Raw genomic sequence first — 103,612 nt, 5'->3', positions numbered from 1 at the left:
TACCGTGGTGATGAAGACGATCCTTTCAGACCCGATCCAGATACAGGCGTTGCAACAGTAGTACCATTTCCAGGCATTCTCTTATGCACATCGATGCATCGTTGTTGCGACGAAACCTGTACTTTCTGCCGCACAGCAGGACCTTTGCATGCCTTCATGTGCGTTTTCATATTATCTTTTCTGGCAAACTGCTTATGACATTTCTCACAAACAAACATTTTACGATATAGGTTCTTGACACATTCGCTCCTCTCGTGTCGCCGAGCATTGCTGTTGTTTGAGAAAATCTTGTCGCAGTAACAGCACCGATGTTCGCTAGTTGTCAAATCAGCATCCATTGAAGTCTCCATCGAGGTCATATCGTCGATCGTCGTGGTTTCCTGCACATCCAGCTCAGTAGTCATTAAGCTATCATCTGCTGGTGGTATCACATCTGTTGAAATCTCCTCCAATGTTGACATCGTCGTCGTTGCCAACGAGATCTGCTCCACCATTGTCGTCGCTGACGTCAAGGTTCCCGTAGACGATGGTACAACGTCCATCGAGTTCGGCGTTAAAGTTGGTAAAGATGCCATCGAGTTCTCAAGAACAGGTAATTACGCGACTTATGCACCAGATGAAATTATCTAGGTGATCCTTACATTGTCGTTGACAGTAACAAACAGAGCGACCTGCTGTCTAGGACTCGCTTATATACATGCACCGGATGGAATAATAAGCTAGTCAAATCAAGAATCATTTACAATAATACTAGAGTCAAAACAAACATTAAAAATAGAAGGACCATCAACGAAAAGGCAGCACATTTGGAAGCACCGACAACGAAAAGGCAGCACGTTTGGAAGCACCGACAACGAAAAGGCAGCACATTTGGAAGCACCGACAACGAAAAGGCCGCACATTTGGAAGCACCAACAACGAAAAGGCAGCACATTTGGAAGCACCGACAAAGAAAAGGCAGCACCGCCAACGAAAAGGAAGCACATTTGGAAGCACCGACAAAGAAAAGGCAGCACCGCCAACGAAAAGGAAGCACATTTGGAAGCACCGACAACGAAAAGGCAGCACCGCCAAAGAAAAGACAGCACATTTGGAAGCACCGACAACGAAAAGGAAGCACCATCAACGAAAAGGAAGCACATTTGGAAGCACCGACAACGAAAAGGCAGCACCATCGACGAAAAGGAAGCACATTTATTTGTCATTGACTCCAATATTTATTGGCTCCAATATTCATTGACTCCAATATAAATGAGCTCCAATATCAATTGGCTCGAATTGCTCCAAAAGGTTCCATCAGCCTTTTGGCTCCAACAGTCTTTTCGCTTCGATAGTCATTGGCTCCAATAGTCATTGGCTACAATATTCATTGGCTTTAATAATCATTGACTGCAATATTCATTGGTTCCAATATTCATTGGCTCCAATATTCATTGGCTCCAATATTCAATGGCTCCAATATTTATTGACTCCAATATTCATTGGCTCCATCAGTCATTGACAACTTTAGTCTTTTGGTCCCAAAAGTCTTTTGGCTCCATATATATTAGGCTAAAATTCTTCAAGTCTAAGAGACTATGAGACCACATGGCTACGAGTCTAAAATGATCTAGCTGGTTACGAGTTATACATGGCTTGCGAGGCTACAGAGCTACGAAGTTTCTAGTTCACAGGTTTACATGACTGCGAGGATACAGGACTACAATTCTGCAAGAGAGCTTGACTACGAAGGTACTCGTCTACATGACTCCAGTTACCGCATCTGTCTTCGACGGAATTTTCTCTTTTGCTCCAACTGCTCCATCAGCATTATGTTATAAGATTACAAGGCTTCTTGCTTACGTAGCTTCAAGTATACGAGCCTCCATTGCATCATGACTACGAGACTACGAGCCATGAGGTTACGAGGCTATGCGATTGAGAGTCTTTTAGGTTACGTGATCGCGAGGCTATAGGACTACGAAGCTTCCAGAACGCATGGTTACGAGACTGCGAGGCTACAATTCTACGAGGTCCCAAGACATCCTGGCTACGCGACTACGAGCCATGATGTTACGAGACTACATGACTACGATTCTTCAAGTTTACGAGACTGCGAGGCTACAGAGCTACGAAGCCTCTAGTACACAGGTTTACGTGACTACGAGGATACAGGACTACCAGTCTGCATGAGTACTTGACTACGAAGCTACTCGTCTACAAGGCTACAATTACAGCATTTTTTTTCGTCAGAATTTTCTCTTTTGCTCCAACTGCACCACCAGCATTATGTTATAAGATTACAAGGTCGCTTGCTCACGTAGCTTCAAGTCTACGAGGATACTTGGATACGTAGCTTCAATTCTACGAGATCCTAAGACTTCATGACTATGCGACTTCGAGCCATGAGGTTACGAGATTACGTGACTACGAATCTTCATGTTTACGAGACTGCGAGGCTACAGAGCTACGAAGCCTCTAGAAAACTAGTTTACGTGACTGCGTTAATACAGGAATACAAGTCTGCATGAGTTCTTGACTACGAAGCTACTCGTCTACAAGGCTCCAATTGACACATCTGTCTTCGATGGAATTTTCTCTTTTGCTACATCTACACCATCAGCATTATGTTATAAGATTACAAAGCTACTTGCTTACATAGCTTCAAGTCTACGAGGCTCCAATACATCATGACTACGAGACTACGAGGCATGAGGTTACGAGACTATGCGATTGCAAGTCTTCAAGGTTACGTCGTCGCGAGGCTATAGGACTACGAAGCTTCCAGAACGCATGGTTACGAGAATGCATGACTAATTGGCCGCATGGCTACGAAACTTTATGTCTCTAACTGACTACAATAGCTCTATTCAGTGGTGAGAGTTAATTTATTTCATGCAAAGGTACTTGCTGCAAGCAGTTCCGCTTTTCAACATCAGATGACGTCACGTTTTGCTTGCAGGTAAAATAATATTTATTTCTTTTATGCGGGATGCGGGTTGTTCACTTTCGATCGCATAAGAAGAATGTCATCGATAGTCTTCAAGGAGAAGGAAGTTTGTCCTTCCTGCTAGTGCTTCTCAGATTTCTCACGGTCCGCCATCTTGGATTGCGATGTCACGGCTGTCATCTATGATGGGTGTGACTTTGACCTTTGACCGAAACCGCAGGAATGATCGCAAGCACATGGATTAACCATCAAAATATTGATAAGAATAATCAGGAGCACACGGAGAAAACCATCATAATATTTGCAAGAATAATCAGGAGCACACGGAGAAAAACGACACATGTTTTTTTTTAATTCATAAAATTACAGAAAAAATTATTTAACAATAAATATAAATTAATAAAATAATTTAAAATAAAAACAAAAAATACATAAACAGATTCTGCTAGCTTGTAAACTTATCATTGTTGAGCAAAGATAGAGTTCTAGTACAAGCCAGAATTTTATGTATTTTTTGTTTTTATTTTTTATTTTTTATTAATTTATTTTTATTTTTAAATTTTTTTTTCTGTAATTTTATGATATCAAAGAAAACATGTGTCGTTTTTCTCCGTGTGCTCCTGATTATTCTTATCAATATTTTGATGGTTAATCCGTGTGCTTGCGATCATTCCTGCGGTTTCGGTCAAAGGTCAAGGTCACACCCATCCAAGATGGCCACCGTGACGTCGCAATCCAAGATGGCGGACCGTGAGAAATCTGAGAAGCACTAGCAGGAAGGACAAACTTCCTTCTCCTTGGAGACTATCGAAGCCATCCTTCTTATGCGATCGATAGTGAGCATCCCACATCGCGCTTAAAAGAAATAAATATTATTTTACCTGCAAGCAAAACGTGACGTCATCTGATGTTGAAAAGAGGAACTTGCTTGCAGCAAGTACCTTTGCATGAAATAAATTAACTCTCACCACTGAATAGTGCTATTGTAGTCAGTTAGAGGCATAAAGTTTCGTAGCCATGCGGCCAATTAGTCATGCGTTTTCGTAACCATGCGTTCTGGAAGCTTCGTAGTCCTATAGCCTCGCGACAACGTAACCTTGAAGACTTGCAATTGCATAGTCTCGTAACCTCATGCCTCGTAGTCTCGTAGTCATGATGTATTGGAGCCTCGTAGACTTGAAGGTATGTAAGCAAGTAGCTTTGTAATCTTATAACATAATGCTGATGGTGTAGATGTAGCGAAAGAGAAAATTACATCGAAGACAGATGTGTCAATTGGAGCCTTGTAGACGAGTAGCTTCGTAGTCAAGAACTCATGCAGACTTGTATTCCTGTATCCATGCAGTCACGTAAACTCGTTTTCTAGAGGCTTCGTAGCTCTGTAGCCTCGCAGTCTCGTAAACATGAAGATTCGTAGTCACGTAATCTCGTAACCTCATGGCTCGAAGTCGCGTAGTCATGAAGACTTAGGACCTCGTAGAATTGAAGCTATGTATCCAAGTATCCTCGTAGACTTGAAGCTACGTGAGCAAGCGGCCTTGTAATCTTATAACATAATGCTGATGGTGTAGATGTAGCGAAAGAGAAAATTCCATCGAAGACAGATGTGTCAATTGGAGCCTTGTAGACGAGTAGCTTCGTAGTCAAGAACTCATGCAGACTTGTATTCCTGTATCCACGCAGTCACGTAAACTCGTTTTCTAGAGGCTTCGTAGCTCTGTAGCCTCGCAGTCTCGTAAACATGAAGATTCGTAGTCACGTAATCTCGTAACCTCGTGGCTCGAAGTCGCGTAGTCATAAAGTCTTAGGACCTCGTAGAATTGAAGCTACGTATCCAAGTATCCTCGTAGACTTGAAGCTACGTGAGCAAGCGGCCTTGTAATCTTATAACATAATGCTGGTGGTGCAGTTGGAGCAAAAGAGAAAATTCTGACGAAAACAGATGCTGTAATTGTAGCCTTGTAGACGAGTAGCTTCGTAGTCAAGTACTCATGCAGACTGGTAGTCCTGTATCCTCGCAGTCACGTAAACCTCTGTACTAGAGGCTTCGTAGCTCTGTAGCCTCGCAGTCTCGTAAACTTGAAGATTCGTAGTCACGTAGTCTCGTAACCTCATGGCTCGTAGTCGCGTAGCCAGGATGTCTTGGGACCTCGTAGAATTGTAGCCATGCAGTCTCGTAACCATGCGTTCTGGAAGCTTCGTAGTCCTATAGGCTCGCGATCACGTAACCTAGAAGACTCGCAATCGCATAGACTCGTAACCTCATGGCTCGTAGTCTCGTAGTCATGATGCAATGGAGGCTCGTAGACTTGAAGCTACGTAAGGAAGAGGCCTTGTGTTCTTATATCATAATGCTGATGGAGCAGTTGGAGCAAAAGAGAAAATTCCGTCGAAGACAGATGCGGTAACTGGAGTCATGTAGACGAGTACCTTCGTAGTCAAGCTCTCTTGCAGAATTGTAGTCCTGTATCCTCGCAGTCATGTAAACCTGTGAACTAGAAACTTCGTAGTTCTGTAGCCTCGCAAGCCATGTATAACTCGTAACCAGCTAGATCATTTTAGACTCGTAGCCATGTGGTCTCATAGTCTCTTAGACTCGAAGAATTCTAGCCTAATATATTTGGAGCCAAAAGACTTTTGGGACCAAAAGACTGTAGTTGTCAATGACTGATGGAGCCAATGAATATTGGAGTCAATAAATATTGGAGCCATTGAATATTGGAGCCATTGACTATTGGAGCCAATGACTATTGGAGCCAAAAGACTGTTGGAGCCAAAAGGCTGATGGAACCTTTTGGAGCAATTCGAGCCAATTGATATTGGAGCTCATGGATATTGGAGTCAATGAATTTTGGAGCCAATGAATATTGGAGTCAATGACAAATTAATGTGCTTCCTTTTCGTCGATGGTGCTGCCTTTTCGTTGTCGGTGCTTCCAAATGTGCTTCCTTTTCGTTGGCGGTGCTGCCTTTTCTTTGTCGGTGCTTCCAAATGTGCTTCCTTTTCGTTGGCGGTGCTGCCTTTTCTTTGTCTGTGCTTCCAAATGTGCTTCCTTTTCGTTGGTTGTGCGGCCTTTTCGTTGATGGTGCTTCCTTTTCGTTGTCGGTGCTTCCAAATGTGCTGTCTTTTCTTTGGCGGTGCTGCCTTTTCGTTGTCGGTGCTTCCAAATGTGCTTCCTTTTCGTTGGCGGTGCTGCCTTTTCTTTGTCGGTGCTTCCAAATGTGCTTATTTTTCGTTGGCGGTGCTGCCTTTTCTTTGTCGGTGCTTCCAAATGTGCTGCCTTTTCGTTGTCGGTGCTTCCAAATGTACTGCCTTTTCGTTGTCGGTGCTTCCAAATGTGCTGCCTTTTCGTTGTCGGTTCTTCAAAATGTGCTGCCTTTTCGTTGTCGGTGCTTCCAAATGTGCTGCCTTTTCGTTGATGATCCTTCTATTTTTAATGTTGTTTTGACTCTTGTATTATTGTAAATGATTTTTGATTTGACTAGCGTATTATTCCATCCGGTGCATGTATATAAGCGAGTCCTAGACAGCAGGTCGCTCTGTTTGTTACTGTCGACGACGATGTAAGGATTACCTAGATAATTTCATCTGGTGCATAAGTCGCGTAATTACCTGTTCTTGAGAACTCGATGGCATCTTTACCAACTTTAACGCCGAACTCGATGGACGATGTACCATCGTCTACGGGAACCTTGGCGTCAGCGACGACAATGGTGGAGCAGATCTCGTTGGCAACGACGACGACGTCAACATTGGAGGATATTTCAACAGATGTGATACCACCAGCAGAAGATAGCTTAATGACTACTGAGCTGGATGTGCAGGAAACCACGACGATCGACGATACGACCTCGATGGAGACTTCAATGGATGCTGATTTGACAACTAGCGAACATCGGTGCTGTAACTGCGACAAGATTTTCTCAAACAACAGCAATGCTCGGCGACACGAGAAGAGCGAATGTGTCAAGAACCTATATCGTAAAATGTTTGTTTGTGAGAAATGTCATAAGCAGTTTGCCAGAAAAGATAATATGAAAACGCACATGAAGGCATGCAAAAGTCCTGCTGTGCGGCAGAAAGTAAAGGTTTCGTCGCAACAACGATGCATCGATGTGCATAAGAGAATGCCTGGAAATGGTACTACTGTTGCAACGCCTGTATCTGGATCGGGTCTGAAAGGATCGTCTTCATCACCACGGTATCCTTGTAGCTACTGTGATACGTAGTTCGCATTTTCCCATGATGCACGAAGACATGAGCGGAGCAAATGCACGAAGAATCCTTCTCGCATGAAGTTTCGATGTGATGAGTGCCTTAAATGGTTTACTCGAATTGACAGTTTGCGACATCATGCTAAAAGATGTAAAGGTGGAGTCTGTGCTCCTACTGCTGAACTACCTGCCGACATTTTGACTCCTCGCTTTAGATTGGACACACGAAAGCGTACAACCAAAAAAACAGATGCCCAGCAACCGATTGTTATGACGTCTGAACATGGAACTAAACCTAAGACTGTGTTCGGAGCATTACAAGTGAACGATAATGGATGGCTTCTACTTGGCGCAGTCTGCATTTCGTGGAACGTTGAAAGACTACTATTATCTAAATACGTTCGGTGAGTCGAAGGACATTTGTAATTTTCTTGACGATAACAGACAGAAGATAATCAATCAGCTTACTGATGATGTAGCAACAAACGGACCTTTGAAATATAACTTGTGGTTGGACTGTATATATGGAAAGCCATATCCGTTCGATGACAAAGTGAAGAAGTGTGCATTCAAGACATCGGCTGCAGTAATTTACAGTTCTAACGATGTGAAGCAAACTGTTAAAAACGGTATCCAGAATCTCTGTCAAGAAGAGGTGGACTATGTCTGTAAAGGTTCTGGCTGGACTCTGTCTAGTATAAACCGATTGGAGCTAAGAATTAGTCATTTCACACCGCTGCGGAACTAAATGATTATAAGATTGCTGCCTTTCGTAAGTGAACCTGTAGTAGAATAGAAATTATGTAATAAATATTATTTTTGTAAAAGAACTTGTGGTGTTTAATTCCTCGAACCTGTTACTATTATGTTAAATTGATGTTATATTTAATTTTTTTGCATCATCCTAGATCGTACCAAGGACCTTAGTCGATCTAATTAATCAGTATATTGATCGGAAATTTATTTAACGAATTTTGAACTTTTTCCCGAATCTCTTGCATTAAAATTACCCATTTCCAATATGTTGGTCTTGATGTCTGATAGGATGGTGGTCGTAGAGGATTTAGAGTCTCTTTACGAATGTTGAACATTATTTATGGAAATTATTATTTTTTTTATTTAAGATTAAACATTATTGCAACGATCGAGAATCGAACCGAGGACGGGAATCGATCGAATCAATATGTAAATTAATGAGTGATTTATTTAATGAATTTTGGAACTTTTCCCGAATTTCTAGCTAAATAATCGCGGATTTTCAAGATGGCGGCCAAATGACAAGATAGCGGGTGTCACAGTAATAAATGATTACTGCACTCTAGCGGGTAAGAATTAAACTAACATGGCGTCAGCGCACTCTCGCAGACGATACATTGATGATGGCTTCCAGCATCGAAGACAAGATGGCGGACATGACGTCATACTAGATGATGATAAAAAGTGGTGGGAGTCAGTCTGCCAGCACCCACCACGAGGGAAGGATCGGTCGTCATTTTTATTTTTTTGCACTCGTCGGGTTCGAACCAAGGACTCCGAGCTCCGTGTCGACAAAGTATGCTTTTTAAATATTTTTATTAAATTTTTATTATTTGATTTTTTTTTAATAAGTTTTAATTTTTTATTAAAATCGGATAATAAATAAAAAAGTTAAAGATGGCGACCGTAACGAAAATTGCAACGGTGACGACATAATCCAAGATGGCGGTCATGGTATCCTTATTCCTAGAAATGGCTTAACTGAGGCTTGAGTTAAGGATGCTTAAGCCAGTTTTAGGAATTTTCAGCCGCTGGGATTTTTAAGGACTAAAAACGGGAATTTTTCCCTCGAAACCGGGAATTTTTCCCTCGAAAAGAGAAATTTTTAATTTGTGGAATTTTTTGAGATTTTTTGGCGGAACTTTTTTCCACAGAAATGGAAAATTTGGCGATTTTTGAGGAATTTTGGGCAAATTTTGCCCAATTTTGGTGGATTTTGGCGATTATTGAGGATCAAATTCAAGGTCAAGGTCAAAGGTCAAGGTCACAACTATCCAATATGGCCGCCGTGACGTCACAATTTAAAATGGCGGACACCGGCTCCCGGCTCCACATCCTTTATCCTGTTTCCGGAGGAACCAAACTATACTACTCTCATTCTACTAATATTTTCACACATAAGTAAAGTGGAATAAATTGAAACCCGCCTTCCGGTCAAATTGGAAGGGGGGTTTCGTCCCCGTCTCACCCTGGGTAACTATCAATACAAAAAAAAGGGAAAACCTAAAATAGGTAATTCGCTCCAAAAGTTGCACCTGGGCGGTCGAGCTATGAAAGGAAGAAAAGTTACGAACGTACACAGCAAGACTTTGGCTCATTAAATAACCAAACAGATTAAGACTACCCAAAATTTTATTATTAATAACATCTTTCGTAAGATTCATAAACAAAAATATTATACCCTTATGCATAGCAATTACCTGAACCAAATAACATATAAGATTAGATAATACAAATACCATAAAAATACTATATAATAAAAGAAATTATTATAAAAGTTCCAAAAAGAGTCCTACTGGGAGCCGGATTTATACACGCGCACGACCATCAATATTTGCACGTCTTGCTTCCTAGAATCGAACATATGTTAACCGTGACCTTCAGAAAATGCGTTTATATAGTTCAGTCAAATGTGCCATGGAAAATATCACTCAGTCAGAACGAGGCGACTGCACTAAAAATGTTTTAGTTCCGAGGGCAAAATTCGCAGGTAAACATAATTTAAATTATAAATCTCTTGAGGGCATAACGCAAATTTCTACACTCCACATTTATCAAAGTCAAGCAAAGTAGCATTCACCCATTTTAACTAACGGGTGGGTCTAATCAATAAGCTTGCACTGTTATACGCAGTTCGTATGTAAGTTCGCCTTGCAAAGCTATGCTTTTTTTTAATAATATATCTTCATCCACAACCAGCTACAGCCAAAGCTATGTGTCGCCTCTTTACCTTAGCGTAAATTTTGAATATCTCGCCGCTGAAGACGCCTCCGAGTAAGTCAAGGCCCCATCTCAGCAGGCCCCAGCAGGGCTGGCCGGTGCGGAGTCGAAAAGCCGTTCAGCTTGCCTCGCGACACACATCCGGTCGCGGCGACTCCAAAAACCAACTACCCTCGGCGCTCCCAGTAGCCGGCCATGAAAACACAATCGATATATATATATATTGAATAAAAATAAAACTAGAACGAAACCAAACCAGAATATAACTATAAAAGGAAATAATCACAATAATTAAATAATTATTCAAAACAACATAAAATAAGATTTTACAAAAAAAGAAATCATTTAAAATGGAAATAATTCGTAAAATCAATAATAACTAAAATAAATAAATAACATAAATGTGGCCTGGGGGCCACAACCACCCCTCACAAAAAAAAACTTGGCTAAAACAAAAGGGTGCTAAAAATCGTCACCATAATCACAGGTGACATAAAAAAATATACGTTAAAAGAAATTTAGCAACTAAAATTAAAAGAGTTGAAACTCCTAAAATCACAAAAGACAAAGAAGTTATGACTATATAGCACTACAAAAAATTACTTTACAGCAGGTAAATCTTAAAAACTAAGACAAGAAAAAATTTAAATTTTAGTATTTCAATCCAAAAACAATATGTTCAAAAAGGTTCTACTCCAAACAATTCCGGATCGATAAAATTACTTACACACTTCGATTCATTCAAAAATTCAAAAAAAAATTTTAATGTTTAGGTCCCGCCTCACATTTTTTTTCAAATGGCTTAAATGGGCCTTTTTTTTTACCTTATTTGGCCTTTCGACATCTTCCAACAATGCGGTTACAGGTCCCAAAAACTTAACAACTCTGAAAGGTCCATCATAAGTATTTTCTAATTTGGTGGTTTTGTACATAGCCTTATCACTTAACACAAATTGCTTGCACAGAACTTCATCTCCTACTTTAAATTCAAATTATATTCGTCCTTTGTTATAAAATTTACTCATTTTATTTCTAGCTTTTTGCAAATTATCAGCTTCTTCACCCCACATTTTTTCCAACAGACGAGGACTTTGAGTACTCAAACATTTCGGATGCAAACCCCAGCAGTTAAGTAAGGGATGCGGTACGATTCTCCCTAAAAATATTTCTGATGGAGTGAATTTAGTACCGCTATGCACAGTCATGTTAAATGCTAAATTTAAAATATGGATACAGCTATCCCACTTACGCTGATTACGCTGATGGAAAATGGTAAGAGCTACCTTGATATTTTTATTCATCCTTTCCACTAAATTAGGATTCGGGTAATAAGGACTGGTAGTGATATGTTTAATACCCCATTCGATGCACATAACTTTAAAAATTTTACTAATAAAATACGTAGCATTATCCGATACAATCTGTTCTGGGCTACCAAACAAACCCCATACCTTACTTTCCAAAGCTTTTATAATGTTTTCACTTTTCATACTTTGCAAAGGAAGAAATAAACAAAATTTCGAAAAACCATCGACCAAGATGAGCAAATAACTGTTACCATTTAAGGACCTTGGTAAAGGCCCAAAAATATCTAAATATACTCTCTCCCATGGTCTCGTTAAAGCCTCCACAGAATACCATCCTACATTACTATTCCTAGCTTGTTTGGTTAATTGACAGCCCTCACAGCTTTGCACATAATCTTTTATTTCCTTTTTCATGTTAGGCCAAAAAAATTCCTTTGAAATTTTCTCCACGGTTTTCTCTACCCCTCCATGGGCTCCCACATTCGAGTCATGATAATATCTTATTATCATTTTTCACACTCCCCGGGGTACAAACACTTTCTTGTCCTCATTTTTTACCCAGTATAATATACCGTCTCTCATATCCAGGTTTTTTGTCCCTTTTTTCCCTAAATGGGAAATTGAATCTTTCACTTCCTAATCCTCAGCTTGTAATTCTTGCAGATTTATAAAACCTTGGGGAAATTCCCTTAAAACATTACATTCCACCTTTTCCTCATACCGCAGTTCCTCTCCCTGTAGGTATTCTTGTTCGTCGAACATACGCGATAAAGCGTCCGCTACCACATTGTCATTTCCCTTTATATGTTTGATGTCGAAACGAAAACGAGTCAGCCACATTATCCAGCGCCCTATTTTACCCAATTGACGTGGGTGGGAAAAAAGCCACGTCAGAGCCTGGTTATCTGTCCATAATTCAAAACGATCGTGCTCCAAAAAACTTTCAAACGCTCTAAAGCAAAAATACAGGCGAGGGCCTCCTTCTCGTATACACTATACTTTAGCTCGTGGCGGTTTAAGGATTTTCTTGCATACATAACTGGCTTCAGACCTCCATCACGCTCTTGCAGTAACACAGCTCCTAACCCTACTCCTGAGGCATCTACTTGGACAATAAATTTCTGTTCAAAATCAGGCAATATCAATACAGGGGGGTGAGCAATGGCTGTTTTTAAGTCTCTAAAGGCTTGATCCTCTTCCCCCCCCCCCAGCTAAATTCCACGTCTTTTTTCCTTAAATTATTTAATGGAGCGCATAAGTTAGCATAATTAGGTATAAAACGAGAAAAATAACCCAACATCCCCAAAAATCGCATCACTCCCTTTACATTGCGAGGAGGAGGAAAATTAACTATAGGGGCTATTTTATTCCTATCCATCATTTATTCTCCTTCTTTGACGACATACCCCAAAAATATTATTTCGTTTTGACTCCAACAAATTTTTTCTGGGTTGACAGTAAAACCAGCTTCCCTTAATTTTTCAAGCACTTTTCTAATGTGTTCTAGATGTTTGTCAAAGGAGTCCGAAAAAATGCAAATATTGTCTAGGAAACTGATAACGAAATCATATTGAAACTCCTGTAAAATGTTACCTAATATACGTGATAGACATTGGGCCCCAAAATTTACACCAAAAGGGACTCTTTGCCATTCAAAATGCCCCCATGGGGTAACAAAGCCCGTAAATTTCCGGCTATCCTTGTCCAGAACACATTGATGGAAAGCAGAATTTAAATCAAGCACCGTAAAGAATTTTGCTTTACCCAAATATTGCAGAATGATTTCTACCTTAGGCATGGGAAACGGATCCAATTTTACTCTCGCATTAAGTAAGCGGTAATCCAAAACTAACCTGTATTTTCCCTTCTCCTTTTTATCCACTAAGAAGGCTGGTGAAGCAAAATTTGATTTAGAAGGAGTGATAATACCATCATTAAGCAAATCACTTATTATTCCGCAAAATGCTTGCATTTTGGGAGGCGCACATTGGTATGGGGTACATTTGATGGGGGTTTCACTATCATGACAATTTTATAAGGCATTAAGGTGCACTTACCAATTTTGGTGGTAATGACATCATTAAATTCTTCGCTTAGTTGTTGTATTTGTAGCACCTGCTCCCCATTTAACCTTTCTTTCAAACCTTCCATACCTCCACACACCACCTACCCTCTTCGTCTATTTTCCCATAATGCTATCCTAATTTTCTCATTAAACCCAAACTGGAGTACCTTTCTCCTACAGTTAACAATGGCTTGGCTTTCCAACAAAAAATCCATACCCAAAATCATTTTGTGCACTAAGCCAGGAATTATCCAAAATTTACGCGTCCAAGACAAATGCTCCACTTTAAAATGCAGTGCTACTCTCACTTTAACCTTATGCTCCGCGCCATTTGCCAATTGTACTACCATTTCGTCACCACATTCTATTTTGTATTTTAAATGTTTGTTAGCGCGTACTAAATCGGCTAAAAACTCTTGCTGTACAAAACTACAACTAGCCTCAGTATCTATTAGCCCTTGTATTTCCTCACCATATAACAGAACTTTAACACAGAGGCCTTGGGTCACTCTCGCCACTGCCAAAGTGTGCTTATTAATAAATCGAAACTTTTTAACATCTTTTTTGAATCTACACTTTTTACTCAGGTGTCCTCTTTTATTACAATACCCACACACACGACTGCGTTCATTCCCTTTCTTTTTAAAACAAAAGGCTTCTAAATGCCCTTTCTTCCCACAAAAATTGCAGTTAAAAACAGCGCTCTTCCCACTGCTACAATTCCTAGCCAAATGTCCTTCTCTTCCACATTTAAAACAATTATTATCAACTTTTCTCTCCATACTGTTTTTATACAAATCTGGATTGCAACGTACAACACCCTTAATTTTCTCATATTCTTGCTTAGCATAACAAATATTATCTACCTTAATAGCCCATTGCTTCAAATCCTCCAAATTATTTGGCCTGCCTACGAAAGCGCATTCATGTCTTACCGCGGGCGTAATATTCTCCAATATCAATGATAGAAAATTATCATCATCTAACTTAACATCAAAAACTCTCACGTGATTCACAATATCCTGCACAAACTCCACAGTGCTTTCATTCTTGCGCTGGAAACGGAAAACTAACTTACGTATCAAACTTTCTTTGACCCTTTTGGGACAGAGGTGCTCCCACAAATTATTTTTCACAGTGTCCCAACTAGCCAATTCTTTAATGCCAGAGGCAAAAACGTCTCTAGCAATCCCGCTACATCTACTAGAAATGCACATCAAAAATTGCTGTTCACTTTCAAAAATTTGGTGATTTTTCAGGGATTCAGCACCCAAACAAAAATTTAACTAGTTGTTTAGGATCACTTGATTGCAAAGGAGGTAGCTTGTCAAGGTCTTTTAGAAGTAATTTGATCTGCATCATAATAGGTAAACACGTAACTCTATCGTTGACTGACTCTACTGGATTCTGAACAAACTCCTGATTTTTACCTCCTTTAATGTGAGCACTCAATTACCTACGTAATAAATCTACGTCATCGTCAGCACTAGTTTCTATCCCCGCAGCTTGTAAATTAATTAACAATTGCTCCTTATGTAACTTGTAGATCCAGGTAACTGCCATTATGTTCAAAATTGAAAAAATCAGAAAAAGCCAAAGTCTATGCTTAGCAGAGTGGCGCAGGTTGAAACCCGCCTTCCGGTCAAATTGGAAGGGGGGTTCCGTCCACGTCTCACCCTGGGTAACTATCAATAAAAAAAAAAAGGAAAACCTAAAATAGGTAATTCGCTCCAAAAGTTGCACCCGGGCGGTCGAGCTATGAAAGGAAGAAAAGTTACGAACGTACACAGCAAGACTTTGGCTCATTAAAAAAACCAAACAGATTAAGACTACCCAAAATTTTATTATTAATAACATCTTTCGTAAGATTGATAAACAAAAATATTATACCCTTATGCATAGGAATTACCTGAACCAAATAACATATAAGATTAGATAATACAAATACTATAAAAATACTATATAATAAAAGAAATTATTATGAAAGTTCCAAAAAGAGTCCTACTGGGAGCCGGATTTATACACGCGCACGACCATCAATATTTGCACGTCTTGCTTCCTAGAATCGAACAGCTGTTAACCGTGACCTTCAGAAAATGCGTTTTTATAGTTCAGTCAAATGTGCCATGGAAAATATCACTCAGTCAGAACGAGGCGACTGCACTAAAAATGTTTTAGTTCCGAGGGCAAAATTCGCAGGTAAACATAATTTAAATTATAAATCTCTTGAGGGCATAACGTAAATTTCTACACTCCACATTTATCAAAGTCAAGCAAAGTAGCATTCACCCATTTTAAGTAACGGGAGGGTCTTATCAATGAGCTTGCACTGTTATACGCAGTTCGTATGTAAGTTCTCCTTGCAAAGCTATGCTTCTTTTTAATAATATATCTTCATCCACAACCCGCTACAGCCAAAGCTATGTGTCGCCTCTTTACCTTAGCGTAAATTTTGAATATCTCGCCGCTGAAGACGCCTCCGAGTAAGTCAAGGCCCCATCTCAGCAGGCCCCAGCAGGGCTGGCCGGTGCGGAGTCGAAAAGCCGTTCAGCTTGCCTCGCGACACACGTCCGGTCGCGGCGACTCCAAAATCCAACTCCCCTCGGCGCACAGTTCAGTCCGGGCCCGCCGGCACTTGGGCGCTCATGACGTCATCGGTGAATCGAACCCGCGCTCCCAGTAGCCGGCCATGAAAACACAATTGATATATATATATATATATATATATATATATATATATATATATATATCTTATACATAAAATTCTCGTGTCACAGTTTTCGTTGCCATACTCCTCCGAAATGGCTTGACCGATTTTAATGAAATTTTTTGTGCTTATCCGGTATCTATGAGAATCGGCCAACATCTATTTTTCATCCCCCTAAATGTCACCCTTCTACCCCAACCCCTAATTTTTAATAGAATTTTATATTTTTCAACCCCGGTCGATAGCTGATCAATTAACACTTGATCAACCTTCCCCGCCTACAGCGAGCTCATTACCTGGATTAACACATAGACCACATATTTATATGAAATTCCATCCCTAAGGGAGTGAAAAAGTGATAATTTCATTTTATAACAGAAAAAATCATAGGTCATAGACATACAAATAGTGAGGGAGTGTCATTTCTTTATGTCTGCCACACGATCATACACATAGTAAGGTCTGGCAAATTCATATTTTTCTCCTTGGTGAGACCAGCCCGCTTAGTGGAGCTCGCAGCGGCTAGCAAAATAAAGGCGCTCATAACCGTTTTGTTCTTAACTTCGTCAATAGATAGAGTTAGTTGCCTTGAATTTTAAACACACCATCGTTTGATGCGTTTGTCATGTCTTTAATTTTCGTTTGTTTGTGCCGTATGCGTTACTATACCATTCATCCAATTGCGATGCAATTTTGGTGAGTTGTAATGCGCATGCCCGTGAAGGTTTCTGAGACGGTATAACTATTTTGCAATAGTTGGAGCACAAATCGTTTCAAAAATGTGTTTATTTCATATTATATAGCGGTAATTCGTCTGTTTTTGTTGTATAAGTGCACACTAATGACATAATTTATTTAAATATAAAAGAGAGTCAAAGATAGAGTGATATATATAGAGTGAGATAGAGAGAGACAGAGAGATAAGTTGTGATAGAGCGAGGTATAGAGAATGAAATGGGTTAGATAAAGAGATATATAGATGTATATAGCTATATAGAAATTTATATATAGAAGGGATAGAGATAGTGTGAGGTATATATGTAAATATGTAGATATAATGAGATAAATAGCGATAGAGAGATGCATAGATATATAAAGATGTAGATAGAGATAAATATATGTTTAGAGAGATGGATAGATGATTTGTATATGTGTAACTACTTCAAACATATAACAAAACATAGCTGAATGAGGCATTGCAATGCATGTCGAGCATTAGCTAGATAATTGAATTTTTTCTATATTTGTAATCTCTTATTTTTAAGCTTTTTTCTATATTACTTTATAGAGTCTAGATTACATACAGACCAGGTAAATAACTATAAACTGGCAGAGCAACGTCTGTCGGGATCTGAAAGTGATATAAATTATTTTGCACACTTGACATTCAAATTAAGAAGACAATTACTAACTACATCTGATTTCGAAAAAGGTACCCTTCATCATGTATTCAGCCCGGGCAACGCCGGGTACTGCAGCTATAAATTCCCTAGAAATAATTTATATGGCAAAACAACGTTTGCCGGGTCAGCTAGTATATATATATATATATATATATATATATATATATATATATATTGAATAATTATAAAACTAGAACGAAACCAAACCAGAATATAACTATAAAAGGAAATAATCACAATAATTAAATAATGAATCAAAAAAACACTAAATAAGATTTTACAAAAAAGAAATCATTTAAAATGGAAATAATTCGTAAAATCAATAACAACTAAAATAAATAAATAACATAAATTGTGGCCTGGGGGCCACAAAATTTTAATTCTTTCTGAGTTACCATTTTAATATTTCGAAAAGATTGAAAACACCTCCCCAATGTCCACGAAAAGGAAATTATTATTACATATAAACCATTTTGAGATTGTGAATTATTCATATTAATGGAACTATATAAATAATGGCTAAAATTAATAATTTTGTGAGGACCAAAAAGACAGACGAATCATATTAATGGAATATGCATTTTGATAAAATTATAGTTATTTCAGAGAGTTGCTCTCGTTTAAAATAAAGTAGGGGTGGACGGGATCCCGAAAATCGGGAAGAAGTTCGGGAAAAAACACTTTCCCAAACCTCGGGAAAACAACTCTTTAGTACCGTCGGGAAAATTATATAGGTAACAAATAACAACTGAAACTTACATTTCACAGTGTTTATCTTTCGCTTTGAGGTTAATGCAAATAAAAAAATGAAACGAAATTCTCTTCGTCACTAACGTGACGCCAGAACTAATTATTTTGTTGGATAAGTCCAACCTAAACACCAAACAAAAATGTTTTAGGATAGCACCAATGCACATTTTTCATCAGTTTTGTTGCCTTACAAAAATATGTTGACACGGTTTAAATAATAAACTTACCTACACAATTGCTAATTACGTTGTGGACCCCATAATTTACTTGTCTTATGTTTTGTTTGTATTCAGAAAACTTATACATTTCGGAAACAGAAAATTATAAAATATGATTCCCGTTTTTGTGGCTAGGTTAGGCCTACAACTTCCGATTATCCTGTGCGTATGATTACGGTCTTATTTATCAGTGAAATAAATGAAAGTAATTTTATTTACTGCTTAGTCTCTTCATAGTTAAGTGAATTGCATCACATATTGAAACAATAATAACGGTTTAATGAACAAACGAGCCGTTTCGTTATTTTTCATCAAGCAGCCATCTTTGCTAACCTGCTGGTCATGTGTACGAAACAAATAATAACATATTGTATTTGCGTCAGATGCCGTTAAAAGTAAGGTTTTCATTTCAAACGGAGTTTTTTTATCACATTAATACTTCTTTATTATACGGAAGTAAATGTACAGCGCAAAAAGAATTAAAATGCCCATTATCGATCCAAATACACGTTTATCTATCAGCCGTATCAGGCTTGCAACTGTTGAAAGAAGCTTCGGCGTAACGACGATACCTTCTGGCGTGCGACGAAGGCTAAATGCAGATGTTCAATTGTTGTCATAACCTACAAAATAAATATGTAGCGGGTTCCGCCATAAACTAACCTTACACTACGAAATAAATATGCAGTGTGTTCCCAGTACAAGTGATGGTGAAGTAGGGCTATCTTCAGCGCCAGTTTGGAATTACTTTAAGAAACTACCAACAGGCAATAAGGTACAATGCTCTTTATGCCCGTCTGTCATAAAAACAGAATATGGTTCAACCACAGGCATGCACAGACATTTATTTCAGCACCCTAAGGCCAAATCTGAGCTAAAAATTTTGCAGGAAAAATATTCAGCTCTGAAAGAATCAACCAGTAAAATCTCTAAATCAAAAAAACTAGATTCTCAAGTAAATCAGCCTAAGCTTGCAGATTTTGCCAAATGGAGTAATGACCATCCTAAACAAAAGGCCTTGACCACAGAAATTGGTAAGTGGTTGGCAACTGGATTTCATCCATACAGCCTTGTGGAAGAGAATGGCCTGAAAAATGTTTTGAAACTGGCTCAACCACTGTACAGTTTGCCATCAAGTAAGACATTCAGCAGGAGGGTGATTCCAGAATTGTATGAGAACACAGTCAAGAATCTGAGTACTGAAATCAGTACTGCTGTGTCTAGTTGTGCCTCTCTTGCTTTCACAGCAGATATGTGGTCATCTAGAAGTAATCATGCTTTTCTTTCTTTGACTATGCATTACATGCATCAAGATTTCAGTCTCAAAACACATTGTTTAGGCTCATACCATTTTGAAGGGGATCACACTGGTTATGCAATTTCTGAAAAACTGGCAGACTGCATTAAGAAATGGAACCTGACTGATGCATGCAACACCATTCCTGTATTTCTTGTTACAGACAATGCTAAGAACATGAAGTGTGCTGGATCACTGCTTGTTTTTAAAGAAGTCAGCCACCTTTCATGTTTTGCCCACACTTTACAGTTAGTACTATCTGATGCCAAAAAAAGCTCTACTGAAATGCAAACGTTCGTAAAAATATGTAGATCTGTTGTTGGATACTACAAACACAGCACAACAGCAACAAGTGTAACTACACAAGATTCAAAAACAATTGGGGATGGCAGAACTACAGGTGATTCAGGACTGTGAAACTCGTTGGAATTCGGAATATTTGATGATGGAACGACTGCTGACTATTAAAGAAGAACTTTCAATAGATTTAGCATCTGAAGGCAAACATGACAACCTCAGCATTTCACAGTGGAAATTAGTATATGCTTATGTTAAAATTTTGAAACCTTTGTATCAGGCCACAGTTGAGGTGTGTGGTGAAAGAACGCCCACAAGTTCAATTGTGATTCCTGTAATTTATTTAATTACAAGCAAATTGGAGAAACATTGCTCAATCACTGAACATGGAATTGGAAAGACTTTTGGAAATAATCTACTTCTAGCATTGAAAGCAAGATTTCCTGCCTACAAACAGAAGCAACCATACCTGTCGGCAATGATTCTGGATCCTCGTTTCAAGCATATTCTGCTTGAGAAACACGAGAGGAATGCTGCAGTCCATTTCCTTGCACAAGAGTGTCATACACTCTCTTCGACTGATTGCAAGAATCCTAAGTGTAAGCCAACACTGTAATTCAATGTTACTATAGGTCATAGGAAGAAGTAGGCCCTATTATTATTACTAGGTGTATTCATTTGTTTGATTTGTACTGTTTCAGCTCCCAAAGAATCTCCATCAGAAACTCCTGATTCTATTTGGGAAGAATTTAGTTTGCTGGCTTCACAAACACAAAACACATCTGAAACTTCTGCAAATCTATTCAAACAACATTTAGATGTCTACTTAAATGAACCTGTGGTGCATATATCTCAAGCTCCATGTTTGTGGTGGAGAAACAATGTGACACGATTTGCGACACTTAAAACGGTTGTTTTGAAGTACCTTGGCATACCAGCAACTGAAGTTGCTAGTGAACGTGTTTTTTCGAGTGCTGGTAATGTAGTTACTAGCAAACGTGAAAGACTGACTAGTGAACATGTAGAAGAACTAGTGTTCCTCCATGAAAATTTAAAATAGCCTTGTAATTCATAATTTAAATATTTTAAATGTTTGTTTTCAGCTTCAGAGAATTTTTTGTGTCCCCGTTTTATACATTAATACTAACTTAAATTTTAGTGCTGGTAAATGTGTGAATTTAGCTGCATTAAAAATTAAACAAAGAACCATACACTAAGAATTCAGAATGTGAATTAATGTAAATTTACAAAAGATTTTTTCGCCAAGTTTGAATTCCCGATCCCGATCCCGATCCCGACTTTTATAGCTCTATCCCGCTCGGATCACGTCCCGATGGTAAAATGTCTTTCCCGTCCATCCCTAAAATAAAGGTATAGGATGTCACACACACCGATATATGTTATATATATATATATATATATATATATATATGGCTCTCAGTGTCTTCGATGTCGATGGCAGGCCTTCCATCAAAGTCCAGATTGGAAATACCAAATACAATCTCAATCTCAGAAAACATACTGACGAGAGCTTATCCGCACTTCACCACAGCTAGAGGAGAACTGAGGGACCCATGGTCTGGACCTATGTACCCAAAGCTGCTGGTTAATATGCTGGTCACAATAAACACTAATTAATTTTTTTTTAAATTTGTTTTTAATAAGTTTAATTGTAGGTACCTTAAATCTCTAATATATAAATAAAAAAAAGCACCGTTAAATATTTTACGAATTTATTTTTACATAATACTCAAATACCTAACAAAAATAATTAAGTTAATCAATAAGAATTTTGTAAGAAGGTTATTTAACGTTCTATGGATTGCCTCAACGACTCCAGCTACTGCCTCATCGACTCCAGATATTTCTTCATCGAGTCCGGTTCCAACTAGTTCGCTGGCCTCAAGCTCAGGAGCACAGGTGTCCGACTGATTATCGGTAGTACTCTCGACAATGACTACTTTAGTAGTACATGGGCGATGATGCCTGCGACCACGGCTGTGACGTGGCTTTGACTCGGTTAGGACAGGAACACTGTCTGATCAACGATGGGGGCATGTGTCGTTATGCCTGAAGGCGTTTTGCCTAATTTTAGGCAAAACGCCATTTAGGCAAAATGCCGTTAGGCATAACGCTGTTAGGGAAAATGCTGTTAGGCTAATCGCCATTAAGCAATTCGCCGTTAGGCAATTCGGCCTTAGGCAAAACGCCGTTACGCATATCGCGGTTAGGCAAATCACCGTTAGGCAAACCGCTGATAGGCAAAATGCTGTAAGGTAAGGTTTCGTTAGGCAAAACGCCGTTAGGCAAATCGCCATTAGGCAAAATGCCGTTGGCCAATTCGTAGTTAGGCAAAACGCCGTTAGGCAATTCACCATTAGACAAAACGCCATTAGGCAATTCACCGTTAGGCAAAACGCAGTTAGGCAAAACGAGGTTTTGTCATCATAGTATCATTTTAGGCAAAATACCGTTAGGCAAATCGCTGTCAGGTAGAAATCCGTTAAGGAAAAAGCCGTTAGGCAAATCGCCTTTAGGCAAATAGCTGTAAGGCAATTCGACGTTTGGCAAAACGCCTTTAGGTGAAATGACTTTAGGCAAATTGCCGTAACGAATTCATGTTTAGGCAAACCGCCTTTAGGCAAATAGCCTGTTACTCAACGATGGTACGTATGTTAACTCTGTAATTTGGGAATATGTGTAAATGCATCTCAGGTTGGAAACAGGTTTGCAACATGACTTGACCTGAAAATATTGGTGCTGCATGTACAAACGAAGATGGCTGGAAGGATTGTATGCAGTGTCGTGTGATAGACGACACAGTTACAATGTTCACAGCAATATTGCTGAGTCGGTTCGTTGGACTTAAGATAGTATGAAAACCGCCAGTGCTGAGAACCTCCATCACAGATTTCCATGTATGTGCGTAGCTACCCAGCATCCCAGTAGCTGTACTCGACATTCCTGAAGCTAGGTCATTCACTGAAGTACACGTTGACAGTATGGAACGAAAATAACTTCTTTCAGATTGTACGACAACTGATGGTACGAACTGTTTCACACTTTTCTGTACAAATGAACAAGGCCAAAATATATAAATTTAATCGCATTCCGAAAAAAATTTCTGCAAAGCACACATACTTTCATGTTCCATTTTGTCACAAACCTGAGGTTGCCCACTATACATTGGACTAGGCTTGCACAGGTAAGGGTATCCATAGTCTGTTTGCAGGTCTACAATTTCAGAGGCCCATCACACCACTTGCGCAGCCATTTATTCTATTCTAGCCTTTGATGTAAGAGATGCTACCCGAAGTCTGTAAAAGTAAATCTTCAAGAGTGTTTTTCACTTAGTGGTATAGAACTTCACCTTCGTCCTACTAAAGGCTATGGAAATGATTGAAAATCCATTAGATAGCCTTCTTGCTTATTCCTCTTCTAGTAATTTCCAAAGATACGAAGGATGGATGTTGCAGTTTCGAGTACTGCCATCGCCTAACTCCTTGCGCACGAATACGTTTTGACTCTGGAAACCTCTAAGTGGGCATTACATATAAATTAAACATGATAACACACCAGTATTTATGAGAGAATTTAACAAGCCTGTCTCGATAATTGTATAATGCAATTCGATCGTGAAATATCAGACAGAACATAGGTGTTGGTGGAATTTTTACACTTTTCGGTATCATCTTAAACAGTCGATGATTTTTGAATGTATCTGATCATTCAATTTGGAAACGTCAAACACCATTAGTGGAGACTTGTTCTTTAAACTGTTGGGACTCAGTATAGGCAAATTTCTGGGAACATAGTACTCTTTCTGGAATACATTTAATAGGCTAGAAGGTAACTTTAATTTCTATTCGAGGTACGGGTTGCTGTCATTGTTAATTTTTTTTTTATATATTGGGCAGTAATCGAACACACAGCAGAGCTAACTCCTACAGTGGGCTGTGGTGCAGTCTGAAGCCGAACGGGGATGTATCTTGGTTTTTCCATAGCGAAACTGTACTTTAAGCGAGTGTGAAAATAAATATTGATGTCAAGAAATTAATCCATCAACTTCATAAATAAAGTAATTTGAGACAAGAAAAGGTTACTGCGTGATTTATTTTATTTTATTTGGCATTAAATTTTTATCGACAGCGAAGACATAGAACACACAGAAGGAGCACGTTACAGGAAAATCGTAGCACGGCCTTAACTATGTTAAGGAAGTGAAACATTATTTATACTAATATCGTCAGACGCGCAAACAAACACTGCTCGTAGATCTTCAGATTTTTTCCTCCTGTTGTAAAAGTATAAGTCAGGTAAGAGTAAAAAATTCGTGGGTTAATTATTGTTTTCCGGATCGCATGTGTTATCTCTAGAGACCGGAAAAACTCGCGAATTCATTTCGCGATAGGCTAAAATACAAATACCTCAGTGCTGCCTCTGCTATTGGCTCACAACTCAGCTGGATGACTCTGGGCCAATGAGAAACACCCGACCAATGCTTTATCGAATCACAGGCTACTACGTTGGGACACCTTCACAAGACAGCAGCCACTGAGTGGGTGACATTTGACCGAGTGTACGTAGAACTATGGAGTTCATCTTGCAGGTCATTGAACCCGCGAATTTTTCTGGTCCCTAGTAACGTATAGGTAGCCGTAACTAAAGTTTATAGTTGGTTGTGTTAGGCAGGGGCACACATCTGTAGGGAATTTTTCCTATGGTTTGGCGGGTGTGTTTAATTAAAGCATCACAAATCATCGGTGGAGAAGTTGCTTTTGTGCTTTAAACTGCCCATATTTGGGACAATATGCATACAATAAGCTGAAAAAAATGTTTAATTAAAAATTTGTGGGAATTAAAAACTTACAGGGAATATTCCATAAAACGTAGTTTTAACGTTTACGTTTATCAACCCCGTTTCTCGGTCACGGTTCTGCAAGCGCAAGCGACCCCCCCCCCCCCTTCCAAGTGAGGGGCTTCTTAAATATATAAGGGGGCGGGGAATTGCTCCCTGCCCCCAACCCCCGGGATCATCGCTCATGGTTTTAGGTCAGCTACATATTTGTAATACTCCTGAATCGTTTAATTTTATGTAATCACTCAACTAGTATTTTTTTATTCTGACTAAGGAAATTCACGAGTGATTGGCGAATTTTGGTCACGTTTGGTATGTATCAAAAGTCAAGGCAACGTTGGTTTTTCCATAAAGAATTTACATAGTGTTTGCTAATTTTTTTGTGAAAATTATGAATAAAAGGTAAATTTAGAGGTTTGGGTTAAATTAAATCTATAACCTTCCAATTAATAAATATCTCTGATTTCGCAGCCATTGTCTGGAGTTGCTTGGCTTCTGGGTTGTAGCCGTGACGAAGGCGAAGATATTGTCGCGGGTTGAAATTTTGCAGGGTTGTTGAAATCAAATTTAGGGACTTTACTGACGGGACTCTGGGCTGGCTGCTCTGTTCACTCGTCAGCGCAAGTGGCGTGACCATGTAATTGGGGCACGGGGCCGGCGCGGCGCGCTGCGGGCTTGCAGAATTTTGTTTGTTTGTTTGGCCGCGCGCTGGCGCAGCCACGGGCCGCAGTTACTGGGGCGCGCTGTCGTAACAAGCCGCGCGGTGTGGCCTGCACATTGGGGTAGAGGGGGGGTAGTCTTCCCAGATGTTCTAGTTAGTTGTTTAGTAAATTTGACTTCAATAACGAGCTTTTGTTATGGTAGGCGCGGCAGGGCGCGCGAATTTAAGCGCAAGTGAGTGGTGACTCGGGGCTCACTCAGGCGGAGGCTATGCGTCTCACCTGTGGTCACGAGTTGTTAGTTCGTTCGTGATGTAGGAATTCAAGCTTTCGGGCGGAAGCTATGGTCGACGCCAGAGGCCACGAGTCGTTTAATTTAAGTTAGGTCATAATGTAGTCGTCAAGCTTTCGGGCGGAGGCTATGGCCCTCGTCAGGGGTCACGCGTCATAGTTTTTAAAATGTAATGTTCGTTCGGGATTTCAAGGGCAGGAGAGGCCCCTACGTTATTTTTTTAAAGTAATCGATCAAGAAAGGCTTTTCGGAAAATGTGAGTATGGACTTATCTTTGTTTTAATTTTAAGTATTAATTATGATTTGAGGTATTCGGAAGGACTAGGGAAGTGTTTAGTGAAGTTCTCTCATTCTCTCTCTTGTAAGGTCGTTCAATCGTTAAGGAAGTAAAGAGATTATTGTTTTAAATTGTAATCCCGCTATTTAAATGTTCTTTAAAATGATGTTGAGTATTTGACTTTAAGAATAAAATAATTTTAATTAAGTATTATGTTATTTTGCAAAATCTCCTTAGTTCAGCTCTCACCAGACATCCTGTACGGGATGACGAACCTATGATCCTAGGTACAGTAAAGTATTTTATGAAGTTAAGACTAGTTGATGCCAAGCGAGTTGTTTCTATGTCAAGAGCTACGATTCTCTCCCCCCTCTGAAAGTGAGACGTGACAGAAATGGTGGTGGCACCGGCTAGGTGCCACGTGACAGAAATGGTAGAGTTCGCCGGATAGGTTCTATTTCTGGAGAGAGAGAGAGGTAGATTTTTATGTTTATTATTAAGTTAGTTTCAGCTTCTGATAGCAGGTTATTAAGAGTTTACTTGAGGAGAGGATTACGGAATTTTAGTCTATAGTGGAGGAAGTCTTTGAGATTTTTTTTTTGACGTAACAGATGTTTATTTGAGGATACTTGTAAGGATAAAGTTTATAGTGATAAGTTGTTTTAAGTCGTTGAGTTTATCGGGGATTTTTACGTGAGGAGAATACGTTATAATTTAAATACTTAATAAAGATAATGCAAGTGGTTTAGTTTTATTAAAGTTAATTTAAGATTGTAGGTTAAGAGAATTATAATTTAAAATAAAAATTTTTTGTCGTAAATAGGAATTATTTTCAAGTGAAGTTTGTTTTGTTGTCGTGCGCGTAGGAGACGAGACGTACGAATTAAATCAGTCGAGGGAAGGATAAACGTTAGAAAGGAATTAAAGAGAAAACGAGAGTTTATGTAAAAGAGAGTTATAGAATTTATAGTGATGTTTTGTTTTAATTAGAAAAATGTTGAGAGTTGTTTCAGAACGACACGTCAGTGGACGTGGCAGAATGAACACGAGACGGGGAGGTGCTGAGACCTAGCGGAGAACGGAGGAACCGCAAGCGAGGGTTGGCGCACCTGATGGAATTCGGTGACGTCACGGGCTCATACGGAGACGTGGACAGGCCGTGACCTTGTTTTGATCAGCTGTACAGTAACTTAGCGATAAGAAAATAGACTATTGGTTAAATAAATTTAAATTTAAGTGTGTTTTAGAAGAAGAGGAACTTTCAGTATGTAAGTAATTTAATTTAAGAAGTGTATGATGTATAGGCTAGAAGTGTTTCGTTGTAAGTTGTTTATGTTTTTGTTAGTTAAATTCTACCTCGGTTTTAAAAATATTTTTTTGGGATTTGTAAACATTATTAAGGAGGTACACTATAAAATCGATAAGCATTGAGAAAACTGGGAAGGCTAGATTTTGTGTGTAGAGGGAATTTACTCCAAAAGAACAGAGAGACAAAATTAATGTTTTCATTAGGGCGAGGGACCCTAAGGTGAGGCGTTGTGTCCCTGGGAAGAAAGGGAATTGTAGCGCAGACCATAGGAGATGGGCTGACTACGGAATTAAGGGTTAGGAGAATCCTGAGAGTTGTGAGTAGTTTGGGGCAGGAGTTCCCCATGGTAGTACCGAAGTGGCTATCCTGTATGGGATAGGGTACCATTTCAATGAAGGTTGTTGGTGGGGTTAGAGCCCCCTGTGTAGTGGGCCTATAGCAGATAGGCACTACAGTGAAATTTTTGGTTATTTTGTGAGGTAAATTCCCTGGAGGTTAAGTAAGATTGGATTCAGTTAGGAAGGAGGGAAATGAGAAACATTGCTGTAGAGAGTTAGTGTACTTGCCTAATGTGAAATTGAATGTTACTAAATTAATTTAGGAGAAAGTTTTGTTCGGTAAATAAATAATAATGGAAGATAGCTAGATAATTAATTAATTTTTTTTGAGTAAGGTGTTTTAAGTAATGAAATAAAATAAGGTGAAGTAATTTGAATAATTGGGGAGGAGTTTCTTTAAGAGTTTAGATAATTGTTTTTGAATTTATTGAGATATTCAGCCAGTGGAGTTTGAGTATGAGAGATACAGTGAGATTTCAAGGAAATTGGTTGTTTATTAATTAGGACGAATGAGATTTTATGATTTAGAGTCAGTAAGCATAGTTAAATTTACGACATAATATTTGTTGACAGTTTACAGTTATTAAGGAGAAAACAGAGTAATCTATTTATTTTTATTTTAAGGGTTTGAAGATAAGATTATGAATTTTTTTTTTGAAAGTTTCTTGGGCATGTTTGAATAATTTTTATTTGGATTTTAAGAAATTACAGAGAAAATTTAATTGATTTACATTAGTTTGGAAGTATGGAGGTTTAGTGTTCGATTAGCCCTAACTTGATGGTCGGATCCCAAAAGAATGCCGTAAAACCGATAGCCAATTGAGAGGAATGCGGTAGGCGCTTGTGTAGAGAGGGGTTGTGGGAAAACTCCTTGGGACTGATGGCAGATCAGGGGCCCTAAATAGTGTGTGATGCTGTAAAACCAGTGCAGGGAAAGCCTGGTATGCTTAAATTTTTGGGCACAGGTTATGTAAACCTGGGGTTCCATGGGATTTAGTCATGTTAGCTGCTGTGGGACATTAAGATTTCCAGGCTCCATAGTAAATTCAATGTAAATTTTTGTTTTCTTAAAATAATAAATTTGTTTTTAATTTTTTTTGAGATATTTGATTTGTAACAGTGAATACAGACCCCGAGGAATAAGAGTTGTCATGCTGTGAGAGGAGAAGGTGGTAGGCCTAAAAGGGTACAGGCACCACAGAGGTTATTTGTATTGCATAATTTAAATATAAGGAAACTTGAGAATTTGAAATTTTGTTGTTGGTTTGTACACCCATAAGAAGAGTATAGGCAGAATTTTTATTGTTATGAGATGTCTAATTTAATTGAAAAGAAGAAAGTTTAAAGATGCAAGGTAACATTATTATTGTAATAATTGAAAGAGATTAAGAGGTAGAGAGAAATAGGCAGTTTTTGTTTGTAAGTACTAAAGTTTACATATAGAAATTTAGTAACTAAGAATGAATAATAAGTTAAGTCTAGTGTAAAAGTTTTTTTTTAAGTTTGTTAAGTTAAGAGTCACAAGTAAATTTTTTTTTAGAGAGAATGTCTTTGATAGGAAGTATTAGAAACTTATGGGAATTTTAGGGTAACATAAATAATGTAGGTAATGAATAATAAATAGATGGTAGGTCTTAAGTTAGGATTAACATTTGAAGCAGAATTTAATTAAGAAGAAGGAAAATAAATAGGCCTAATGAAAAGAACAAAAAAGGATTTTATGGTAAAGCATTTTTTTTAAGTAATAAACAATGAATAATAATGTTGTTTCAGGGTAATGTGTACTAATAATACAATTTTTTTTTTAGGACCAAAGAACAGGAATTATGTAATTTAAATTAACATGTATTTTTGAAACTGTTACAGATTCCTTAAGATGAGCTGAGCAGCAGTCCAGTTTACAAGATGACAAGAGTTCGAGAGACAAGATACAAGATCACTGAAACAAGAGCCAAGACTGAAGATTCAAGAGAAGAGAAAGCTGGCAGCCATGGACTTACAAGTGGAGATTAATAAGGTCATGTAAAGTTTTATTTTTTTTTTATGGAAGACAGTAACTGGAGTTTTTTTTTGTTATAAACATTATTTACAGAACTTTTTAGGTTATAGTAATGTAATGGAACTAGTGAGTTGTGGTAGCTGTCAAAAAGAACTAATACCTTAAGTTTAATTTTTAAAGTTAATTTTCTTAATTTACAGAGGGATTAGTAGTTTTTTTTAAACCTTATTTAGGTTGGAATTTAAATACAATAGCTTATTATAAATGTGTACGAACAGTTCAAGTTCACAGTACTGATAGGTAGGTCAGATGATCTTATTGATTTTGATGATTTGTTGTTTTGAGTTGATTTTTAAGTGTTGTGAATTAGACAATGAAATAGTTCTGAAAACTTAAATTATTTCAAGCTAAGAAATAGTAAAGTTAATTGTAACTCAAAGGACACCAGAATTTAATTTTTTTTTAATTAGTAATGTTTGAAAATTTTATACTTTACAAGAAAGGTTATAAACAAACAGATCGGATGGAACAAGGATGCAGTAAATCACAATTTCATTTAGAATTATTGATTTGCTTTTGAGGTTATGAAGGAAAAGTAGCTATAATTTAAAAATTTGAATAAAAATGGTTTTTTTTTATTTGTTTGAAATAGAAAGTTTAAAAGTTAATTAGTCATGATCTAGGTGGGTGATGGGGTGGGAATTGGCCACTCTTTTTCCCTATAACCTCCCTAACATGGCCTTCTATTACATCTAACAGAAGAAAAAAAAAGAAGAAAAAGAAGACTTAGTATTAGTTAGAATGTTTTTTCATGAAGATACCTGATGAACTTTTTTTTTATTGTTGGGAAGAATAGTAGCAAGATTAATCAGATGTTTTACTCAGAAGAAGAAGAAGAAGAAGATAAAGCAGTTTTATGACTCGACAAGCCAGAGATTGGTGTTTCCCCTCTGCGCTTCTATGGACTACGTTGTTTACTCTCATGGGATAGCTGGTTCGGCACCATGGAGAGAGATTGGTGGGCATTGTGGTTGCCCCCAGAAGAAAAGAAGAGTAGAAGAGGTTATGGGTGGGTCATGTGAACTGACCTTCAACCCAGTTACTTCGTGGGGGACTATTTGCTGTATAGAGAAGATCAAGACTCAAGAGTTAGGGAAAATCATTGGAGGTCATGTTTCCCTTCCTTAAGTTTTTCCTATCAAATTATTTGCCTGATTAGATTATGCTAAGGGTGGGATACTTTATGTTAGCAGTTGAATTAATTAATTTTATTTTTTTGTGTGTTTGCATCCTTGCCCATCGATTGCAGTTTAGTAGTTAGTTTTGTATTTGTCAGGCGTGATGGTAATGCCTGTTGATGATGTTTCAGAATTGTAATCTGTTCGTGATGAGGATGGCACAACTCCGAAGCAGATGTGGGGAGAAGTTGTGAGCTGCCCTGGAAGCCAGTCCAGTAGCTGTTGGAGTTGAGTGGTGTTTGCTGATGGCCAGCCCAGGGAGCTACTCTTCTCGACAACACTGACTTCGAGGAGTTGCACCAACCTTCACGAGATAAGAGTTTAATTAATTGAAACACTGTAAGGACACTTAATTTTTTTTGAAGAACGAAAGAAGTATGGTAATAAACGGAAACCGAAAAAAAAAATAATAATAATTATCAAGAATTTGCACATTGTTTAACGAATACTGAGAAACTAAGAACAGTAATTTAATTTGTAAAGAGAGCTTCACTAACAGAACAATTTTTTTAGAATTGAGAACTCGAGCCTCTGAAGGTTCCTGTGAGAACAAACCAGATAAAAGTTTTACATTTAATTTTATGAATACTTGTTGTTTTAAAATAAATCTTATGCAGAATCTAGATGTATGTTCAGACAGCAAGGAACTAAGAAAATTATTATTTTTGTGAAATGAGGAATTTATAGTTATGGTTTAATGGAAAAAGACAATTTGTAATTTTGAGGTAGCTCGATGGGGCTCGAGCTCTGTGAGGGGAGGGTTATGTCGCGGGTTGAAATTTTGCAGGGTTGTTGAAATCAAATTTAGGGACTTTACTGACGGGACTCTGGGCTGGCTGCTCTGTTCACTCGTCAGCGCAAGTGGCGTGACCATGTAATTGGGGCACGGGGCCGGCGCGGCGCGCTGCGGGCTTGCAGAATTTTGTTTGTTTGTTTGGCCGCGCGCTGGCGCAGCCACGGGCCGCAGTTACTGGGGCGCGCTGTCGTAACAAGCCGCGCGGTGTGGCCTGCACATTGGGGTAGAGGGGGGGTAGTCTTCCCAGATGTTCTAGTTAGTTGTTTAGTAAATTTGACTTCAATAACGAGCTTTTGTTATGGTAGGCGCGGCAGGGCGCGCGAATTTAAGCGCAAGTGAGTGGTGACTCGGGGCTCACTCAGGCGGAGGCTATGCGTCTCACCTGTGGTCACGAGTTGTTAGTTCGTTCGTGATGTAGGAATTCAAGCTTTCGGGCGGAAGCTATGGTCGACGCCAGAGGCCACGAGTCGTTTAATTTAAGTTAGGTCATAATGTAGTCGTCAAGCTTTCGGGCGGAGGCTATGGCCCTCGTCAGGGGTCACGCGTCATAGTTTTTAAAATGTAATGTTCGTTCGGGATTTCAAGGGCAGGAGAGGCCCCTACGTTATTTTTTTAAAGTAATCGATCAAGAAAGGCTTTTCGGAAAATGTGAGTATGGACTTATCTTTGTTTTAATTTTAAGTATTAATTATGATTTGAGGTATTCGGAAGGACTAGGGAAGTGTTTAGTGAAGTTCTCTCATTCTCTCTCTTGTAAGGTCGTTCAATCGTTAAGGAAGTAAAGAGATTATTGTTTTAAATTGTAATCCCGCTATTTAAATGTTCTTTAAAATGATGTTGAGTATTTGACTTTAAGAATAAAATAATTTTAATTAAGTATTATGTTATTTTGCAAAATCTCCTTAGTTCAGCTCTCACCAGACATCCTGTACGGGATGACGAACCTATGATCCTAGGTACAGTAAAGTATTTTATGAAGTTAAGACTAGTTGATGCCAAGCGAGTTGTTTCTATGTCAAGAGCTACGATTCTCTCCCCCCTCTGAAAGTGAGACGTGACAGAAATGGTGGTGGCACCGGCTAGGTGCCACGTGACAATATCACCGACGTTTCGGTCGGAGTTTCAGTCGCCATCATCAGGGAGCAGTTACATACTGAGTTTAGTGCAAGTTCTCTTGCATTTTAATACTCTCACCTGAGAGGGGGTTGTTTTCCAACTGATTGGCCCACAGCTGTTGACAGAGATTTGAACCACATTTTTGACGTGACAACGTCTAATAAATCGATGAACGCCGGCTGCACTCACGAAAAAGTGTCCCGTTACGCACATTGTTCCATTACGCTGTGTCCCATTACGCCCATTGTACGCATGCGCCTCACCGACAGAAGTGAAAACTTAAAACTTTGTTTATAAATGTGTAATATGAAATAATTTCGACGTCAAATGTACGTAAGAAAATGAATCTGATTACTAGTATAATTTTAAGTATTTATTCTTTTATTATTAAAAAAAGTAGCATCTGTCGGCGAGTGCAGTAATAATAGTAATAGGTTATGTTAGATTTTTGATTACAGTTTATTTATATAAAAACTTGTTCATAATTATATTTAAACATTATAGCTAAACGCCAGTTTTCAAAATTAATTACAAGTCATCTACACGTGAACTGTTTCGTCGACTGTTGATAAAGTGAAGTGAAAAGTTAATGTGGTTTTCATTGCTTATTAAACAACAATTTCGGCAATAAAGGTTAATTATTCTTGCATTTTAAAAATATGATTACTAGTATAATTTAAAGTATTTATTCTTTTATTATTAAAATAAAAAATGATTCAAATTTTATTCATAAAAGTATGCAATAATTTCATTAATGTTTTCTTATACCGTTGTCACGTTAAACTATCGTCCGTAAACCGACTTTACAGACAACCAATTTTTTTTAATATAAGCGTGCGCTCCGCTGATGTGTCACCGAGACCCATAGAAAAGAGAGGGAGGGCCGAGACCATTGCCATATTGAAAAGGAGAATATGTATTATAATCAGTGTAAAGCCAGCTTAATAGATATTTTAAAACTTGAGATTGCTTTTTCCATGACTATTTTTGTTTAGCCAATATATTGCAGGGAAGTTTCACTAACATAAAGTTTTATTTGGCACACCACTAAGTTTGGTATGTACACAAATATTTACTAAATTGATTATATAAGGGTTTATTTTGCTACGCGTGTGATCGTCACATTTGTATTTTGTTTACGTTTATCGACTTCCGTTTCATTTTCACTAAATTACTCCCACTAAATGCAGTACACCGATAGCTAAGTAAAATATTTACTGAACAATAATTGCCCCTTGTTAAAAAAAATATACAGCAAAATATTGACGTTAAAATGTTTAAACTCAAAACAACGCAACATTTTTACTTGCTCAACAGGTACCAGGTATCCTTTACTAATCTTCAATCTTATTTTCCTACTTAAATTCTACTTATTTGTACTCATAGGCAAACAGTACGGAAACAAACCACATTTGAAAGAATATTTATTTTTTACTAGTCTATTAAAAGTTCAGAAATGATAGCATTATTTGCTAAGAACTATTATTTTGGAACTCGTCCAACACATGTTTGTAGAAATTAGTTTTGCCATCTACATAGATGTATTTATCTATGGTTCATAAAATCTATTACGGCATAATGGAGCTTACCTAAATTTACAGAAATGAACTACCATAATAATGTTGTACATCTTCAAAAAGGTAAGTTCCCGTTCAACTTTTAGTATTATATTAAAATTACTTCACTGTACACTCCAAACTGATAATATCCGGTCAAAGAGCAAAACGAAAAAAAAAACGACGTGATTTAGAGGTTAAATTTTGGAAAACTATTAACCTTTTGAACTGATAAATGTTTACGATGATTAAACTATGGGACAGTGAAATACTTTTTTTTTAAATTTAATTTTGGGACGTGCCACTCTCCCTTATGCAATCAAATAAATATATATTTATATAAAGATACAATTCAAACTCACACACATGTAAACAGAAAGTTTCAATATACATCAACAAAATCATCCAGAACCGAAATAGGTTCTGTTCCAAAACATTCACTGCTTATTCAACATATTCCATTTATTCCCAGATAAGATTGCAGATTATTACTCACAACCTCTTAAGGCCCTTTTAAATAAATTATTTTTCATTTTTAAGATACGTTACCATTAAATGATCAAACATTAGGTCATAACCACGAGAAAGTAAACAGTTTGCATTATAAAGGTAAAGAAAATGCATAGTTATCTACATATAACAACTACTCCTAGACATTTAGGCTAAACTATTTTTCTCCAGATAATAATCCGATATTGTTACTGAATTTTGTCTTAATGCTAGTCAATGACTTGCTCAATACTGCTGATTTATTAAGCAGATAAAGGGTTACTTATTGGTGTGCTTTAAATGGATTTAGTGAATAGTGTTTTTAGTGTAATTATATCTTCATTAAAAAATCAAATGAAAACTGAAAACAATTGACCACACAAAACCATAGCAAACCAAATACCAACGCAACCAATAAAATCATCTCTCAGGTGCACTGCCAATCAGAAAACTACTCGTCTGTCATTGGCCGCGCAAGGAGAAGGGGTCGAAGGTCTATATACAATCTGTTTTACAATGTCCTCTATCCTCCCAACTTCCCAGTACACTAGCTGAGCTGTAACCCAGCAGCGAGGCCTGACAGACACAGACGCACGACACGGTAAGCCAATGGTATCCTCAGCTTTGTGCCGAGTACATTGGAGTGCGTATCTGCGCAGCTTCGGCGACAAAATTTACCTAAATAATTTTCTTTCATCAAAATTTAAGTGGGCTGGCTGGCAGCCCGGCGGGAAACGACTTAAGTCGACCCCGAAACAACCAGTGCCCCCCAAACCAATTCGGACAGCAATTTTCAAGCACCAAACACCCCCCCCCCCCCCCCACTTTTCAGATCTATCCTTCTGTTTTCCCGTAAGCCTCCTGCTTGATATTAATGCATGAAATTTTGCATACCGCATGTCAGAGCCCAGGGTTTTCCCTGTGTCTATGCAGGTTTTACCTGGGCTCAACCTATCTAGTTTTAGTCTGGTATAGTCAGTGAGGGGAGTTAGTCATGGCACCAATCGCTGCCATGGCTGGCCAATTCCCCTCCTAGCACATGATGCATGCTACCCCTTCTGTATGGCTAATACCCTGCATGATTAGAGCGTATGGGCTTCGGCCTGAGACGCACTTACTCTCCATCCCTAACCCGGAACCCTCCCCAACACACTAAGTTTTAATTTAGGTTAGGAAAAAAATGTCTTCTATCATTAATACCCAAAGTAGGGGACTGCCTGGCAGGGTCAGTGCTGGTTGTATCAACCACGAGCGCTACGCTAGCCGGAGGGGCCTATCAGGAACCATGGAAAAGGGAAATACCCACCGGACACACTTGGCAGTTAACCTCTTTTTTATAATAATAATGAAAGAAAGAAATAGTTAGCAGTAACACAAAGAATCAAAACCTTCACTTTAAAATCGATCACATTACGACAAGTTATTGGCAGCACTTTCCCAAAAAAGCAAGGCTTTCCTCTAATAATAACGCTGCTATAGAGACCACTAAGGAAGCCCCATCCAGGCAAACAATTATCTGGGTGAAGGTAGGTATAGGGTAATGTAATAAAATAATTATTGTCAAACTGTAAACGAATATCACAGGGTAACACCAAATTTTTGTTGTTGGTAAAAGCAACTTTTATATAAAATAATAAAAAAATAGTCATAATAATAAATAAAAAATTAATAACAATATAAAAAATTAAATACGTATATAGTTAAGAAAGTATGTAAGTGATGAGTCTCTGTCGGCTATCATCTCAACAGAGATGGTAGATTGGCAGACCAGTCAAATTATATTTAAGCATGAACAATCAGGCAACTTAGCCACTCCAGAGTAAGCAAATTTAGCAATCCCCTAGGCAGGAGGTAAAGGTCCATTGGATCAGGTACTCCGTAGCAAAATGCCTGGGCGATACTCAATACTCAATAGAGTATCTGTTCGGGGATCAATGCAAACAAAAAAAAAACAATAAAAAAACAGTCCTTTATCAGTCTGTCTGTGTCTGAAAACGGGAACAGATCTGAGTTCACGAAACGTAAAATAACCAGAGTAGTATATATTGGCCGGTCCTGCTACAGGTTGCTGATTCTGGATTGATGATTGACGTCACCATATTAAATTGTGACATCACGGTGACCATCTTGGATGATGATGTAAGCATTGTAATTTTCGTTACGACCCACATTTTAAATTCTGATATCAAGACAGCCATATTGTATGACGACCTTTGACTTTGACCTTGAACTTAAACTTTATACTTGACCTTTGACCTTAAACTTGAACTTTTACCAAGACCATTAACTTGAAATGGAAATTTGACCTTGACCTTGCCTTTGACCTCAGTCGACATTATGGATTCTGCCATCTGGTCATCGAGAACACCAATACGTACCTGAATGTAGGCCTACCAATTTTCGTTACGACCACCATATTGAATTCTAATAACATGTCCGCAGACTTAGATCTGATGTCCCAGTCACTTTTTTAGACTATTACGACACAGCCGCCACCTTGTTCTCTGCTGGAGGCCGGATCTCAGATAACGACACGACCATTATGTTGGTATTTCAGTTCCGCTAGAGGTGACCATCTTGGATTCCGTCTTTGTTTCGGCTATTTGTTCCTAGAGAGTTCCAGCATCGCTCTGTGTCATGCACATAAGGTCGATATTTCATTACCCGCTAATATTGTTGAGGTATTTATCGTAACAATTTTTTTTTACAAAATACATTGGAAACACTGTTATTCGAACCATGATAGCTCATACCTCTGGGTTAGAAAACATACGCCTTGGACCGCATAGCGATCAATACATTTACTTAACTGAGGATTTAAAAGGTATATACAAATAACACACATTCGGATTTGAATTTTTTTTTAATTTGAAGGAATAATTGCATCACCTGATAAATGATGTTGACAACGTCTTTATTTTCAATACTTGCTACTAGGAGAGCTAGTTAACTTACATCACCTGCTAGTGAGTGCCACCGTAATCTTGTTTTCAGTATTAGATAAAAGAGTGCTAGTGTCACGTAGTACACGAGTCATTTGCTAGAATACGTTGCCACCATAATAGTTTAATTTATACAGGTAGAGTGCAGTATTCATTTATTATCTTGACATCCAACATCTTGTTGGCCAACGTCGTCTCCAACTTAAAATTCTGTAATTTTTAACCTATAAATTTGAGAAAAAATCCAAAATTCATAAAAATATCACTTCTCAAAATAATGACTGATTCAGTCTATTCTTGTCCCCACTTCGACACCTGGATTTGGCAAAAATTCAAATTTTGGTTAAGAGAATATTTATTCAATAAAATGGCGAAAAATCCTAAATTCAGCTTAGGCTTCTAGTCTACCAGCCTCCAGTAAGCCGATGATGATATTTTGGCAGTCATTTTGGAAATTAATAATAATCAACCAAAAAATTTGGAAAATATTCTAAACAACATTAAAAAAAAATTGTGTGTTAATATAAAATTGACCCACAAGGATTTCGGCTCTTGCTTGATACTCGATCAGTGTTAAGGATAAATCATGACTTAAATAAAATTAAATCCTGTTTACCATTCCCTTTCGTGGAGTTCATTAGTCATTCTACCTACGAAAAGCTACTCTAAACAAGATACCCGTGCGAGGAAATATAGATGTTGGCGCTGTGCCTACCACTGAAGTCTAAATTTTCGACATATGGAATACCTTCCAACCAGGTCTTATACAATTTAAGGCGTATATGTCAAGTGTCTTCAGACCATGAGACCATGTCCTGAACAATGTCTGACGTTTCGACCACTTATATCCGAACAACAAGGTCAATCATGGCCTGACTACATTCTTGTCGATGAACATTCAAAAAAGGGAGGCACATTATAAAAAGAAAGTACATTCATGAAAAAGAAAGAACACTTATCAAAAAAATGTTTGTCTGTAAAGTCGGTTTACGGACGATAGTTTAACGTGACAACGTCATAACAAAACATTGATGAAATGATTGCATACTTTTATGAATAAAATTGAATACTTTTTATTATGATAAAAATTGGTTGTCTGTAAAGTCTGTTTACGGACGATAGTTTAACGCGACAACGTCATAACAAAACATTGATGAAATGATAGATGGGCGTAACGGGACACAGCGTAACGGGATAATGAGCCTAACGGGACACTTTTTCGTGCGTGCAGCCGGCGTTCATCGATTTATTAGTCGTTGTCATGTCAAAATGAAGAACATTTACCGAAAGGACACATATTTGTAAAAATTCTACTTGTAAGGGTATGAGCTCATCACATGCATGCGATCTCATTCCAGTGATACGGTCTCATCGCATGGCTACGGATCAGAGATACGATCACGTCGCAGGAATATTGAGCAGGGATACAATCTCATCGCAGGTATATATCATCGCAGGGATATGATTTTGACGCAGGGATATGAAGCAGGAACACGATATTGCTGCAGGAATATGACATAGGGATACAATCTCATAACAGGGATTCGATATCATCTGAGGGATATGGCACAGGGATACGATTTGATTACAGGGTTACAATCTGGTCACAGGGATAAGATCTCGTCGCGGGCATAAGGCACATGGATATGACATCATCGCAGGAATACTACTGATAGGTTACACCTTGTATGGTACTACGAGAACTTAATCTATATTAGCTATCTGTTTAGGAAAAATAAAACAATATTTTTTTTAAAAGCCAAATAATTAATTTACTTATTTTTCAATATTAAACACAAGCAAGTAAAACATGTAATTATATTTTGTGGAGAGCTTCCCTCAGTTCTTTGAGTATGAAGGCTACTTCGTTGAGGGGCGAATAGTTTCATGCCCTAAGTGAAGCCATTAATAGTCTCAGACGATCCGACAATTTGTTAGGATCTTTCCATAATGTGTAACCGAAATCTTCTGTTGATGTCATACCCCTGGAATGTTTGTTATAATTATTTTTAAGATCTCTGAATTCTTTCGTTTTAATATCAGCCCTAAAGTCACTGTCGTCTTTGTTCAAATAACCATCATAAGATTGATAAGAATAATCTTATTTTAACGTGTTCCTTTCATCATTAAGACCTTAGTGAATCTTTTCTTTCAAATTATTTTAATTAATTCGTATTTTCTGTAAAGTGTTCGCTGCTGCCACGGTTTCCAATAATTTTATTTAAACTTTCAGCTTGAGTTATAGGAAATTCACCACAGATTCTGTAGGATGATCAAATCTTCGTGAAATAGCTTAGGAAACTTGTCATATTTTTTTTCCTGTTGTACTCTATCTTGGCATCGTATCTTCGTTGCTGGAGTCTCATTACATTTCAATGCAGGCGATGAAGATGTCCAAGTTTGATTAATATGGCCAATTTTACAAACATTACGTCCAAACACAGACTTTTTTCCCAGTAAACGATAAATTTGTACCTTCGCAGGGTTTGGTGTGTTTATTTTAATTCATCACTTCGTCCAAATTGAATGCTGCAATTTCGCCACTTACAATTTTTCGCAAAGGACTCCTTGCACAATTGCCTGTCTCATGTCGTCGAGTATTGTTGGTTTTTGGTAACAAAATGCCTTAGTACCATCACATATATCCTGACGATGACATTGCTGTTTTGCAGTGCGTAGCGTGCCATCTTGGCGCCTGGGGCGGGAGACCCATTTTGCCGCCCCCATTCCATAGGTGCTTAATTAAAATTAAATTTCACATGCGATGAGGTACCTTTTATTGAAGTTAAAATAGGATGAGCGGTTTTACAAGCGGATTCTACGGGCCTTATGAGCAGCGAAGTCAGAAATAACTTTGTCAAAATCAATATTAGCAGCCAATTCTTGTTCAATCGACAATATATTCAAGTTTGATAATCTAGCAGGGCTCATAGTAGATCTGAGGTGATTTTTTATTAGCTTCAACTTCGAAAATCTTCTCTCACAACTTGCAACACTAATCGCCAAAGTCAAATATATACGAATCAAGATGACTATATTTGGAACCAAAATTCCGAGATTCAGTTTTTGAATGAACTGGAGGAGCACCAGTGGTCCTTTACCACTTATATCTTCCTCTGATTCAGAACAGGCAACAACAACAAACTACTGAAGACGCTTCCGCTCCATCTGAAACTCGTCCTTGTCGATGTCTTCTAATACATGGGAAAGATCACACTCGAACTTGTTGTCCAAAAGTTTCGCTGGCATCAAAAATCCGAACTGTCCGATATTTCTTGAATTTGCTGGAATCGAGTCGTCATTTCTTGAATGATCTTGTCAAATGATGCGATAATCTCTCGACGGATTTCCTGTTAGTGAGACAAAGCTGCATCTTCAGAAGATTCATCGCCATGCATGCGTTTTTTCCTGCGAATTCTTCTCGTTTTGAGTTCGAATCCGAGTTTTTCGCAGAGAGCCTTAGCAGAGTCAATTGCTTCTTGCACGAAACGGTCTCTACTTTGCACAAAGAGGGTTTTCAAGCGCAGAGTTTCTGAGCACACTTATCCGCCCTTAATCCTCGTTGCTGCTGGTAAATCTGTGCGTCATCTACTTCAGGTAGCACTGCAGCCCAAAATCCAAGAAAAGTTAGGAAAATAAATGACTGCATGGCTGTCAGGAGAAGACTGGCTCCCGATCTTGTTTCGGAAGTTTGAGATGAATCTGTTAATTGTTTCAGTACCTCAAGAACTACCTCAAACTTATTTTTAAGCATCTTGACAGCTACATGTCTAGCGCTCCAGCGTGTTTCAGTGACTCGTTTTACTGCTTGACCTGTGACGGCAACCAAAGCGTTCCATCGAACAGTTGATGCGGAAAAGAAGGCAAACAGCTTCTCCAGAGTTCCAAAAAACGTCACGGAATCCACTGATTCAGAAGCAGCGTGTACCCCAGCCAAGTTTAGTGAGTGGTTTGTGCATGCAACGAATATAGCTTTCGGATTCAGTGCTTTAATCCGGGCTTGAACTCCATTGTGGATCCCTGACATTGTGGCAGCATTGTCATAAGCCTGTCCTCTCAGATTCTGTATGTCCAGTCCGTCTGATGTTATCTTCGCGATTATATCGTTGCTGAGATCTTCTGCATTTTTTCCTTTTGGTTCGAAGAAGTCAATGAAAGATTCTACCACGGCGACTTTTTCTCCTTCGATATGTACGTATCGCAGAACTTGGCTCATTTGGTCATTGTGGGAGATGTCTGGTGTACTGTCGAAGATTACGCAATAATATTTAGCTTCTTGAATACGACGGATGATGGTGGATCGAACTTGCTGTCCCAGTAAGTTTATAAATTCATTCTGGGTTTCTGGAGATAGATACGTAACTGAGACTCTTGCTCCCAGCTTTATCTTTGTCAGGTGTTCCATTAGAAGAGGGTCGTTTTTAGCTAGGAGGTGCACTAACTCCAGAAAGTTCCCGCGATTGACACTATCATCTCCTCGAATGTCTTCTCGATGTCCTCTGAAGGCCAGATTCTGTTTGGCTAAGAACTGGATAATATTCAGCAACCTGTACAGTACATCCCTCCACTTCTTCTCCACACTTTCGAAAACTTCTTGTTGTTTCTGATCGATGGTTGCTTTACAGTTCAGGCAAACTTCCAACTCCTTCCATTTCAAGAAGCTCTGTTCATGGCCCAGGCTATTTTCATGGTCTCCTATTCTTGGATTTAGCTTCCACCATTTGTTGAATCCTTCTTCAGATGCTAAGTTAGAGCTGGAATTGCCAAACAGCTTGCAAGAAAAACAATACAAGGATTGCTTCAAAGGCGAGTACACCATCCATGTTCGGAGAACCTTTTCGCCGTTAGATAATGGTTTGTAGAACCACTCTTTGGTTAGTTTTCGGATACCGCCTTTCGTTGAAGTCCCTGAGCGAACAACTAATAAAACTGAAACGTTACGTTCAGCGTGTTTCACCCAATCCCTGCCAGACCTAGAAGAAAAAAGGCGTCGACCGTTAGAAAATGACTTAACTAAGAATGCTTGTAAACCCATAATTTGTAATTTGCTAAATTTTAGGTATGTTTATTTGCATGTTAAGGTGTGTCAATTTTTTGCTAGGTTTCGCCTATGGTAATTGATATTTACAGCGGTGATACGCCCGGTGCGTATCTATATTTGTATTTGTATTTGTATTAATATGTTCTTGTATATTTTTAATGCCTTTTTGGTAATTATATTTAATTTTCGGAGCTCCGAAATATATGATCAAATTATAATTTTTTGGGGAAATTGTTAAAGTAATTTTTAGTATTATTATATAGCTATATTTTTATAAGTAGTAATAGGGTATGTATTTTATGATAAATGCGTCGATTTGTGATGAAACGATTTTATGATATATATATATATATTTATTAAATGTTGTCATATAAATTTTGCGTCTTTTTAACTTGCTGTCTCCTCTCACTGTTCGCAACCTTATTAGTATTTTTTAAGCCTGCTATTAGTTTGGGTTTTCATATTTTTTTGGGTTTACCTGCGCTCGCGGTACGGGGCAATATAGGAGTTTTACTGTGTCCCGGTTTGCGGAAGTTGTTTGGTTTGCCCTGGGTTAAGGTCAAACTTTACAGTACAATGCGTAGTACTAAATTCAATGAGTGCGAAAGAGAGGCATCGACACGGGCCGACGCGTGAAACAAAAGATTTTGTATGAGTAATTAACATAATGAGTGCCGCTCAACTCGGCTCGCGCGCGCCGGGCGGCGCGGCGTGATGCGATGTTGCCGTTCGTATGTAAACAAACAAATGTTATAAAGAGCTCTGTCAGTGATTTCGCAGTTTTTCTTTTAAATAAATATCAAAAAATAGTTGGTGCGCAAAATTGTAGATAAAAATGGAACATTATAGTGTGTCTGACACATGTAATGAATGAATCATAGATGAGATCTCAAACCGCTTCACCGGCGACCCGCCCCGGCGGGCTGCCGCCCGGGGCGGGCCGACCCCTCCGCCCCACCCACGCTACGCCACTGTTGTTTTGGAACCGCGCTGACGTTTCTTGTTATGTCTTCAAAATCACCTTCCATATTACAAACAGATAATGAACCAACCAAGGTCGAAGACTCACACTTTCGAAATAGCTTCTGTGACTAATACCAGATGCATACTGAGTTTTTTAAACTTATACTTAAATACGAATTTGAGAAATCCATCAGCGAGTGCTAATTTTCAATTTTGAAAGATTCTTGACCAAATAGTTCTGTTTTTTAACAACATGTGCTACCATGTGATGTATTGAGGTATATATTATTTTTCATGTTGTAGTTTGAAGGCTCACTTACGATTGTAAGAGAAGGATTGCTACGCTAACATCAAGTAGAATATATTTGTCTTGCACGATAGCTTTTATCAACTGTATCAGGATGTAGCAATCGCCTGAGCAACGAATCATTATTGACTGAAATTTACCTGATAAAAATACTGTAAGAAACAAACATTAAAAACAAAGATGACGGAATCTAAGAGGGCAACCTCCAGTGAGACAGAAAAATCTTAGATATTGGCCATGACAACGTCCAAAATGGTGGGCTCCAGCAGACGACAACAATATGGCGGCTGTGTCGTCAGAATCTAATAAAGTGGCTGAGATATCTTTTCTACGATGGCGGACATGTTATTAGAATTCAATATGGTAGTAGTAACGAAAATTGCACTATTTAGGGATTGGGATTTTCGATGAAAAGATGGCGGGATCCAAGATATAGTTTGATGTCGAAGGTAAGTGTTAGTTCAAAGGTCAAGGAAAAAAATTCAAGATCAATGTCAAATTTAAAGGTAAAGGTTAAATTTCAATATATTTTTTTCAAGGCCATTCGAGTTTTCCGCCTTCATATCAGAATTCAATATGGCGGGCATAAAGAAAATTTTAGTGGTAATGTCATCATCCAATATGGCAGCTGTGATGTAACAATCTTAAATGGCGATGACAATCATCTATCCAGAACCAGGAACCAGTAGCACAACCGTCAATATATACTACTAACCAGCAATGGCTTTTGTCTAAACCACCAAATTAATTTAATTTTTCTCAAGCAAGAACCAATCAAAGACCATAACAAAACCAATAAATTAGAGGAACAGTACTGCAGACAATATTAAAACTACTAGCTAATCGTATGGGAACAAAGATAACAACAGTTATAAAATTTAATTTACATTAAATACATGTCGAAGTGTTTCCAAACGATGGAAATTTTAGCTCCGGGTACACTCACTTAAGAACAAACGAACACACATTTTTTAACTGTTGGCTTCACACTAAAGACCCATGCACGGAGTGAATAACATATTCTGTACGACGATACATGATATAATTAAGACTTTTATATCCAACCTAACTTCACAACTTTCAGCAATCAAATATGTAAGCATTTGGTTTACTATAGAACAGTGGCGTAGCGTGGGTGGGGCGGAGGGGGCGGCCCGCCCCGGGCGGCAGCCCGCAGGGGCGGGTCGCCGGTGAAGCGGGTTGAGATCTCATCTATGATTCATTCATTACATGTGTCAGACACACTATAATGTTCCATTTTTATCTACAATTTTGCGCACCAACTATTTTTTGATATTTATTTAAAAGAAAAACTGCGAAATCACTGACAGAGCTCTTTATAACATTTGTTTGTTTACATACGAACGGCAACATCGCATCACGCCGCGCCGCCCGGCGCGCGCGAGCCGAGTTGAGCGGCACTCATTATGTTAATTACTCATACAAAATCTTTTGTTTCACGCGTCGGCCCGTGTCGATGCCTTTCTTTCGCACTCATTGAATTTAGTACTACGCATTGTACTGTAAAGTTTGACCTTAACCCAGGGCAAACCAAACAACTTCCGCAAACCGGGACACAGTAAAACTCCTATATTGCCCCGTACCGCGAGCGCAGGTAAACCCAAAAAAATATGAAAACCCAAACTAATAGCAGGCTTAAAAAATACTAATAAGGTTGCGAACAGTGAGAGGAGGCAGCAAGTTAAAAAGACGCAAAATTTATATGACAACATTTAATAAATATATATATATATCATAAAATCGTTTCATCACAAATCGACGCATTTATCATAAAATACATACCCTATTACTACTTATAAAAATATAGCTATATAATAATACTAAAAATTACTTTAACAATTTCCCCAAAAAATTATAGTTTGATCATATATTTCGGAGCTCCGAAAATTAAATATAATTACCAAAAAGGCATTAAAAATATATAAGAACATATTAATACAAATACAAATATAGATACGCACCGGGCGTATCAGCGCTGTAAATATCAATTACCATAGGCGAAACCTAGCAAAAAATTGACACACCTTAACATGCAAATAAACATACCTAAAATTTAGCAAATTACAAATTATGGGTTTACAAGCCTTCTCAGTTAAGTCATTTTCTAACGGTCGACGCCTTTTTTCTTCTAGGTCTGGCAGGGATTGGGTGAAACACGCTAAACGTAAAATCCCAGTTTCAGTTTTATTAGTTGTTCGCTCAGGGACTTAAACGAAAGGCGGTACCCGAAAACTAACCAAAGAGTGGTTCTACAAACCATTATCTAACGACGAAAAGGTTCTCCGAACATGGATGGTGTACTCGCCTTTGAAGCAATCCTTGTATTGTTTTTCTTGCAAGCTGTTTGGCAATTCCGGCTCTAACTTAGCATCTGAAGAAGGATTCAACAAATGGTGGAAGCTAAATCCAAGAATAGGAGACCATGAAAATAGCCTGGGCCATGAACAGAGCTTCTTGAAATGGAAGGAGTTGGAAGTTCGCCTGAACTGTAAAGCAACCATCGATCAGAAACAACAAGAAGTTTTCGAAAGTGTGGAGAAGAAGTGGAGGGATGTACTGTACAGGTTGCTGAATATTATCCAGTTCTTAGCCAAACAGAATCTGGCCTTCAGAGGACATCGAGAAGACATTCGAGGAGATGATAGTGTCAATCGCGGGAACTTTCTGGAGTTAGTGCACCTCCTAGCTAAATACGACCCTCTTCTAATGGAACACCTGACAAAGATAAAGCTGGGAGCAAGAGTCTCAGTTTCGTATCTATCTCCAGAAACCCAGAATGAATTTATAAACTTACTGGGACAGCAAGTTCGATCCACCATCATCCGTCGTATTCAAGAAGCTAAATATTATTGCGTAATCTTCGACAGTACACCAGACATCTCCCACAATGACCAAATGAGCCAAGTTTTGCGGTACGTACATATCGAAGGAGAAAAAGTCGCCGTGGTAGAATCTTTCATTGACTTCTTCGAACCAAAAGGAAAAAATGCAGAAGATCTCAGCAACGATATAATCGCGAAGATAACATCAGACGGACTGGACATACAGAATCTGAGAGGACAGGCTTATGACAATGCTGCCACAATGTCAGGGATCCACAATGGAGTTCAAGCCCGGATTAAAGCACTGAATCCGAAAGCTATATTCGTTGCATGCACAAACCACTCACTAAACTTGGCTGGGGTACACGCTGCTTCTGAATCAGTGGATTCCGTGACGTTTTTTGGAACTCTGGAGAAGCTGTTTGCCTTCTTTTCCGCATCAACTGTTCGATGGAACACTTTGGTTGCCGTCACAGGTCAAGCAGTAAAACGAGTCACTGAAACGCGCTGGAGCGCTAGACATGTAGCTGTCAAGATGCTTAAAAATAAGTTTGAGGTAGTTCTTGAGGTACTGAAACAATTAACAGATTCATCTCAAACTTCCGAAACAAGATCGGGAGCCAGTCTTCTCCTGACAGCCATGCAGTCATTTAACTTCCTAACTTTTCTTGGATTTTGGGCTGCAGTGCTACCTGAAGTAGATGACGCACAGATTTACCTGCAGCAACGAGGACTAAGTGCGGATAAGTGTGCTCAGAAACTCTGCGCTTGAAAACCCTCTTTGTGCAAAGTAGAGACCGTTTCGTGCAAGAAGCAATTGACTCTGCTAAGGCTCTCTGCGAAAAACTCGGATTCGAACTCAAAACGAGAAGAATTCGCAGGAAAAAACGCATGCATGGCGATGAATCTTCTGAAGATGCAGCTTTGTCTCACCAACAGGAAATCCGTCGAGAGATTATCGCATCATTTGACAAGATCATTCAAGAAATGACGACTCGATTCCAGCAAATTCAAGAAATATCGGACAGTTCGGATTTTTGATGCCAGCGAAACTTTTGGACAACAAGTTCGAGTGTGATCTTTCCCATGTATTAGAAGACATCGACAAGGACGAGTTTCAGATGGAGCGGAAGCGTCTTCAGTAGTTTGTTGTTGTTGCCTGTTCTGAATCAGAGGAAGATATAAGTGGTAAAGGACTACTGGTGCTCCTCCAGTTCATTCAAAAACTGAATCTCGGAATTTCGGTTCCAAATATAGTCATCTTGATTCGTATATATTTGACTTTGGCGATTAGTGTTGCAAGTTGTGAGAGAATATTTTCGAAGTTGAAGCTAATAAAAAATCACCTCAGATCTACTATGAGCTCCGCTATACTATCAAACTTGGCTATATTGTCGATTGAACAAGAATTGGCTGCTAATATTGATTTTGACAAAGTTATTTCTGACTTCGCTGCTCATAAGGCCCGTAGAATCCGCTTGTAAAACCGCTCATCCTATTTTAACTTCAATAAAAGGTACCTCATTGCATGTGAAATTTAATTTTAATTAAGCACCTATGGAATGGGGGCGGCAAAATGGGTCTCCCGCCCCAGGCGCCAAGATGGCACGCTACGCCACTGCTATAGAACCTATTAAAATCCAATAATAGAGGTATCTGAACCACTTGGCGACATAATATTAATTTAATGCTAACAATTTACAGTTTTTTATGGTTTCCAAAATTTTTTGGGGAGTTTTGCCTACCAGATCAACGTTAATAGCAGTTTACTGTTTTTATACAATAAAAATAGATATTTGAAAACTTTAATTACATACTATCAAGACATTGCTGGAAACGTTTAAAAAAAAAGCTTGATACAAAAAGACGTATCATATGTGGTATTCTAACAACAAGACATATCAGACTAGGTAATGTTATTATGTATATTCAAATTTTCAATATATTTTTTAAAAATTAATTTTAAATTTGAAGCAATGGCAGATCATCTGTTTATACTTTTAATTTATGTAAAATCAAAGAAAATCTTTAAAATATGTTTGATAACTCGAAATGTCTCTGCAAATTTTACAAAGCGTGCGTGCACCATTAAAGTACGGGAATAAATATAATTTTTTTTTCAGTATACACTTTCAGACGAAAAAGGAACATTAGGGGAGGGAGGGGCAATGGCACGCACCTTATTTAAAACTTTATTAAAAATTGAAAATTTCTTTTGGGTTGGATTTGCAACAATATTAGTGTAAAGCAAATTTTTTTAATGGTGCGGTGTACAAATTAAAGTATAATATTCGGAATAGTTCATTTTATATTAATTGATTCTTAAAATCTTGTAGTGCGTACCATTACCCGCACAGTTGGGGCAATTGTACGCACAGAAAACACTTGGTGCGTACCATTACCCGCACCGGTAACACATGTAACTATACAAATAAATAAACGGTTATTGAAGCTTATACAACTCTAACTTAAACAACAGCAGATTGGTACTATAGTATATATTAGATAACATTGAGACTACACAAGAACAAGCACTGTAAATACAAAAAAAAATACAAACGAAACTACAAAGTTCTTAAAATATTATCCAATTACTGGTCATAATTATGTGGCTTACAAACCTGATGGCCTTATACTTGAAGATTTTTTAGATACAAAAAAAAACCAAGGTCATGTTTGAGGTTCAACAGAAATATGGGAAACCCAAAGCCAAATTTTTTTATCTTCATGTACTACGTTACTTAGCTAAACAAAAGTAACAAGTAAAGTTGTTTTTGTTCCCTATTTTCCAAAACTTATTTCCTGGGTGTTGCAGTTAAAACTTCTGAATGTTGCTTAGGCCTCGATTTCCGTCTCTGTTGTGAAGACGACGAATTCAAAACAGGTAGAGGTGAAATTTGTGGAAAAGTTGTCACCTCAATTGATCCTACTTGCAGTTCATGCAGTATAGAATGAGTACAACCGGAACTAAAATATCTGTTATTAAAACGCCCATGTGTTCCTGAATAAACATCTTTACTGGAACCTGCCACATTACAACCAACCTCTGGTGATAGTCTTGCACTGCAGAGTTCTCCATTTCCTTCCTGCTCGACATTGTTTGGTCCATTCCTCTCTCCCTCAATGTTGTTAGGTCCATTCCTCTCTTCCTCGATGTTGTTAGGTCCATTCCTCCCTTCCTCGATGTTGTAAGGTCCATTCCTCTCTTCCTCGATGTTGTTATGTCCATTCCTCTCGTCCTCGATGTTGTTAGGTCCATTCCTATCTTCCTCGATGTTGTTAGGTCCATTCCTCTCTTCCTCGACGTTGTAATGTCGGTTGAGGCCACTTCTGTATTGGTGGGCGCAAAATCTTCGTCACAAAATACATCCGGATTGAGTGGATATATTCCAGTCTTTTCAAACCCCGAAACAGCTTTACCAATGCTAGCAACTTTTTCGTAAGCAGACTTAAAAATTTTTGGGATGTCTTCTCTCTCAATTTTTTCGTAGGGATGATTTCTCATAAAGATTGAACACTCCGGGTAAGCCGTATTCAAAGGACCAAAAAACGACACATCTAGTGGTTGAAGTTGGTGCGGTGAATGGGGCAGGAATGACAGAAAAAAGTAATTTCTTTTTTTTACAGAAGTTGTAAGCAGCTAATGATGTGTGGTTTGAATGGTTATCCAAAAGGAGAAGCGTCGGATTGTCTGCCGATGAATTGGTATGCTGTTGAAAATGGTTAAGCCATTCAGAAAACAACTCTTCGTTTATCCACCCTGATTTGGACATCCTGTAAACACTTCCTGGAGGTCCTCCGCGTCTTAAACCAGCAGATAATCTGGCACCTGGGTATACAAACATGGGAGGGATGAAAATACCAGTCGCACTCATGTCACAGCAAATTGTGACATTTCTTCCTCTATCTAGGCTAGTCGCAGTTCCAACTGGTTTTTGGCCTCTTGGGGCAATAACAGTTGGTGGTCTCTGAATATATGTTACTCCAGTCTCATCGACGTTGAATATGTGACTCGGTGGATATTTATGCTTTTCATACAAATCAGAAAGGTTCGTGAAGAACAAGCCAACTTCAGTTTTGTTGAAACCGAGAATCCTGCTGAGCGAGGTTGGTTCAGATTTACATAAACTTAAAGTAGGATTTCGTCTCAAAAATCCTTGAGCCCAGTCTTTTCCTGCTAGCTTAGTTGTCTGGTTAAAGGTGTGGTTGATTCAATTACGTTCAGCAAATTAAAATGCAATCCGTCTCAGTTCTATTAGAGTGACACCATAAAACAGTTTACACAATTTCAAAAGATGAGAACAAAGTTCCTTTTCGTGCTCTAAACTTAAAACATGTTTTATTCCCATTCCAGGCCCACTGAAAACTCCTTTCTTAAGTCGTTTTCGGAGTGTCGCTTCGTGAATGTCGTGATTCTTACCTGCAGCTCTGATACTCATTCCTCTCCCTACCGCTGCTACAGCCGCTGATAAACATTCCTCTGTCCATGCTGCTTTATTAGTGGTACGTTTGTGCTTGCGAACCATCTGAAAAAAAAACCTTGTTTAATTGCCAAAATTTTAAATTGAAATGTTTGTAGGCCTATGACATCTATGGGTCGTAATTCAATAATGCATATTCGAACAGTGTAGTCTAAGCTTTGAAATTTAAATGGTACAAGTGTTACGAAAGTAGCCCAGTATTGGCCAGCAGTTGCCTTGGGAAACCAAGGAAACCGATATCAGGATGACCTCAATTGGATTTGAACCCATACTCTGCCAGATGCGAGTCCAGAATATCAGGCCAATCATTGTGCCATCTCGGTCGGTGGAGAAAAGAAATTGCTGTCTGTGTGAGATTAAATAACCACCTAGTCTCGTCAGTGCACTTATTTGCAGAACCATAATATTATGTGTAATAATAATTTTATCTTTAAAATACATTTCGGTTTATAGTCTAACGATGTTCCACAGTGTTATGTCTTAAAACTGTTTCGTAAAAGACCCGGACTCAAATTTCAGGCCAACCAATCTGAAAGCAGTTGTTTCATGGTTTCCCAAAATCACTCCAAGCATGTGACAGTATTGTTAATTACCGAGGTCCACATATCTGTGAGTAAGTTCTGCACGAAAAGCACATTACTGCCACACAGAAAAAAAAATACAGCATGAGGGGCAATAATACGCACAAAAGGTGTATTCAGACTAATGGTAGGGTATTCGGACGCATGCCTGCGTACTATTACCCCTCTGCACGCCATTTTATAAACAACAGTCGTACTGGGACACAAGGATTTTTTATACTTCACATACAAATGACATGAAATACTTAAAAGAAAAACAGAATTATTTAATTGTTTATGAGTAAAATAAAGTTAGTCATTTCTGAATTACAACAAGAACAAAGCTGAAACATATAACAAGAAAATATCGAAAAACAAAAAAATTCTACTTACTTCGACACCCACCATGATCTTGGGCTGGCCGACCACTGTAGTTAGTTCATCCCTGCTCCGCTAGATGGCAGCTTGTTACGGACGCGCTAAACCTTCACAATGACGAAATATCCATCTGCGTAACATTACCTGCTGCGTCTCATTACCCCTATTTCCCCTACTAACGCTCAGGCAGAAACTTTACACTTACATACAGTTTGAATTATACACATAATTATTCTACCAGTCATTAGCATGTACCTACACACATTCTATTTAAGATTGATTCAAAAGACGTTAACCTATTAAAATAATAAAAAATATTACATAACTATATTTGAAATTGGGTCAGAGAATTATAAAAGTACTTTCTTGAAAAATTTCTTAATGTTGCGATACAGTTATTTTAATTTTTAAAATAATATTGGCATTACTGTTTATATTTCCCTTTTTTTAATACTTTCGGATTGCCGTTATTTATTCAATTATTGATAACTATTCTTTTTATAAATCTGTAATGTAATAATTAATCACGTTTAACTTAAATGATTCAAGCAGCTTAATTAGGCATACAAATGTAAATACTCACAAACATAAACATCGTTTTAGAGAATAATATTTTCCCTATTTATCAGGTGGGACTAGAACGAATGGCTATAGTGCAAGATCGCAATGACAATTGGAAGGCCAAAACGTCTTTGATTTTAATTTCAGCCAAAATGGACATAACCGTTGAAAAGCTACGTGTTAATACGTACAAAGACGCAAGTGATAAACTGTGCTTGATGTTGCAGATGTTTTGGCAAAAGAAACACGCCCATTGCTTCGAGGACTGGCCGGAGGAAGGCGGTGGGGTGAGTTGTCCAGGTCTCTTGTTGACGCAGGCAGTGCGCGGGGCAGAACTTGACATTTCATGGACACTTTCTACGTTTGTAATACAATTATTGTCTGGCTTAAGCAATACCTAAATCCACATAAAGTGATTATAAGAAATGTGATACAATTATTTAATCCTTACAAGTAAAATAACTAATTTAGAGTAAAATATAAATAAAATAAGCGAATAAACAATTAAAGGTAATAGAAATCCTATTGATGTTCGTCCAAAATATAGATAAACATTACCATAAACGTTCTTGTATCATTACTTATTCAGAAAAAAATCTCATATTTTTCTAACTTCTTAGTGGAACAAATAAAACTTTCTTAATGTTTTATTAATTTTTTGGTATATTTAAATGCCATTCATCTAATTATTCTTTTATATTTTCGATCAACTGAGTTTTGGAGGTCGCAATCATAATCATCATCATTATTATCACCACAAACTGCTTCCAGCCTGTGGCCGGGTCAGCAAAGTAAATTGCCTCCATCTTTCTCTGTCTCTTCACTATTCCTCGTCCTTCAATTATTTCATGTCTTCTTCTCTGTCCTGCACTCATTTAACTATATTCTCTTCCTACCTCCTCTTTGGGCTTCCTTGCAGCCTTCTTCCTGTGTCCATTAACTCCATCATTTTCTTAGGCAGCCTCACTTTCCCCATTGTCTGCACATAGCCATACCACCTGTTTCTTGCTTTTACAAAGATCTCATTCAATTCTTGTATTTCTGACCCTTGCTTGCACCATCTCATGCCTGATTGTAACTGCCAACACACTTATCATGAACTTAATTCCTTTTGCTCTGATCTTCCCAGTTTTAAAGGTAGTAGGTACCATTTACGATGCATGTAATAATGAAAAATAATTAACATATTTTCTCCGTGATATTAAACCAGTCGATGCCCCCATATAACTATATCAAGGTAGGGTTGGATATTTATTCCACATTTGTGATATAAAGTATTCAATTCTGGCCACCATATTGGATATTCTAGTTGTCTGCTAACGTGCGCCAGTATCTATCGCCAGAGTGATTTATTTGTTACCTGCCAAAGGACACCTGTGTCAATTACCAGATCGCCAGCTCTCATTAAAACCAAAATTTTGTCCGCCATATTGTCCGCCATTTTAAAAATCATTTAAATATAAATATTTTTTCCTTAATACACACTAACACTAACAATGAAGGAAAACTTGCTTGGCCTGTATCACGTACACTATATATACATATATATATATATATATCAGAAGTTGATGAGCTGCACAGCCATCTAGTGACGGGTTACACATCCAAGTGTTTTTCATGGAGAAGCTTTGTATGGTATCCATTTTTTTGTAACCCGCCACTAGATGGCTGTGCAGCGCATCAACTTCTGAAATCTTCAACCAATCGCCACGGATGAACAGAAAATCATAGGTCATAGATATACAAATAGTAATTATGTGCAGTTTCTCTGTGTCCAGCACACTGTCCTATAGTGATATCCATTTTGCTTCAACTCGCGGATTTTATATCTCCCTGTATTCAGCCCAGGCAAAGTCGGATTCTGCAGCTAGTAGGGCCATAAAAAAAAACAATATTGTGAATCCTTTATTTTATCCTGAATAATTGTCATGACAATATTATTTGTTATTATAATTTTTTCCCATGCCCAAATTTTTACTGTACTGAACATATGTCCATTAAGTTCTGGCTCACTCATGTCCGTATAAACTTCCAGTATTTCTGGCCTGTAACCCCAGTCAAACGCTAGGATAGTGTTTCACGTGTTGAACACCACTTTGTGCAATTTTGTTATTGTTAAATACATCGCATTCAAACGAAACTTTTAACTTGGATTTCCAAAGGAAAAAATCTCGTCAAGAAAAGTTTATAAAAACGTTTATGTGAATTTGCGTTATAATATTTTAAACAGTTCAGTATTATAAACCCTACGAAATACTTCCTACAAATAGTTAAATAACAAAGTATAAATCATTTTAAAAATTCTAATAAATATTTAGTTCAAATTTAAGGGTTCAATCAATTTGCAAAAACAAAGCCTTCAATTTGAAGCTATAAACGCTATAGTCTTTTAAATTCACTCCAAATAAATGACAAGTTTTAATATGTGTGCACGGTTCCGTATATCACTCAGGCCTACTGTTACATAGATGTAAATAATATAGAGTATCGTAGCATCGTTTGACCGACAAACATTTGCCCATCAGTGCATCACGATAAAATATTTTGAGAGCCTTGCATGACTTATTATCTTAAGTGCTTCCGAAGGCTGGCATACGTCTGTGAAGTTGAAGCTGAACAACATTTTTTTAAAATTGTAAAATGGCTGAATTACACAGCATTTCCCGGTCTGAACACAGGATGAAGGGGAATTTTTTTTAGATCGGACTTAGACAGTAAATTGTCTTCTTAATTTTAAAGTCAAGTGTGCGGAACAAGACAGGCCCATCTCACCTTGATTGCGTGGAGACGGAGAGGTGAGGGCGACTGCCTGGCCGCAGGTGGCGCAGAACCCCACGGGGGTAGCACAAGGTCGTGCGAGGACGAGGGGTATGACACCTAGAGGGGGGGGGGGGGGAGAATCATCTGGAACTCTCCGGCCGCCATATTGGTAGATTCCACTTTCGAAAAACACTCATAAGATTGCATTGGGCAGGTGGTGGTGTTGATCTTCAAAATTGGTGTAAATGCTTAAAACTAACATTTCGTGAATGTATTGATATAAAAAACCTGTACATGATGTGCTACCTTTATTATTTCATGTTACTGGATGTGGGCTAAACGAAAATGACTTGTGTAGCATTTGGCTGTAGTAACCGAACTGGACGATAATCTGATTTTTAATTGGAGAAAGAAAGTATTAGTAAAATCAATTTTCACAGGTATTTATAGATTATTTTATTACAAGTTACTGTTTACAAATTTATTATGTTGTCACCGAGTTCACATTAATAATCATCGAACAAATCAAAATTTAAGTTTCCAAGTTTCAAACTATTGCATAATTCAACAAGACGTTATTTAAAGCATTAAAGTACAGACCAACACAAATTTAAGAACCCATCGTATTATAAAAAAGGCGAGAACTATCACATCTCATTGTACTCCAAAGAGCGACACACATAATTTAAATTATATAAATAAACCACAGGAATATTTAAAGCATCTTTATTCGAGTGTGATTTCATATTCATCGAATATTACTTCATATACTCGCATAAGAACTCCAATTAATTTGAAACCATGTTGTTGCGTTTTGAAAACACGTAGCACCAATGCAATGTTTTGGTTCTCAATGTGGGCGTGGCTCGGCAGAATGTAAATACAGCCGCCATATTGGTACATTCCACTTCAAAGTTTGTTTGGTTACACATTCGCAGCTTCTTCTTATATCTGTGCAGAACCCCCTCGCCGGCGGCGCGCTGCTGGCGGCCATGTTGCTGACCGCGCTGGGAGCGGCGCTGCTTGCGTGGAGGCTCAGTCGGAGCGCAGGAACCGTCACAGGTGGGCGCCTTCATGCAGCGGCGAGCTGCCATTTACCACAGGCTCTTGCAGCTTGGCTGTTGGCACCGACTGTCACGGGAAAAAAATTTGTTGTCAGTAAAGTCAGTTTACGGACGATAGTTTAACGTGACGTCATAACAAAACAGTGATGAAATGATTGCATACTTTTATGAATAAAATTGAATCACTTTTATTGAATTATCACTATTTTATATGGATACAAAGAAGGAGTGAATTGAAATATACAATTTAATTGATAAATTTACTTTTATTTGCACTCATTAATTCAAATGTGTTTATTACTTTAACGAAGAGATTATTTTAACTATTACTTTTATACATGTTTGCTATTTAACTTCTTCCAATCTGTGTTAAGGATAGGACGATGATAGGAAAAGTAGGAAACGAATGGGAGTGTTTCAAGTTTAATGTGCCTCGAAAAAGTCAAATCGATGGTTGTTCCAATCGAGTGGAAAAGAGATAGATGCGGCGCAAGAGTACAATTAGCGTAACGGGACACAGCGTAAAGAGACAATGTGCGTAACGGGACACCTTTTCGTTCGTGCAGCCGGCGTTCAGCGATTTATTAGACGTTGTCACGTCAAAATTCATAAAAGCATCGTCGCAACTTTTTTTATTGTCGTAGGAAACCTACTGTGTTTATAATATCTCTTTATATTTATCATTGTGTTCGTATATTTGCACCGTTGCCCAGCCCCATTTACTGTTATTGTTAGCCCCCTGTGTTTTTCTGTACTGTTATAATTTGTTAATCACAATTCCTTCCATGGAATTCTTGTGCTTTCTGATATTTAAATTTGAATGTGTTCGTCTATGCTGTCGTCATTGTGTTGTTTTGGTTCATTTTTTATTTTATCTGTTTGACATCAGATTATTTTACGCTTTTTTTTCTGCGGGTTAATGTATTTATTATTTATTATTTTGCATTTATGGATTTATGAAGTTATACTTATTTAGATGATGAAAGTGAAATTTTAAGTTGCGCGCGCATATCACTGTAACACAAAATTAAGAGGTTGAAGCTGCCTACTAAAGCGCTCATTATGTCTCTAAAAAAAAGCTACCAACAAAATAGAAATAGAACCTCTATTAGTCGCGTATGTTGGCACGCTCTTCGCCTCTGATCACTGTTCCATATTTATAATAGTTATCCACATGCTTCTATTTTCTACATTCACAACACGTGTTTTAGTTTTATACAAGTGCGAATTATACATGTGCTGATAAATTATATTCGTTAGTTATTTAAATGAATATATTGATTAATATTATTTACTATTCGTAAATATTAGTAAAAAAATTGTGCTTGGATATATAATTTTTCAAATGCTCCAATATAATTAAGGTTAATTATCCGTATGTGTTATTTATTGATATAAATTAAAATATTTTAAATATAATAAATACTAAATATTATTAAATTATTAATGTCATATATTTATTATTGGTTATTTAATATTTACAAAATAAAGAATAAAAGATTAATAAAACATTTAATAAAATATTTGTGATAAAAATTAAAATCGAAAATCAAATTAAAATATTAGTTTTTAATATTTATTATTAAATTGAATAAATAATAAATATTTATAAAAATAAATAAACAAATTTAACTAAAACTTTTTGATAAAAATGAAAAGTGAATATTAAATTAAGAAAATATTAAATATTTAAAAAAAATGATTAAACTTAAATTAAATTTTTGTATTTATTATTAAATGTATTTATTTTCTTTTAAAATATTACATAATTAATAATCTATATTTAAAGTTAAGAAACTTATTATATTTAGTACAAATTATGTCATATATTTATTATTCTCTAAATTTTATTTATTTAATTTTTCAAATTAAAACTGAACTTTATTGACTGTATTGACTATCATTTCCAGCCCTTTTATTATTTTATTGTTATTAATTATTTTCATGCAATTAAAAACTATTTTTAATGATGCCAAAGAAGTATTACTTCTCACGCGCGTACATAAGTACACGCACCCATTTTTTTTTCCATGACGAACAGTGCAAAACTGCAATGGCGTGTGTCCTAGAAACTGTATTAAATCTCGTGGAGCCCTGGTGTTCACTCTTAGAAATACCAGACACACATTCCAACCGGAGTGGCGGGTAGTACGGCCCGTCGGGTAGTATGGCCGAGTCATTAGTTCACACACTTGCCGCTAGATAACAGCACGGTACAGAGGTGTGTATGCAGAGCCCACGCCTGTGTACTGTTTGCGAAATGTTGGTAGTTGTCATTGCTGTGCGTCAGAAGAAACTTTTTTTTGTGTGTTTTACTCGTTTCGGCTGCTGTTTCGAATAACATTTGAGATTAACTGAGTGGAAAGAGGAAAGGATATTAACTATCACTTTAACTTGTGATTGTAGTGTTTCATGTGTAGGGAATATCCCCAGACTTTTAAAGAGATATTTTCGTTCCTTTAAGTTAAGCGCTATTTTTCTTCCAGTTATGTCGATCGGGTAGTATGGACCATGCTATGTGCGGGTAGTATGGGCTATTAAAATATCAGTGCATATTCAAAGTTTGTGGACATATAAACATATTTTAGAGTCGTAAGTTATACCAAAAAAAGTTAATATCAAATTCTTGACCCCATTAAATGATGAGCGCAGTTTGTATTTTATTTCAAAATTAAGGCTGTTCCGAATTAAGAAAATCTTTACCTTGCCTTTAGTTTACTTCAGACTACGTTTTTATTTTGTCCCTAACAGTTTTTTTGTTCAGAAGGTTTATTAAGTCTGAAAATAATATGCAGAATGATTCAGTATTTCAGGGACAAATTTTGTAAGACATTAATTTTTCGGTAAATTGCAGTTAGAAAAAGTTAGAAAATTTAAACTTTTTGTATCGGGCAGTGTTTATTAATAGCCCATGCTGATTTCATTTAGGCCTAATTCATTACAGGGACGATGCCTAAATTTAAGAAAAAGTTCGCTGGAGAAGGGCGAGGAGAATGGTCTGAAGATGCGATGAAATCAGCTGTGCAAGATGTTTTGGAAAACAAAATAGTGGTTCGGGCAGCAGCAGAACGTCATAATGTTCCTAGAACCACAGTAGCATACAAATATATTTCCTGAAACAGGCTTCAGGCCGTGGTGCCTGTGGTGCCGACCGAGCTCTGACGTCACGCCCATCTCGGACGTCACGGCGGTCATCTTGGATGAGCGTAACGGGACACAGCGTAACGGCACACATAGTAACGGGACACAACGTAGCGGGACAAGTAGATCACGGCGGCCATCTTGGATCCGCCATTTTGGATGACGTCATTTTGTTTTCTCGATGGTGCTTCCAAAAATGCTGCCTTTTTGTCGATGGTGCTTCCACAATGTGCTACCTTTTTGATTAAGGTGCTTACAAATGTGGTGCCTTTTTGTTGATGGTGCTTCCAAAATGTGCTTCCTTTATGATTATGGTGCTTCCAAATGTGCTGCCTTTTTGTTGATGGTGCTGCCTTTTTGATTGGATTCTTGGTCCTCTTGTAAGCGTAAAAAACACGGTCCTTTGGTTCAATTGAATATAATTAGCTGACGATGAGGAAGGTCGTGAGGTTCGGAAATAACTGGTCTATACATCTGACATTGATTATGACCCGGTCTCTCGGTCCGAAGATGCTTGGTCTATATGTATGTATGGCTTTGTACATGAACGGTTTCGAGGTTATTCAGATTATCGAAAAACTAGACTTTCATGTTAGGCTTATCGACAATGTATTTAATTCGTCGAACATTGTCGTACCTTAACTTGTGTTTTATTTTTGAAGAGAGAATGATTTATAAACTCCGCGAAAGGTAATGGAAAAACAGAATATTGAATTTATTTAATATTTAGTTACACTTGTCACTGTTCAAGTATGGAATCGAGGGCAGGAATCCAGCGAATCAATATGTTAATTAATGAGTGATTTTTTTGATGAATTTAGGATTTTTTCCCGAATTTCTAGCTAAATAATTAAACTATTTCAAGATGGCGTCCAAATTTCAAGTTGGCGGGGGCACCTCTGTAATAAATGTTTACTGCAATGTAGCGGGTTGGAATTAAATTATTCAGAGGGAAATGTACTCTATAAGACGAGTACCACACAAGATGGTGAACTCCAGCAGGTGGTAGCTCCAGGTAGCATGTACTGAACTTAAAATGTTGGATCCATGATGGTCGTCAAGGTCAAAGTCGTAGATCAAGGTCAAGGTAAAATTTCAAAATCAAGGTAAAATTTCAAGGTCAAGGTAAAATTTCAAGGTCAAGTTAAAATTTCAAGGCCAATGTCAAAGTTCAAGGTCAAGGTCAAAGTTCAAGGTCAAGGTCAAAGTTCAAGGTCAAGGTCAAAGTTCAATGCCAACAGTTGAGGACAAAGGTATGGTGAACAGAAAATTATACTAACATGGTATCAGCTCACTCTACCTGACGTAAACAAGATGGTGGTCTCCAGCAGATGATGACAAGGCGGCGGACATTACGTCATACCAGTTGACGATATATACCTTGTTATTGTTGGTGGTAGGTCAGTCTAGGTAGTTTTTATGGAGGAAGTTCAACCGTTTACTCTCGCCGGGAATCGAACCAAGGAAGTACATCCTTATAATCAAAGAGAATTCAAATAAGTTAATTTTTTGATGAATTTTGGAATGTTTTTCATTAAAATCGGATAATAAATAAAGTTTTAAAGATGGTGTCCAAAGTTCAAGATGGCGGACATGACGTCATACTACCTGATATATGCTATGAAACAAGTGGTGGGGTCAGTCTGCCAGCAGCCACCACAGGGGAAGGATCGGTCGCCATTTTAATTTTTTTGCACTCGTCGGGTTCGATCCGAGGACTCCAAGCTCCGTGTCGTAAATGATTTTTTTTATTATTTTTTATTAAAAATTTTATTAATTGAGTTTTTTTTAATTTTAATTATTTTCCATTAAAATTGGATAATAAATAAAGATTTTAAATATGGCGACCATAACAAAGATTGCAACGGTGACGTCATATTTCAAAATGGTGGAAAACGCAACCCCGGGATGTTTGAGAAAACAAAATGACGTCACCAAAAATGGCGGATCCAAGATGGCCGCCGTGATCTACTTGTCCCGTTACGTTGTGTCCCATTTCGCTCATCCAAGATGGCCCTGAAACCTGTTTCAGGAAATACATTTGTATACTACTAACCACTTTACGAAGAAAAATTTTGTCTGTAAGAATAAAATCGCAAGTGGAAATGAAACCTCAGCTTGGAAGCTTCAAAGTAACTTTTGATGAGATGTATGAAAACGAGATTGTAAGGCATATGAAATATTTGGATGCACGACTTATGCCATTATCGAGACATTAATTCCTAAAGCTTCCCTACGAACTAGCAGAAAGTTTGAAGTTGCCTCATAGATTCAACAGGGAAAGTAAAGTTGCGGGGAAAGATTTTTATATGGGTTTCATGAAACGACACCCCGAGCTAAGTTATCGAAAACCACAATCAACTAGCTTAATGCGATCAGTAGGTTTTAACAAACCCCAAGTTGAAAGATTTTTCGATCAACTTACGAAGCTTCAAGAAGACTATTTTTTTCGTCCATCTAAAATGTATAACGCAGATGAAACAGGGGTTACATGCGTTCACAAAAATGAGATGGTGATTTCAGTTAAAGGAAAGCACCAAGTTGGGAAAATGACTTCGGGGGAGAAAGGTTGCACAGTAACACTCATGTTTTGTATGAGTGCAACAGGTCATTTCATACCACCTCTTTTAATATTCCCCCGGAAGAGAATAAATGATAGACTAATGATTGGTGCTCCTACAGAAAGTAGATATTTCCCAACACCTCCGGATGGATGAATGGTCCAGCATTTTTGTCATGGCTGAAACATATTGTTCCATTTACAAAGCCTACTGTAAATGATCCAGTTTTACTTATCCTGGATGGGCACAGCAGCCAAAAATAACTAGATGTCATCATGTATGCACGTGAAAACCATTTTCATATGCTAAGTATCCCCCTACATACCACTCACAAACTTCAGCCCTTGTACAGGACCTTCATGAAACCATTTATGAGTGCCTACCAAGTCGCTTGCAGTTTGTGGATGGGGGCCAATCCTGGATTAAGGATAAACGAATATGACATCGCAAAATTGGTCGCAGATGCATACAGGCAAGCCAGCTGCTTGGAAATAGCAGATAATGGCTTCAGATGCACAGGAATATATCCTTTGAATTCATAAATATTCACTGATTTGGACTTCATGGGCAGTGAGTTAAACAACATATCACTCAGCCACTCGAAATCAATCACACCTGAAACTTCAGCTGCATTGGCTGTCCAAACCTCTACCATGACATCTCCTCAACCATCAAGGACGACTGACGTAGGCCTATTAGCTGTTCTACAGACTACTGGAACTTCTGCAACAGTTGTAGTTCAAACATCTGCAGTGTCTTTTCCTGATCCATCAAGGGTGCCTGGCGACCCAGCTGCAGTACCATCGCTTGCTGAAACTTCTGCTGCAGCTGCTGTTCCGATGTCTGCTGTGCTTTCTCCTGATACATCGAGGGTGCCTGAAGTATCAGCTGTTCTACCAATTGTTGAGACTTCTTTGAAACTACACACACATTCATATCTTAGTGTTAGCAGTTCCGAGTTTATGAAAAACCTCCAAAAATTGTCTCCTCTACCATCGTGTAGTGATAAAAGACTGACAAGTCGTAAGAGGAAGGCAGAAAGAAGTGAGATATTGACCTAAACTCCAATAAAAGATGCACTTATAGAAAAGAAAAACACAGAAATCAGAGAAGAAGCTCAGAAAAAAAAGAAACAACTAAATTTGGAAAAAGAACAAGGAGATCAGCCAGGACATTCAAAAGGAGCAAAATATAAATCAAATGTGTTTATGATGGTAAAGAAGAAAAGTAAACAGCATAACTCTCATCTTGAGGGTTCGTCGGACTTAGCGAATGGTGAAAATGTTGACTGTATTGTTTGTGGTGAATATTTTGATGAAAATTGGATTCAATGTCGTACATGTGAAGGGTGGGCACATGAACTTTGTGCAGATATTGACAATACTTTGTATTACTACTGCGACTATTGTAAACGTAACACTTAATTGCTTAAGTAATGGCTTCATTGGTAAAGAGTGTACAGTATTTTAGCACTTCTGTACCTTAAAATGTGTTTTATTCCATTAATATGGTATGGCTTCATGTTATGGGCCATACTACCCTACATCAACCGCTTCATGGTGAATGCATACATTCATGAAATTATACAAAATATGTAATATTTTATGAATTTGAGTTTATGTTTCATCATGGATGTAAAGTAAATGTCTCACGCATTCTTGTTGCAGAGTGTTGCACAATTATTTCTGTAATTTATTATGTTATTGTCTTTTTTACTTAAGTGGGCCATACTAGCCGCTGCTCCCCTAATAGCCTAAAAAAAACGAAGAGCACTTCCATATTTTGGATGACGTGATCTTTCTATATACTAAGTTGTTTTTAGCTCAAGTGATCTTTTTTAAATTATAAACTGGGTAAACACAAAAGTGAAACAAAATAAAAAGTAGACTTTACAATTTTTTTTTTTCAAATTTGACTGATATGCCAATATTATTGTTGTAGATTCGTGCTCAAAGTATGAGAACTTAGTACCCGCAAATTTACGAACATAATGGTAAACTTACGAAAATTCCTGGATTATTTGATATCAGCGTTCTTCGTGAATTTGAGATGAAAATTTTTAACGATGCATAAATATAGTTAATTTAATTCTACTATTAAATTTAAAGTCAAATAGCTTAAGGCTTTCAGTGCCACATAGCGTAAAGATAAGCAAAACTCCTTAAAAATTTCTTCAAGGGGAAGTAGATTAATACAACCATAGAAAATATTTCTAATGCAGGTAATGATTGCAGAATGATGTAAAACTCAAATAATATTTCAAGAGAATATATATATATATAATAGAATAGCTTTTACCCGCGGCTTCGCTCGCATTGAAGCCATTAAATAAGTAACAGAGATCATTACAATAGAAATGAATCAATAAAATATATTTTTCTGTGACAAAAATAAATAATTTTTAATTTTTAAATTTGAGCGTCGATAACACAGTGCAACGGTATTACAGTACTAAGGGTTGGAACTTCATAAATGTAATGCTAGATGGCGTTAAAGTAACTAGATTTTGAAATTTTTTGACAAACATTTTTTTATCTTTCGTAAAAAATATTTTTTTTTCCAATAAAAAGTATCCTATGTTACTTCTAATATCTCCAAGAAAATGTGTACAAAGTTTAATGATGATCGCGTGAAAGCGTAACAAACAAACTTACATTCACATGTATAATATTAGTAGGGATTTATAGTATGTGTCCATACACGAGATGGACAAAAAAGTTTATGTGAGAGTTTTTTTGTTGCTACATACTGTAATAGGAATATAAGCATGAGCGACCGAGGCGGAGACGCCGTTTAAGGCCGAGCTGTGCCGGTTACGTTCGAGAGACGCCTGTTGTGGCGTTTTTTCAGTGGTTGGCAGGCCCCTGTTTTCCCCAGAGCGCCAGTTTTTGAGGGGCGGGCGAATTTTAGGTGTAAAAACAAATTACATTAAAAAGAATCAAGTGTTTAATGTTAGTTTAAACTATCGGTTGCAGTGCGCTTACATATATATTAGACCTAAGGCATCTAGTGGCCGAATGCTAATGATTGGCTGGCCAGCAGGCCAACAAGCCATCAAGCCAGAGCCCCATAAGATATATATCGTTCCAAAATAAACTTTTACATATAACACATATTGTCAGGGGTTTATCAAATAGAATAAAAATTTTTAACATATAGTTTATTATACTGTGTGGATGATGCATTATTGTTATAATACTTTAAATTTTTTAATGAACATTTTTTATGGATCTTAATTAACGACTTGATATTTATTATCACTTTTATATGGAAATAACATTTATGAGAACTCGTGAGGGTTCATGGTTTATTCATTTAATTAAATGTGAAGTTGGCTATATTTTTAAGCATCACTTAAAAATAATTTATATGGGTGGGAAAAACGAATGTGTGTATACATAAGATAATATTTGCAATGTAAAATGTAAAATTATTACTTTGAGTACACTGGAGCAAACATAATTGCTCTGAGATTGTTATTTATTTGGAAAATATTTAATATATTTTACCCAGTATTATTCTTGATGAATTCTTGAATTTGAAGTGCTCTACGCGTATTTATATGTCGTACAGGTGTTGACAGAGCTGGGAGCCCAACAGGTAGCAGACGACGTAGTGTGGGTGACGCAAGAGGAAGTCCTAAGCGCTCGGAAAGCAGGACAGAGGAGGAAAGTGAACAGTTACAAAGGTAGGCTTGTTGCAGACTTAGCTTAGCATACCTCTAAGGATCCTTCCTATATAGCCATGCATAGCTGACGCTTTACTGCTTTCGTAAGGTGTGGCTCCTGGCTGCATTCAGCAAGCAGAAGCATATACAGATTCAGTTAGGTATTCAATTAAAGAACTCAACTTTACGCGGCGACAAACTCACCCTACATCACCAACTCTGGTTGTCTGCGTCCGTCAACATTGGTTACCTCTGTACCTGGAAAATCTAATACATCCGTATATTGTTGAGATGGCTTTCAGTTGTTAAAAATATTTACAAAACCCAGGGAAGGTTTATATATATCAAAAAAATTTAATCACCCATTCTTTTTCCTTTTCATTTTGCTTACTTTTTTGATAGCGTTCCCGCCTAGCACATATGAATTGAAAAATAGTTTTCTTAATAGAAATATACATAAATATTATTAAAAAAACATGTATTAAAATGAATAAAAAATAGTGGTATTAAAATTTTATGTACACATTGGAACCTATCCTTTGCATTTTTCAATTATTAACATTTTTTTAAATTAAAAATATTCTTGGCTATGAAATTATTTTTACTGATCCAGGCTGTATGACGTTCAAAACATTTCAAATATAGTATTAAATTATACTTTATATTTTACATAATATTGGAAAAATTAAAAAATATATATATTTAAAACAAAATAAACATATTACAATGTATTATTTTAAATTTTAAGCTGATAACATTGATCATAATATTTGATAACAATTATTTTATTTCAATCACTGAATGGTTGATATTTCCATAAAAATACAAACACAAAAAGATCACTGACTTATTCTTTGTAAAGAATTTGGAGTTAAATATTTTATTTTAGTCTTTTTAATGAAACAATTTTACAGTCGGTAGAAATTCTAGCGATGAGGTCATTAAAGAGTAACAGGAATTAGGAATAGGTAGGCCCTAACCGCGGTAACGAAGAAAACAGTGAGTTTTGAAATAAAGGCTTACAAGAAAATGTTAGGGGTTGACAGCACTTTTAATAAATTACTAAGAAAAGCAAGTATAAAGTAGAGAGTATAGCAATTATAAAGCTCCGCATAATTTTTGACGCCATATTGGCTATAATTATAAACATACTTTTTACTGTTTTAAGTAATTATTTTCCGCTGAAAAAAATATTAAACATTATTAATTCAACTAGTTAGAGACGGTTACACAAATGTGATTTGATACAATGTTTGTTTCATATGTAACTGTCAATTGTGTACTTAATTATTAAATATTTAATTTACCTATGCTTCGCTACTGATGTCTACAGGCAGAACACTCGCGCACTATTCATTATACACTATAGTGCGTCAAATGATAAAAAAATAGCTTGTTCTAAAAAAAGTTACTTTGAGAAAAAAAGGACCTCACATGGAGACTCTACAATATCTCACGGCTCTAAGAAGTTCCTTTTCCGCACTACGCAAAAGAAAGACAGGTAGAAATGATCTATCTTTTATAATAGGTATCATGCTTGAAAAGTTATAGATTTATATATTTAGTTAAATTTGAAAATAACTCTAAGTTTTCTTCTCTACAGCTTGTAACATGTAGGGCGAATGGGTTGCCCCTCCTTGTACCAGACGCTCGTACGTCAGGTAAACTACCAATCGCTATAATCGCCCTCTTTGTACCAAGCGCTAGCGCACCACGTGTATGACCACACTGTAGGGTCGCCCCTGCGATCGCGCACCAGGAGTATGACTATGTGCATGGGTCACCCATCCTTGCACCAGGTGAACGACTTGCGCTAGGGTAGCCCCTCCTTTAACCAAGCGCTCGCGGACAATGTGTATAACTACACGCATGGTTTTCCCCTTGCTGTATCAGGCGTTCGCGCACCAGGTGTACGAACACGCGAATGGGTACCAGGCGCTCTCGCCTCACGCTAGGGTCGCTGGGCACTCTGTCACCGCCGCGCGCCTGCAGGAGGAGGTGGGAGAAACGTGCTGGTGCCCGCTGGCCACCGATGGCGACCTCGGGTCGTCGCCGTGTGAGCCCGTGTGCACTCACTGGGTGGTCTTCCAGACGAGCGCCTCGGCGATGCAGGCCGCTGCCGATTCCTGGGAGTTGACGAAATGGTGTACCTGGATCGGGGTCACCCTTTACGTTCTGAAGAGATAGGCCAAAGACGTTTCCATGAGGGCGAGGTTTTCCGCAGCTGCGAGCTGGGCACATGAACAGCAGCTTTCAGTACCGCCACGGCTGTGCGCTCAGCCTTTGCCCTGTCGACACCACGGACTTCCCACGGCCGTGGCGAACGACGTTCAATGATAATGTACACTTTCCTACGAAGTTATTCCTGCACCCAACCCTATACCAATATCAGAGTAAGAAGCTGCAGAAATAACTCCATCGATATTTAAAGACAATGAAATTTTTTTATGTTAGCTGCAAAATTGGCATTTTTAATAGATGAGACCTCCAGGCATGATATTGTGGTTAGGTAAGTAATCTGCAAAACTAATTAAAAATAAAACACTTTTGTTCAAAATGTAACTGGTTTACTAATACACCGAAGTCAATATTTTATGAAATAAATTTTTAAATAATTTTATTCTTCTAATAATTAAAAAAAATTTATATTACTCCCTATAAATATTTTTTAGTTTTTATTTGTTAGTTAAAAAATTCAACTTAAGTGAATTTAAGAAAATTCTTTTAGTACTTTTTGCATATGAATGAACAATTGATAGAACTCAACTGCAACGTTTTCTACTATTTTGTTTAACCGGTATTTATTAATTACAATATTTGATTAGCCCCAATTGATTATGCAATATTTTATACTTAAAATCATTCACACATTTCATAACTATTTATTACGATAAATTTTTCACAAAGATTCAGTATGACAAACGACAAACACGTTCCTTTCATGGAAGTATTTTGGAAAAAATATAATGATTTCGTATTCTTTGAACTTAAACATTTCCGATCACCAATCACTGTCACTTAAAAATTTTTATTCGCATGTAACTCAATGTCTGTCAAGTTCCACAGTTCTCACTCCTCACTGGAGCTAGGCTCGACAGTGGTTCGCCCCTCACCACGCGCCTGTCCACACACACAGCCTCGCGCCACTCAGTCGCCCTCTCACGGCCCCGTCGCTCTCAGTCGCACCACTCTCGAGGGGGTCTCTCATCCTCTTCACCGATGTCGCACTTCCATTCACTCATTGAAATCTCTCCGGACTCTCGGAACTCGCCCGGAACTCACCCGGAACTCTCACGTAACCCATTACAGGACTAGCCGAACCGTCGCGGAACTCGCCGCGGGACTCCCGTGGAGGCCGGAGTCGCTGCTTAAGTACCTGGGGCGCCCTTCTCGAACCGACGAGAGCGGCTGTGACGAGTCGTTTCATCCTGGGCCGATCTGACGCCCGTAACACCGAGAAAGGCGGCGCCTATTCACGCCACTCCACGGGGCGGCCCGCGGAATTCCCCAGGCCGCTCAGCGATAGACAACAGCGCCGAGGACGGAAGATGCGCGGGAACGGTGGGGGGAGGTTGTAGCGATGACACTTGTAATCCGGCCAGGCGCGCGTGGCATGCCTTACGTCAGCGGACTTCACGTGACACGGCGCGTGGCGCCAGAGGCCGTGCTGTGCCGCCAGCAAGCTCCGAATATGACATCGTGGTCTGGTCTCTTGCGTTCGTAACATTATCATACTCTAGCGGATGACAGGAAAATTCAATCTGTTACTTTCATGAAGTTACAATGCTTCAGTTAGTCAGTAATACGATAGCAATGATTGGTCGTGGGGGAAGGGGGTCAGCTTGATATTTGGCTTTGTAGGGATAAAATCATAAACCATCTATAATATAATTATGTAATTATTATTTTTGAATACTTAATTTACTTTTCATAATATATTAAAATATTATGAATGAATTGCATTTACTCGATAGTTTTCAACCAAGTACTAAAAATAAGATGGCTAACATCTTATATTTCTTTTATAATAAAATATTGCTGATTTCAGAGTGGTGAAAGATAGAATATTCTCGAACTTAAATGGCGCATCCAAAATTACGAATATAGTAAAATTCATTAAATGTTGTGGATTTCAATGCGGTTGTAATGACGTCAGTTTATTATTAATAGATTTGATTTCACAAATTAAAAATAGTGGCCCTGACGTCTTCTAAGATGGTGGCTATGTCGCGGGCAGGTGGTTTGTTGACATAGGCCTACTTCACTCTCCACACTAGGACCCCGGCTTCCGAATGCCCATTTGTATAGTTCTCACACGTTCATTAATTTTGTTATCCACAGGGAAACCGTTTAAACTTACGATTATTGGCCCGTATTTTTTTATGTATAGCTGCTAATGCAGGAATATTAGTAATTTAACGTTGCATAAAATGCAAAAAAAAAAAAAAAATTGTGAAAAAATACGGCCGAAGTGGTTTACAATCTAATATATACCTATATATATATAGTTATATTTACAATTTGCCGTAACAACCAAAATTACCAACAAAGTTGATGCTAATGCTATAGCAATTAGTCCTGTTCTACAATGACACAGAAGCGAAGATGGATCACGTAATCGGTGACGGATCTCATGGACCGAAGTATCTTTAATGTCACGCATGCGAAAAGGCATACGGTGGCTGAACGGATTAGATTGGGAATGCTCAGCTCTTTCGTTTACGTTACTCCGTGTAACCAATAGAAACCAAGTACTTGGCCATGGTAGTAGACATGTTTTGTTACGTTTAAAAATTACGTTAAATTTTTTCTTCACTACAAGGATATTTAGTGTTCTATCATGATTTTTTAAATAATATTTATGACAGTGTTTTTTCATGGAGCTCAAAATGAACGTTGAAATTCAATCTTATCGTTTGCCATTTGTTACCTTTCTGAGCTTCGTGGAAGCTGCAGTCGGATAGCGAAAGGAAATATCTGGTGGTCCCGTGTTCCGTATCCGTCGGTATGTTCCCGTGTGGTCGAGGCGCGAGCATGCAATGTTCCCGTGTCGTCGAGGCACGAGCACGCAATGTTCCCGTGTGGTCGAGGCGCGAGCACGCAATGTTCCCGTGTGGTCGAGGCGCGAGCACGCAATGTTCCCGTGTGGTCGAGGCGCGAGCACGGAATGTTCCCGTGTGGTCGAGGCCCGAGCACGCAATGTTCCCGTGTGGTCGAGGCGCGAGCACGCAATGTTCCCGTGTGGTCGAGGCGCGACCACGGAATGTTCCCATGTGGTCGAGGCCCGAGCACGCAATGTTCCCGTGTGGTCGAGGCACGAGTACGCAATGTTCCCGTGTCGTCGAGGCGCGAGCACGCAATGTTCCCGTGTGGTCGAGGCACGAGCACGGAATGTTCCCGTGTCGTCGAGGCACGAGCACGGAATGTTACCGTGTGATCGAGGCGCGAGCACGGAATGTTCCCGTATCGTCGAGGCACGAGCACGCAATGTTCCCGTGTGGTCGAGGCGCGAGCACGCAATGTTCCCGTGTCGTCGAGGCGCGAGCACGCAATGTTCCCGTGTGGTCGAGGCACGAGTACGGAATGTTCCCGTGTAGTCGAGGCGCGAGCACGGAATGTTCCCGTGTGGTCGAGGCATGAGTACGGAATGTTCCCGTGTCGTCGAGGCGCGAGCACGCAATGTTCCCGTGTCGTCGAGGCACGAGCACGCAATGTTCCCGTGTGGTCGAGGCGCGAGCACGCAATTTTCCCGTGTGGTCGAGGCGCGAGCACGCAATGTTCCCGTGTGGTCGAGGCATGAGTACGGAATGTTCCCGTGTGGTCGAGGCGCGAGCACGGAATGTTCCCGTGTGGTCGAGGCGCGAGCACGCAATGTTCCCGTGTGGTCGAGGCACGAGCACGGAATGTTCCCGTGTAGTCGAGGCGCGAGCACGCAATGTTCCCGTGTGGTCGAGGCATGAGTACGGAATGTTCCCGTGTAGTCGAGGAGCACGGAGCCGCACAGTGTGGTGGTTGTCGCCAGCTGGCCGGCGCCGCGCCGGGAGAGCTACGTGTGCGACGGCCACCTGGTGACGGTGGCGGTGATGCCCGAGGGCGAGGACTCGCTGTACTTCGCCGTCGCGCACCAGCTGCACGGGCCGCCGGTGGGCTCGCCGCGGCACCGGGAGATAGCGGTCTGGCTGCGCACCGCCGCCAAGATACAGCTGCAGCTCAACCCCGAGGACTACGAGGAGCTCATGCTGGACTCCGTGGACCTGCTCGGGGAGCGCTATTCGGTGAGGGAAACATTATCTCAGCACGGTTACGAACAACCTTTGGTGTTATCATTAGGGACAGGAAAAATTCGCGGGTTCGATGAACTTTATAGTTCTACGTACACTCGGTCAATTGTCACCATCTCAGTGGCTGCTGTCTTGTGAAGGTTTCCCAATGTAGCAGCCTGTGATTCAACACAGCTTCGGTTGAGTGTTTCTCACTGACCCAGAAGTCATCCCGGTGAGTTGTGAGCCAATAGCAGAGGCAGCACTGAGGTATAACTATTTGGACTTCGGGCTCTCGTGAAATGAATCCGCGAATTTTTCTGGTCTCTATTTATTATGTTGCAAATGCACTTATAATAAAAAACTTGGGACACTTAATTTAACTTAGAATTTTTTTTAATGTAATGCCGAGCGTGATAACAAAACTAAAATCTGTGTTTTAAACTATATTCCTAGACGCGCATCACCCGTAGTTTCCTAACCCGACACTGAAATTTGCTGCCGGATCATCTACGTCAACTTTCGAATCCTTGAATTTTGTAGTTCCGAATTTTTAAAATATATTATGTGTCAGCTCTGATGAAAGCAAAAAAAAAAAACTTTGGAAAAATACTAAACCACGGATTTAAACCTGAATTTCGTCCAGGAATTTTTATTAAAGTACTGCAAATATTGTTCAAATTCCTTAAAAAAGTTGAAAGATGTAAAAATGTTAACTTTTGGCTTTGTGAACTTTGTGTGACGCTGTTTTACAATAGATGGCAGCACCGTGGTTACAAATGTCGGTTTAATGCGACTTAAAAGTTCCATACACGAAATTACTACAACCAAATGGCCTATACCGAGAGCTAAGATGTTACACATAAAAACAATTGGAAACTATTTTACAAAAGCCTTTCCTTTAAAAGTATAAGAAAAATGGTGTCAATTCCACACCATATTATTGGAGAAAATATTAAGTAAATGCTGTAGTTCTACAAAGGTGTTTGTATGGATTCAGTAACTGTTATAACTCAGAAATAAGTTATTCGTAAGTAACGGTTTAGCCCAGGGCTACTTTATTTTTCCTAAACTAAATTAAAACTTAATATATTTGGAATTGGTCTAGTAGGATATACAGTAAGTGCGTCTCAGGTCGAAGCCTAAACGTCCAATCGTGTATGTTTTTAGCCATGCAAGAGGGGTAGCATGCATCATGTGCTATGAGGGATGTTGGCCAACCATGGCAGCGATTAATGCCATGACTTACTCCCTAATACCCTTAATTTTATACTCTAACTATATAAGTTGGGCCAAGATAAAACCAGCATGGACACGGAGACAACACTCTAATGTTCTTTAATGCGGGTGAGAAATCATGCATTAAGCTAGCAGGATGTTTCAGTAAGAGGAGTTGGTCGGTGTAGGATCATACTATTAAGAAAAGAGGGATAAAAGTGGAACACTTGCACCCTGGATCACTCGGTTTTCAATGAGAATAGCCTATATGCAAAAACAATATTTTTTGGTACATAATATTAGGCAAATTGTAATTGCACGAAGCAGGTAATATAAAGTCACTTGGTAATCACATATATTAAGTCCAGGTAGCTAACATATAAGTTACACGCTTTATATGGCTGTTGATTAGTGCAACCAATTTCAATACAATTTAATATATCGTAAATAACTTTAAGTGCTATATATTGACAGTGAGAACAACTTACAAACTCTATTAGCCATGGTATTAGCACTTACAGAATTTCTGAATTATTAAAAAATATATTTTTAAAATACTACTGTTACATTTATTGAAATTGTTCAAAAGACATCGTCCTTTATATTTGCGTCATGTTTGCTTGATGGATAGGGTTTCAGTCATACGAATACGCTCAGAGGTTGAAGGCGACTGGACCTCCAATAATACAGCGGGATCCGAAAACTTGAAATCCGAATCGATGGTTACAAGTCATGCTGGATGTCGGACTCGAACACACGACCCTCAACTCACGGGCTACACGCGTCTATGATCACAGCTTACAAGGACTTTTTTATATCATGTCACTAGCTGAAAGCCTGTTACTTCACTCGCACAAACTCTGGCTGTCACCGATAGTTCATATTATGTATCCCATTATATAGCTGTCGATCTAGTTTACTTATTTTTGTTATTATTTTACTTTCGTGAAATCACACTTAGGATTCCTCTTTATAATTTCATGAGTTGAGTAACTTAAAAAAAATTATAAACACGGATCTAATAAATTTAGTTTATGTTAATGCCATAATTTGTAATTGAAGCTACATTAAAAATAATCCAAATCAAAATAATGATTTAACTGATACCTACACTAAAAATTTATCCAGATAATTTAAACAAACATATGTTCATTTTAAAAGTAGAATACAAGTACACATTTTCTTAACTTACGTATTAATAAATTACCTAATAGTTGTACAAAGTGTAAGTTGATGAAAATTCCTTAAATATTAAAACACTCTAATTTTTTGTAACAATTTAAAAATCTGTAACTCTGTGGCCTTTGTCACAAAAACAAAATAATTCAAAAAGAGCAGCTGAAGCAATATCTACGTGTAAGGGCCTACGTGACGGTGTCGCACGGCAGCAGAGAGCACATCAAGGCGATAACACAGGCCGACAGGACGAAAAGAGGGGGTTGGCATGCCGCAGGGACTGCTGAACATGGCAGGCGAGGCTGCGCGCCTACCTGCTGGACGTGAACGAGCCGGGCTTCCCGCTGGGCCTGGAGCAGCTGTACTGGTAGTCGACAGGGGGGAGAGAGAGGGGTTGGCATGCCGCAGGGCCTGCTGAACAAGGCGGCGAGGCTGCGTGCCTACCTGCTGGACGTGAACGAGCCGGGCTTCCCGCTGGGCCTGGAGGAGCTGTACGTGGTGGCCGACAGGGGGGAGAGAGAGGGGTTGGCATGCCGCTGGGCCTGCTGAACAAGGCGGCGAGGCTGCGCGCATACCTGCTGGACGTGAACGAGCCGGGCTTCCCGCTGGGCCTGGAGCAGCTGTACGTGGTAGTCGACAGGGGGGAGAGAGAGGGGTTGGCATGCCGCTGGGCCTGCTGAACAAGGCGGCGAGGCTGCGCGCCTACCTGCTGGACATGAACGAGCCGGGCTTCCCGCTGGGCCTGGAGGAGCTGTACGTGGTGGTCGACAAGGTAAAAAGAGAGGGGGTGGCATGCCGCAGGGACTGCTGAACAAGGCGGCGAGGCTGCGTGCCTACCTGCTGGAGGTGAACGAGCCGGGCTTCCCGCTGGGCCTGGAGGAGCTGTACGTGCTTGCCGACAAGGTGAAGAGAGAGGGGGTGGCATGCCGCAGGGACTGCTGAACAAGGCGGCGAGGCTGCGTGCCTACCTGCTGGACGTGAACGAGCCGGGCTTCCCGTTGGGCCTGGAGCAGCTGTACGTGGTAGTCGACAGGGGGGAGAGAGAGGGGTTGGCATGCCGCAGGGCCTGCTGAACAAGGCGGCGAAGCTGCGTGCCTACCTGCTGGACGTGAACGATCCGGGCTTCCCGCTGGGCCTGGAGGAGCTGTACGTGGTGGCCGACAAGGTGAAGAGAGAGGGGGTTGCATGCCACAGGGACTGCTGAACAAGACGGCGAGGCTGCGCGCCTACCTGCTGGACGTGAACGAGCCGGGCTTCCTGCTGGGCCTGGAGGAGCTGTACATGGTGGTCGACAGGGGGGAGAGAGAGGGGTTGGCATGCCGCTGGGCCTGCTGAAAAGGCGGCGAGGCTGCGCGCCTACCTTTAAGACGTGAACGAGCCGGGCTTCCCGCTGGGCCTGGAGGAGTTGTACGTTTTGTACGACAGGGGGGAGAGAGAGGGGTTGGCATGCCGCAGGGACTGCTGAACAAGGCGGCGAGGCTGTCATCACCATCCTAAAGCACCTTAGTGTATGTAAGGCCGACTTTCTATCCCGTACCAATGTTGTTATGATCCTTATAGACCATAAAATCCTCAGTCATTTTGTTGTTGTGACAACCATTTATTCTTAAAGGCATAATCATTTACAGGTTTTAACTAAAATATATGTTATCAATACTATCGTTGTGGATGCGTTAGTTAAAATAATGATAATTTTAAAAACATTTATTACTCCATCTTAGCTGACCAGAAATTTTTCAGAGTCCTAACTCACAAGTAATAATCTCTTCTCATGTTTGCGTACCCATGTTTTAAAAGCTGCACGGAAGCAGATATTTTAAATGTTTGGGTATATATCCCTCTCCCTCCCCTAAAATTTTTAATGAAAGAAAAAAAATAAGCAGCTTTAATCGTTCACGAGAATATTATGCTACAAACAAAAATACCGATTCACATTTGTACAGTATTAGATGATCCCCTATCTTCACGAGAGAGACCACATCCGACACATAACATTTTACGTTTCAACTTAATGTGTGATCGCTACAGTGTATATGATGCAGTTACAACACTCAACTCAACCATTACCTACTGTCGCTACGAGCAAAGCCATTACCTACTGCCACTACGAGTTGCACGTCATATCAAATGAAAAAAGTATTTTTTTAAGTCGTGGCAAGAAGTCGAAGTAAATAAAATAACAAAATAATATTTAACACTATTTAATAAAAAAAAAAACACACAATCCTTCGCACCATCTTCTCCCCCTTGTTAACAGAAGGCGTTACCGACCCTCTTCACAACACCCCGCTCCGCAGTACTTTCCATGCTAGCATCAAATACTTTGCCCACACAACTATACAAGCACCACACAGCTCCATAATCGATAATTGAGGAATAAGCGCCTAATATTCCCCCTTCACAGCAGCAATATCCTCCACAGTCAGAGTAGAGGTGTTCACAGGTACATCTGAGATGTCTTCCCTGGACTCTTCGTCTTCATCCATCGCAAGAACTTCTTCCTGGCTGCTAGCCTCCTGACAGCACGCATAGAACTCATCCTCAACAATCTTCTCATAGGTGGCCCGACACATCTTACTAGCTCTGTTGATAACTACGAATGATACATCCTAAGGCTACAATTGTTCAACTGTCCCCACCTCTCTACCCTTTCTATTGCAGTCCTGTTCGTACGTGCCAAGCACACACGTCACTGACGCACGGCCTTTGACGTCAGCAGACCTACCCCCTCCCCCCTCACCATGAACCATCCACACCCCAAATAGCTGCGTCATTTAGACCTGACGCCACGCGTCCCAAGCCTCCTAATACCATTTTAAGCACCTTCGACGAATATTCCGACCTCTGGTAACTAGTGAAAATATTCAAACAACACATGAATAAATACATTTTTATTTATTTTAGACTTGAATTTATTAATATAAAAATTTACAACATTTCATAACATTAAAATTTATATGGCATCAGTCGATTTTATCCAACTGATTTTCACATTTATCGAATCCTAGCCACTTCACAAACAAGGCATCATCTTTCTAATCCATCAAATTTTCTACTTAATAATCGCTTGGGTACTTGGTAGGCTGAATTTATTCCCCATAGAATCCTCCACATATCACCGAACTTCGTAAATCTTCCAAGTAGTAACACCACGGAATATTTATGTCAACCATTTATAAATACATACAAAATATTCAATTTTAGCTCTAAGTTTTATCACGCATAGTTTATTTGCATCAAAATAAACAGTTTCCAGGAGTGAGTTATCTTTTACATTAACAGGCACCATGCCAGTTTTTCTGTATTTTCTGTAACTTATAAATCCACATGTAACTCCCTTTTGCTGCGAACTCCCTTCACATGACTACCTTTAGAGCAGGAATAAATCAATCATCCGCCTATCCTTTATCTCGGTGAACATAGTTGAATTATTTATTTCGAACAAGGCTACAAGACTTCTCGGCTACAAAGCTACAAGCTACAAGGTTACAATCGGCTACGTGTCTACAATACTACCAGGCTACAAGACCACGAGGCTACAAGGATACATCAAACACATAGAAAAAAAATCTGGGTATAAAAATACCAACTCAGCAAATTTAAAGCTTACTGTAGAGCCGAAACATCCCTGAAATATGTATTTTATGCTTACTACATGACCAAGGGGTTTTGAACTATTAAATATTCAGCGCTGGCTACAGACTTGACAACAAACATTCAATGAAACGGACGCACATTTGGATAAAACATTCAACTCAGTAGGATACGATATCTAGGATACATTAGTTAAAATACTAAAGGAAACGATAGAATCCAGCTCAAGCCGGCTACAATGCCTCCATCCCCATTTGGCTCCAAATGATTTTAGTTACAATGTAGTACGTACCCGCCACAATTGCCGGAAAGACGTTATTATGACTCTCCATTTTGTTAGTCATTTATTACGAATTTTACATCTTTAAGTTAGAAGTTGTACTACGAGAACCCAACCTTAGCTAGAAATTAGATTACAATAAATAAAACAAACTTTTTTATCCAATTTTGTTTTTCACATTTATACACATGCAGACAAAACAAGTTATTATTGTATGTGGCATGCATTTCTTATTTCACGAAGTATAGATCATATTTGTTTGGTATTGGCTAAATTTTCTTCATTTTTGCGAGGCAAGTAGAAGTCTTAACCTATCTACCTATAGGTTAGAATATTTCCATGTGGCATAATAAATATCTTCGGCTTCTAACATCTTAGGTAAATTTTCATTACTAATACTTTTAAGACCTCTAAAGTTCCGTTTTTAATACCAGCCTCAAAGCCATTAAAATTGTAATCGCCCCACTGACCATCATAAGCCTAATCTGAATAATTTAGTTTAATAAGTCGTTTCCATCATTTTGGTCTCAACACTTTATCACAGTATTCGATCTTGTGAGCTTCAAGTTCTTAATCATAGTTTTAGTTCTTGTAAGCTTCAGGTGAATGATAGCAGTTTTCGACCTTTTCAGCTTTAGGCTGTTCTAAAGTGCTCTCAATTTCATGAAGGCGACTAGAACTTGGTGTAAATATTTTTAATTCCCCATGAAATGCTAGGTACTTTCTTCGTTGACTTTTAGTTCCAAATAATTAACAAGACCTGGGATAGTACTATTAGAATCATCATCTTCAAATTTCTCGTGATCATTATAGTCGTCTAATATTTTGATACCATTTCACTTCCTTGCTTTTATAGACACACAATTCTTAACATTAACCAGCCTTGTTTAACCAGACCTCAAGGAGGGAGAGAATCATGTTACAAACGAGTGTTTCTCGGCTGTACTTAGCCTATTTAACGAATGAGTAATGGATATTTTTATTCAAGTACCACCTGATTAAAATGCGGAACTTTCTTACTTCGTGTCAGGAATTCACAATACAAACAGAGATCTCTCAATATATTCCAAGATCCACACAATTCAAAAACCGCATATTTCAAGACCAAGAACAGAAGTTTGAAAGATGTTCTTTTCTCTTCTAGAGCGACTCGTGATGTTACAATCATCTGGTTTTCGTCGATGCTATAGATGTTTATGCAGGCGCGAGGATTCTGTTTCTCGAACAGAGGTATCTGGCGAAGTGGATTGGGAAACTCGTTGTTAGTGAAGTTGAACTTCCCCTCCAAGTCATTGTAGCACTGATTAACATGCTGAGATGCTCACCCGCATCTAACTTGACCAGAATTGCACACTTAAAACATATGTGCTCATCTAAGTATTTACAGATTGACCACAGCATATTTTTCTTTGATGCAGGTAGGTATTTCGATGTAGGAGCTAGCTCGAAGTGGATCAAGCTTGTTAATGTGTAGTTGTAGTCGCTTTACACCAGACAAAGACCATCCGGACCCCTTTCATAATGAGTATTCTTCCTCTTTACATATCTTAAAGATGTATTCAGTAATGACATCCTCCACTTCACGAACTGCAAAGAGTGGAACATTCGTGGTTTTGAAGGCCCTCTTTTCTTCACACATACACATTGGCTTTTCACAATTGCACTCAAGCACGATGTAATACTTGAGTGGACCATCCTCTTCAATTTCCTCTAGAAGTTGGCTTATTAGTTTAACCTTGATAAAGTCCAAGTATGTACATGTGTCCTTGACAGAACTGGTATTATTTTCTACCACACAAGTCATAAAGTTACCCCAGATTCCCACTTCTGCAATTATGAAGTTGTGGATGTTGGCCAAAACCCGCCTCTGTCACCAGCAATGTTCGGCTGGTGCTTGGCTTAGGTATGACTACAGGCTTAAGCGCGGCCATTCTCTGCTTCTTAGTTGATAGTGGATCAGGACCCTTGCACGCTTTGGTATGTGTTTTCAACTTACCAGCCCTGGCGAACACTTTAGCACAGTTCCCACACGAATACATCTTATGGCTAGGGTTGAGACCGCAAGCTGTCTTCTCATGATGTGTGACATGGCTGGAGTTTTCGAAGGTTTTGAAGCAGAAGCTACACCAGGTGACTGAAGTCGTGAGGGCAGCACCAGTACATGTTGTAAGATATTACCGCAATTTATAACTGCGAGCAACCATCTTTCCACACAGATGACACTGCTTGAAATCATGCTGCTTGTTGCCAGCACAGTGACGTTCATAACGGTAGCAGTTATTAGCTGCCGTATAGGTAGCAGGGCAGAAACGTCATTTCTGCATGGTTGATGTCATCACAACAATCGGTAGTCTGTGCTCAATGCACGGAACACACGAAGGAAGCCCGACGTACGGAGAACTATAACAGAAGTCATAAGAAAACAATGTAGCTATCCATTACATGAAAATGTTTGCATACATAACTTCAAACCTACAAAATACAGCTTCAACAAACCAATCCTTAAGTTAGCACTACTTACCCCGAAAAAAAATCTAAAAAAAAAAACTATAATGTTAGTGTACTGTAACTGACAAGTTACACAGAAGTAGTCAAAAAATATTCAAAGTCCTGGTAACTGGTAACTTTAACAAATTTTTAAGTACAGAGAAGCATTTAGCTGAAAAATATTCAAAGTCCACACAACAAATGTTTAAGTACAGAGAAGCATTTAGCTGAAAATATTTAAATCCCTATATAGTTACATTTTCAAACAAAATATTAAGTACACAGAAGCATTTAGCTCAAAAATATTCAAAGTCCACACAACTCCCTCTCCACACAAATGTTTAAGTACAGAGAAGCATTAAACTGAAAAATATTCAAAAGCCCGCACAGCTACATTTTCACACAATAGTTTTAAGTACACAGAAGAAGCTAGCAAAAAAAAAATGTTCAAAGTTCTGATAGCTTACAAAATTATTTTTAAAGATCATATAGATATCTATCTACAAAAGGAAAAAAAAAATGAAAACACAGCCATAAATCCACTCATTTACATGAAATCCAAAAAATTAACCCACAAACTACAACTAATCATACTACCCCTCAATATAACAAAGAAGCCCCTTGCTTGAAACCAACCAAACCTAAAAATTGTTACAATTTTAGCACAAAACGTAGCTCATGTGCAGGTTTTCATAACTCCTGAGTTTCGGTAGGTCTGTGATGTGTGAAGGGGTATGGGGTAAAAACATGTAGCAACCATGCAACAAGTATGATTAACCTCTATAGCTTGGACCAAGTACAACCACTTTTGGCTTTGCCAATTAGAGATGGGGTCGCGAGGTACTTTCACAATCATGACTCATCTCTCAAAAATGTCTGAGAGCCTGAGCTATCCACAAAAGTCTCAAACAATTCACGGCATCGTGGACCCATGAGTCCGTCAGCACACAACCATTATCTACACACACAGTTAAACTTCTTCATGACAATACTTGACATGGTAAATGTTATAGTTGTGAAAGTAAATAGTCAGAAAAATTGAAATCCAATACTTTTTTGGATTCAGAACATACACATACATGTGTGAAACTAAGCATGGGACTTGAGCGAAAACATTAGTTGCTCACGAAACATTTTGTGTAAATAACTTCATACCTACAAACCCACATTAAATCCATAATTCATAGTGATAAATTATCAAACCAACCCACAACACCATCAAATTATTCCACACATTAGCATATTGCAGCTACCCCCACCACCCTTTGAATTCAATCTAACATAAAAATCACTCAAATACCACCAATGTAAAAATTACAAGTCGAAAAATTATGCATGAGTTCAAGTATGGAGGTGATCTCATCCATATCAATATAGGCTCCTACACAAAAAGAAACATTAAATGTATCACCCCCGGCCACCAAATCATTTAGACCATCCCAAGACACATATAATATCTCTTATGCTGCCATTATTCTAAAAATCACAAGATTCTTTGTTTTTAACACCAGATACATAGTCATTATCCTCATCATCTTCTCAGATATCATCGACACAGCCATCATCATGATCAACATACTCATCCAGATTACTGTCATATTTCGTAATCTTAGGCATCTAAGCTTCTTCTTTGTCTTGAAGCATCCTTTATAAGTGTCCATCCATTCTCAAAGTTCGAAGGCTCTGGAGAAATGGGCTGAAACATATTCTCACTATTCACAATAATGATACTTCCACCATCTTCGGTCTTCCTTAAACCTTCAACATCCTTAATTTCAAGTTTTTTGTCGAGATCAGAAGAGCTACGAACATTCATCCCAAGGAATAACATTCATCAGTGAACATAACTTTACAAGTCTTGCAATGTATTTTTAAGCTCTCTCTTAGAACAAAATACCTGTCACACCGATCAAAACTTAACATATTATATAGTTGCTTTTTGACATCATTCCTTCTCAATGTAAAACCCCTGTCACAATAACTACACCAGTGACCTTTTCATGACGTTAATAGCACCGATCCAGAATCCATATTAGTTTCTACGACAAACGTCAGAAGCAACCTGAAAGTTAAACGCAAACACTAAACTTAAGTAGTACATTAAAATAAACTATCAGCGAGAGTTAATTCCGAATTTTAAATAATACATGGTTCCGCTTCTCACCAACATATTTTGCAACATGCTGATTTATAGTACTTAATTATTTATTTCTAATGAAGTAAACCTTATACAAAGTACATAATATTAGTTAAGTAAACATAAATGTTACCCACATATGACTACAAATGTAGTCAATTCGGCAGCAAATGTAACCAATTTTCTCCATCTGTCTACAAATGTAACCCTGTAGCCTATGTATTCCGATCTTCAACCACTTCGTTTCAGAGTATGATGGGTGTATTCATACTGTTTATAAAGCTATGTTATTATGTAGCATGCAGGATGTATACTTGGTGTTCGCAAGATAAGTAAGGATTCGATAGGTCTCAAGGGAAAGAAAATCAAATTTGTGTTGTCCTCGTAACAAGCTTATTTGCTTATATGTAACAAAATAGTGAATTTTAATCAGGTGTCATCGTTATTTTTATTTGTTTAAACTAACCGAAATTCTCAGCACTTAACCAGTCACATGTAGAAATAATCTGACTATGGTGGATTATTACCACAGAATTCACTGGAAAATGCTATGTGAGAATCAATTTTATTTCTAAATAAGGTCACATTCACCAATTCTAAGAAAGAACATTATGGAGGATGTGTACTTGGTGTTCGCAAGAGAAGTAAGGATTCGATAGGTATCAAGAGAAAATCATCAAATTCTTGTCAAGTAAAAAAGCATAAGCACACGAAAAAAATTCTGACACAGTAAAGTTGAAGCAAACGTAGAAATCCATCGAAATGTCACGTGAAAAAATAGGAGCACTCAGAGAAAACCATCAGGGAGAAGATGTCGTTTATAAACATCATATATTATCATTTTTTTTAAAAAGTTCAAATTTAATCCTGCTTAAACAAAGAGTTCACAAGCTGACTTGTGCCAGAACTCTTATGTTGCTTAAACAAAGAGTTCACAAGCTGACTTGTGCCAGAACTCTCATGTTGCTTAAGCAAAGAGTTCACAAGCTGACTTGTGCCAGAACTCTTATGTTGCTTAAACAAAGAGTTCACAAGCTGACTTGTGCCAGAACTTTCATGTTGCTTAAGCAAAGAGTTCACAAGCTGACTTGTGCCAGAACTCTCATGTTGCTTAAGCAAAGAGTTCACAAGCTAACTTGTGCCAGAACTCTCATTGCTTAAGCAGGATTAAATTTGAACTTTTTAAAAAAATTGATAATATATGATGTTTATATACGACATCTTCTCCCTGATGGTTTTCTCTGAGTGCTCCTATTTTTTCACGTGACATTTCGATGGATTTCTACGTTTGCTTCAACTTTACTGTGTCAGAATTTTTTTTCGTGTGCTTATGCTTTTTTACTTGACAAGAATTTGATGATTTTCTCTTGATACCTATCGAATCCTTACTTCTCTTGCGAACACCAAGTATACATCCTCCATAATGTTCTCTCTTAGAACTGGCGAATTTGACCTTATTTAGAAATAAAATTGATTCTCACATAGCATTTTTCAGTGAATTCTGTGGTAATAATCCACCATAGTCAGATTATTTCTACATGTGACTGGTTAAGTGCTGAGAATTTCGGTTAGTTTAAACAAATAAAAATAACGATGACACCTGATTAAAATTCACTATTTTGTTACATATAAGCAAATAAGCTTGTTACGAGGACAACACAAATTTGATTTTCTTTCCCTTGAGACCTATCGAATCCTTACTTATCTTGCGAACACCAAGTATACATCCTGCATGCTACATAATAACATAGCTTTATAAACAGTATGAATACACCCATCATACTCTGAAACGAAGTGGCTGAAGATCGGAATACATAGGCTACAGGGTTACATTTGTAGACAGATGGAGAAAATTGGTTACATTTGCTGCCGAATTGACTACATTTGTAGTCATATGTGGGTAACATTTATGTTTACTTAACTAATATTATGTACTTTGTATAAGGTTTACTTCATTAGAAATAAATAATTAAGTACTATAAATCAGCATGTTGCAAAATATGTTGGTGAGAAGCGGAACCATGTATTATTTAAAATTCGGAATTAACTCTCGCTGATAGTTTATTTTAATGTACTACTTAAGTTTAGTGTTTGCGTTTAACTTTCAGGTTGCTTCTGACGTTTGTCGTAGAAACTAATATGGATTCTGGATCGGTGCTATTAACGTCATGAAAAGGTCACTGGTGTAGTTATTGTGACAGGGGTTTTACATTGAGAAGGAATGATGTCAAAAAGCAACTATATAATATGTTAAGTTTTGATCGGTGTGACAGGTATTTTGTTCTAAGAGAGAGCTTAAAAATACATTGCAAGACTTGTAAAGTTATGTTCACTGATGAATGTTATTCCTTGGGATGAATGTTCGTAGCTCTTCTGATCTCGACAAAAAACTTGAAATTAAGGATGTTGAAGGTTTAAGGAAGACCGAAGATGGTGGAAGTATCATTATTGTGAATAGTGAGAATATGTTTCAGCCCATTTCTCCAGAGCCTTCGAACTTTGAGAATGGATGGACACTTATAAAGGATGCTTCAAGACAAAGAAGAAGCTTAGATGCCTAAGATTACGAAATATGACAGTAATCTGGATGAGTATGTTGATCATGATGATGGCTGTGTCGATGATATCTGAGAAGATGATGAGGATAATGACTATGTATCTGGTGTTAAAAACAAAGAATCTTGTGATTTTTAGAATAATGGCAGCATAAGAGATATTATATGTGTCTTGGGATGGTCTAAATGATTTGGTGGCCGGGGTGATACATTTAATGTTTCTTTTTGTGTAGGAGCCTATACTGATATGGATGAGATCACCTCCATACTTGAACTCATGCATAATTTTTCGACTTGTAATTTTTATATTGGTGGTATTTGAGTGATTTTTATGTTAGATTGAATTAAAAGGGTGGTGGGGGTAGCTGCAATATGCTAATGTGTGGATTAATTTGATGGTGTTGTGGGTTGGTTTGATAATTTATCAGTATGAATTATGGATTTAATGTGGGTTTGTAGGTATGAAGTTATTTACACAAAATGTTTCGTGAGCAACTAATGTTTTCGCTCAAGTCCCATGCTTAGTTTCACACATGTATGTGTATGTTCTGAATCCAAAAAAGTATTGGATTTCAATTATTCTGACTTTTTACTTTCACAACTATAACATTTACCATGTCAAGTATTGTCATGTAGAAGTTTAACTGTGTGTGTAGATAATGGTTGTGTGCTGACGGACTCATGGGTCCACGATGCCGTGAATTGTTTGAGACTTTTGTGGATAGCTCAGGCTCTCAGACATTTTTGAGAGATGAGTCATGATTGTGAAAGAACCTCGCGACCCCATCTCTAATTGGCAAAGCCAATAGTGGTTGTACTTGGTCCAAGCTATAGAGGTTAATCATACTTGTTGCATGGTTGCTACATGTTTTTACCCCATACCCCTTCACACATCACAGACCTACCGAAACTCAGGAGTTATGAAAACCTGCACATGAGCTACGTTTTGTGCTAAAATTGTAACAATTTTTAGGTTTGGTTGGTTTCAAGCAAGGGGCTTCTTTTTTATATTGAGGGGTAGTATGATTAGTTGTAGTTTGTGGGTTAATTTTTCGGATTTCGTGTAAATGAGTGGATTTGAGGCTGTGTATTCATTTTTTTTTCCTTTTGTAGATAAATATCTATATGATCTTTTAAATAATTTTGTTAGCTATCAGAACTTTGAACATTTTTTTTTTGCTAGCTTCTTCTGTGTACTTAAAACTATTGTGTGAAAATGTAGCTGTGCGGGCTTTTGAATATTTTTCAGTTTAATGCTTCTCTGTACTTAAACATTTGTGTGGAGAGGGAGTTGTGTGGACTTTGAATATTTTTGAGCTAAATGCTTCTGTGTACTTAATATTTTGTTTGAAAATGTAACTATATAGGGATTTGAATATTTTCAGCTAAATGCTTCTCTGTACTTAAACATTTGTTGTGTGGACTTTGAATATTTTTCAGCTAAATGCTTCTCTGTACTTAAAAATTTGTTAAAGTTACCAGTTACCAGGACTTTGAATATTTTTTGACTACTTCTGTGTAACTTGTCAGTTACAGTACACTAACATTATGGTTTTTTTTTTTTAGATTTTTTTTCGGGGTAAGTAGTGCTAACTTAAGGATTGGTTTGTTGAAGCTGTATTTTGTAGTTTTGAAGTTATGTATGCAAACATTTTCATGTAATGGATAGCTACATTGTTTTCTTATGACTTCTGTTATAGTTCTCCGTACGTCGGGCTTCCTTCGTGTGTTCCGTGCATTGAGCACAGACTACCGATTGTTGTGATGACATCAACCATGCAGAAATGACGTTTCTGCCCTGCTACCTATACGGCAGCTAATAACTGCTACCGTTATGAACGTCACTGTGCTGGCAACAAGCAGCATGATTTCAAGCAGTGTCATCTGTGTGGAAAGATGGTTGCTCGCAGTGATAAATTGCGGTAATATCTTACAACATGTACTGGTGCTGCCCTCACGACTTCAGTCACCTGGTGTAGCTTCTGCTTCAAAACCTTCGAAAACTCCAGCCATGTCACACATCATGAGAAGACAGCTTGCGGTCTCAACCCTAGCCATAAGATGTATTCGTGTGGGAACTATGCTAAAGTGTTCGCCAGGGCTGGTAAGTTGAAAACACATACCAAAGCGTGCAAGGGTCCTGATCCACTATCAACTAAGAAGCAGAGAATGGCCGCGCTTAAGCCTGTAGTCATACCTAAGCCAAGCACCAGCCGAACATTGCTGGTGACAGAGGCGGGTTTTGGCCAACATCCACAACTTCATAATTGCAGAAGTGGGAATCTGGGGTAACTTTATGACTTGTGTGGTAGAAAATAATACCAGTTCTGTCAAGGACACATGTACATACTTGGACTTTATCAAAGTTAAACTAATAAGCCAACTTCTAGAGGAAATTGAAGAGGATGGTCCACTCAAGTATTACATCGTGCTTGAGTGCAATTGTGAAAAGCCAATGTGTATGTGTGAAGAAAAGAGGGCCTTCAAAACCACGAATGTTCCACTCTTTGCAGTTCGTGAAGTGGAGGATGTCATTACTGAATACATCTTTAAGATATGTAAAGAGGAAGAATACTAATTATGAAAGGGGTCCGGATGGTCTTTGTCTGGTGTAAAGCGACTACAACTACACATTAACAAGCTTGATCCACTTCGAGCTAGCTCCTACATCGAAATACCTACCTGCATCAAAGAAAAATATGCGGTGGTCAATCTGTAAATACTTAGATGAGCACATATGTTTTAAGTGTGCAATTCTGGTCAAGTTAGATGCGGGTGAGCATCTGAGCATGTTAATCAGTGCTACAATGACTTGGAGGGGAAGTTCAACTTCACTAACAACGAGTTTCCCAATCCACTTCGCCAGATACCTCTGTTCGAGAAACAGAATCCTCGCGCCTGCATAAACATCTATAGCATCGACGAAAACCAGATGATTGTAACATCACGAGTCGCTCTAGAAGAGAAAAGAACATCTTTCAAACTTCTGTTCTTGGTCTTGAAATATGCGGTTTTTGAATTGTGTGGATCTTGGAATATATTGAGAGATCTCTGTTTGTATTGTGAATTCCTGACACGAAGTAAGAAAGTTCCGCATTTTAATCAGGTGGTACTTGAATAAAAATATCCATTACTCATTCGTTAAATAGGCTAAGTACAGCCGAGAAACACTCGTTTGTAACATGATTCTCTCCCTCCTTGAGGTCTGGTTAAACAAGGCTGGTTAATGTTAAGAATTGTGTGTCTATAAAAGCAAGGAAGTGAAATGGTATCAAAATATTAGACGACTATAATGATCACGAGAAATTTGAAGATGATGATTCTAATAGTACTATCCCAGGTCTTGTTAATTATTTGGAACTAAAAGTCAACGAAGAAAGTACCTAGCATTTCATGGGGAATTAAAAATATTTACACCAAGTTCTAGTCGCCTTCATGAAATTGAGAGCACTTTAGAACAGCCTAAAGCTGAAAAGGTCGAAGACTGCTATCATTCACCTGAAGCTTACAAGAACTAAAACTATGATTAAGAACTTGAAGCTCACAAGATCGAATACTGTGATAAAGTGTTGAGACCAAAATGATGGAAACGACTTATTAAACTAAATTATTCAGATTAGGCTTATGATGGTCAGTGGGGCGATTACAATTTTAATGGCTTTGAGGCTGGTATTAAAAACGGAACTTTAGAGGTCTTAAAAGTATTAGTAATGAAAATTTACCTAAGATGTTAGAAGCCGAAGATATTTATTATGCCACATGGAAATATTCTAACCTATAGGTAGATAGGTTAAGACTTCTACTTGCCTCGCAAAAATGAAGAAAATTTAGCCAATACCAAACAAATATGATCTATACTTCGTGAAATAAGAAATGCATGCCACATACAATAATAACTTGTTTTGTCTGCATGTGTATAAATGTGAAAAACAAAATTGGATAAAAAAGTTTGTTTTATTTATTGTAATCTAATTTCTAGCTAAGGTTGGGTTCTCGTAGTACAACTTCTAACTTAAAGATGTAAAATTCGTAATAAATGACTAACAAAATGGAGAGTCATAATAACGTCTTTCCGGCAATTGTGGCGGGTACGTACTACATTGTAACTAAAATCATTTGGAGCCAAATGGGGATGGAGGCATTGTAGCCGGCTTGAGCTGGATTCTATCGTTTCCTTTAGTATTTTAACTAATGTATCCTAGATATCGTATCCTACTGAGTTGAATGTTTTATCCAAATGTGCGTCCGTTTCATTGAATGTTTGTTGTCAAGTCTGTAGCCAGCGCTGAATATTTAATAGTTCAAAACCCCTTGGTCATGTAGTAAGCATAAAATACATATTTCAGGGATGTTTCGGCTCTACAGTAAGCTTTAAATTTGCTGAGTTGGTATTTTTATACCCAGATTTTTTTTCTATGTGTTTGATGTATCCTTGTAGCCTCGTGGTCTTGTAGCCTGGTAGTATTGTAGACACGTAGCCGATTGTAACCTTGTAGCTTGTAGCTTTGTAGCCGAGAAGTCTTGTAGCCTTGTTCGAAATAAATAATTCAACTATGTTCACCGAGATAAAGGATAGGCGGATGATTGATTTATTCCTGCTCTAAAGGTAGTCATGTGAAGGGAGTTCGCAGCAAAAGGGAGTTACATGTGGATTTATAAGTTACAGAAAATACAGAAAAACTGGCATGGTGCCTGTTAATGTAAAAGATAACTCACTCCTGGAAACTGTTTATTTTGATGCAAATAAACTATGCGTGATAAAACTTAGAGCTAAAATTGAATATTTTGTATGTATTTATAAATGGTTGACATAAATATTCCGTGGTGTTACTACTTGGAAGATTTACGAAGTTCGGTGATATGTGGAGGATTCTATGGGGAATAAATTTAGCCTACCAAGTACCCAAGCGATTATTAAGTAGAAAATTTGATGGATTAGAAAGATGATGCCTTGTTTGTGAAGTGGCTAGGATTCGATAAATGTGAAAATCAGTTGGATAAAATCGACTGATGCCATATAAATTTTAATGTTATGAAATGTTGTAAATTTTTATATTAATAAATTCAAGTCTAAAATAAATAAAAATGTATTTATTCATGTGTTGTTTGAAACTTTTCACTAGTTACCAGAGGTCGGAATATTCGTCGAAGGTGCTTAAAATGGTATTAGGAGGCTGGGGACGCGTGGCGTCAGGTCTAAATGACGCAGCTATTTGGGGTGTGGATGGTTCACGATGAGGGGGGAGGGGGTAGGTCTGCTGACGTCAAAGGCCGTGCGTCAGTGACGTGTGTGCTTGGCACGCACGAACAGGACTGCAATAGAAAGGGTAGAGAGGTGGGGACAGTTGAACAATTGCAGCCTTAGGATGTATCATTCGTAGTTATCAACAGAGCTAGTAAGATGTGTCGGGCCACCTATGAGAAGATTGTTGAGGATGAGATCTATGCGTGCTGTCAGGAGGCTAGCAGCCAGGAAGAAGTTCTTGCGATGGATGAAGACGAAGAGTCCAGGGAAGACATCTCAGATGTACCTGTGAACACCTCCACTCTGACTGTGGAGGATATTGCTGCTGTGAAGGGGGAATATTAGGCGCTTATTCCTCAATTATCGATTATGGAGCTGTGTGGTGCTTGTATAGTTGTGTGGGTAAAGTATTTGATGCTAGCATGGAAAGTACTGCGGAGCGGGGTGTTGTGAAGAGGGTCGGTAACGCCTTCTGTTAACAAGGGGGAGAAGATGGTGCGAAGGATTGTGTGTTTTTTTTATTAAATAGTGTTAAATATTATTTTGTTATTTTATTTACTTCGACTTCTTGCCACGACTTAAAAAAATACTTTTTTCATTTGATATGAAGTGCAACTCGTAGTGGCAGTAGGTAATGGCTTTGCTCGTAGCGACAGTAGGTAATGGCTTTGCTCGTAGCGACAGTAGGTAATGGCTGAGGTGAGTGTTGTAACTGCATCATATACACTGTAGCGATCACACATTAAGTTGAAACGTAAAATGTTATGTGTCGGATGTGGTCTCTCTCGTGAAGATAGGGGATCATCTAATACTGTACAAATGTGAATCGGTATTTTTGTTTGTAGCATAATATTCTCGTGAACGATTAAAGCTGCTTGTTTTTTTTCTTTCATTAAAAATTTTAGGGGAGGGAGATGGATATATACGCAAACATTTAAAATATCTGCTTCCGTGCAGCTTTTAAAACATGGGTACGCAAACATGAGAAGAGATTATTACTTGTGAGTTAGGACTCTGAAAAATTTCTGGTCAGCTAAGATGGAGTAATAAATGTTTTTAAAATTATCATTACTTTAACTAACGCATCCACAACGATAGTATTGATAACATATATTTTAGTTAAAACCTATAAATGATTATGCCTTTAAGAATAAATGGTTGTCACAACAACAAAATGACTGAGGATTTTATGGTCTATAAGATTCATAACAACATTGGTACGGGATAGAAAGTCGGCCTTACATACACTAAGGTGCTTTAGGATGGTGATGACATCATCGGATGAAATCAATATGGCGGAATCCAGGATGGCTGCCTCCAGCAGACGATAATGGTTTAGATTATTGTTTTTATAATAAATTTATTTTAAAGATGGTGGTGTTACGAAAAATTGCGACAGGGATGAGTGGGGCGCTCGATGATGTAAACGTAATGTAGAAGAGTGGGGCGCTCGATGATGTAAACGTAATGTATAGGAGTGTGGTGCTAGATAATTGTAACATTTAATTAAAATTAAATTATTAATTTTATTTTTTTTAAATTAAAATCGGATAATAAATAAGGATTTTCAAGATGGCGGACATGACGTCATAATAAGGTGGAATGTTCTAGAAAACAAAATGGTCGTCGGGGTCAAAGGTTAAAGTCAAATCCTAAATGGCGGCCGGAAGTGACGTAACCCAAGATGGCGGCCGGAACTGACGTAATCCAAGATGGTCGCCGGAAGTGACGTAATCCAAGATGGCCGCTGCGGATCCCCGGATCCCCCACCACCCACCGGTGTCCCCATACATACTATAATTACCTACTTGCGCGCCTACCTGCTGGACGTGAACGAGCCGGGCTTCCCTCTGGGCCTGGAGGAGCTGTACGTTTTGTACGACAGGGGGGAGAGAGAGGGGTTGGCATGCCGCAGGGACTGCTGAACAAGGCGGCGAGGCTGCGCGCCTACCTGCTGGACGTGAACGAGCCGGGCTTCCCGCTGGGCCTGGAGGAGCTGTACGTTTTGTACGACAGGGGGGAGAGAGAGGGGTTGGCATGCCGCAGGGCCTGCTGAACAAGGCGGCGAGGCTGCGTGCCTACCTTTTGGACGTGAACGAGCCGGGCTTCCCGCTGGGCCTGGAGGAGCTGTACGTTTTGTATTAAAGGGGGGAGAGAGAGGGGTTGGCATGCCGCTGGGCCTGCTGAACAAGGCGGCGAGGCTGCGCGCCTACCTTTTGGACGTGAACGAGCCCGGCTTCCTGCTGGGCCTGGAGGAGCTGTACGTTTTGTACGACAGGGGGGAGAGAGAGGGGTTGGCATGCCGCAGGGACTGCTGAACAAGGCGGCGAGGCTGCGCGCCTACCTGCTGGACGTGAACGAGCCGGGCTTCCCGCTGGGCCTGGAGGAGCTGTACGTGTTGGCCGACACGGCGCGGGCCGACCTCATGCTGTACCCGGAGGGCGGGCGCATCCACCTGGTGCCCAGCGGGGCCTCGCAGGTGTTCTGGTCCGCGCGGCTGGGGCAGAGGGCTTCGCCTTGCGGCGGCGGACAGCGGCGGCACTACGACAGCGTCGTCGGCGTCAGGCGGCTCGAGCCCTGCCAGGAGAGTGCGTACAGCCTCTGAAACAACCACGCTACTCATCTTACCTACTCACCACAAACCTTTACGTGTTTTATTTACAAAATGTTATTTTTTGAGAACACGTGTCTCTGGAATGACTTTATCACTTGAAACACCCGGTTAATATTCTTGAAAGCTCCCAACTGCCTTGCATAACACCCTTATCTTCATTAATGTCACCCTATGAAAGACACGAAGTTTACCTTTCGATTAGAAGCTTAACCTTGCTAGTAGTACCAGCAAGAGTTGCACTTATCGCTCCGCCTTAAGCCCCTTAATGGCTACGTTATTTTGCTTTCATTATTTAGTGTTTTTGACATGATTTAATATAAATATATATGTATCTATATTAGATTGTTTATGTAAGGTTTTTTAAATATACAAAGGTAGAATGTCAGTGGTAGCATGTACTGAAAAGCTTAAAGTCATGTGAATTAAGTTTTGGATCAACCGTTCGTATGTAACTTTCTTCTTGAATGATTTATCGTTTGTATTAAATTCACTAAAAACATATAAATTATTTTTACTTAGAAGTTGAAAAAACGAAGTTTTTAAGGGTATCGGAAAAGTGATTTTCATTGGTTAAATCATTGATTTAATAAAAATAAAGACATGAGATGAAGGCTACCTACGGATGGTTGATACAAAAGTGGGTATTTCATGATATCATTTTATGTGTTAGTACATGCTGGGACATAATAATTTGCCTTCAAGTCGATAAAATAAAATAAAAAGTTATTACTTTTTGGCAGGAATTAAATGTTTACAAACAAATAAAAATTATATATTTATGGAATTGTGTAAAAGAATTTGCGAAAACGTGAAACAATGGAAGGTAAATATTTTTGGATACTACCCTTGTAAACCTACAAGAACACAGGTTAGAGATTGTTTTGGGATGTTAGTATATTTACAGGCTTTGAGTTAACTTCCTTTAAACATGAGCTCATAATACCAGTTATAGAGCATAATAATTATAATCCTCAATAGCGTGGTTAATCTTAAACACAAACATAATGTTTTGTGATTGATTCAGCGAGATATTATGTCATTTGGACCCTACAGAACATTCCTGTAGAAAACCTTTTTTTCGAAATTTAATGTTTATATAACACAGAAAACTTGCATAGGTCAGCTATTTTCAAATAAGTGTCGAATTATAAAAAGTTTTTTTGCATAAGATAACTATGCAAGAAAAACCTCTAATAGTGTAACAATGAAAGAGGGGTGGCATTTTCGTTAGCAAACTCATCTGTAAAACACAAAAAAATATATAAACTCTTAATAATTCTGTCCATCACAAAATCTTTTTTCAAAATAGATCTTGCCAAATTTTGTGTTTCTTCAACAAAATAGTTTTAGAGTGTCCACAAATGGTTTACCAAATTTGATTTTAATAAATAATGGGTTTGTTTGGGTATGGAAGTTTAACAATTGTCACTATCAATATTTTGTAGTGATAATACTGATAAAAAGATGATGGTCATTAATCTATCATCTAATTACTAGAGCCCGGAAAAATTCGCGGTTTCGATGGCCTTCCGGATAGACTGCACATTCCCCTGTACACTCGGACAAATGACGCAAGTTCATTGGCTGCCGACTTGTGAGTCGTCTCAGCTGGTTTGTCTGTGATTCGATCCTTCTTTGGTTGAGGGTTTATAACTGGTTGAGATTCGTCCAGATGAACAGTAAGCCAATAGCAAAACCATCTAAAAGGTATATGTGTTATAATTCTAGCCTACCGCCGAATGAATTTGCGAATTTTTCCTGCCTCTACTAATTACCTATATTGCAAAAAAAACAAACTATTATATATATTACCTTGTATTGGCTTACTCTGCTACCATACATTGATATTTATATTAATTAACTGGTTTTTCCAAAATTATTTTTTGTCAAATGAAGACACAAATTTATCAAACATATGTATAATAAGACAATCATTATCTTAAATCGATGTTCCCTCATAAGCCTGTAAAATTATAAAACAACACCTTTAGCTTGGAATAACACTCGTAACGCTTGTAGTTTGTTTTTTTGTAATTTTTCAACCATTACTTAAAGCTAGAAATACATTTTTGTAGTATTAAAAAAATATATATTAATTAAATTAATTTACTTTCATAAATTTTAAAATGTTTTAGAATATTGGTTTTTAATCTTTGTAATATGTATAAATGATAATTACTACCAAGTGACTTTTAACTTATAAAAATATAATGGTTACACATTTATATATATATAGACAGATTGTTTTAATTTTTGTTTCCCTTATATATTAGTAAACAATAAATGATAAAATATATGGCTTTAAAGGCACGACTGTTTGGACAGGGTTGGTATATACGTATGGAAATCTATCAATACAAGAGCACAACATACGTTAAATTGTTCGTCTTGAATATGATGTTATATGTCAAGAACTAAACATTCCCAATCAGCAAAATTTGGAATAATTATCTAAGTTTATGAAACTCAGTTAAACATTAATATATGTGCAAATTAATTTTTTTTTATCTTTCCATCAGGTGTTGAAGATTTAGTACCTGGTACCCCACATGAATAAACTGTTTGCATTACGGATCTCAATATGTACAATTATTAATTAAATTTATATATGTAGCAGGTTTATAAATTAAAGTTATTGGTAAAATGGGTCACTTAGTCATTAATTAATATAAAAAATGGTGTATATGTGTTTGTAAAAATATGAGAAAATAAAACATTTTAAGTTGCTTTTATCAGAGACAAAAAAAAATTAAAATCATCTTTGTTTCCAGTTCAAAAATAATTACTTGTTTGATAGACAATCAATGTTCGTTATCGGAATAATTGTGTAATAGAAAATCTATGTTCGTTATCGTATAGGCCTACAATTGTAATTCATAGCTAATTCTTTAAAAAGGCTTAACAAATTTTACTTAAATCAAAGTTTGTTAACATTTATTGGTTGTAATTGAACTCTTACGTAAACTCCATGATAATTGTTTTTCTAACCTAACTAAAACTAAGTGTATTTTGGAGGGGTCCGGGTTAGGGAGGGACCTAGGTGCGTCTCAGGCCGAGGCCTATACGCCTAGTCATGCTGGGTTTAGCCATGCAGGGAGAGGGTCGAATGCATCATGTGCTAGCAGGGTATTGGCCAGCCATGGCAACGATTGGCGCAATGACTAACTCCCCTTCTCCCCTCACTCTTAAATCTAGACTTTAACTAGAGATAGGTTGGGCCCAGGTAAAACCTGCATAGACACAGGGAAAACCCTGGGCACATTCATGCGGGATGCAAATTGGCATGCATTACATGTAGGAATTTACAGGAGACAGAGGATGGTCTGGATGAAGTGTTGGACAGGTTAGAAAAGAGTCTACCATGCGGGGGTTGGGCACCTGGACTCGTGGTCCGCTTTGTATTTTATTTTGTATCTGGAATATTTTATCAGGGACGCAAGCGCCCCTGGTGGTGAGTGGTTACACTGACCACTCACTCCGCCGCCAGTCAGCACCTAAAAAACTAAGAAACTAAGACAGAAAAAAGTAAATGATTTACAAACTAGGAATTTAGTTACGAAATATAGAAACACCCAACTCAGGGATGGACGTGAAGTGCTTAAGAAAAAACTAAAATAATAACTATTAATATTAATTTTTTGAATTTGTTTTGAATTTTTTTATTATTATTTTAGTAATATATATTTTAATGACTATTAATTATTAGCCAGTACTTATTACTAATTTACAAATCTCTAATATCTACTACTATACTACTAGTTAAATATAGAGGAACTGTCGGCGTATAAAGTTACAAGTGAATTAAGTCAAACCTATTCGCATTTTGGTATTTGTTGCAAGCTTGCAATTCAAAATCCCATGTTTTTCAGAAACACAACCGGCACTGGAGGTGAAGACTGCCAGGCGGGCCATGCCCATCGTATATAGGGAGTCAGCCCTAACACAACAGGCAGTTAACTCCCGGGAGCCAAACCTACACCTGCGTGCTTCGGACCATTTTTAATTAGCAGAATATATTTTAAGATTTTAAGAAAATTGAACTATATTAGTTTTATTATTATTATTATGAATTGATGTTACCCAATTTAAAATCCCATGTCTTTCAGAAACACAACCAGCACTGTAGGTGAAGCCTGCCAGGCGGGCCATGCCCATCGGACATAGGGAGTCAGCCCTAACACAACAGGCAGGGAACTCCCGGGAGCCAAACCTACACCTGCGTGCTTCGGACCATTTTGAATTAGCAAATTATTTCATCTTAATGTTGTCTATAATTTTAAAGTTTCAACTTGCGGGAGAATAATTATACAAATTAAAAAAAAATGTGTCACGCTGATTGGCCGATCGCTCAGCCAGCCACAGCACGCTACGGAGGTCTGTGAGCCAAGATTGAATTTGGCATTTTATATTTTCCATGCAACTCTGGATATTGTTCGCCCAGTGATGAAATTAATGAATTTCTGCTTGTGGCACATCTTAATATTTATAAATCTCGTGTCACAATGTTTGTCCTCAATGGACTCCTAAACCACTTAACCGATTTCGATGAAAATTGGCATTTAGGTGTAATATTTTCCAACTTGAGAGATAGGATAGTTTTTATTTCGATTAATGGTCTTAATCTTATAATTTTAGAGTTTTCTAATGTGATGTATGTATGAGTTGGCAGAAAATCACCACGGCAACGGCTGTAGCATTGTTGATGCTTCATTCGTCTCCATGGCAACCACTATTTCATTGTTAGTGTAGTCCTCATCACTCATTAAATACAGACCACCAATTTTTAGATAATTATATACAGGTAAATAACTATACACTGGTAGAACAAAGTCGGTCGGGATTTGAAAGTGATATAAATTATTCAAATTAAGAAGACAATTACTAACTACATCTGATTTCTAAAAAGGTCCCCTTCACCAAGTCAACTGATTTCGATGAAAATGGGCATTTATGTGTAATTTTTTCCAACTTGAGAGATAGGTTAGTTTTTATTTCGATCAATGGCCTTAAAAATTTATTATTAATAATAAACTGATCATCAATGTTGATTGGTGTTTAAGCCCGGGAAACAGTGGGTACTTCGTCTCCATGACAACGTTGCGTGCTCGAGAGTCGGGAAACCATCGGTGCTATTCGTTTTTTCTTCGGTACATTACAAAGCATTGTATTAAATTTTTGTCAAAATTAATTAATTTTCATTTTATTTCATTTATTATAACTGTAAATAAGAGATTTGGTCTCATTTCCCCCTCCCCCCCCCCCCAATTAATACAACCGTGCGAAGCCGGATCGGGCAGCTAGTTTATCATAGAATTTTTTCGTAGTTCAGAAATAATAATGTTTTAAAAGTTCGAGTTTGAGCTCTCTGTGCATGGCCCTGACGGGGCAATACACAGGCGCATCTGTCGCAATACGAATACTCTTATTCTGAATTCTCTGTAGCTTGATTAAGTGAGATTCCGCTGCTGTTGCCCACACCGGCGCTGCGTACGTGATTATTGGTTTTATTAGCGCGTTATAAATTATTATTCCGTTTTTAACAGAGCTATCTAATCGTCTGTTCATGACGGATTAGAGGGCCACGAGCCTAGTGAAAGCTGTTTTTATTTTCGCCTCTATGTGATCGCGCCATAGTAGTTTCCTATTCATGTTGTTATGACTCGCTCTGAGCACTCTGGCAAGCGGCTTCGAGGCTCGCCCTGAGTCAAACACGAGGTGTCAGCAATTCCAAAACCACCAGCGAAACAGCGACGCGGGTCGCCGCTGCGAGAGAAAAGGGGACAACACGGAACATCAACACGAACGTGGACAGAAGGATATAAACGACAGCCACCGTCGAGAAGGGGCTTCTTCTGGTCACCGGCGACTGGACGGCTGAAGTCGCGACATCGGAACCACGGAGCGCCGTGGTCCTCGGCCGCCGCAGTCCGTCGTCGAGAACCTGCCGCGAGCGCGACCCATCACAGTGTGGGTAAGGAACCTGCCGAGGTGTGGTAGCGAGGCTCCCCGATCATTGTCGGAATTAGGTGACAGCTAACACTGTAATAGTATGTGACAGTAAATCAAGTCTCTATATTGAATTGTCTTTCATTCTTAGTCTTGAGCCTCCTATAACCCTGTCTTAGAATAGTCAAGAATTGAGATCATCAAATAGTTGAATCATAACAATGTGCACGCCTAAACATTTAACCGCATTTTAATGAGGAATTTGCTCATTGAAAAGTGTTAGTCGTGGCCTATCTTCGAGTGGCGGGAGGTTTACCTTAATTCGCCATTTTGTGCACCACTGTTCTATTGAATTTAACGTGGTTTGCAGTCTGTCTGCTGCGAGTTCTAGAATACAAGATCTGCTAAACAATACCGTATCGTCCGCGTAGCAGCCAAACTGAACTGATCGGTGTGTGGGCTTAGGCATATCATGGATATAAATATTGAATAAAACCGGCCCCAAAATGCTGCCTTGTTGGACTCCTGCTTTAATTATTTTTAAATCTGACGTGACTCTAAACGATCGATTTTCCAAATACGAGGCCAGTAATTTAATATAACAATCGGGGAAGCCAGTTTTATATAATTTATAAATTTATCCTTCATGAAGTACTCTATCAAAGGCTTTTTCTATGTCCAAAAACGCTGCGAGATTATAGCTATTCTGATTAAATGAAGTGATTATTTGTTCTTTCATACGGACCAGTTGATGCTTGTTGAATGCGCGCTGCGAAAACCAAATTGTTCGTCCGGCAGTACGTTATTTTCTTTAATGTGAGCATTTAGTCGCTGCAGAATTATGCATTCGGCTACTTTTGAGAATGTACTCAGCAGACTAATGGGCCTATAATTTAGGGGCAGTGTCTTATCGTTTCCGGATTTATGAAAAACTATCACATTCGCTTCGTTCCACTGCGATGGAAAATACTGTAGTTTAAGTATTCCATTTATTAATTGAGCTAGGTATTCCAAAATTTCGTCCGGCAGTTTCTTAAGGACTACTGCCTGAATGCCATCGTTTCCCGGTGCCTTACATGGTTTTATACGCCTGATAGCCTGTTTAACTTCCTGAGGTTGAGTTAAGTAAGGTTTTGAAGTTAAAAGGTGATTAAGTTTAATTGTAAGGTCTCTGTATATTCCGGCATTAAATTGCGGATCACAGGGTTCAATATAAGATTGAAAGGCTAATTCAAGGTGTTTGAAATTTGTGACTTATGTCCTTGTTGTGTGAAGTGTTTATATAACACAGAAAACTTGCATAGGTAAGATTTTTCAAATAGGCTAAGTGTCGAATTATAAAAAGCAGCCCGCTGACACCAGGGACACAATCTTCCTCAAACTGAAAGCCTTTACAATCAAGATGGCGGGCCGCGTGCAGTCTGGTCGTTTGATTTGTATATGGCTATCGTTTCGTTGTCATAGTTGTATTCACTAAATCAGACTCTTAATATAAACACGTAAAGCCTGGCATAAAGCATTTATTAAGTTACAATTAGCCAATACCGAAAAAAAAAAAAAATACTTTGGCTTAGAGCAGTAGTGCGCAAACGACACTTTTATACTCAACCATCGAAACGATTAGTAGGGTTTCGGTTGGAGTATTTGAAGATAACTGAGTAAGGGCAACGAAAACCGAAGATGTCCGATCATGGCCGACGAGTTCTTCTTCATTAGTATCGAGCAACTTAAACACTTATAAGTAATACATTGCACTAAAACGATTATGTACAACCAGGATAATTTACTCTATATTAAGAAAAAAATCTCTTTTTTAACTTGTGTTTACAAGGTTATACATTATATATTTATATAAAGCTTATATACATGAGCTTTGCAACATAATGGCTCGAATTATCATTTGTTAGTGCTGCTCTATGACATACGATGAGACTATGTATCTATGTTTCGTATATAGCATAACCAGTATGCCTGTTCTTCACACGTGATAGTGAGAGTTGTTATCTTTAAAAGATTTGTGCAATGGGAGTGCATGACTTGATGTAAGTTTTTGGACATACATGGCGTATGTCCAAAAACTTACATCAAGTCATAGTGAGAGTTAAAAATCATTAAAAATATAACATATAAAAATGTCAAAATATTGCCATACGCAGGTCCGCCATCTTGTAGACATCGACTCGTGGCTATAGCATTTTTTGCATGTATGAGCACTGGACTTTTATCCTGTCAAATTTCCGTTGTGTAATGTAAGCTTATTTAATTGAATTTTTGATGCATACTAAAATTTCACCGTCAACGGATGAAATCTCAAAATGATAATCCCTGACTAGGGGGAAATGTCACAGGTTCAACATGCGAAGCATCTACATGCGACGCGTTTGGTACTCTTTTTATTCGGCTAGCCCAGAAAAAATCACAAGGTCTATTCCGTGAAACATAGTTATAACTAAGTTTTGTATAAGGGAAAAATAATTTTACCAATTTTTCCTCAAATTATTAATTTTCTGATGTTTATCACGCTCGGAATTATTTAAAAAAAAATGCTACGTTAAATTTGGTATCCAAGTTTCGTTTCGTAAGGTTATTTGCAACATGGGAACACGTGAACTTGTTTTTTTTTTTTTTTTTTTTTTTTTTTTAACGAGGTTAGGTGTTTATATATCACTGGCCAGTAATGAAAGACTCGTTCGCATTTTTTCAATCTATTTTCTTCGCTTTAAATAAATTCGGTGATATAAATATTGACATGAAGATAGCTTGATAAAATGATGCTACAGTGGACTAACATTGGCTTCTGAAATATAGTTTAAGGAGTAAGAAATCACTATCCCTTGTCTTACATCGTGGACAGGAACGTACGCGGAATTTCATTCCGGGAATAGGGGTAGGATGATAGTACCTCTTTGCCTGCTGTTTATTTCAAATTATTTCTTGAATTTTTGGGAATTATTGATTTCTTAGGGTTTTTTGGGTTGGAGGGGGATGCGAGAACTTATCTACCAACCATCTTCCTTCCTGCGTGCGCCCCTGATTGCGGGAAAAAAGGTTTTTTGATGTGGTTCCTTTCCCTGGTCAAGAGACTTTCTTTACTGAAATATTATTGCTAAACGTGGCTTTATCGTACCAAATACTCTTTATTCATAGTATATTTTTAAAATATTTGACCAATAATTTTTAGTATTTATCGACAGTTTTCTTAACGGCAAATTATCACACGATATAGTAAATAAATTTACTTTTTCTTTTGTTTTAATAAATTTCCAATATATATTTATATAATACAGACATTATTTGCTTAATTCTGGAACCAGTCGCATCCTTGCTTTTAAAATAAGTTTTGCTTTCTCTAGCCACATGCATTCATCTATGACATACACCATGTGTTTTGGTTAGAAGGCATTTGGTATCTAAATTACCTGTACTCTGCTGATAATGTCATACTTCTCAAAGGTATGTCCTCAATAGCATACGAGTAGTTTAATTATAATTGTTAATGTAAGGTTTTTTTCATTAACTTTCCATATAAGAACATGCTGATTTCACTGTTGGTTTAAAGGTTAAATATTCAGATTTGGATTCAAAAAGAATAATATCCATATATGATTTATAATTTGCACAAAGTAGATTAATTTGCATGTCTGTATATGGATACGAAACACCACTTTCCCATTCTTTAGATTAAAATAAATTTTGAAGCATGCACGGGTTTGCTTTCAACAACTATGTACTAGGTACTGC

General features: G+C 38.3%; 1 protein-coding gene across 4 annotated transcripts; it reads left to right on the top strand.

Annotated features, from left to right (window-relative positions):
* Nucleotides 1-34,584: 34,584 nt before the first annotated feature.
* LOC134540172 (uncharacterized) lies at nt 34,585-97,960 on the top strand. 4 transcript variants are annotated; one of them, XM_063382726.1, is made up of 7 exons: nt 34,585-34,685; nt 53,394-53,453; nt 56,886-56,988; nt 66,266-66,380; nt 72,382-72,634; nt 93,620-93,899; nt 96,445-96,576. In XM_063382726.1, the coding sequence occupies exons 1-7, from the start codon at nt 34,665-34,667 to the stop codon at nt 96,480-96,482; spliced, it is 870 nt and encodes a 289-aa protein (XP_063238796.1). In that variant the 5' UTR covers nt 34,585-34,664; the 3' UTR covers nt 96,483-96,576. The 4 variants fall into 4 exon arrangements, with proteins under 4 accessions (XP_063238796.1, XP_063238795.1, XP_063238797.1 ...); XM_063382723.1 differs by lacking the exon at nt 96,445-96,576 and adding an exon at nt 97,795-97,960 and having other exon boundaries at nt 34,597-34,685; XM_063382725.1 differs by lacking the exons at nt 53,394-53,453; nt 96,445-96,576 and adding an exon at nt 97,795-97,960 and having other exon boundaries at nt 34,587-34,685.
* Nucleotides 97,961-103,612: the final 5,652 nt, after the last annotated feature.

Source organism: Bacillus rossius, chromosome 16 (assembly GCF_032445375.1).
Source record: "Bacillus rossius redtenbacheri isolate Brsri chromosome 16, Brsri_v3, whole genome shotgun sequence".
In the NCBI taxonomy this organism is placed as follows: Eukaryota; Metazoa; Arthropoda; class Insecta; order Phasmatodea; family Bacillidae; genus Bacillus; species Bacillus rossius.
The sequence above is the reverse complement of the archived record's forward strand: the minus strand, read 5'-3'. Positions and strand labels throughout refer to the sequence as shown.

What these genes read in the sequence shown, in the direction of transcription:
- LOC134540172 (XM_063382723.1), top strand. Translation starts at nt 34,665, where the DNA reads ATGTTGTACATCTTCAAAAAG. An exon ending in GGCCGGAGGAAGGCGGTGGG is followed by an intron (nt 53,454 to 56,885) that starts GTGAGTTGTCCA and finishes ATATCTGTGCAG; the next exon opens with AACCCCCTCGCCGGCGGCGC. An exon ending in GAAAGTGAACAGTTACAAAG is followed by an intron (nt 66,381 to 72,381) that starts GTAGGCTTGTTG and finishes GGTTGTCGCCAG; the next exon opens with CTGGCCGGCGCCGCGCCGGG.